At 37.5% G+C, this 144179-nt stretch overlaps 2 protein-coding genes across 6 annotated transcripts; one reads left to right on the forward strand and one right to left on the reverse strand.

The window, feature by feature from the left end:
- Positions 1–14856: 14856 nt before the first annotated feature.
- Positions 14857–53053, reverse strand: FANCB (FA complementation group B). Its single transcript, XM_008988972.5, has 9 exons — positions 52933–53053; positions 44399–45419; positions 39177–39329; positions 37765–37857; positions 32981–33109; positions 30443–30609; positions 19971–20401; positions 19618–19855; positions 14857–19107 (listed from the first exon to the last, which is right to left on the reverse strand). The coding sequence occupies exons 2-9, from the start codon at positions 45347–45349 to the stop codon at positions 18693–18695; spliced, it is 2577 nt and encodes an 858-aa protein (XP_008987220.1). The 5' UTR covers positions 45350–45419; positions 52933–53053; the 3' UTR covers positions 14857–18692.
- Positions 53054–53379: 326 nt separating this feature from the next.
- On the forward strand, positions 53380–97677 carry MOSPD2 (motile sperm domain containing 2). Of its 5 annotated transcripts, none has more exons than XM_035287800.3 (16): positions 53380–53486; positions 53638–53707; positions 56248–56360; positions 67920–68075; positions 70223–70309; positions 71960–72114; positions 75350–75410; positions 77707–77745; positions 83767–83891; positions 86414–86590; positions 87421–87533; positions 90268–90364; positions 91213–91309; positions 91741–91870; positions 94212–94314; positions 95189–97677. In XM_035287800.3, exons 3-16 carry the CDS (start codon positions 56279–56281, stop codon positions 95324–95326), a joined length of 1560 nt encoding a protein of 519 aa, XP_035143691.1. In that variant the 5' UTR covers positions 53380–53486; positions 53638–53707; positions 56248–56278; the 3' UTR covers positions 95327–97677. The 5 variants fall into 5 exon arrangements, with proteins under 5 accessions (XP_035143691.1, XP_078218922.1, XP_002762684.3 ...); XM_078362796.1 differs by having other exon boundaries at positions 96894–97677; XM_002762638.6 differs by lacking the exon at positions 56248–56360.
- Positions 97678–144179: the final 46502 nt, after the last annotated feature.

Genomic DNA, 144179 nt, shown 5'->3' on the forward strand with positions numbered 1-144179 from the left:
TTCAATATAATACTGGCAACCCTATTGCAACAGCACATCAAAAAGCTGATCCACCATAATCACGTAGGATTCATCCTGGGGATGCAAGGCTGGTTCAACATACACAAGTCTGTAAACGTAATTCACCACATAAACAGAACCAAAGATAAAAAACACATGATATCTCAACTGATGCAGAGAAGGCCTTTGACAAAATTCAACAGCCCTTTATGCTAAAAACTCTCAATAAACTCAGTATTGACGGAACGTATCTCAAAATAATAAAAGCTATTTATGACAAACCAACAGCCAATATCATACTGAATGGGCAAAAACTGGAAGCATTCCCTTTGAAATCAGGCACTAGACAAGGATGCCTTCTCTCACCACTCCTATTCAATATAGTACTGGAAATTCTAGCCAGAGCAATCAGGAAAGAAAAAGAAATAATGTGTATTCAAATAGGAAAGGAGGAAGTCAAATTGTCTCTATTTGCAGACAACATGATTGTATATCTGGAAGACCCCATTATCTCTGCCCAAAATCTCCTGAAACTGATAAGCAACTTCTACAAAGTCTCAGGATACAAAATCAATGTGCAAAAATCACAAGCATTCCTATACACCAATAACAGACTTAAAGAGAGCCAAATCAAGAATGAACTGTCATTCACAATTGCCACAAAGAGAATAAAATACCTAGGAATACAGCTCACAAGGAACGTAAAGGATCTCTTCAAGGAGAACTACAAACCACTGCTCAACGAAATCAGAGAGGACACAAACAGATGGAGAAACATTCCATGCTCATGGTTAGGAAGAATCAATATCATGAAAATGGACATACTGCCCAAAGTAATTTACACATTCAACGCTATCCCCATCAAGCTACTAATGACCTTCTTCACAGAACAGGAAAAAACGACCTTAAACTTCATATGGAACCAAAAGAGAGCCCGCATAGCCAAGTCAATTCTAAGCAAAAAGAACAAAGCGGGAGGCATCACACTACCAGACTTCAAACTATACTACAAGGCTGCAGTAATTAAAACAGCATAGTACTGGTACCAAAACAGAGATACAGACCAATGGAACAGAACAGAGGCATCAGAGGCAACACCACACATCTACAACCATCCGATCTTTGACAAACCTGAGAAAAACAAGCAATGGGGAAAGGATTCCTTGTTTAATGAATGGTGTTGGGAAACCTGGCTAGCCATGTGCAGAAAGCAGAAACTGGACCCTTTCCTGAAACCTTACACTAAAATTAACTCCAGATGGATTAAAGACTGAAACATAAGATAAAACACCATAAAAGCCCTAGAAGAAAATCTAGGCAAAACCATTTAGGACATAGGAGTAGGCAAGGACTTCATGACCAAAACACCAAAAGCATTGGCAACAAAAGCCAAAATAGACAAATGGGACCTAATCAAATTCCACAGCTTCTGCACAGCAAAAGAAACAATCATTAGAGTGAATCGGCAACCAACAGAATGGGGAAAAATTTTTGCAGTTTACTCATCTGACAAAGGGCTGATATCCAGAATTTACAAAGAACTCAAACAGATTTACAAGAAAAAAGCAAACAAGCCCATTCAAAAGTGGGCAAAGGATATGAACAGACACTTTACAAAAGAAGACATATATGAGGCCAACAAACATATGAAAAAATGCTCATCATCACTGGTGATTAGAGAAATGCAAATCAAAACTACATTGAGATACCATCTCATGCCAGTTAGAATGGTGATCATTAAAAAATCTGGAAACAACAGATGCTGGAGAGGATGTGGAGAAATAGGAACACTTTTAAACTGTTGGTGGGAGTGTTAATTAGTTCAACCATTGTGGAAGACAGTGTGGCGATTCCTTAAGGACCTAGAGATAGAAATTCCATTGGACCCAGCAATCCCATTACTGGGTATATATCCAAAGGATTATAAATTGTTCTACTATAAGGACACATGCACACGAATGTTCATTGCAGCAGTTTACAATAGCAAAGACCTGGAACTAACCCAAATGCCCATCAATGATAGAGTGGACAGGGAAAATGTGGCACATATACACCATGGAATATTATGCAGCCATCAAAAACGATGAGTTTGTGTCCTTTGTAGGGACTTGGATGAACCTGGAAACCATCATTCTCAGCAAACTGACACAAGAACACAAAATCAAACACTGCATGTTCTCACTCATAGGTGGGTGTTGAACAATGAGAACACATGGACACAGGGAGGGGAGCACCACACACTGGGGTCTGTTGGGGGGAAACGGGAGGGACAGCAGGGGGTGGGGAGTTGGGGAGAGATAGCATGGGGAGAAATGCCAGATATAGGTGAAGGGGAGGAAGGCAGCAAATCACACTGCCACGTGTGTACCTATGCAACAATCTCGCATGTTCTTCACATGTACCCCCAAACCTAAAATGTAATAAAAAAAAGAAGCACCAGGACTAGCATCAGACTGTCCCTTGGAGAGGTCTGAGAGCTGTCCCGACAGCTGGAAGAGAAGGAAGCAGTGCAAGCAACTGTACTTCAAAGATTTGAAGTACAGTTTGTCACAAGGGTGACAGGTTTCTCTGTATGCCAAATTGATGCTGTGTGAGGTAGCCAACTCTGCTTGATTGCCTGATCCTCAACTGATGCTGTAGGGGAAAATGGAACAGGGTTTGGGGAGCCTTCACGTGTGTTATCACTGTAAGGGATTAAACACTTTGAATGCTAATTTCATTTTGGCTTGTAGTCTTAATCAGCTTCTTAATCAACTTTAGCTGACAACTAGCAGCTCAGCTCTCTCTAGCTTGGCTGAGCTCCTGACGGAAACTGAGACCAATGGAGGTTAAGTAACTGGCCCAATATTCCTAACTAGTAAGTTGTGGATCCCAGATTTGAACCCTGGCCATTTTCTAAAAAGTAGTTTTTACTTTATAAGGATAATATACATGATTAGCTGAGAGTAATTAAACCCACAAGATGAGCGCTTTCAAGCAGAGGTCACAAAATGGTCAACTTTAGCAGAAGATTTTTTACTCACTGCAAATAATAGAAAAAGATTCTGGTATTAATTTTCAGTCTGGCCTCTCCTAAAGCCAGGTATGTGGTTGAGAGAATGAACTTTCTTCTGGTTCCGCAAACCCTAGAAAATTCCTATTAACTTTATTTCTAGATATGCTTCCCTCTAATGGTTCTGAAAAATGTTCTTTGCTCTTTTTACCTGAAAAGAATTCTCTCACTAATCTGAACCACCATAGTTTGTGGGGTTTTTTTATTTGTTTGTTTTTGTGAACAGGGGAATCACATTATATTTGGTGTTAACTTTATATCTGGGTATATTCAGTAGTTTGAGACATGTTCTACTCTGCAGATTAATATCAATATGCTAGCTTACTTTTGGTTAATGTTTGCATGGTGTATTTCTGCCGACCCTTTTATTTTTTACGCTTCTGTATCTTACTATTTAAAATGTGTCTCTTGAATGCAGCACAGACACATGAAGAAATGCACAAATAAAACCAACCAATTGTTTATTTTACCTGGAATGTTCAGTCCCTTTTCATTTAAGGTAATTACTGAGATAGTTAAAGTAATATGGACTATTTGTTTTCTATTTGGCCTATCTAGTTCCTTGTTTCCTCTTTACTTGCCTTCTTTTTGACTAATAATATTTTTTCTAGTTTTTCCTTACATTGATATTTTGTTATTAATTATTTGTTAAGGTCAATTTACTGAAACAAAATGCACAGAGTTTTAAGATACAGTTTGATAATTTTTGACAAATGTACACATTTGGGTAACTACCACCCCAATCAAAATATAGAACATTTCTATCATTCCAGGAAGTTTCCATGACCCTTTCTAGTTAACACCTCCTTAGTCATATATTAATTTTGTTTGTTCTAAAACTTCATAGAAATGGATGTCATGTTGGACCTCCACAGACTCCAGTAAGGATAGCACCAGGTTTGAGAGGCCAAAGAAGAAACCCAGAGCTGGCAAAGGAGCCGTAGAGTTTATTGAGGGAAACTTACATACAGACTCATTCAGTGGCAGCAGACTGTTCATAAAGCAGGCAGTTTATGCATTTTCACTTATCACTCTCCCCCAACAACCTTTGCCTGACAACCTTCATTTAATCCAAAACAAAGGGTTTCAACCCCTTGTGCACCCACGTTCCACAGGACAGGGGCTGGAGGCTCAGATGTTCCTCATAGATAAAAAATGAATCTTTGAGTTGGCCACACTGGGACCTCCAAACACACATTTAGGTTTATCTGCCATACAGAGCCATTCTTGGGGTATGCTTAAGTTACTGCTGTCAGGCACATCTATCATACACAGATTATGTCTAACATACAATGGAATCATAAAGGATTTACTCTTTTATGGTTTTCTTTACGCATTATATTTATGACATTAAATCATGTCATTGTTCTATTTCTAACTAGTATTCCAAGGTAGGAATATAATACCACAACTTATCTATTCTGCTATTAAAAGACATTTAGGTTTTTCCTTTCAGAGGCTATTATAAATAAAACTATCAAACATTAGTGTACAAGTGTTTCTGTGGACATACATTTTCCTTTATTTTAGGTAACTACTTAGGAGTGCTAAGTCACAGAGGCTTCTGTTAACTTTTGGTGTTTGACTTAAAGATCACAAAACACATTTCTGGCTTATTACATCAAAATACAAATTATTTTTTCATTTTCCTGATACTTCTAGAACTTAGAAACTTAAAATCTATTTGCTGTCCTAAATTCTTTTTGAGTGCTGTTATGCATTTTAGTTCCACAAATAAAGTCAAGACATGGCAATTATTAGTCTGTACAGAAATTATTTATATTCACATACACATATTTTCATGTGTTATTCATTGCCTGCTACATTTCCATGTTCTGTCCAGTAACATTTTGTTCCTACCTGAAGAAACACTTTTAATATTTCTTATAGAGGAGGACTACTGGAAAGGAATTCCCTTCGTCTTTGTCTGAAAATGTCTTTATCTTTTCCTTATTTTTGAAGCATATTTTTGCTAGACATAGAATTCTAGGCTATTTTTATAAGTAGTTTTAAAGATATTAATTCCCCTGCTTTTGGGGTTTCTGACAAAACATCAGCTACAAAACATAAGTTACATGGTCACATTTTTTAAGGCAATCCGTCTTTCTTCTCTAACCACTTTAAGATCTTCTCAATGACTTCACCTTTGTTTATTAGCTGATTTTCCATGGTGTGCATTAAGTGTGGCTTCTTCTTTTTTTTCTTACTTGTGGTTTTGTGAACCTGAGTCTCTAGGTTGGTGTCGTTCATCAATTTTAAACAAATTATCAGTTATTACCTTTTCAAATAATGCTTTAGCCTTATTCTCTTTCTCCATTTCCTGTGGCACTTCAATTGTGTGTGTCTCACATGTTTGTTATATGCTAGTTTTGTTCCCACTTTGTTTTCTCTCTCTGTTTCTGTTTAAGTATTTTATATTGATCTACATCTCAGTTTAGTAATTCTGGATTCTGCTATGCACCTTCTCCAGCTAAACTCATTCATTGTTTTTAATTTCAGATATTACATTTTTCAGTTCTAAACTTTGATTATTGTTTAAACATTAAGTTTTCAATTTTCCATCCTTTCATCTTTCGTCCTTTTCCTCTATTTTGAACATATCATCTAATATATTATACTAAAATTATCCACTAACATTAATATCTGTCATATCTGTGGATCTGCATTTTTCTCTTATCAATGCTTTCCTCTTTACTTATATAGATATTATTATATTGTGTGCCAGACACTGTATATAAAAGAACCACAGATGCTCCAGATGATTTTATCTTCCACCATAGAGTATTTCCCTTTTACTCCATTAGGCAATAAAAGTGAGTGGTTAATAACTCAATCCAATCAGAATTTGTGCTAAATCAGAAACAGACTGCAAGTTTAGTAAGATTCAAGCTATCTCTGCTATGTTCATCTTCCTAAATCCTGAAGGATATACATCGCCTTATCCCTGGCAGTCAATGGAGACAGTTTTGTCCTTCAAAAGTTTTCAGCCTCTGATTTCATTCGGCCCTCCTATTTCATTCAGCTTCAAAACTTGGCAAATGTATTGAAAGGGAAGCCAGCCATGTGTTTTAAGTAGAGCTCCTCGCTGGCAGCACTGTACAATTTAAAAAAATTTCAATCTGGCTTTTAGAAGTTTTGGGGCTAGCTCTCCCATTTCTTAACCACAGAACTATGAAAATATTCCAAGGTGAAAATTGTTTGTGCACTTAAGGTGCTTCAATATATTAATTTGTCACGACACCACCATATAGCTGCTAAAAGGTTGCTGACTTCTGTCCCCAAGCAGAAGCCCTTTCCTTGGACTACGCCTGATTCACAGCCTGCCCCTAGAGGAACAGTGTACAGTTATCAAGTTACTTTGGAATAATTCTCCCTTTTCTGTAATTTTAGCTCATATAGACCTTATTTCTACAGCTCTCCGTTGCCTTTAAGATGATTTTTGTAATGTATCCAGTTTTGTCCAGTAGGAAAGTATACCTGTAGCAACCTATTTTATTTCACTCAAGTGAAAGTCATGTTTTTAATGTAATTTTAATTTGCATTTCGCTTGAGTGAACTTGCACATGTTAAGAGTTCACTTGCATTTCTTTTTCTGTTAATTATTTTTAAGTTTCCTTGACCCTCTTCCTATTGACTCTTTTCCTTTATCATTTTCAAGACATTTTCTCTGTATTATGGAGATTCATTCTCTGAGATATGAGTCACAAATAATGTTTTTCCAGTGTGTATCTTGTCTTTTGACTTATGTTGTTGTTTTTAAACTGAAGATGTTTTGACTTTTTGTATGTGACTGAACTCCATGGCTTCTGAATTTTGTAACATAGATTGATGTCTTCTCTACTCCAAGTTAATAAGAAAAGTAAACCTTGCTTTCATCTAATATTTTTGTTTCATTTGAAATTTTATACTATTTCAAATCGATCATGCTGATAGGCACATTCTTTCCATTCTCCCCCAAATGGCTACTTGGATTTCCTAAGATCATCTTTTCCTCACTGAAGTAGAATGTCATCATTATCATATATTAAATTCTCATGTGTATTTGATCCCATTTCTGAACTTTCTATTCTATTGTAACAGGTGTCTATTTGTACACTAGAAACAAACTTTTATTGATATTTTATTATATATTTTAATATCCAGCACAGTGGATCTCTATTCCCCACATGCTTTTCTTTTTGAGTTTTCACAGCTTTTCTGGCTTGCAAATTTTTCCACAGAATTTTAGAATCAGCTTGATTTGTGCCTTAGAAGGCTTATTGGTATTTTTATCAGGAGTGGGTTAAATCTATAAACTAACGTAGTGAGAACTGACAGGGACGCTTAGTTTTCCTATCCAAGAATATGGTATATATTACTATTTTTAAAGCCATTTTTGAAATCTTTTAGTATTATTTAGATTTTTTTTTCATTCAGATCTTACATATTTCTTATGATGGCTATGTTTTAGTTGTTCATGTGATTATATTTGCTTTCTTATATAGTCTCACTTTGAAGACAATAGACTGGAATGAACTTTTCAATACCTTAAAATGTGATTGCTCTTTAGTATCTAAAAGTACCAAAGAAGCCATAGTGATTAACCAGAATTACTATTTGAGGGTAAAGAACGAAGACTGCTCTCATTGAGGTCAGCCCATTTAATAAAAATTGTTTTCACAAAGTGGGATACATTTATTGAAGGAGTTCAAACTATTCTTCCAAAATCCTCTATATAATTAATCCAAAATAAAAACCTAGGAGTACTCCTTGACTACTACTGCTCCTTCCACTGACCATCTCATGGTTTTTAACTAATGATGAGCATCAAAATCACATTTGTAGCTTTAAAAAATATATTTAGCCAGGCCTTACCCTTGATGATTCTGGTTCAGATTTAAGCAAGTCTAGGAATATATAGGAATACCTCGAAGACATTTGGGTTCAGTTCCAAACCACCATAAAAAAGCAAATATTTTAATAAAGTGAGCCACACTTGTTTCCCAGTACATATGAAAGTTATGTTTAAATTATACTTTAATCTACTAAGTGTATAATATCATTAGGTCTAAAAACCATAATAAAAAACCACAATGTATATACATTAATTTAAAAATACTTTATTCCTGAAAAAGGCTAACCATCACCTACCTAGGCCTTCAGTGAGTTGTAATTTTTTTGCTAGTCTAGGATCTTGCCTTGATGTTGATGGCTGTTGACCGATCAGGGTGGTGGTTGCTGAATACTGAGGTGGCTGTGGTAATTTCTTCAAATAAGACAACAATGAAGTTTGCCATGTTGATTGACTCTACCTTTCATGGAAGATTTCTCTGTAGCATATGATGCCATTTCATTGCATTTTACCCACAGTAGAACTTCTTTCAAAATTGGAGTCAATCCTCTCAACCGCTGCTGCTGCTTTATCAACTAAGTTTATGTACTAAGTCCTTTGTTGTCATTTCCATAATGTTTACAGCACTTCACCAAGAGTAGATTCCATCTCAAGAAACTACTTTCTTTGCTTATCCATAAAAACCCCTCATCCATTCAAGGTTGATCATGACATTGCAGCAATTCAGTCACATCTTCAGGCTTCACTTCTAGTGCTAGTTCTCTTGCTATTTCTACCACATCTGCAGATACTTTTTCCACTCAAATCTGGAACCCCTTAAAGTCATCCATGAGGGAGGGAGTCAACTTTTCCCAGACTCCTGTTAAAGTTGATTTTTTTTGAGATGGTCTCTGTCACCCAGGCTCCATCGTAATTGAGCAATCACAGCTCACTGCAACCATGTCCTCCCACGCTGAAGATATCCTCCCACCTCAGCCTCCCAAGAAGTTGAGACCACAGGTGTGCACCATCATACCTAATTTATTTTTATATTTTGTAGATATGGGGTCTCCCTATGTTGCCCAGGCTAGTCTCAAACTCCTGGACTGAAGATATTCCTCCTGCCCTGGTATCCCAAACTGTTAGGATTACAGGCATGAGCCACCATACCCAGATGAATTTTGATATTTTGACCTCCTCTCATGAATCACAAATGTTCTTAATGGCATCCAGAATGTTGAATTCTTTCCAGAATATTTCCAATTTACTTTACCCAGATCCATCACAGGAATCACTACCTATGGCAGCTACAGCCTTAAAAAATGTATTTGGATATCCAGGAACATTGTCAATGAGCAGTAATATTTTGTCAGAAATCTTTTTGTTCTGAGCAGTAGGTCTCAATAGTGGGCTTACAATATTCAGTAAACCATGTGGTAAGGAGATGTGATGTCATCCAGGCTTTGTGGTTTCATTTACAGAGCACAGGAAGAATAGACTTAGCATAATCCTTAAGGTCCTAGGATTTTCAGAATGGTAAATAAGCACCGTCTTTAAGTAATCAGCTGCATTAGCCCCTACCAAGAGAGTCAGGCTGTCCTTTGAAGTTTTGAGGCTAGGCATTGACTTCTTTCTAGCTATGAAAGTCCTAGATAACATCTTCCTAGAGAAGACTTGTTATGTCTACTTGAAAAATCTAATGTTTAGTATAGCTCCCTTTATTTATGACCTTAGTTACTTACATCTTCTGGACAACTTGCTGCAGCTTCTATATCAGTACCTGCTGCTCCACCTCACACTTTTGTGTTATGGAGACGATTTCTTTCCTTAAACCTCATGAACCAACATTTTCTATCTTCCAGCTTTTCTTGCAACTTCCTCACCTCTCTCAGCTCTCACAGAATTGAAGAGGGTTAGAGCCTGTTCTGGATTAGGCTTTGACTTAAGTGAATACTGTAATAGAAGAACGTTGATCTTCGATCCAAATCACTCAAGCGTTCTCCTTATCAAAGATAAGGCCATTTTGCTTTCTTATCACTTGAGTGTTCACTGAAGTAGCATTTTTAATTTCAAGAACTTTTCCCTTGCATTCATGGGTTGGCTAACTGTGGCAAGAAGCCTAGCTTTTAGCTTATCTTGGCTTCCAACATGCCTTCCTCATTATGTTTAATCATTTCTGGCTTCTGATTTCAAGTGAGAGACATGCAACTCTTCCTTTCACTTGAATACTCAAGAGGCCACTGTAGGCCTAACTTCAATAGTGTTGTGTATCAGAGAATAGGGATGTCTGAGGAGTGGAAGAGAAATGGGAACGACCAGTAGGTAGAGCAGTCAGAACACACATATTGATAAATTAAGCTTGCCACCGTATATGGGTGTGGTTTGTGGCACCCAGAACAGTTACAAAGGTAGTGTCAAAAATCATTGATCACAGATTACCATAACACACATAATAATAATGAACAAGTTTGAAATATTGCAGGAATTGCCAAAATGTGACACAGAGACACAACATGAGCACCTTAGGTCAGAAAAATGGTGCTGGTAGACTTGCTTGATGCAGGGTTGTGGAGCTTTCCATTTGTAAAAAATGAAATATATATGAAGCACAAGAAAACAAGGCATGCCTGTATATGCATGTCTTTGTGTACATGTAAGTACACATATATTTAACTCCAGCAATTCTGGTTCCCTACCCTTTAAGAATCATTAATAAAAGAAAAACTATAGCTCACAGAGATGGGGAATGGAATCTTAGACAGACTCATGAGGTAGGCTAGAGGACACCATACCTTGCATGCCACATAGGGAATTTGATCTTCATTCTAAAAGTAATGGAAGCCATTGAATGAACACTGAAACAGTGGAAAGATGATGAATAGTTTTTCAGCAGTGGATGATCAGACTTGTGCTTTGAGAAGACAACCATGGCTGCAGTTTGCAGACCAAGACTGGAAGGAAGCAAAAGTAAAGATAAGGAAACAGGTTGGGAAGCTGCTGAAGTAGTCCACATAAGAAATAATGGCAGCATGAAGTAGGGAGTAGCAATGAAGATGAGAAAAACTAAAAAAAATTAAAAGGTATTTAGGAGAACAGACTGACCACTAACAATCATGTTTATAGTCCTCTGGAAACATCACGCTGTTTCATTTTTTGTTGCCTTTAGAATAACTACCTTCCTTCTTCCAACATACCCTTGATTTTCTAATTTCTACAAGTAATGAATGTTATACCAATTCCCTAGGGCTGCTGTAATAAAATACCAAAACTTGGGTGGCTTAAAAAACAGAAATTGATTGTTTCTCAGTTCTGGAGGCTAAAAGTCTGAAATCAAGCTATTGACAAGACCAGGCTCCCTCTGAAAACTTTCTTACTACTTCCTACCTTCGGATGATCTACAGGCAATATTTGGCTGGCAGTTACACAACTTCAGTCCCTGCCGTGTCATGAGCATTTTCCTTGTGTCTCTGTATTAACATGGCCATCTTCTTAAGAAGACACCAGTCATTGAAATGCAACCCACCCTACTCCAGTATGACCTCATCTCAACCACATCTGCAACAACTTTATTTCTAAACAAGGCCACATTCTGAGGTACCAGGAGTTAGAATCTTAGCATCTCTTTTTTGGGAGGACATAATTCAACCCATAAACAAATGCCTATATAAAAAACTGCAGTAGTAGTAGACAGTAAAATGTGAAGTCTCCCTCTGTATCCTCAAGCCTAAGCCAATTAATACAGGGTATTCAACTGGCCACAGATATTAGTTCAGGATTGAATGTGTGAATGAATGTGGGACAGTAAGACATGAGGGAAGATTTTCCTTTGGAGAAGAAGGTTCCTCACTTTTCTATAACACTCTGTTTTAGATGGAGTGGTGTGCAGACGTGTATCCTGGAAGTATTGCAGCCCTTCCATACATGGGGAGGGCAACTTTAGGAGGAAGCTGACAATCTCCTTAATATCCTGCTAAGCTGCTGAATCAAACTGACTCAAGCTTGAATCCTTTCCACTGGTTACAAAAAAGCTTATATGTCTCTCATGTGTAAATTTGTTTTGAGTTGGGCTTTCTTTCAGTGTAGTTCCTAATGAATAAAGGATATTAGGCATTGTACAATCATCATCTTCCCATTGCTTCAGTGTTCAGAGTAATTTTTCATTTTAGGAATTAAAGAAAACGTATCCTTCCACAATGATTATTTACATAAGGCATGAACAATAACCTAAATGGTAAAATGTAAAAAATTAAGTTCATGTATCTTTTCATTTTCCGTTCATCACCAAAGATGCTGGAACACAGATAATGCAGGGAAATACTTTTGTACAAAATTTCTATCAATGAAAGCACAACACAAGTAAAGATGGATTACCTTATATTTACCCATTCAGAGAACACATCGGATGGTGAAGACTTTTTGGAATGACAACAAAAGTCTATTTAAATACTTCAATTTCCCCCAAAACAAAAGCCTTGACTTTGATGAGGGTTCCTTATTACTTTGAGTCTCAAAGTGTGGCCCATGAACCAGCAGAATCAGCATCAACTGTGAGCTTATTAGAAATGCAGTCTCAGGCCGCACCCTAGACTATACTGAATCACAAAGTAGATTTCAACAAGATCTCCGGGTGAAAGTATGTATCTTAAAGTCTGAGAAGCACTATTACATTGTTAAGACAATGATGCTACTAAAAAACAAAAATCCATGAAGCCCTGCACCCTGAAATGGTCAAGCTGACTGTACAGGAGTGGCTCTTAACCCTGGCTGTACAATCACCAGGGGAGGCTGGGTGTGTGGTTCATGCCTGTATTCCCAGGTAAAATCCCAACACTTTGGGAGGCAGAAGTGAGCAGATCGCTTGAGCCCAGGAGTTCCAGACCAGCCTTGGCAGCATGGTGAAACCCCGTCTCTACAAAACAAAACAAAACTGTATATATATATATATATATATATATATATATATATATATATATATATATCACACACAAAAATTAGCCAGGCATGGTGGTGTGTACCCATGGTCCCAGCTACTCAAGGGTGCTGAAGGGGGAGGATTGCTTGAACTCAGGAGGTAGAGGCTGCAGTGAGCCAAGATTGTGCCACTGCACTGCAGCCTGGGAAATAGTGAGACCCTGTCTCAAAAAAGCACAAAAAAAACCTAGGAAGTTTTTAAACTGATGCCAAGGCTCAAGGCGAAACCCCACTAAACCATATGGATCAAAATCTTTCTTTGAGGTGGGGCTTAAGATCAGAAAAACCTTTTAAGAAGCCTTTGGGTGATTCTTACATACAACCATGGCTGAGAATTATTAGTGTGGAGCAGCAGTTCTCAAACTTGGTGTGTATCAGAATAATCTAGAGGGCTTATTAAGATAGATTACCACGCCCAACTCTGTTTCTGATTTAGCAGGTTTGGGATAGGGCCCAACAATTAGCATTTCTAATTAATTCTCAGATGTCACTGATGCTATTCCTTCCAGGACCACATTTTGAGAAGCACTCATGTAGAGAAAGAAAAGTGACTGAACTGGAAATTCAAAAGTCTACCCAAGGTCTCTCAAAGGCAAAATAATTCACCACCTCACAACCATTAGGATGGCCAGTATCAAAACAACAGAAAACAGTAAGTGTTGGGAAGGACACAGAGAAATTGGAATCCTTGTACACTGTTGGTGGGAATGTAAAATAGTGTAGTTATAAAAAAAAAAAGTACAGAGATTTCTCAAAAAAATTAATAAAATTACCATATGCTCTAGCAATCTCACTTCTGTGTATATATTCAAAAAAACTGAAAACAGAATCTCAAAAAGTTACTTGCACACCCACGTTTATTGCAGTATTATTCATAATAGCCAAGAAGTGGAAGCAACCTAAACGCCTATCAACAGATGAACAGATAAACAAAATGTGATATATATACACAATGGAATACTATACAGCTTTAAACAGAAAGAAATACTGTCACAAGCTATGATACAAATAAACCTCAAGGACACTGTGCTAAGTAAAATAAGCCAGGTCCAAAAATATAAATACTCTATGATTCTACTCATATGAAGTATCTAAAGTAGTTAAAATCATAGAAAGTAGAAAGGTGGTTGCCAAGAGCTGGTAGAAAAGAGAGAGGGAATTAATGCTCTATGTGTACAGAGTTTCAGATTTGCAAGATGAAAAAATTCTAGAGATCTGCTATACAATAACATGAACATATTTAACACTATTGAACTATATGCTTAAAAACTGTTAGGACTGTAAATGTAATGTTTTTCAACCACACTAAATAAATAAATAGGGCAAAATAATTCAGGTAATCAATTTTTAAAAGTTATCTGCTTTAATGTACATGCTTATGTTATTTAAATTTTTACAACAAATTTTATTTCTAAAAAGCTTTAAATATAATTATTTTATGGTTCCCCAATATAATAAACCAATTTTTCAATTAACAAATACTTCAAAATCATGATTTAAATATTTCAGACCCCTTTCTGCTATTCAAAGTGCTTTGATTTGAACTTCTTTCTTTGTGTAGATATTTCTCTCTGAGATTCTCTCTGAATCATGAGGTAAAACACCATTATATTAAAATACATTATATTAAAATACCACTTCAATCTCACAACCGCCCCCAACATGAATATCCTTAGCTTTTGTCAGAACCCCATAGAGTCCTCTTACCAAAATTAAGGACTTCTGCTCTCAGATGGTATCCCTACTGGGTATAGTGCCCTAGAAGGGTGCTTCCATGGAACTTCAGTAAAACTTTGTATTAACTACCTCAGTGTCACCTACAACTCTGTACCATTGTCTCTTCCATTAAGACTACAAGCTTTTTGAAAACCAAGAAGAGTCTTAAATTCATCTATCTCTGGCACCTAGATGTGCATGAGAATGTATTCAATGAAACCTCTATAGACACATGATTGAATGAAAGAAAGATCTCTATATTCCCTTCTACTTTATACACTATTGATAATTTACAGGAGGTGAAATGTTTTCTTTTCTTTTCTTTCTTTTTTTTTTTTTTTTTTTGAGACAGAGTCTAGCTCTGTTGCCAGGCACCAGAGGTGAAATGTTTTCTATAGGCATATCACTTGGAATGATTAGAGTAGGCAAAGGGTACAAATAGAAAACAGAATTCTACTTCCTTTTCTTCTCAAGTGCTGTAGTACTCATAAAGAATAAAAATGTTAAGTCTTTCTGGCTAGACACCCTGCATCTTTCCCTGGAATCCCAAACCCTCAACTGCAGTGATCGCTAGCCACTGACAAACACTTCAGCTCAGGACCTAGACATGTCACAAAGAGAAACTACAAAAAGGGCTATTTAGAGAACTGACACTTTCATTTTAAAAACCCCCAAAACATGAACTAGCAATGGTAATGCAATAATTCTGGAGACCAGTAGTTCTAACAAAGAAAACTGAGAGGAAATAGGGAACAGACATACAGGTATTTAGACATAATTGGAGGGAAGCAGTCAAGAGATAACACTCAGCTGGAGCCATCAACCAATTCTAATAACTTGCTCATCATAGGATTTTAAATGACGTGGCCCACATTTTCCCTAAAAATTCAATTATATTAACAGCCTTATACTTTTATAGAATTGTGTATTATGTGCAACTTTCCCTTTTTAACAATAAATAGATTTTGGTAATATAAAACTGTCAAGACATGGCAGTGTTTTATTACAAACTGACACAGAATAGCATGGTGGTGAAAGAGCAAAGGTTCTATAGCTAGGCTGGATGATGAGAATCCTGGCTCTGTTCCTTAGCAGCTATATGACTTTGGATATATTATTTAACCTGTCTCGGTCTCAGTCTCTTTATCAATAAATAGAGATAGTTAATAGTATACATCTTATAACAGCATTGCCTAACATAACTTTCTGTGATTTTGGAAATGTTCTACTCTGCACTGACCAAATGGTAGCCACTAGCCTCAAGTGACTACTGAGCAGCTTAAATGTGACTAGGATCAACTAAGGAACTAAATGTATTGATTTAAATATAAATAGTCCTATGTGATTCATAGCTACTATCCTGGGAAGCAGTTTTATAGGGTTGTAAGGATCATATGGGCTACGCATTCAGATCACTATCTGACACACAATGATCTAGAAATATTCACTATTGACATTACCCAGCATGCCACAGAAAATTGGTAAGAAAGTATGGGTTATAATTTTCTTTAACACTTTCCCTAAATCTTGTAGATAATTCTTTTTCCTACTATTTATATTTACTGGCTAATTCCCCTTCTAGCTGGCACCGGCTTCAGGAAACACCTGACTAGCCTGCACATCAAGCCCTACCCACCCTTCCTGGGCCTAACACATATGCAGCATGTTCAGTTTTTCTTAAGATTTTGCAGACTACTAAGAACACAATTGGTCCTGGTCTCCTTCAGATTCTACCACCATCACCCCCTACCCCTATCCCACTCCCAATGTACTTATTCCTTTTACCAGAATCTTTCCAGTATTAAAGCATATTGATTTCCTATTGGAATAATCTGTAAGATGATTTTATTATTGCAGTTGACATAACCAAATTACTTAGTCATTCTAAATCTTACCCATCTCATCAGGCTCACAAGAAAACCTACTAAAATTATCATCATGTTATTTTTTAATGGAGGTTAGAATGAAGTTAGAAAGGGTTATCTTTCATTCCCTAGTATATACTAAAAGGCAACCACTCATGTTTTAGCACATATATGTTATCATTGAAAAGGTTTTGCCAGGTGCAGTGTCTCACGCCTGTAATCTCAGCACTTTGGGAGGCTAAAGTGGGTGGATCACCTGAGATCAGGAGTTTAAGAGCAGCCTGGCCAACAAGGTGAAACCCCATCTCTACTAAAAATATAACAATTAGCCAGGCGTGGTGGTGGGCACCGTAATACCAGCTACTTGCGAGGCTGAGGCAGGAGAAGAGATTGAACTCTATTGAGTTCAATAAAATATGCTTGTAGATGCAAAGAGACAACTGAATCATGAAAGTGGTGACAATGCCATTTCTTCAACTTTGACTTCTAGTTTGTAGTAAGTTAAAAAAATACTGGAGTACAAAATTCACTTGTAAGCTATTTGGCATATCTGTATCTTTTGGTTGCATTGATAATTAAAAACTAAGCAATATGCTAATTTTTAGTATCTTAACTTCCCTACACATAAACTATTACAATTAAATCCTGTTTAGTTGGTTTTTTCCTAAGCAACCCTACGAACATGACTGTTTAGTTTTTTCATCACCTCTACTTTACAATTTACTTCCTATATTTTATATTCCTATATCATGTATCTTTCAGAACATGTCACGGGCAGTTTCAACAGACAGCACATGACACATTATTCTTTCCAGATTTCCACAATTAATCCTGAACTTATTCCATTTCCATTTGCAGAAAGTCTGAAATATTTGCCATTGACATTTCATAGGGATAGAGCTGTAGAGTTCTATCTCAATTTGCAATGGATTACTAGAAATCCATTGGAGGTCCCCTATTACACGGACAATCATAAAAACCAAGACAAGAAACTAATAGCCTATATTCTCTCAAACCATGTGCATCACAAGATCATTAGGTATAAGCATTTCTAAGGCATGAGAGAATTAGCACTTCACAGCTACAAGTACAAGATATCACTTTCTATAATCATCTTTATTTCTTTCAACTGAGATGGAAACCTGCATCTCACTTAAGGATTATAGAGCAAAAAGGATCAGGAACATTTATTGTGGCCCATATCCTTTTGTGTCTTTTTCTTTCTCCTGACGCTCTCTTATTAATCCAGAATTCTTATTTTTCAAAGAAAAGACTAGCTTGAATTTTTATCCCTTTGAAATGTATCTCACTGGACCCCTTATAAATCACTTCTTACCTGAAGTGAATTTTTATTTATTTTTAAATTTCTCAGTCCCTAAGGAGTACCACATTCTTTATGTTACTTTAATCAGAATTTTATATTTTAACTTTGCCTAGAGTTGGAATTTCAGACAGCTTAAAAGCATTTTCATTTTTTAATTTAAATAGTAGCCTGTGAGGTATACTTAGCTTTTTGAAAGAGATACGCTTTTCAGAAAAATGCCTTACAATTTTCACATTCTTATAGAAAGCTGCCCGGAAATTATATAATTATATAATTTCCGGGCAGCTTTCCAATAACATTCAAATTGACAAGGGTTTTAAAAAACTTTAATTTTAATGGTCTCACCCAGACAATCTGCCACTTAAATTTCTGTAGGAGAAATACTGATATTTACAGAAAATTGTGGATCCTGACCACCTAAATTCATCTATCTGAAGTATATTTTTACAGACTAGGTTTTACTAAGCAGAAAGCAAGAAAGAAATGAAGTTTTTAAAAGATTTAGACAAAAATACTATTATGCCATTTCAGTCTTCCCTTAAGTAATTCTAAGACAGGATTTCTCAACCTTTGCATTAATGACATTTTGGGCTGGATAATTTGTTGTTGTAGGGGGGCTGTCTTGTGCACAGTAGGATGTTCAATAGCATCTCTGGTTTCCTCTATCTACTAGACACCCATAGCACCCCTGCCTCACCCCTTCCTGACCCCACAACTTCTGACAACCAAAAAAAAAAATATCTCCAAACATAGCCAAATGCCCCTTAGGGGTAGAGGAGAGGGACCTAAAATGGCTCTAATTGAGAGCCTATGTTTATGCATCATCAAAACTAAAGATTCTACTACAGTAAGCCCCAGTGTCTATTTTTACAAAGGAGGCATGTAGCAAGTAGAACCGACATCTTATGTGATGGTGAAAACATATTTTAAACTACGATCAAATTGAGATTCTAATTATAAATTACTCAGTTTCTGTGCAGCAAAGTCTGATTTCAATTGAACATCAGCTACTTTCAAAGTTATTTCTCTGTAAAGGGAACCACTCACTTTTAGGTTCGTTTGCAACATTTTCTTCTTTTCTCTCTGAAGTTTTTTTCTGCAGGGATGGATTTCCTCCCTTCTGTCTGATAAAGTATCCACGATGACACTACTCTTCCCTTTGCTCAATTCACACCTCTGTACAAAATTGCTTTCATGATTAGCTATGGCAGAAGAAAGAGAACTAAGGGTGCCTAGTTCCTTCTCCAAATTAAATGCCATATTATTAATTAGGAAATTCTCACTTCCTGATTTTAGATTTTTGAGGGAATAGTTTATAGGAAGAATTCTGATGAGATTATGAAGGCACTGGAACATAACTGTTTGATTCCTAGAAAAAAACAAACAAACAAACATAATATTACAAAAGTTAGGACAGCACAAAGCAGTCATTACAATATGCTGCAGTAATCAATATTCATTTATAAACACCATAATGATAAATAGAACCAATTATGCACATGAGCATTAATAAAATTCAGACTACAGCAATCAGATATACATATCCCATATCAAGTCAATCAGATTGTTTCCAATTAAAATATTTTTTTGCTGAGTAATAAGGTCAATATATTATTTTTTTAAGTTTTACTGTGGAGAAGAGGTAATGGGAAATCCAAAAATAATTACTAGGCACTAAAAAAAGCCAAAAACAACATAAAATTAAAACAGAGGTCTTCAGTTTCTAAATGAAGCCAATGTGTCTATTCATGCTAGGCCATGGCTCTGACATGTTTCTCAGTAATACTGAACCCCACATGTGGATCACTGTTGAACCATACACTGATCACACAAATATGTACTAACTTCTCAGTACTGATTACAATTTAATGTGCATTACCTGGAACAGACTTTTAAAATCCCTTCAAATGGTGTTCTTTGTTTCCAGGTGAAGAGTGTCCCATAGAAATTTCCTGGCCTTTTACAAAAGTACACTTCTGGAAATTCTTTGATTACTTCACATTTCATATGTTCTAAGAGCCACAGTTTCATTGAATTCAGGGCATAGCCAGGTGATGTGATTTGAAAACAAGATTTGTGGAATGCTGCGAGAAGTGCAAAAAGATCTTCCATGTGCTCTACAAAAGGAGTCACAAGCTCTATAATTAAACTCTGTCCATTATCAGATAAACAGAATTCTTAAAATTTTCTAATTCAATTAAATATATAATTTTAAAATGCCAACAAAATTACCTGTAGGTTTCTTCTTTGGAAATGTCAGTAGGTACTTCCCAGTTGAAAGATCTTCTAGACTTAAAACAACTCTGCCACACACAACATAATGATTTTTAGGGCAGTTAGCACTTTCTTTCTCCATAATTTGTAGCAGTACAGTGCAACAAAATTTGTTAAATGCTAAAAGTGGTGAAAGAGATGTTATAGCAGTAATTATCTGTACACACTCTTTCTTAGATGGGTGTTCGCAAACAAAGCTTTCCTCTTTCTTGCTATCAGGGGTCAATTTGACCCTTTTTGCTTCCAATCCTGTTTCACATGGCATCAAGTATGGTGCTGGGAAAGGTCTTGTACTCAACTTAATCACTCTATTTTGACACTTAAGAAGCCGAAATCCAGAGCCATGGGCTTGATCCATCAACAGTGATAAAGTTGCATCTTTCAGGGACCTGTAAAAAACCCAGATTTTGGTTTAATCTAAAAGCTCATTCTTTAAAATCAAATTGATAATTAAATGTCATATAAACAACAGTAAAAAAGAAATGTTTATTCTTTCCCTTCCTAGAAAACATTATTTCAAATGCGAAATATATCAGAAAGTTAAGATTCAAAGTCAAACACATTGTTAAAGGTCCGGTGATAACACTTCTCTTTAAAAAGGCAAGCAAAAACATCGTAAATATGCTGGGTTTTAGGAAACTAAAATTTTTAAGATAGAGGAATGGCATTAGGAATGATAGTAAGAGAAATTAAAGGAAGAAAAAAATCTTTGTTTAAAATAAAGGAATTGCAAAATAACGCCAGGATTTTATTTTTGAGGTAGGTCTTTTTCTTCCTCCTCTTTCTAAACAAGAAAAAATGTACTCGCTATTTTTTAACAGTTTATTTAGGTAATACCTTAGAATGCAAATAGCTCTAAACTAAAAATTGTATTTTATGTTCCTCTAAATGACTTGAATAAAATCTGCTTTTTCATTCAGAATATTGTTTATCACTCAGAAATTCTTTCCATGTCTACATTTATAATAATTTACAAATGTATGCAGGCTTATTATAGGACATTCCAGCACCGTCAAAGTTTGTCAAGTAAAATGAGGTAAGAATGGTGACAGGACCAAAGAAAGAACTTTAATGTAGGAATTTGATACAAAACTCCTTTAATACAGGAATTTGACCATATGTCTAATGGGTTATACTAAAGATTTAAAAAGAACTCAAAAATCTTAATTTGCACTAATTGAACTATTGCTTTGTTGGTAGTGCTGTTTTATGAACACTGCATATATACTATAGAGTAATTATGTAGTAGGTGCAACAGAGAATTGGGATTTTCTGCTTTTTTTCTTTTTGAGAATTGTGGTTTTCAACAGGGGAGAAAGAAGATACATCATGATGATAAGTAAAAACTTAAAGTCCTTAATCTGAACTGGAAGTGTCAGCATGGACTTATACTATATTTTATCTCTAAATAAACCAAACCACAACAAACCAAACTAACAAAAAAACCTATGTTCTACCTCTGCTTACTAAAAATGCCTAGAAGCAACAACCCACTCAAGATAAATAAGCACCTCTTGCACTCAAATTCTGATTTCTAAATTATAAACTACATTTGAGGGTCTAACTAAATAATTGATGTGAAGAAGTTCTTCTTCATAGAAGTAGTGTAGCTAATAAATAAAGAAGCAATAATAGAATTAGAATACCACCATGTTGTAAAATCTAATGAAACAATGGAACTAAGCAATGAGCATCAACAGCTGCTAACATCACAAAATAAAAATCATCATACTTTATATAACTCCCAATGGAAGAAAGCAATACTATTAAGTACTCTGTTAACAAAAATTCAGGCATTATTCTGACCCAGTCTCTAGATCTAACCATCAATTTAGAGGAAATACAGGAGACAGAGAAACACGTTAAGCAATACCATGGGATGTAATCGGAAAAATCCAGTTTATAGAACTGCACTGGGCAAACTGCCTGGCTTCTATAAAATACAATTTGCAAGAAAAAAGAAAAGACAGAAAAAGGATACCTACAGATAACAAGGGACTTAGAGATAACAGTCAAGTCCAATTTATAGTCCTTATCTGGCTCATGATTTGAAAAAATATTTTAAAATTCAGACAAATGGGATATTTGACCATTTACTGGGGGAATAAATTTTTTAGGGTGTAATTATATATATATTTTTAAGTTCTTACATTTTAGATACATACACTGGAATAGTTACAGATGAAATAATATAATGCCTTTGAGTGCTTCAAAATAATCTGGAGGCTGGAAGGTGATGAGTGCATGGAGATATAAATGAAACAAGATTAGCAATTAGTTGATAATTACTGGAGCAGGGTTAAGTGCAGGAAGGTTCACCACACTATTCCCTTTGTACATTTGAAATTTCTATATATAAAAATATTTTTAAGTAATTCTGCCTAGTATTTGAAAAAAAAGACAAGATGAAAAATATAAGAATAAAAATTACCAGACAGATCTAAAAAAGAAAGAATAAAACTTAGGACAATACAAATAATAATAAAACTTAGAAACTCAATGACTGGATTAAATAGCCGAATAGAAAGAACTGAAGATAAAATTAGTGAAAAGAATACAGATAACTCTGCTTCAAGATGGCTGAACAGAACAACTCCAGTGTATAACACCCATTGAGAGAGACGCAGAAATCCAGAGATCTCCTAGCTCCAACCGAGGTACCAGGTGCATTTCAATGGGTCTGGTCCAACAGTGAGCAAAGCCCAGGCAGCGCAGACCAAGTCGGGGAGGGGTGCTGCTTCACCCAGAAAGTGCATCTGACTGGTAAGACAGAGGCTCCCCCTCGGGCACATCCAGTCCAGATACAGTGCTTCCCCCAAAGCCTCAGCAATACACAGAACAGTAGATCTTTGCCAGTCAAGTGCCAGGAATTACAAGTGCACAGCTGAATAATAATCTAGGATGGTGTCCCGGATAGACGCACAGACCTAAAAAGATGCATAAGCACAAAAGCCAGCCTGGAGAGCCTGTGGACTGAGCTATCGCCCCCTCCCCCAACCCGGAGAGAGAGGGAGCTGTAAGCGGGAGGATGGATGGATGAAGCAGCTGGGCAGGCCCCAACCCCATGACTGGAGAGAGGAAGCTAAAAGGAGGAGACAGCTGAGTGTGGCTGGGTGGGTCCCTACCCACCCCCCGGACAAACTCCAGAGAGCTGAAGCTATAACTCTAGTGGGTTGCAGAGCCAGTGCCAGTCTGAGATGAACCCTGAATGACCCAGCCCAGTGGAGGAACGGCACAACCCGCCATTAGAGGGGTGGGACTGGGCTACATGTTTTAACAAAAAACACAGGAAGCCTACCTAGCAACAGGACTGCCTCCTTGACCACCCAGAAGCTCTGCCAGGTCAGTGGAAGAGGAGGGCCTAAACCCCCAGTGAAAACAAAAAAGAACAGGAAGCTTCCCTAGTAACCTGAAGGAATCCCTAGAAACCCAGCAGTGCCTCCACAGGCAGACAATCGACCTCATCAAGCAGCTCCCTGACAACACAGCCAGGTAAATCCACAAAAATGGGAAAAAACCAGCACAAAAAAATGAAACCATCAAAGACCGGAACACCTCTTCTCCATCAAGGGATCACCACTCCTCAACAGGGGAACATAACATGACTGAGAAAGAGTGCGATGAATTGACACAAACAGGCTTCAGAAGGTGGATAATAAACTTTTCTGAGCTAAAGGAACATGTCCTAACTCAATGCAAAGAAACCAAAAACATCGAAAAAAGATTAGACGAAATGCTAACTAAAATAACCAGCTTAGAGAAGAACATAAACGGCTTGATGGAGTTGAAAAACACAACACGAGAACTACGTGAAGCAAACACAAGTTTAATAGTTGAATTGATCAAGCAGAAGAAAGGATATCAGAGACTGAAGATCAACTCAATGAAATAAAAAGAGAAGGGAAGACAAGAGCAAAAAGAGTGAAAAGAAATGAACAAAGCCTCCAAGAAATATTAGATTGTGTGAAAAGACCTAATCTACGCTTGATCAGTGTACCTGAATATGATGGGGAGAATGAATCCAAGCTGGAAAACATGCTCTAGGATATTATCCAAGAGAACTTCCCAAGCCTAGCAAGGCAGTCCAAATTTCAAATTCAAAAAATACAGAGAACTCCACAGAGATATTCCTCAAGAAGAGCAACCCCAAGGCACATAATCATCAGATTCACCAGGGTTGAAATGACGGAAAAAATGCTAAGGGCAGCCAGAGAGAAAGGTCAGGTCACCCACAGAGGGAAGCCAATCAGACTCACAGCTGATCTCTCTTCAGAAACTCTACAAGCCAGAAGAGAGTAGGGGCCAATATTCAACATCCTTAAAGAAAAGAACTTTCAACCCAGAATCTCATATCCAGCCAAACTAAGCTTCGTAAGGGAAGGAGAAATAAAATCCTTATGGACAAGAAATTACTAAGAGATTTCATCACCACCAGACCTGCCCTACAAGAGCTCCTGAAAGAAACACTAAGCACAGAAAAGAACAAGTACCAGTCACTGCAAAAGCAAACCAGTAGGCAAAAACAAAAACTGCAATGAAGAAAATGAGTCAACTAATAGACAAGAAAACCAGCCAGTAACAAAATGGCGGGATTAAATACCCACATAACAATATTAACCTTGAATGTAAATGGCCTAAATGCCCCAATCAAAAGACACAGACTGGTAAACTGGATAAAAAGTCAAGACCCATCAGTGTGCTGTATTCAGGAAACCCATCTCACATAAAAAGACACACATAGACTCAAAATAAAGGGATCAAAGATTTACCAACCAAATGGAGAACAAAAAAAAACCAGGGGTTGCAATTCTAATCTCTGATAAAATGGACTTCAAACCAACAAAGATCAAAAGAGACAAAGAAGGACACTACATGGTAAAAGGATCAATCCAACAGGAAGAGCTAACTATCCTAAATATATATGCCCCCAAGACAGGAACACCCAGATACATAAAGCAAGTTCTTAACCACCTAAAATGAGATTTAGACTCCCACACAATAATAGTGGGAGACTTCAACACTCCACTCTCAATATTAGACAGATCAATGAGACAGAAAATTAACAAGGACATCCAGGACTTGAATGCAAAGCTGGACCAAGCAGACCTAATAGACATATACAGAACACTCCACCCCAAATCTACAGAATATACATTTTTCTCAGTAACACATTACACTTACTCTAAAATTGACCACATCATTGGAAGCAAATCGCTGCTCAGCAAATGCAAAAGAACAGAAATCATAACAGTCTATCAGACCACAGCACAATCAGACTAGAATTCAGGATTAAGAAACACACTCAAACCCACACAACCACTTGGAAACTGAACAACTTGCTTCTGAGTGTCAACTGGATACCACGGTGGCTCAAGCCTATAATCCCAGTACTTTTGGAGGCCGAAGCAGGTGGATCATGAGGTCAAGAGATCGAGACCATCCTGGTCAACATGGTGAAACCCTGTCTCTACTAAAAAAAAAAATACAAAAAATTAGCTGGACATAGTGGCACATGCCTGTAATCCCAGCTACTCAGGAGACTGAAGCAGGAGAATTGCCTGAACTCAGGAGGCTGAGGTTGCGGTGAGCCGAGATCGCGCCATTGCACTCCAGCCTGGGTAACAAGAGCGAAACTCCATCTCAAAAAAAAGAAAAAAGGAAAAAGAAATGAAGGCAGAAATAAAGATGTTCTTTGAAAACAATCAGAAGGAAGACACAACTTACCAGAATCTCTGGGACACCTTTAAAGCAGTGTCAAGGGGGAAATTTATAGCAATAAATGCCCACATGAAGAGCAAAGAAAGATCTAAAAACGAAACCCTATCATCAAAATTGAAAGAGCTAGAGGAGGAAGATCAAAAAAACTCAAAAGCTAGCAGAACACAAGAAATAACTAAGATCAGAGCAGAACTGAAGGAGATAGAGACACAAAAAACCCTTCAAAAAAATCAATAAATCCAGGAGCTGGTTTTCTGAAAAGATCAACAAAATAGAGCAGTAGCCAGATTAATAAAAAAGAAAAGGGAGAAGAATCAAATAGATGCAATAAAAAAGGATAAAGGGGATATCACCACTGATACCACAGAAATACAAACTACCATCAGAGATTACTACCAACAGCTCTACTCACATAAACCAGTGAACCAGGAAGAAATGGATGAATTCCTAGACACTTGTACTCTACCAAGACTAAACCAGGAGGAAGTCGAAACTCTGAATAGACCAATAACAAGGGCTGATGTTGAGGCAGCAATCAATAGCCTACCAACCAAAAAAAGTCCAGGTCTAGACGGGTTCACAGCCGAATTCTACCAGACGGACAAAGAGAAACTGGTTCAATTCCTTCTGAAACTGTATCAAACAATACAAAAGGAGGGAATCCTCCATAACTCATTTGATGAGACCAATATCATCCTGATACCAAAACCAGGCAGAGACTCAACTAAGAAGGAAACCTTCAGGCCAATATCCATGATGAACATAGATGCAAAAATCTTCAATAAAATACTGGCAAACAGATTGCAACAGCACATCAAAAAGCTGATCCATCACGACCAAGTAGGCTTCATCCTGGGGATGTAAGGCTGATTCAACATATGCAAATCCATAAATGTAATCCATCACATAAACGAAACCAAAGACAAAAACCACATGATTTTCTCAATAGATGCAGAGAAGGCCTTTGACAAAATTCAACAGTCCTTCATGCTAAAAACTCTCAATAAATTAGGTACTGATGGAACGTATCATAAAATGATAAAGGCTATATATGACAAACCAACAGCCAATATCATACTGAATGGGCAAAAGCTGGAAGAATTGCTTTTGAAATCAGGCACTAGACAAGGATGCCCTCTCTCACCACTCCTATTGAATATAGTATTGGAATTTCTAGCCAGAGCAATCAGGCAAGAAAAAGAAATAAAGGGTATTCAATTAGGAAAGGAGGAAGTCAAATTGTTTCTATTTGCAGATGACATAATTATAGATCTAGAAGACCCCATTATCTCAGCCCAAAATTTTCTCAAACAGATAAGGAACTTCAGCAAAGTCTCAGAATACAAAATCAACTTGCAAAAACCACAAGAACTCCTATATATCAATAACAGACAAACGGCCAAATCAAGAGCAAACTCCCATTCACAATTGCTACAAAGAAAATAAAATACCTAGGAATATAACTGACAAATGTTGTAAAGGACCTCTTCAAGGAGAACTACAAACCACTGCTCAATGAAATAAGAGAGGACACAAACACACAAACAGATGGAAAAACATTCCATGCTCATGGTTAGGAAGAATCAGTATCGTGAAAATGGCCACACTGCCCAAAGTAATCTATAGAGTCCAGGCTATCTCCATCAAGCTACCAATGACCTTCTTCACAGAACTGGAAAAAACACCTTAAACTTCATATGGACTCACAAAAGACCCCACATAGCCAAGACAATCCTAAGCAAAAAGAACAAATCCAGAGGCATCACACTGCCAGACTTCAAACTATACTACAAGGCTACAGTAATCAAAACAGCATGGTACTGGTACCAAAACAGAGACACAGACCAATGGAACAGAACAGAGAGCCCAGAAGAAACACCACACATCTACAACCATCTGATGCTTGACAAACCCAGCAAAAACAAGCAATGGGGAAAGGACTCCATGTTTAATCAATGGTGTTCGGAAAATTGGCTAGCAATGTGCAGAAAGCAGAAACTGGACCACCTGTCACCTTAGACTAAAATTAACTCCAGATGGAGCAAAGATTTAAACATTAACACCATAAAAACACTAGAAGAAAACGTAAGTAAAACCATCCAGGAAATAGGCATATCAAGGACTTCATGACTAAAACACCAAAAGCAATGGCAATAAAAGCCAGGATAGACAAATGAGATCTAATCAAACTACAGAGCTTCTGTAGGGCAAAATAAACCATCATTAGAATGAATTGGCAACAAACAGAATGAGGAACAATTTTTGCAATCTACTGATCTGACAAAGGGCTAATATCCAGAATATACTAAGCACTAAAACAGATATACAAGAAAAAAGCTAACAACCCCAATCAAAAGTGGGCAAAGGATATGAACAGACACTTGTCAAAAGAGGATATATATGAGGCCAACAAATATATGAAAAAATGCTCATCATTCACTGGTCATTAGAGAAATACAAATCAAAACCACACTGAGATATTATCTCATGCCCCTTAGAATGGCGATCATTAAAAAATCTGGAGACAACAGATGCTGGGGAGGATTGGAGAAATAGGAACACTCTTACACAGTTGGTGGGAGTGTATATTAGTTCAACCACTGTGGAAGACAGTGTGGCGATTTCTCAAGGGTCTAGAAATAGAAATTCCATTTGACCCAGCAATCCCACTACTGGGTATATATACCCAAAGAACTATAAATTGTTCTACTATAAAGACACATGCACAAGTATGTTAATTGCAGCCCTATGTACAATAGCAAAGACCTGGAACCAACTCAAATGCCCATCAACGATAGACTGGACCAAAAAATGTGGTACATATATACCATGGAATACTACACAGCCATAAAACATGATGAGTTCTTGTCCTTTGTAGGGACTTGGATGAACCTGCAAACTGACACAAGAACAGAAAATCAAACTCCGCATGTTCTCACTCATAGGTGGGTGTTGAACAATGAGAACACATGGAAACAGGGAGGGGAGCATCACACACTGCGGTCTGTAGGAGGGAAATAAGGGAGGGACAGTGGGGGGTGGGGAGTTGGGGAGAGAGAGCATGGGGAGAAATGCCAGATATAGGTGATGGGGAGGAGGGCAGCACATCACACTGCGATGTGTGTACCTATGCAACAATCTCATATGTTCTTCACATGTACCCCAAAACCTAAAATGCAATTAAAAAAAAGTCACCTTACAAAGAAAATGCCAGATTTCTACTGCATTCCAGGCAACTAAAACCAAATATCAAAGAGCCGATAATTAAATTTATGCAAATTGTTCCAAAGAACAGGAAAAAATGAAATATTCTTCAATTCACTGATAAACTAGTATAGCCTTCACACTAAAACCAGGCAAGTATCATTCAAGAAAATTTCAAGCCAATTTCACTCATGAATGTAGATGCAAATATTCTTGACCAAAGGAGAGCAAACCAAATCCAGTGACAAACTGCTTATCACAAGAATGCAAGACTGGTTTTATAATATAAAATTGATTAATATAGAGTACCACATTAAAGAAAGGAGAAGAAAAACCCAGATGATCAAACAGCCCAAAACAGCTTAGAAATTCATTGAAACAAAAGAATAAATCCGTGTCTCAAATCCACTAGATAAGTAGTCTAGCTCCCTTACTGTGTTAAGCTGCTCAAATATACTGCCATCATCTATTACAAGGCACTACCTGGTTTCTCTGTTTGTATATCTGTGGCTCAAATTCAATGTAGTTACTATAATGCCTGTATTTAGCCTGTTTTGGCTAAAAAGCTCTTTGTTAGACTGCAAATCCAGATGGCATGCACATTACTTCTCTATCCATAATTTTAGCAGCCCAAAAGAGAAAACTGTCTATTAACAGAGGAAGATACTTTGTTATTTAACTAAATTTTTACCTATTCACTTTGGTCAACAGTCTCTAAGTATCCCTAATACTTTTAAATGTTTTGATTAGAAAGTTCTGTATGCTATTTGATTATTTCCACCCTGAGACTGTAGCATCTTAATTTCATAAACCTCATCCTCTTCATATTATTAACTCAGTGCATTTGTGTAAAAGAGATACTTCCAGAGCTGTGATAGCCAAGAGAGTAGCTATTAGATACATGCGGCTATTAAGCACTTAGAAATGTGGCTAGTCAGAATTGTGATGTGTTATACATATAAAATATACACCAAGTTTGAAAAACTTAGTATGAAAAATAAATGTAAAATATCTCATTGATAATTTTTATACCAATACATGTTAAAATGATAATCTTTTGGACTTTTTGGGTTAAATAAAACATGGGGCTGGGCATGGTGGCTCATGCCTATAGTCCCAGCATTTTGAAAGGCCAAGGTGGGTGGAACACTTGAGGTCAGGAGTTTGATGGCGAGACCCCATCTCTACTAAAAATGCAAAAACTAGCTGGGCATGATGGTACGTGCCTGTAATCCCAGCTACTGGGGAGGCTGTGGCATGAGAATTGCTTGATTCCAGGAGGTGGAAGTTGCCAGTAAGCCAAGATCGCACTACTGCACTCCATCCTGAGCAACAGAGTAAGACTGTTTCAACAACAACAAAAAAGATTAATTTCTCTTGCTTCTATTTACATTTTTAAATACGGCCTCTAGGACATTTAAAATTGTACATGTGGATTACGTTAATTTCTTTTGGACAATACTGTTCTGGAGCATCAAGGTAGTGTTTCCATGTTGGAATTTACTTACAGCTTCAAAGATGATGTAGTTTTCACTCCAACAATCAAGCTATCATCCATTACACGATACCATATCTTCTCTACTACCTGTTCTGAATCTTGAAAACTGTCTGATAACTTTTCATCTAAGATACGGACAGAATTTTCTTCTTCGCCACAGAAAGGAACAAGACATTCCTTATTAAAAAAAAGTTTAAATAACTGATTAAAAAATATGTACCACGTATAGCAAAACTTAAATTAAAAAGTGTGCTTTTGGCCAGGCCTTATGGCCTAAACATTTAAAAATAAATCATAACATATTATAGATTACATACAATTTACTAAAATGAAATGTGTAAAATATATATAATTTCCTGTCTGTTCATATCAAGAAGCATGGCATGACTGGGGTATGGCAAGATAGGATATCCAACATAGAGCCAAAAGGGAGGCAAACCTGGAGTCCATTTTGAAAAAAAAGTCTGATAATACATACCCCAGTTATACTGAAAATAATCCAGTCTGTATTTTGTCAATGACTTGCACTAAGCCTATAACTATAAGCTTTTGTGTAGATAAAACTAATTAAACTAAGTTTAGACTACTTAGAGCTTACTGCTAAAATTTTACTCTTAAAGTCCAAGTCATACTCATTTCCACACACGTATGGATGTATAACATTAGAAACAGTAGTAATAAGAATAAGTGATAATAATAATAATATATATATAACATCTATTGAGGGTTTACTTTATACCAGGCACTGTTCTAAATGCCATTCGTGTATCAGTTCCTTTAACTTACACAATAACCCTAGTAGCCTAGGGCTGTATTGTTATAATCTACATTTTACAGATTAGAACAATTAGATACAGGGAAGTTAAGTAAATTGCCCAGGGTCACAGAGTCAGCAAGTAGCAGAGCTGGGATTTGAACTGAAGCAGACTGGTTCCACAGCCCATGTTCTTCCTTAACTATTACCCTATACTGACTCTCTATGAGGTAATTACTAAAAAAGATAGGGGCATTCACACAATAGGATACTAAATATGTTCCCAGGAATGTGACATTTCCGCCAGTAGCTGTGAGTTCTGAAGCAGGCTATTCGTCTGAATCCTGGGGAAATTTTTACTACCTGCCAGGTTTGCTTTTAAAAGTAACAACGTAAAAGGCCAAAAATGGGGCCTTGCACATGGTGGTTTCAATATATTAATTTCTAAACATTCCTTCCCCTTTCTAAAATTGGCAAAATCATTGAGGTGAGGAAAGGAAATGGGGAAATAATTTTAACAATGACTTTCATGAGGTTTCCCAGGAAATTAGAACAGTAATATAGAAAAGCAACACAATGTGTTTCTGTTATGCTTTATGACGTTAACAAGATCATATTTTGGACCCAAACCCTCATATGGCTAAGACTGAAATACAAATACAAAGCATAGGCCATGACAAGAATGCTCAATCCAGAAGGAAGTCAGAGCTAGGCGCTACAGTGACTGGAGGGAATAAAATGCAACATTAGCCCAGCTCTTATTGATTTACTTATAGTGCTGCTATGCTATGTCTTTCGCTGTATGAAATTAATGTGCATAAGTCTTATTTTTATGAAGTTTCAGCAGTTTTTGCTAACTTCCTACATTAATGTACTGGTGTAAGTTACCACATAAGGGACCAGAGGAGGTTCTTATGATGGTCAGCCACAAGGAAGAAGAGATTAAAATTATGAAAAGCAGATAGAAGAACTAAAAAAAACCCACAGCACTGTAGGAACATTTACTCAAGGAAAAAATATCCTTAGAAAGAAACAATGCAACAGACTAAAAGAACAATCATTATATTAATAATAAAATGATGTCATCACCAATACAAAGTTAAATAATACTCAGTATATTGTATTTAAGAAGTCAGGAAACGGGGAGCAATGGCTCACGACTGTAATCCCAGCATTTTGGGAGGCCAAGGTGGGCAGATCACAAGGTCAAGAGTTCTAGACCAGCCTGACCAACATGGTGAAACCCTGTCTCTACCAAAAATGCAAAAAAAATTAGCCAGGAGTGGTGGTGTGCGCCTGTAATCCCAGCTACTCGGGAGGCTGAAGCAGGGGACTTGCTTGAACCAGGGAGGTGGAGGTTGCAATGAGCCAAGATCACACCACTGCACTCCAGCCTGAGCAACAAAGTGATACTCCATCCCAAAAATAAATAAATAAAAATAAGTCAGGAAATACATAATTCATCTATGAGTAATTTCTATCCAAATAATACAAGTAAAAAAGTTTAACAGTTAAATCTACTGTAAACAAAAGGACTTGTTCCCCAAGGTTCCTGATAACTGAAATTTTAATATGCTACAGAATTACATATAAACCAATAAAATATTGGCTCCTTAATCAAATTTTTTCAATGTCATAGAAATCTACCATTATAACCTCTGCTACTTTTTTTCTTGATCCACTGAGCAGCATTTTCTAATGTATTCTAATATTTCAATTTAAATAACTATTCAATAGCTTACAGATTTTCAATTCATAAAATTATAAAAATGGTCATCATATGATTACTTTTACCTCCTTTGCACTTGATGTATTATCATCTTTTCCTTGAACCAGGTTTATTAAAGCTTTGTAAGATTTTGAAATAATTTTTTCCTTAAGCAAGAGATGCTGCTGTAATTCCCGTAAAGAAGAAAAACCAACCTGTAAAGTAGAAAGAAAAACAGTTGCAAGAAACATGATTTCAAATGAAACTGGACATACCATTAATTCAGGAAGCACTTTCTCCAACTGTGCTTATCAATTCATTTTTCTATAGAAAGTAGAATGCTTCTCAGAGCAAAACTGTTGTGTTTATAGATTTTAAGTCTCTAAGCTCAAAAAACGTACCTTCTTTCAAAGGAAAATACAGAATAACTGCAACATAGAGTTTATATCTCAATATAATAGCATGTTTCACGAGTGAGTTATTAAGTAACTTTGAATCAATGTGAATAAAACTCAAGGCCTACCAATACACCCACCTAATATAAAATAACTGTTTTCCTTGTTGAAATAATTTCTGCTTTAAAAACAAGGCATCGACATAAGCAAAGACATCATAGCGAATAGAAATTATCACTTTCAATCTGATACTATTTGAAATTTTCTGTTCATGTAACCTTTATAGCAAAACTGTAAAAAAAAAAAAAAATTAATAGCCCCAAACTGTCAACTCTACTGAAAACTACTGAAAAAAATAACAGTTTGGCTCTGAACTGGGCATACAGCAATCCATTCCTTTTATGATACCAGATAAATAGATTCCAGCACTAAGGATGAAACATTCACAGAATATATTTTGCTACTGAAAATTTAAAGAGTCACGTCAATGAACTGATAGAAGTTGTTTCATTTCAGGTGGATATCTGAGACTGTTTAAGTATTAATCTGGCTTTTAACAAAACATTTTTCTACATTTAAAAAACAAAATGTATCACTTTTTGGGATTCTTTTCTTTTAAATTACATTTCAAGGCAGGTAAAATCTTTTTCTTTTAATCAATGAATAGAAATTGGAGAGTAAAGACTGAATTATTCTTACGTCTTACCTTATTGCACAAAGTATGTAAGTGTCTAGCTAATATTTTAAAACTTTTTATGTTGACCTAGTTCTGTGGGCTGCACATAATTCTCACTCCATAACTCATTTGCTCAGTAATTTGTTATTTGGGGGTAGGCAGATGTACCCATCAAAGGTATATAGACATAACTGAGCTACCGGAGAGGTGAGAAATAGAAGAAAAAACTGTTTGTCGGCAGGTTGAACTGCACTCTCAAAAATTATCAGTGTTCACTCTTCCTTCCTCCTTAACATGTCCCTTACTCCAGGACAATATAGTGATTTAGTAGAGTAGTTAAATAATCTTGGTTGTGAAGTTTTGCTATAAAGCTACAAAAATAAATTAGACACATGGTAAGAAATTTAAACAATGTGAATGTACACCTCACCTTCTCTTCCTAGATGCTCAATGCCATTTGCACAACCAATAGATTGTGTACCCTTCGAGAACTTTTCCATGTGCATCTTAAGGAATGCTTTTCCCTCTGCACAAATAAAAATCCACCCAAAACCAAATACAGGAGCATATTATATTATACTGCAGACACTGAACCTTGCGTTTTTCTTCTTTAGTGTGATCTTTATCATACATGCAGAAGAATGTACAGTACAAAATAACATTTTACAGACTAACAATGAGGCCAACAGCCACATAACTCCACCCAAATCAAAAAGTAGCACTCCAGGAGCTGCCCAGGAGCCTTCCACAATCACAATTGCCCTTTCTCCCCTCAAGTCAATACTATCTTGGCCTTTTAAGATAATTCCTTGCCTGTCTTCATAATTTTACCACCTTTGCATGAAATCTTAAGGAGTACTGTAAGTTTTTTGTGTGTTTTGCTTCTGAAACTTTCATAAATGGAGTTGTTCTGCACGTATCAGGTTTTACAGTCGCCCATGTTGTCACTAGTAGCTGTAGTTCATTCCTTCCATTGCGCTACAGTATTCCGTCATACAACTACCACTATTTACTTCTCCATTCTCCAGTTGATGGGTATTTGGGTCATGCTCAGTTGTGCGGTGTTAAAAAAAATGCTGCTATGAACATCTGTGTACATGCGTACAAGTTTCTCTAAGATCCTGGTCTCCTCATTTCCCCTTCCAGTAATGGACTGGAACACAAATTTCAGGGGAGAAAGAACAGTGAAATGGACTCTAGGTCTAGCTCTGCAAGTCACTTAACCTTTCTGGCTATTTGTTACATCATGTGCAAAATAATGGGAAGATAGACATGTTCATCTCTACAAGGCCTTCCAGGGTTTAGAACTTTATCATATACATTGAAAGTTACTGTTAACATGTGCATACTTGAAACAAAATGGATATTCAACTATCTCTTATCTACTACCTCCATTCCTCCTTTCCTTCCCTTAATGTTGTTTAGAGCCTTTCATATTTTCTTTGACTCTGTGCTACATTCTGGATTTTTCTCATATATTCTGGTTCACTAATTTGCTCTGTATCTCTTGCATCTTTTTGAGTTAACTGTTAAAAGTCACCTATTGAGTTTTTTTATTTCAGTGTGTTTTTGCTTGAAAGAGATACTGTTTGGTTATTTTATGTGAATAATTACTCATGATGCCTTACTTATTTATGTGCTTATTCTGTGGACAGCTCATTTTCTTTGAAAAATTACTTGTGAAATTTATGAGGGCTAGAATGAATGTATGTTTCCCGAGAGGATTTTCTGTTTGTTTTTGTCAGATGCCTGGGGCACCACCAATTTAAGTTTAATACACATGCTCCCAGGGCAAAAGTGGCATCAGTGTTCTGCTTATCTCTCTGGGTTCCAGCTTTGAAAGTTTGATTTGATAATTTATTCTTATAGTGTCAGCTTTTTGAAGCTTCTAAGAAGGTCTTTAAGGGAGACTTCATCTATCATTTTCAGTTTTAATAGGAGAGTTGATCCTGCTTCATAAATTAAACCTTTCATAACATCATGCTTTCATAAAGTACTTTGGCATCATTTCTAAATCAGTATAAAAATATACATTATTCTTTTTGACAGCTACATAGTATTCCACGGTTCAGACATATCACAATTTTCTTATCATACTCCTAATGATATATATTTAGATTTGTACCAATACTGGAGTTTATAAATACTACATAAACATTTTTGAACAATCATCTCCATCCTTAGAAGAGATTTCTAGAAGTGAAACTGCAAGAGTAAAAAGACATAAGTAATTTATATTTAAATAACTATAATAACTTTTCCTCTGAGAAGGTTGGGCCACTATACATTCACAACAATACTATATATGAATGCACATTTATATAAGAAAATTAATACTTTGTCATGTATTACAATTTCTTTTTTCATAATTTGTCTTTTTATTACTTTTACTTGGTTCAGGGCGCAAAAATTTTGAATAGATCAAAGTCTTCTTTCATGGTTCTATATCTGTTATGATGTTTTATTTATCTACTGTTCACATTCATGTCTAATATGTGTTCAACAAGCATTTATTAAAGTGAACTCACTCTAATAATGAAATAGTTGCAAAATAATTTTAAAACAACCTGCAAAGTTAAAATATTTGCCACCTAGCCCTTTCCAGAAAATGTTTTCCAACCCTAGCAAAAGAGAAAAAAAATAATACAGCAAGAAGAGAGACAAATCCAAAAGGGAGGATACAACTAGCATGGCCCCCTCTTCAGTGTAATTTTTAAAAGTGGGGAGGGGAAATTATTCTAGATAAAAAGACTAATAAGAGATATAATCAAATGCAAGTGTAAACTTTGGTCGATTGGATCCCAGAAAAAAAACAGCTATAAAAACAATTTTGTGACAACTAAATACATTTGAATATGGACAAGATAGCAAACAAGATTAAGGGATCATTAATAATTTTCTAACATTATTAATGGTATTATAGTCACATAAGGAGAATATCCTTATTTTTAGAAAATTCCTGCTGAAATACCTAAGAGTGAAGTATTATAGCATTTGCAACTTTTAAATGGTTCTACAAAAATGTGCACACATATACACACAAACACAAACAAATGAGGCCAATAAGATTTTTAAAAGTAACAAGAGTTGAATGTATGTGGGGATCCAGAGATAATCACTGTATTCTTGGAATATTTCTGTATGTTTTAAAATATTATAAATAAAAAAAACAGCTTACAAAAGAACATACATCTTATAATCACATTTCTATGTAAATTTGCATATATTCATTTAAAAATCTTCAAAACTATACATGCCAAAGTGTAAAAACTGGTTATTTCGAAGTAGTGGAATCACCGACAATCATTAGGTTGTTTTGTTTTGTTTTGACATTTCTTTGCATAGCCTTAGTATTTTATAGGGAATGTGCACTACTTTGGTACATTAAGAAAAAGAAAACTCTTTAAGGGAGCTTTTTATGGAAAACATGAGAGTAAACTGTTCATGTCTGGAATGTATTATGATTTATCATATTCACTGTTACTCTTAAAAAGATACTGTGGCATACTGATCCCAGAAAGAATGTGTTTTCAAAAGTGAGTTTCTTCTATTTTCCCTCATGAGACTTATCAAATCTATATAGTCTCACTATAAAAAGGTATCATTTTTAGATGATACATTTGTAAGTAATATCATAATAGTTTATACAGAGGTACCAAAAAGATAAAGATCCTTTGAAATACCATTCTTCCCCAGGCACCAAGTTGCTTATACTTTAAGGACCTTTCTTCAATGTTCTTTCCTTCATTTAGAATAGTGCTAATCAAAAAGCAAAAGCAGAAAGCAAACAGACACTAACTTTCAGTCCTGATTCCAGAGGCGGAACTACCAAGTAACGATTATCTTGTTCGTCTTCAAATATGTCATCTTCATTGCAATCCGATGGTTCACTCTAATAAATAAATAAATACACTAAAACTAAAATTTTGAAATAATTGAAAATTCATAAAATTACCAAAATACAATTAAAGTATATCCAGTCAGAAGTTTCCCATGTTACACACTATTCTATAAAAGGCAAACTATAGGCCTGATGCAGTGGCTCACATCTGTAATCCCAGCACTTTGGGAGGCCAAGGCGGGCGGATCACCTGAGGTCAGGAGTTCAAGACCAGCCTGACCAACATGGTGAAATCCCATCTTTACTAAAAATACAAAAAAATAGCCAGGCATGATGGCAAGTGCCTGTAATCCCAGCTCCTTGAGAGACTGAGGCAGGAGAATCACTTGAACCCAGGAGGCAGAGGTTGCAGTGAGTGCCACTGCACTCCAGCCTGGGTGCGACAGAGTGAGACTCCATCAAAAAAAAAAAAAAAAAAGGCAAACTATATATTTTCCCCATCATCTTCTTGTAACTAGACAAAAAGTATTATGATTCCTACTACTATCACCTAACATTTATGTACTGCTTTACACAGTAACAGCTGATTAGCTTTCATTTTAAAGAGTAAACATTTTCCCATTTATTTAATTAAGAGACAGTGTCTTGCTCCATCACCCAAGTTGAAGTGCAACAAAATAACCATAGCTCACTGCAGTCTTGAATTCCTGGGTTCTCACTGGCTTTTTGTTGTTGTTGTTAATGAATGAGAGGTTCTTATGTTGCTCAGGTTGGCCTTGAACTCATAGCCTCGCCTCCTCAAGTGCCAGGACAACTGGCCCGAGCCACCACGGCTCCCCTCACTGGCTTTTTATAAAACCCTAAAATCCCATAACTGGAGAAAATAAAAATTATGCTCATTTTACAAATGAAAAACCTGAGGCTTAGAGAGATTTCATATTTATCTAAAAACGTCAAGGTCATAATTTCCCTTATGCCCAAGATCTCAAGATATTGTGAGCTGTTACTTCCTTTACTAAAGCAGTTTTCTTTATTTTATTCCTTATTTAATCCAATATTATATTTATTGGTACAAAATGTGATTTTCAGAAGCAAAAATAAAGTTAATTTACAGTATAACGGTCACTTAAGTGAGCACCAGATATATTATAATTCAAATTTATACCAAAAGCATGGTCAATTTATATAACATTTGTTGAAAAAAGATTCAATGTATATATTTAAAAGTTTCAATCTATGTATTTTTAAAGTTCAAAATTTTACTTTAAGTATAAAATCACCAATATTTAAATGATAGGTTAAAGCTTTTGAGCACTTAAATTTTCTAAAATGGTTCTTAAAATAACATATAATAAGTAAAAAGAACTTACTGAATAGTTTATGTTTCTAAGATCTGTTATTTTAAATGAAGTCAGGTAATCTGAGTTCAAGGCGTCCTTAAAAAGTAGGAGTACTTGTTCAGTTCCACTTCCAATAAAGTCATCTATCAATACCAAGCTAACTTTTTCCCACTTAGCAGCAACCTAAAAGAAATGGATCATTATAGGAGGAATAGACAAGAAAAAATCAAATGTGAAATAAACAAATTGTCTTTTTGTTTCATGGAGTTGTAATTTGTAAAATTCGATCTTATAAATGAGTAATGAAAATAGTAAAAACTAAAATAAAATAAAGATGTTAGGGGATGAGAAAATATAAGGAGTTACAACAACTTTATAAATAGCAAGGTACTTAGATTTAAGATTTTATTTATGTTTGTCCAGGGACTGTCATGTTCTTGATTTCTATATTTAACATTTAATTGTAATCTATTTATAAATTCTAATACATTTCATGACTAAATCTTTTAGAAATTCTAACATTTATCATGCGTCAAACTTAAGTGAAGGTTCTTTCGCAAAGCTAATTTAGGATGACTCTCATTCCTATAAGTCTTAGTGGATATATATTTATGATCAAACTAGTCAAGGAATTCAGTTACATTAGGTAACTAGACAGTACTAAAAGACACCTTAAGAGCTCTTGATGCAAAATAACCTGTAATAGAGTCCAGACGAGACTAAAACGTTAAACCCTGGTGTGGGTGTGGAGGGGAATACAGCTAGTATCGGGTACACAGGTGAGGGGTCCTAAGAGTGGGACAGCCAGAACCATCCTAGCCTCATGGAATGATTTGATCAGTTTATATCAGAACCTGAGACCTCAGACTTAAAAGAGAGGACAACTTCTTAAAGGTACATATAGGTGGAAAGCCTCAAGATTGGTTTCAAGGAAAACTAACACCATGAGGATCAAATCTCCCTTCTCCCTGAGACAAAAGAGCTAAAAACCCCACTTAGAATTCCAGGAGCAGATACATTATCCAGATGCCCAAATATCAACCTTGCCCTATAAGGCTAATTTCCAAAGTTGATTATTCGCTTGTGCAGAGAAACAGCTTATTTGTAAAGCCATATCCTCCCTTTCTCCCACAAGTATCATGGTGTATCATGGACTATGGGAAGAGACATTAGTAATAAGAATGTGTTTGGCATGCAAACAGCACAGAACTATGCATGCATGTGTGCGCACAAATATTTGCAATCTACAGCTGTAGAATAGTGCCATCCAATAGAATGGTAAGTGAGCTCCAAATATAAGGCTTGTAATTTTAAATTTTCTGCTAGCAACGAAAAGATGAAATGTTAATATATTTGACACAATATATCTAAAATATTGTCATTTCAATTCAATGTAATCATTTAAAAATTGAGAGATGTTACCATTTCTATTTTATCTTTGAAATTTGATGCTTGACATTTATAACATGTTTTAATTCAGACTAGCCACATTTCAAATGTCGAATAACTACATCTGGATGGTGGCTACCATATTAGCACAGCACAGCACCAGAACACATTAAGCTCTATGGACAATACACCAATAGCTATGCTTCAGGCATACCTGATAATGACTTCAATTTTAGTGACAGACGGATTTTTTTGAGACAGGGTCCCATTCTGTCACCCAAGTTGGAGTGCAGTGCCACTATAACAGCTCACTACACAATCTTGAACTCCTGGGTTCTAACAATCCTCCCACCTCAACCTCCAAAGCAGCTGGGACTACAGCCATATGCCACCATGTCCAGCTAATTTTTTAATTTTTTGTACACATGGGGGTCTCACTATGTTGCCCAGACTGGTGTCAAACTCTAGGCCTTAAGCAATTCTCCTACATTGGCCTCCCAAAGCACTGAGATTACAAACGTGGGCCACCACACCCAGCCAACGACCTCAATTTTGAAATGCCTGCCACATAGACTCTTGCCGAAACTTGCAGAGAAAATTCCTCCTCAAGAGAGAAAGCCTAAGAAGAGAAAGGTATTCCTGTAGATTCAGCTCTGTTTCAAGTCCTATTACCACATTAAACATCACACCTTGGGCTTTTAATCTGGGAACACACTGACCTTGATTTTCATTATTTAATTTATGCTTCTTTATAGTTTACCTATCTTTGTAAGCTGTCTAAATTCCTTCTTGGAATGAGGTAGGAAAAGGATAGATGAATGGATAAATCCACAGCCTACCCAAAAACAGACCGGTTCTATTGCTATTTGGGGGAAAAACTTTATTTTGGGAAAGACCCACCTTATTATTTAATAAAGTATTCGTCTTATTGCTAAACATCTTTTCCAAAATACCACAAACAGTAAATTCTCAGAACTTAAATGTTAGAAAAAAATTTTACCTTGTAGTAAGTTCCATTCAGTTCTAAAACCCACCATATTTACTTTTTTGTCTTAACTGCTAAAACTAAATGTAATTGTTCAAATGTAATTACTTCTCTTAACCTGGGGTTTTTTTGGCATAATTATTTCTACTCCCACTTTATTTCTAGATTCTGAGCTTTTATTTGTTTTTTAAATTTATTATTATTATTATTATTATGAAACAGATCACACTCTGTGGACCAAGCTGGAGTATAGCGGGGTGATCTCAGCTCACTGCAACCTCCACCTCCCAAGTTCAAGTGATTTTCATGTCTCAGCTTCCCGAGTAGCTAGGACTACAGGTGTGCACCATGTTAGTTGGCCAAGCTGGTCTTGAACTCGTGGCCTCAAGTGATCTGCCTGCCTCAGCAGCCTCAAGTGCTAGGATTACAGGTGTGAGCCATCATGCCCAGCCTTGTTTCTGTTTTTAAAGTAATTGAATACTGTACCTTAAACTATATTTCTTTTTTTTTAAGAAGTTGAGTATAAATGTAACACCAAAATAGAAGCAGAACCTGAATATGCCCAAAGTGGCAAGGTTAGAGGCAACTTCAAAGCACTTACTTGTAGATATCAGGATGTATGTAATTCCAGAGCTTTTAAAACAGGGCATTTGAGAGCAGGTTAGAAGTACAGAATTCCTCAAGAAGCAACTTAGGGGGTAAGTCAGTAGGGACTGAGGTAAGTAATATGTAGAAAAGATAGTGGTCCACTGTAGAGAGTGCCCTAGAACACAACTTCAGGTTAGGAAAGCAGCAGTTAAAGGTCCACCTACAAGTAATAATGTAGACTCTTGCCTTGGGTAAAATGTTAGTGGCAGAGCTTTCCAGGGTCCAAGGGGGGGACCCACTTCAAGGGAGTGAGGACTGTAATAAATGACATATAAAGGAATTGTTTTACCTTGTCTAGGTGAACAGGGGATCCTGAGTAGGAGCAAGTAATTGATGCCAGCCCTGCCCTTTGTCTAACTTAGTAATAGCTACTACTTACTGAGTTCCTCCTGTGTGCCAAGCTCTGTGCAAGATACTTTACAATGTTATTAGACTTAATTCTCCCTTCTGAGTCAGGATGATCCCAAATTTCATAAAGGAGGAAAATGGGTTCACAGGAATTACATTCCCTAAGGTAACACCAGTAAGTGGGGCTTAGTTAGGATTCAAATCCAGGTTAAGTGTGTTCTTTCTATTATATTACCTTAACCACAGTAAAAATACTATAGGGCATACCTGATGTTTTTCCCCTACCATTTCTTTAAAGGAAAAGAGAATATTCCAAATAACTTTCAAATAAATGTATAATGTGCTTTTAAAAGACTGCTTTTCAAAATAAAATAGGATAGCTTTCAAATTACTTTCCTTTTGTGTTCTCTATGTATTATAGAGGATAAATATGCATTATAGAGATTCAAAATAATTCCTATTAATATAAAAATACTTGGTAAGGCAAAGACAGATTCACAATTCTAACTCGACACTCTCCCCCTGACACAGAAACCATAACGAATCACATTTAAAAATGAATTTCAAACTTTCTAAAACATTTAACAATATTCCATATAAAGCTTCTAATTAAATGAACAGGGCATACAAAATAAGGCAATATCTGCTTTTTTCTCCTAAGTAGCACAAAAACTAAAAATTATATAGGATACTAGTTTTGGAAGAGACATTTCTAACTAGCAATGATGATTTATCTTAATTCATAAACACTTCAAATCACATAACTGAATATATTTTAAGCCAGGAGGATGTAACATTACCCAAAAAAAAAACAGAATCAGAGAAATATTATTGGTAGAGACATCCAGTTACAAACCTCTAATTTCCTATTGACTTTCTGTGCCTTTTTACCTGTTATTTAACACTCAATACTAGTGAATATTTTAGAGCAATTTCCAAACCTTACATTAAAAGTGAATACTTGCTGAAAAGTCAGTTCTGCATTTCAAAAGATAACATAATAAAAATCTCTGAGTAAGTTTTTAGAAAAAGTAATGCTTACCACTTGTCTCTGGAGAACAAATTATTTGTCTCTCCAGAAACAGTAATGGATTTCAAGGAATTTTTCCATATTTCACTTTCAGAAATAAATCAGAGACAAGAAGTAAATTTAAATACATAATTATTAATGTATAAAAAGTTGGCCGGGCATGGTGGCTCAGGCCTGTGATCCCAGCACTTTGGGACGCTGAGGCAGGTGGATAACTTGAGGCCAGGAGTTAGAGACCAATCTGGCCCACATGGTGAAACCCCAACTCTACTAAAAATATAAAAATTAGCCAGGCGTGGTGGCACACGCCTGTAATCCCAGCTATGCGGGAGGCTGAGGCAGGGGAATTGCTTGAACCTGTAAGGCAGAGGCTGCAGTGAGCTGAGATCACACCACTGTTCTCCAGCCTGGGTGGCAGACTGAGATCCTGTCTCAAATGAATGAATGAATGAATGTTGAAAAATTGATTTGAATTTTCCAGGAAGGCTTATCTATCTAGTCAAATCACTAATAACCTTATTCTAAGTAAAAATATATACCTACTATCATATTAATAAATATTGGAAAGTTATGCCAAAAGACAAATAAATACACAATTATAGTTACATATGTATTTACATATTTCCAAACAACTCAAAGGCTTTATGACTCAAAATGGCAAGACAAAAAAAAAAAAACACCATCATGTTATATCCAGATAACTTTAAGAAAAAAGAACAATGTAATATATATCAAGTACAGAACTGAAAATTGACTTAGATAATAAGACACCAGAAGGAACTCTATGAAGTATAGAAATGTTTCAAACATCTGAGACCACCAACAGAATTACTATGGCAATAAGTATTATACCTGAAAGTTATCTTTCCGTACAGCACAAGCATTATTGGACCTAAAGGATACAATGAAAAAGAGGTTTCCTCCACCCGAATCCATAAGTTGAACTGCACAAGGATCTCCAAATGGAAGCTGACACACACTTTTAGGAGTTCCATTCTGAAATGAAATCAGCTGATTCTTTCGAGTAAGGGCAGTGAGAGATATTCTTAACTGGTTGTTGATGATCTCAGCTGTACAGATGTGGATACAAGTCACCACACTGCTATAAGCAGGAGGAATAATGTATGTATCACTTATTACTTCTTGACTTTCAAGACAATATACACAAAATTTGGTATTCCAAATTGCATAATCTGATTTTGAAGGCTCCTGAGTACATTCTTCCTCAGATAAATAACATTCCTTTAGTCCCAATAAAACCATACCTAAATTTTCAATCTCCCCTGCCCACTGAATAGAGGAAAGGTTACCTAACACACTAATAATTTTGCTAGTTTGAGAAGAGATAAAGAGGAATGTTTTGACATGTCTCCACAAAATTAAAGGGCCATTAAGGACCCTTAGGTCATCCTTAATCTCATAGCCTAGTTCAAAACTCAAACGCATTTCAAATTTATTGGTACTGTGAAGAATTAGTAAAAAGTATTCAAAAACATTATTCTTTTTACTGTTTTGTATCACAATGTAAGGGAGATTAATTCCAGTTCTGAAATCTGACACATAGTCACAACACATGATTTTTAAATCAGAGTTTTCTTCCTTCATGGTAAAAAATCCAGTGGACTTCTGAACAAATACTTTTGTTCCTCTGTCAAATACCATTCTTCTGACATGTAATATGGGTGTTTTTGTAGGCTCTTTATCTGCAAACTTTCCGTTAGACAACTGGAAAACAAGGACTTCCCCATTATAACACAAGAGCCTTTCTTGTTCGTTAGATGACATTGCTTGTTTGCTAGTCATTCCACAGTATCAAGTCTTTGTGTTGATCTAATTTTCAAATGCAAATTGATTCCAGTTGATGTTTCTAAACCTAAAAAAGAAATGAGGAAAAACTGCCATGAAGTAGGAAGTTGAAGAGAAAACTCATGTTTCTGTTAGAGAACTACAACATAGGTAACTATAAATTTTATTAAGTAAACATTTTCAGCTTTTTATACTACTTTGACAATATCATACGTAACATAAAGGGGTCTCTATTTCTGTAAACCCCCTTTAAAATTTTTGCTAATAATACAAATAACCATATGAAAAAAGATAACTGAATGTGTTAATAGCATATATTTGAAGCGTTAAATGCTCTATTAAAGGTGACTTCACATATTCGTTCTGGCTCAGAAAATTGCTTAAGGATTGTACTTCTCTGTTTCAAACCTAACAACTCAAATGTGGTTTCCCACTCTCTGCCTTAGCCCCTTAAGCATGACAATTCAATTAGTGGTTTACTTGTCTTGCAACTCAGTCTCTCCAAATACGGTGGTTTTGAATTATGCTTCTCCCACAGCCCAGGCACTTGGGCTTCTGCTTCCTAGAGATGGGAGCCTGTATAGGCTCTATGACAAAAAAGATACCCAAGGAATAAAAATAGGAGATGCTATAACAAAGCTTTAAAAACTCTCCATAGGAGAAATACAAATAAATCTTACTTTACAAAGGCAATGCATTTGTATGCATTTGTATAACCCAAGGAAGTCACTATTCTTATTCAAATTAGGAAAAAAATTGAGGACCAACACAACTTATTATAATGAACACAAGAATTAAATAATAGCTATCAATCATTCAAGCTCATTATATAGCAGGTACAATACATGCATTATTTAATTCTAACAACTATTCTCTTAAAATAAGTACTCTTATTATTCCACGTTTTAAGCAAGAAAGCCTTATTTTAAAGAAGGTAAGAAAATTTTCCAAGGTTAGAACAGTAATCCACAGTCAATAACAATCAGCAATGGTACTAGTTTGGAAAAGGAGCCTTGACTCCTGAGTCTACACTTTTAACCACCACTCTGTCCTAGCATGCATTCCCTTATTCTGAACAAACTCATTATAAGAAAGGAAACTGAGAGAATTAGTAAAATAAAGGACAAAAGAACATCCTCAATATTGAACGCACGTATAAAAAAAGTTGTTGATCTCTCTTTATTCGGTCTACGATATACTGCATACAAAAAATCATAGTCAAAGCAATTAGGCAAGAGAAAGAATAAAAAGGCATCCAAATTGGAAAGGAGATGTAAAACTGTCCTCGCTTCCAGATGACATAATCTTATACAGAGGAAACCCTAAAGACTCCACCAAAAAACTGTTAGAACTAATAAATTCAGTAAAGTCACAGGATACAAAATAAATACACAAAAATCAGCAGCATTTCTATATGCTAATAAGTGAACTATCTGAAAAAGAAATCAAGAAAATAATTCAATTTACAACAGCTACAAAAAAAAATAAGATAACTAGAAATAAAGTTAACCAAAAAGGTCAATGATCTCTACACTGAAAAATATACTGATGAAAAAAATTAAGATGACACAAACTAATGGAAAGATCCCATGCTCATGGATTGGTAGAAGTAATATTGTTAAAATGGCCATACTACCCAAAGCAATCTACAGACTTAGTGCAATACCTAACAAAATATATTTTTAGCAAAATACCCTATCATCCAAATTCATATGGGGCCAAGAAAGACCCCTAATAGCCAAAACAATACTGAGCAAAAAGAACAAACCCAAAAGCATCACACCGCCTGATTTCAAAACATACTACAAAGCTACAGTAACTGAGAAGACATGGTACTGACATAAAAACAGAAACATGGACTAATGGAACACAATGGAGAGACCATAAATAAATTCATGCACCTACGACCAACTAATTTTTGACAAAGGTGCCAAGAATCACACACTGGGGAAAAGACAGTCTGTTCAATAAATGGTGGTGCTGGGAAATTGGATATCCACTTGCAGAGACCAGACTCCTACCTCTCACCATATAAAAATTAACTCAAAATGGATTAAAGACTTCAATGTAAACCTGAAGTTATTATACTACCAGAACAAAACAGAGGAAACACTATGACATTGGACTGGCAAGGATTTTTTAAATGAGATCTCAAAATCACAGCCAACAAAAGCAAAAAGAGGCAAATGAGACTACATCAAATTGAAAAGCTTTGCACAACCAAAAAAAAAAAAAAAGTAAAGAGACAACCTACAAAATGTAAGAAAACATTTGCAAACTATACAACTGATAGGGGCTTAATATCAGAATATATAAAGAACAGCAATTTCCCAATTTTTAAAATGGACAAAATAACTTAATAGACATATTTCAAAAGAAGACACACAAATAGCCAACAGGTATACAAAAAAAAAAATGCTCAATATCACTAATCATCGGGGAGATACAAATCAAAACCACAATGAGATACCACCTAATTCCAGTTAGGATGACTATTACTAAAAAGACAAAGGATAACAAAAGTTGACAAGCATGTGGAGAAAAAGGAACACTTACACACTGCTGGTGGGAATGTAAGTCAGTATAGCCACTATGGAAAACAGTATGGAAATTCTTCAAAAAATTAAAAACAGAACTACCATATGATCCAGAAATCCCACTACTGGGTCTATATCCAAAGGAATAAAAACAATGTCAAAGAGATGACTGCACTCCCATGTTTATTCAGCACTATTTACAATAGTCAAAATATGGAATCTACCCAAGTGTCCAACAATGAATCAATGGATTAAAAAACTTGGTGTATATACCAATTTTTGATGCATAGTATGGAATACTATTAATACAGCCACAAAATTAAATGAAATCCTGTCATTTGTAACAACATGGACAGACTTAGAAGACATCATGTTAAGTGAAACAAGCCAGTCACAAAAAGACAAAAAATACTGCTTGATCTCACTAATATCTGGAATCTAAATTTTTTTTTAAAAAAAGAGTTGCTATCATAGAAGTAGAGAGTAGAACAGTGGTTATCAGAGACTGGGGAAGGGAGAGAGGATGGGAGAACGGGGAGGGGTTGGTCAAAGGGTATGAAGTTACAATTAGGAGGAATATGTTCTGGTGTCCTATTGTACAGTAGAGTAAAGATAGTTAATAGTAAGGTGTAATTTATTACTTATTTCAAAATAACTAGACGATTTTTGATGCTCTTACCAGGAAGAAAGGATACATTCATGAGGGAAGGATACACTAAATACCCTAACTTGACCATTATACAATGTATGTATGTATCAAAACATCAAATTGTACTCTCTAGATACATACAATTAAAATATGTCAATAAAAACAGCTAAAGAAGAAATAAAAGAAGTCACTGGCTTACTGGTTTTTGTTAGGTAATTAACACAAAGATCTGGAACAAGTATCACAAAGTAGTTTCAGCTTCATCAGTAAAGAAGACAGGGTAGGTAAATCAAATCTGTGGCTTTTACTTATGAAACTATAATTTAGAGAAAATAAACATATTAGTTATATTCCATCAAAATGTATGAATAATGATGTATTTCCCAAAGGTCCAATGTCAGGTATCCTAGATTTCTGGAAAGGAAAAGATTAAAATTACACATGCTGAGGTAAAGCTCTAAGGATTCACCATCTTTTACTACCTATTCAAAGTTTTTCAGATTTCTTAATATCAAAAACAAATAAAAGTCACCTCTGTATAAATTTCATTATTTTAATGTTAAATATCACAACTAATGTTTAATCAGTACAATGCTCTGGTTCACTTACCAATAACTTAAATGTGATAGGAGTAAGGAAAATCTGATTGTAAAGTAGTCAGAATTTAGGAAAATTAGGCCCTTTACATTTTGCTCTTTAAATATCATCATCAAGTTCCCTAAGTTAGAAATATCTATCTTCCAACTTTCTGTTCCAGTTGCCACTACTATAGTTCAGGCTGTGATCTTTCAGGCTGAGGTAAAAGCTTTCTTAGTCTTCCTTATTCTAATCTCTCTTTCCTCCAATACACACTTGATCCTGTCACTGTTCACCCCCTAATCCAAAAGCCTCATGCCCCTTGTCCTTCACAATAGACCTGTGACTCTTGAATTACTACCTGGAAAAATAGATGCTAAACACTGCATTGAAATGTTGCAGAGAAAACAAGCTTGAGAATAATTGCTATGGAGTTTAGCATGGCATTCAAAACTCTTGTATAATCCTAATTCAACCTGCTTTCAATGTGATCTCCAGGCAAAAAGCAAACTTATTCTCATGAAATTAAACAGATCTAAAAACATAAATGACTACTAAGTGAAAAGTTTTTGCAAGACTTATTGAATTTACATATATGTGCATACCCACTGTATTTTATACTGATGCAACGGTTTCAATCTCTTTTGTTATTAATGTTTGTTATTTATTAATTAGATCTAATTAATACTCAATCATTAAAATTAAATTCATTGCTAAAATGAATTTAATTTTAACGTTTTTCTCAGCTTTATTGAGGTGTAACTGCTAACGGAGTAGATAATAGGTATTGCTGCTGTAACATCTATTTTAAAAGTTCGTGGCATATGTTCATAAAACCTGCAGGCAATGAAATAACTAGCATTTTTAAAAGACAGAAACATAACTTGAAACCAATCAAACTAAGGTTTAATTTAGAGGTTATTAGTCCAATTATAAGCAAAGCCTCATTATTTAAATCCTGATTATCAGGGCACCAGGTTTACTATTCTAGCCTATAGGCTATTTGAAGTTTTACTTATTAACATTATAACAGCAGCTGCAGGGCCAGGTGTGGTGGCTGAGCCTGTAATCCCAGCATTTTGGGAGGCCAAGGCTGACTGATCACGAGGTCAAGAGATTGAGACCATCCTGGCCAACATGCTGAAACACCGTCTCTACTAAAATACAAAAAAATTAGCTGGGGGTAGTGACAGGCGCCGGGGATAGTGACAGACGCCTGTAGTCCCAGCTATTCGGGAGGCTAAGGCAGGTGAGCTGCTTGAACTCGGGAGGCGGAGGTTGCAGTGAGCTGGGATCGAGCTGAGATCATGCCACTGCCCTCCAGAGTGGGGGGGCGGGGGCGGGGTAGGCGGGGCATGGAAACCAGAAAGAAGATTATTTATAAAATACTACATAATTTGAGCTTTTCCTGTTCTATAATACCATACAGCAAAGTTGACGGTATTTTGTATATAAAATTAAAACAGATATGTATATAGTAGAAAAATGATATGTACAGGCATATGCTAATATAAAAATAGTAAGCTGGCAATAAAATTATCATCCTCATCTACTCTTTACTGCCTCCCTCCCCACTTAATAAACATGTTCATTCTTTTTAAATGCTCATAAATTCATTTTAGCACTATAAATGTCACAATTCTTCAAACAAACTATCAGTGTGGTTCCAGATTATCCTAGAAGAGCAGATTTAGTCCAAAAAGTCTAAGAAACCATGTCAATTGTGACCAAGAGAAAGCATCTTTGGGAAAAAAGTAGAACTAAGACACTCAGCTTAAATGGCACATAACATAAATTTTATGAAGATAATGATAGATGCTGTTTTTCCAAAACATATGACATTGTTAATCAAACTAAATTAACTTTCCTACAAAACAGGCCCACTGTTAAAAGTTTTTTTCTCCCTACATAAGTTATTTATTGGGGCCTACACAAAATTGATCTCACCTTTTTCAACATTATCTAATATACCTGAAATGTGAATAAATGTGAGAGAATAGTGATCAACTAAATTAGAGAATTTCAGAAGATTAAGTTAAAGAAGATTTTTATGTCACGTTAAGGATTTCTGAATTTCTCATATAAGTAATGATATACCACCGAAAGTTTTCAAAAACAGAAATCACAGGACTGCACTTTTGAGTTACAAAGATCCTGGTGACAGTGTTAAAGATGTGAGTGAGATCAGATCGGAAAAAGAGCTAACAATTAGAAGAAAATAATGAGTACATAATAAAAGGGAGAGATGACCCTGAAGGTAATTTGACAGTCAACTGAAATGCATATATCCAGTAGTTTCATTTGTAGATATGAACCCAGAGATATAATCCCACATATGAGTGAATACATTGCTCTAGAATGCTTACTGTGCTGATATTTGCAATATAAAAAAAGTAAAAACCTCAATGAACACCAATAGCAGAATGAGTAAATATAGATGGATGCTCATACAAGAGTTAAAAGGAATGAATTAGATCTGTCTATACATATAAAATCATGGTTAGATTTTAAACATAAAATGAATTAAAAATTAAGTTGCAGACAAATGTACATGCAGTATATTATTTATGTAAATTGAAACAAATAAAACAGTATCATATATTTCCTATGTTCCTACAACAGCTACATTCCCTGAGTGCTTTCTCAAGAAATACTGCCATGTACTATTTTTTTTTTCCTGAATAAACAGTGCTAGGTACTATTCTAAGAACGTTGGATTAACTTGTTTCTTCCTGATAACATCCTTATGCCACAGGCACTATTGCTATCCCATTTTATAGATGGAGAAACTGAGGCATGGGGTTTCAGGATCTTCTCAAAGGCTTGCAGATAAGAAGCGACAGAACCAGGATTCAAACCCAGGCAAAATGATCCAAAATAAAAAAAGTAAAAACAGATTTCATGCTAAATTCTGAAAGACTGTTGATTCTGGACAAGGGAAGTGTCCAGGATAGGTGAGTAGAGGTAGAGGGAGACTTTAGTTATATCTGAAATATCTTTTAAGGGTGTAGTCAAACAATGTTTGAACAATGTGTTCATTTTTTCCTATAAAATGTAAACATACTTAAAAATCTAGGACAAAAGATGCTAACATGCCTCTGTCATGGATGACTACGGTTGATGGAAATATGGAACTGTTCATTCAACTTGTTTGTAGTTTTCAGTATCTTTCAACTTTAAAAAAAGGCAATATTGTATGCGCAACGATTTTCTTTCAATTGTTTTTAACTGACGCACAAAATTTGCTCCAGACCCTTTAAATCTAAATCTTTCTCAACCCTGACACTATTGACATTTTGCGCTGGATAACTGTTACGACTTTTCACGTACGTTGCAGGATGTTTGGCAGCGTCTCTGGTCTCCAAGCACTAGAAGCCAGTAGCATTCTTTTGCCGGCCCCCAGCAGTGACAATTAAAAATATCTCCAGACGTTCCCAAAGTCCCATGAGTGGTAAAACCGACCCCTTCCCCCCGCGCCCTTTGGAGAACAACTACCTTAATTAATAAGCCGAAAGGCGATTTTATCATTTAACTTTATATAACTATTTGGGATTAAAGATTTCACAGATATTTTGCTCGTTAAGCAACTCACACTCGAAGTGGGAAGGATACTAAAGGGATGAAAAAAAGTTTCAAGCAAAATAATCCCCGATTGTATTACTTAAAATCCAATTATCATTCCAAGGAATGACAGACCCCGGTCTCAGGAGGCCGGCTTCCTTCCCTCTCTCCCGCACTGCAGGGACAAAGGGAGGAAATCCAGCCCCATCGCCCCCCTGCGAAGTCCCGGGTAGGGAAGACTCGGTGTTCCATCCTACCTCAACGCAATAGCAATATTCCGGATGCCCCACGCGTACACAGTATCTATCTGCTCCAAACCTCCCGCCAGCGAGCTGCATCCTGGGAGGCCCGGCGGAGGCTGCGTCGAACGCAGAAGAGGCGGAACCTAGAAGCCAGCCCGGAGAAACTTGCCCAGGGAGGCTGAGGAGGCGGGGCCCTAGGGATGTTGTTAAAGCGAATAGCCGGCGAGCTCTAAAGGGCGGAGCTCCGCGGGGGAAGCGCCGGCGTTCTCGCGGCTGGCGGGGGCGGGACCGCAGTGCGGGGGACGTTGCGGGGCGAGGCCAGACGAGAACCGAATGGGACCTAGGCTGAGGGCCTGGTCCCGCCTCCAGACCCAGGCGTCCGCATTGGATTGGGCAGTGCGGCGGCACTTCTGTCCGCCTTCCGGTGTCACGCGACCCCCCCTCCCCCTCCCACCCTTCTCTGTCTACCTCTGGGCGGGACTGGCGGGTGATGAGATACTCCGTCGGCGACGGTAGAACGGGCGACGGCGACAACTGCAATCACATCCACGACCGCGATCATGGCCGAGGTGAGGAGTCTATTGCACCGCCGCTGGGTGCCCGGACCCTGAAGCCGCCTTTGAGGCCCGGGGACCGAGCGCCTGGGTGCAGGTGGGCTGGGCTGAGGGTAAGCGGGTTGATGCAAGTAGTATCTAAGGTCCCGTCGTGTCTCCCATCCAGAATCACGCCCAGAATAAAGCCAAGCTCATCTCTGAGACCCGACGCAGGTTTGAAGCTGAGTATGTGACAGGTGGGTACTTTGTTCTGGGTGTTAAGTAAGATGTGCAGTAAGCATCCCCAACTTTGCTGGAGTGTTGTGTCTTTGTGGGAGGTGTTAGGGACCTTTTCGATCCTCCCAAGGATGATGCTGGGCACGTCTCAAACGTTGTCCTCTCCGTGACAAGCCGTGTGCGCTGCTTTAAATGATCAAGTGTGTCACATGCTTCCTTTAAAGGGTTAATATAAGTTGGAAATCGGTAAGTTTCTAGCATGTCCTCGTGTTTATGGAACGTGCAGGATACTTGTTAGGCCCACAACACGGGTGACATTGTCCAGTCCACGGTTCCACTGCTGGCGTTTCACCAACACTAGAGAAAATGTACCTGGAAACTGCCATAATACTACTGATGTGTACTTAATTGGGTGCACAAATTCCTTGGATATTTTGCTTAGTTTCGCTTTCATATAACCCAGCACGCTACCCACAGAATAGACCCTCCAATGATGGAACAACTTCTCATCATCCCAAACTGTATCTTGCAAAGTGCCTATGAGTCCAGAACTGATGTATTGGTTGAACATTCTGTGTCCAGATGTCACAGATACTTGAGTTGTCAAGTACTTAACTGAATATTTAATACTTGTACAATAATTTTGTAAAACATATGGAATAACTTACTGTAAATATGGAATTAAATAAGGATTTATATGTTGCCTACCTTAAGACCGATTATAATCAAGACCCTGTCACTAAATAGCTTACTTGTCTATTCTGAGCCGTTTTCGTATCTGTGAAATGCAAATAATAAAGTTAGTAGGATTAAATTTAAAAAAATATATCAAACCATCTAGCATGTCTTAACATATAGTAGGTTCTCATTGAATATTTTGCCTCAGTAGTCATTCTGGTTACTGTGAAAGGCGTTAAGCTTCTACATTTTGGCTAGTACTCAGCAAAGGTTCCCTGCAACTTTAAACCATCCTAGATTATACATCAGTTGATGATCTAGAACAAATATGGAAATCAGTTTAAAATACTGGTCAGTAAATCTTTTCATGCCTCCTTGCCAGTTTTCTTCACACCCCAAACTTTGTACCAGAGACTTGCAAAACCACTTGATCCACTTTTCACCCAGAGTTCTCATTGCTAATAACATAGCTAGTTCCAATAAAGAGATCATTCTTCAGTTGCTTTCTACAGAAATATAACTATTATAGCTGTTTATACGTGGTTTATAATATTTTAAGAAGTAACTCAGAATTAGACCCAATGAGCCAGTCACGTATTTATGCCCAAGGGAGGAAGCAGAATTGACACAGAAATGAGGCAATAAACAAGATCTTAAAGGTCATCTTGGGGCAACCTTCTCATTTTTAAAATGAAGAAAGTGAGGTCTAGAGAGATTAAGAGATTTGCTCAAAATCCCTGGTGTTATTGACTAGGCCAGGTCTAAGTGCTCATGTCTTGATTTTCACTACAGTAATCTTTTGGCAACACCATGATGTTGAATTAGATCATGTCACTCTCCAGCTTGAAACCCTTCAGTGCCTTTCCAACTGTGTTTAGAATAAAATCCCAATTATTTATGGTGGCCTATAATGCAAGGCCATGTGTTGTCTGGCTCTTGCCAGCCTCCCACACCCCATCCTCATCGGTTATTACTCTGCTTGCTTAGTGCAGATTTGACCACCGTTCAAAGTAAGATACATGTTATATGTCACAACCCAGTTCAAATGTGCACACTCACATAACTGCAGCAAAAGTTCATTAAAGAATACTTCTGAAAACATGCGACTCTCTGATGTGTTTTTTTCTATTTGAGTTCCTTTTTAAAAATGCAGTTACCCACAAAATTAACATCACAATTTAAAATGTGACCCCCAGTTTGAAAAAACACAACTAGCCACACTGCCTTGTTTGTATTCCTGAAACAGAATGAGGCTGTTCCATCATGGACCTTTCCAATTCTCTGTCTGGAAAGACTTTACCCAGGTATTGAGCATGGCTTGGTCCTTTTTCCTCTTCAGTGCTTAAATATCCGACAGGCCTTCACTGATTATTGAACGTCTCCCTGTCTTGTTTATTTTCTCTGCTTTACAGCCCTTATCGTAATCTGTAATTATCTTGTTCATTGGTTTGTGTGTTTTTCATTTCCTCCAGTAGAATGTACAAGGGTTCTGTAACAGCCTATAGACATTGAGAGCAGAGACTGTGTGTCTTACTCACCTTTGTATGCCCAGCACATTTCTCAATACATACTCACTGAATATAGCAATATTTAAATATATACATAAGAAGATTATTCCAATTTTAAAGATTTGCATGGAAAAACAAAATAGAAACCTTTGAAGACTTTCTTACCTTAAGGTTTCAGTTGTTTCCTGGAATATGGTAACAGACAAAGGTAGAAGTGGAAAGTGATAATAAAAGGGGTGTTTCTTTTTTTAATTTGCCTGTATTTTCCCTTTAGAATTTGCTTTTAGAAATTAACTCAGGTGTTTAGAGCATCCACCCACTTTCCTTCTTTTTCTTTCACCCTCTCTATTGTCATTAACAATATTTTGTTTCAGAAGAGGCCTAAGGCAGACTTAAGCAAAGTTGATGTTTTTCCTAAAGGAAAGTATTCATTTTCTGCAAGTGTATCACTTCCAGCACAAACTGTATTCCAGAAATGCTTTTGGAGGTAGGTTCTTGGGATTTCCAGACACATTTTTATGTCCATAGAAATTAAGTAACCATTATGGATAGATTTTTGGCTGGCAAAAATAATAAAATATTAGTCCATAATTATGGTACTGTTTTCCTTATTGTTTCTGAGAAATTCCATGCGGAGTCTCAAATGAGAAACATTACCCATTCTTTTCTTCCTCTTTCTCATGCCCAAGAAAGGAGACTAATCTCTTGTGACAATAAGTTACTAAGTTCCTTAAGTACTCATTATATGCCTAATTGTGGGAAGCAGTGTATCATTATTACAGAAAGAGTGGAAGAAGGATAGAGCCTGCCCCTTCTCAAACTACTACAACCTAGGAAAGGCATTAAAACAGAGATAGCTATTAAAATGAAGGCAAATTGTTCAACACTCGCCTATGAACAATGAGAACACATATACACAGGGAGGGCAGCACTACACACTAGGGTCTGTTGGGGTGAGTAGGGGAGGGACGGCAGGGTTGGGGAGTTGGGAAGAGATAGCATGGGGAGAAATGCCAGATACAGGTGAAGGGGAGGAAGGCAGCAAATCACACTGCCACATGTGTACCTGTGCAACTATCTTGCATGTTCTTCACATGTACCCCAAAACCTAAAATGCAATAAAAAAATTAAGGCAAATTGTATTAAGAGTAATGGTGCTGAAATATTTTTTGTAAGAGTCAAAGACAGAGAAATAATATCTGGCTGGGGTGACTAGCTTAGCACAGAGTTAGAAAAAACTTCATTAAAAAGGTAGTGTTTCTCATGAACTTTGGAAGATGGTAGAACTCAGCCAGGTAGAGAAGGTGATCCAGGCAGATTGAATAGTCTGAACTGAGGCATTGAGGTCAGAAGGTATGGTGTGTGTTCGGAAGCAGTAGGAAGTCCACTTTGATAAACCTTAAGGAAGGTAAGCACACATGGCTGAATACTGTGGGACTATAGTGTAGAGAGCCTTGGGTACCAAAGAGATGTGTTTGCACTTTAGTTGATACGGAGAGCCACTGAGAGGTTTGTGGGTTTCGTGGTTAGGTTTGTTGTCTGGCTTTACAAGTATATGAATTCATTTAAAGTAATTTAGTTCATACCAAAAATGTCTGAAGAAACCCCCATGAAACTCGCCATTCAGAGATAGGTATGCTAACTGGATACATTGCTTACAGTCTTTTTTCTATACACTTAAGAAAACAAAGTTACAAGACTATTCTGTATATAATTTTGTGTGTTACAAAATACATTTTTATTGACATGATTTTATTTCTCCATATTTATGAAGTAAGCAACATTGTATATTGCCATTTAATATTTGGTTCTATAAATAAAAGATAGTTTTCTTATCTTTTGTCTTAGGTAGACCCTTTGTGGACATTCAGATTCTTCTCAGTTTTCATTTAATACAGATTTCTTTGTATAGTAGTTCAGATTATTTCCTTAAGATTCATGTTCAGAAATTGAATTATTGGTTTTAGGAGTGTTCATATTTTTCAGGCCTTCAATCATATGTGCTAAACTTCCTCCATGGATGTTGTACCAATATTCATTCCTGCCAGCTTGTAGGGGAGTGTTAGTCTTACCACAGCCTTACTTACTCAAATTTAGTGTTATTTCTTAACCGATGATTGTTTTAGTTTGCTCTCATTTGCTAATAAGGGTAAATTATTTTCATGCATTTACATTCATTTGTAGTTTAAACATCTTTTTTTATTGCATTTTAGGTTTTGGGGTACATGTGAAGAACATGCAAGATGGTTGCATAGGTACACATGTGGCAGTGTGATTTGCTGCCTTCCTCCCCTTCACCTATATCTGGCATTTCTCCCCATGCTATCTGTTAGTATGACTTTTAATATTGGTCTGAGCTTTTCTTGTTTATGTCACTTTTACTTTTTTTTTCAGTTTTTGAATATATCCAAAATTACCCATTCCTTTGTTGTTTCTTCTATGGCTATCAGGTTAATAGGTTGGTGCAGAAGTAATTGTGCTTTTTGCCATTAAAAGTGACTTTTTCCAGGTGTGGTAGCAGACACCTATAATCCCAGCTACTCAGGAGGCTTGGGCAGGAGAATCACTTGAACCTGGGAGGTGGAGGTTGTAGTGAGTGGAGATCATGCCACTGCACTCCAGCCTGGGTGACATGAGCAAGACTCCATCTCAATTTTTTTAAAAGAGGCAATTTTTCTAGTCTTTTAATTTTTGTTTTGTTTAGGCTTAATATTTTTGAGTTTTAGAATTCTGTGTATGTAAAGAATGTATAAAACATAAATAAAATACCCATGTGCTCAGTACTCAGCCAAAGAACTAGAGCCTCCCAGTACCCCATCCCTGCTATTCAGGGAACAGTTACTTTTTCTGCATTTGGTGTCACTCATTCTCTTACTTCTCATTAGTTTCACAACCTATGTTATATTCCTCACCAATACTTTATTAGGTTTTTGCCTCTTTTTGAACTTTATATTAAAGCTGAATATATTTTTTCATGATTTGCTTCTGTTGCTCAAAATTCAGTTATATTGTCAGATATGACTAATGTATTCCTTTTTATGGCTGTGTAGTAGCTCATAGAATGAATATACCAATTAATGGGTTGGGGTTGTTTCTAGGTTTTTGTATCATGTACATTGCAGCCATGAACATCCTTATACATGTGTGCTGCACACATGCAAGAATTTCTCTAGGGCAGTGGTTCTCAAAATTGGTTCAAGAACTGGGGTTCCTTGACACCATTTCAAGGAGTTTGAGAGGTCAAAACATTCTCCTAATACTAAACCATAATTTTCCTTTTTCACCTTCATCCTCTCACAAGCATATGGTGGCATTTTCCAGAGGCTGGGTGGCATGTGATGATGCTGTGGTTCTGATGGCTGTAGACTGGGGGCTTGTATTTTCTCATGTCTAATTCTTTTTCTCAGTTTTAATACCCAATACAATAACTACCAATAAATATAACCTATATCAACAAAGAAGATTTTGGGGGGGGTCCGCAATTATTTTTAAGAGTGTAAAAAGTATCCTGGGACCAAAATATTTGAGAACTGCTGCCCTAGGGTTTGTTTGCAACAGTCAAATGGGTAGGTAGCAGAATAGGCACATTGTTTCATGTTCAACTTTAATAGATAATACTGAACTGATTCCCAAAGTGATTGTACCAGGTTTCATTTTAACCAGCAGTATTTGAGCATCTTTGTTTTTCTACACCCTAAAAATTGGCACTGTAACTTTAAAAAAAATTGCCCATCTCATGGGCATGTTGGGAGATCTCTTTATGGTTTTAATGTCTTTGAATACCAGTGAGATTGAGCATTTTTTTTTTCATATCTTTATGGGACCTTTGGTTTCTGCTTCTGTGAAAATTACTCCTTCAGGCTCTTCTTGGCCCTTACTTCTTCTATGTAAACTTTAGAATCAGCTTATCATGTTTCTGCAAAACAAAACAAAAGCCACATTTGTTGGGATTTCAGTGGTATTGTATTAAATCAGAAGATAATTTCATGGAAGTTGACCTTATTGTGGTTGAGTCTTTTTATCCAAGAACCTGGTATATGTATCTATCTGCTAAAGTCTTCCTTATTGAAAGATTTATAATTTTCTCTATAGTTGTTCACACAATCATTTGTTATGTTTCTTCCTAAATAATGTATGTGTTTTATTTTTGTTGTTATTTAAATGGTATGTCTTAATATATATTTTCTCAATGATGGTTGCTGGTTTATGAGAAATATATATGACTTTTTTTCCATTAATATTGAATTTACTCTTACAAATTCTGATAACTTACTTGGGGTTTCTATGTACATAATAACCACCTTGAAATACTGACCATTTTCTTTCTAACTTTCCAACTCTTAAATCTTCCAATGCTTTTTCTTTACTACATTGGCTGGAACTTTTAGAATACTGTTGAATAGAAGCAGTGATAAAAGCCTACTTGTCTTCTTCCTGATGGTAGCAAGATAGCTCTGAACACATCACCATTAAGTATGATCTTTGTATATACTCTTTATCAAAGTGAAGACACTTTCTTCCATTTTGGGTTTGCTAGTTTAGGTTTTTTGTTTGTTTTGTTTAGTTTCCATCATGATTAATGACTGAGTTTTACTAAACGCAGTTTCTTTATCTGTTGCACACATTTATTGTATTGATGACATTTTCATTTGATTTTTCTCCTTTACTGTGTTAATATGTTAGATTACATTGATAAGATTTTTAAAACAAATTGCTAAATTCAGTTTGCTAATAGTTTAAGAATTTTACGTTTGTATTCTTGAATTAGCCTATAATTTTCCTTTCTAGTATTTTTCTTGTGCAATATTGACATCAAGATTATGTAAGCTTCAGAGTGAGTGTTTCCTCTTTTCTATTCCCTGTAGGATATAGTCATTGTTTAGCACTAACCTGATTCCCCAAATTTACCACTCCTCCAATTTATTATTGTTGTTTTATATGTCAGTGTTTGTTTACTTCTCATATATTTACTACTATTTTGATTTACCATTTCTTCTTGAGTTTCAGCACTTGTATCCTACGTCATTGTTGTTTCATCTAAAGTATAACCTAACAAAGAAATTTAAGGCTTTTATGGGAAGATCAAGAGGTAACTTCAGCTTAATCTGTGACATTCTAGCCCTTTTACTAAAAAAAAAAAAAAAAAAAAACTGAAGCCAATAACTTACTATTTGTTAATTTGAGGTCATAGCTACATAAGTATTTGTTAACACTATTTTCCATTCTATAATGTTTTAACTTTTCAAAAGGGAAAGAAAACTATTTATTGCTGAAGTTCTGGGTCCTCAATGAACTCAAGGTCTTCTGGGGGATAGACTTATACATGGCTAATCATTCAGTAACAAAGATTTAGCATGTACTTACTGTGTGTCAGGCAGAGTTGGAGGGAGCAGGGTGTGACTTTTCAAAGTCCCTGACTTCCTGGAGCTTAGTAGAGGAGACAGCATCAGTCCCACTCCCATCATGCCATCCCCTATTTGAGGAGCTCCTCTCAAAATGACTGACTCTTACTATTATCCTTTTAGTTTTGATTAAACATTTTCCCATTTGACCAAAATCAGCCAAGTGAATGATTACAGATAGCGTGCTTATGCCACGACCTTGAGGCAAAGTCCATAATATGCAGGAATAGACAAGGTCCATTATATCTAATTAACCTGGATAACTGGCTGGTGACTGATGAAGACCTGGAGAACAGCTTTGCTTGTTCAAGTGTGCTAAGGAATTCAGCTCTTAAAGGATAAGAACTGAAGCAGAAAGCACCTCCGCTCTTTACAATAGACCAGAGATCAGCAACGTCCTGTTTTTGTACAACCCTTGATCGAAGCATGTTTTTTTGTATTTTTAAAGGGTTGTTACAGACACAGACACACACACACACACACACACACACACACAAAACAGAGAGAAAGATCTCAAGCGAGAGAGAGAGAGAGAGAGAGAGAGAGAGAGAGAGAGAGGGAGACAAATCAGCAACAGGGGATGTAATATGGCCGTCAGAGTCTTAGATATTTGCCATCTGGGCCTATACAGAATAATTTGTCAGCTCCTGCAGTAGAACAACAGTTCTCAAAGTGTAGTCCCTGACCAGCAGCATCAGCAGTATGTAGGAACTGGTTACAAATGCCAATGGTCAGTTCCCACCCAGAGTTAGACAGTCCAGGGGTGGGGCCCAGTAATCCCAGTTTTAACAAGTCCTCCTAATCATTCTGATACGTGCTGAAGCTGCAGAATCACTGTTATAGGCCAATGGCTTAATCCCATTATAAGAGATTACCTGTCTCAGTCTTACCAGTTTCACAAGAAAGTGGAAATTCAGAATATGTTGTGGCCGACCAGCAGAGAATAATCTTCAATAAATATTTTGTTCTTTTGTCTTGATCACACCCATTACTGACATTTACACAGTCCAGCCAATAGACATAGCCCATCCAATACAGATGCTCTCTTAAGGCCCTAGAAGGTCTTTCAGTGGACCTGTGCTCAGAGTCATGGAGAAATAATAGATCCTAAAATGTTTTAAATTACTATAATGATCTAGAGTTATATGTTTGCTGCTTTAAAACATTAACTGTTCTCTAGTTTTCATTATTAGAAGACTTTTGTATTTTTTCAACTTTTATTTGAAATTTAGGCACATTTATAATAACAAAATACTTCCAAGATTTTCCTTACTGGTTAACTAATAGGTAAATTTGAATTTAGTCTTCTTTTCATGGTTAGCATTCTATCATATGTTGATAGAAATTCATTTGTATAGTGTTTAAGTTTTTCAGTGTTCTTTATCTGAGACTGTGGGTAGACAGACCGTATTTCCATTTTACAAAGAAGAATATAAGGCCTAGAGTGATTTGCCTAGCTTCACTATACATAGTAGCATGGATCTTCGAAATCCATCACTCTACTCTATCCTGAATATGGCCAGAAATTTTCTTGCATTTGTTAGCCTTAAAGCACAGTTTCTGACCTGTTGGTAGCATCTCTAACCAACAAATGCAAGAGAAAAAAACAAAAGCTAAAAATAAAGTTTGCTATTTTACAAGTATGAACTATAGTTTCTTTATCTTACAACACAATTTTTAAAAAATATTAATTCAATTTTTTTTATTTAGAAAACTGTGTGTGAGAGAAACAAAGTGAGTGAGAGAGAACATACACATGCATGTATATAGAGAGAGATGAAAAGCTGAGACAGACAAGTCATCTTTACGCTGGAACATTTAATACTGTGTGTTCCTAGAGACATATCACCATTGCCATGTATCTTTAGTTCTTTCTCTGCCAAATTATGGACTTTACAATTTATTTGGTGGTAATACACTTGTGTAAATATAAGAACAATTTACAGAGCAAAATTCATATAAGAACAAATAAATAGTAGAAATGGCCGATGAACCATACGGTGCTGATAGTTTATTAAGAAGGTTTCTTCACAAAGGATTGGCTGAAATTAGCTATTTTAAAGAAATACAGAGATGAGGCTTTAAAATCCACCACTTGGAATTAATGTTGGTTTTTGGTATGGCTTTCACTGGTATTATGAGACAAGGTATCATTCGTGTATGAGGACAGGTATTAGGAGAACATATATATATATCTGTGTGCGTACACACAAACACACAAACACACATATACATATCTTTGTATAAAACTGAACCCTTCTGATATGGTTTTGCTGTGTCTCCACCCAAATCTCATCTTGAATTATAACTCCCACAATTCCCATGTGTCATGGGAGGAACCCAGTGGGAGGTGACTGAATTGTAGGGTCAGGTTTTTCTTGCGTTGTTCTCATGATAGTGAGTAAGTCTCATGAGATATGGTGGTTTTAAAAATGAGAATTTCCCTGCACAAGCTCTCTCTTTGCTTGCCACCATCCATGTAAGACATGAATTGCTCCTCCTCCTACTTGCCATCTGCCATGGTTGTGAGGCCTCCCCAGCCATGTGTAAGTCCATTAAACCTCTTTTTCTTCCCGGTTTCAGGTATGTCTTTATCAGCAACCATTATGAAAACAGACTAATAGGTAAATATATCTATCCTATTAGTTCTGTCCCTCTAGAGAACCCTAACTACACCTTCTTACCCTAATCTCTACACTTTAATTGTTGATAGGTAAAGTTTTTCACAAAAATGTCCCAGGGGTGCATGTGTGTGTGCACAGGCATGTGTGTTTTTATATCTTTAGATAACCTTTTGAGTGTACATCTTTAACATCTTTCTGTAACGTCTTGTCAGTCCATTTTGTGCTGCTGTAGCAAAATACCTGAAATTTCATCAGTCTTAGTTCATTTATCTTGCTATAAAGGAATACCTGAGGCTGAGTGATTTATAAAGAACAGAACACAGTAATTTATAAAGTACAGAAATTTTTTTTTCTCACAGTTTTGGAGGCTGGGCAGTCTCCGATCAAGGTGCCAGTATTTGTTGTCTAGTAAGGGCCTTCTTTTTGTGTCCTCCTGTGACAGCAAGTGGAAGGGCAAGAGGACACTGCTGCATGAAGCTTCTTTTATAACGGCCTTAATCCTACTCATGAGGGAGGAACCCTCATGGCCTAATCACCTCCTAAAGGCCCTATCCCTTAATCCTGTCACATCGTCCACACCTGAATTTAAGAGAGGATTGCTTCAAACTATAGCACATCTGAACTTACCAAAGGACTGGTTTTCTGAAAATTTCCAGTCACTTGAGGGCTCAGTTGTCTGAAGGCTGTGTGTGAAAGCAGCAAATTGTGTTGACATAAGCATAGTTAATTATCACCCTTGGCCTTGTGATTCCAGGCCATGTTTTCCTTACCTTCAATGCTCAGTTTATTCTTTCTCTGCCTCTTCTATCTTGACCTCCCTCACCTTTCTCTTCTTTCTCTGTCTCATTCTAGCTATCTCTCCCCATCTCTTTCCCCTCACTCCTCTCTTCTGTCCTGTTGTCCTGTGTCTTCTTCTGCCTCTACTTTTCTCCTGCCTATGTCCACCAACCCCCATGTGCCTAAGCTCTCAAATCATGATCTTCTCTTTTCTATTCCCCATTCTGATTTCATTTATATTTGTCTACGGGTAAATAGTCAACAACTAGCATTTTCTATGTAAGGAAGTCCATTTTCTATGTAAGGAAGCATTTTATATGTAAGAAAGAACATTAATACAAATAATCATTTTAATTTAAATGTGGGTTTCTAATTTCAAAGATCAACATTGCTGAAAGCTATCACAGAGCTGTGGGCTTTAAATTTCTTAGTAATGTGCATTCTTTGTTTATGGTATCCCTAGTGATGGTACTGGTGGTGGTGGTAAAAATGATAACAATAATGTTTTATTATTCTTAATATGGCTAAACTCTACTGAGTTTTTACCACTTGCCAGATATTGTTCAAAGTAATTGGTTTTTAGAATATATCTGGGGACTCTAGGGGATGCCCAGGACTTTGAGAAAGCTATGAGGTCAAAACTATTTTCGTAATAATGCTAAGATACCATTTACCTTTTTCACTTTCTTTACATTTGCACTGATTACACAGAAGCAATGGTATGAAGTCAGTACTGGCTCCTTAGCCTAAATCCAGGCTGGTAGTCATTGTAGTCATCATTGTCAGCACTCTCAGTTTAAAAAAAAAAAGCCAATTTGAGTTTAGAAACTCCCTGATAAAACAGTAAATTGTATTAAATCTTGACACTTGAGTGTATGTCCTTTCAGTGTTCTATGTGACAAAATGGGGTAGTATGCATAAAACACTTCTGCATGTTATGTATGTTTGAGGTACCAGCTGAATTAGTCATCTGTTTCATAGGCCACCCTTTTTATTTGAAAAAAAGAAAAAAAAGGTCCTTGGAATACGGATGAATTTCCAAATAGCAGTGCTAAACAACAGTTTCTCAGATTATCTACCACAGAACCACTCATTTAATAGATTAGAAAAATACAACCCAGATATTAAAAGCCATATCCAAGGCAACACTCTACAAATGCATGATTTATGGCCTCATCATATATTTTATAGTGCTTTAAATTTCGAAGTACTTTCATATGTGCTTTTTCATCCCGTCCTCACACAGCACTGTGAGTATATAAAACAGCTTAAACATAAGGAAATTGAGACTCAAGGAAGACAATGCTCTGAATGCACTTTGTATTTTCCTGGCCTTTCAGCTATTATCTCTGAGGCCCTGAAATAAGACAGTGCAAATCAAGAAGAGATACAATCTATAAAACCTGGCAACTAACTAGATGCAGAAGAAAAGGAAATGAAGGAGCCAGGGAATTTCCTGAAGTTGTTTTGCTTTGTTTCATTTTGTTTTTTGTATGAACCTTAGGGAGGGTATGACTGAGAAAAAAATGAGAAGGAATAGATTCCATCAACAGACGTTTGTGGAAGCCCTTTTCATTGGCACTACTGTAATCTGCTTTGGAGGATGCTTAGATGTATAGACTCTCTGTCTCTACTGTCTATTTGGAAAATATGGCTTGTATGCCAATAACTCTGTTTCAAGGTAAAAGTGGTAAGCACCTTAAGAAAAGCTTAGTTCAAGTCCCATAAAAGTAATTGGTTTTGCATCAACCTAATACCGAACTCAGGGAAAATTTTATGGACGAGGGAGCATTGAAAGGAGACTTGCAAAATGGTAGCATCTGGATGTGCAGAGACAAGGAAAGTTCAGTTACAGAATAACAGAGCAAGGCAAGGAAGGAGGAATGTCTGCTATGCAAGTGTATGTGTGTGCAACTGATGAGAAATTATTTTTATTAGAAATGCTTATTCCAAGAAATTATTGGAAATGTTGGCCAGAGTCTGAAAATAGTAAATACATGGTCAGTTTTCCATAGGGACTGAATTGTTTTTACTGTTGTTGTTGTTGTTTGTTCTTTGCCCTTATTTTTTGTATTTAGTTAATTTTGTTTATTTTTACTTTTTTTGAGACAGTCTCACTCTGTCACCCAGGCTGGAGTGCAGTGGCAAGTCTCAGCTCACTGCAACCTCTACCTCCCAGGTTCAAGCAAATCTCTTGACTCAGCCTCCCTAGTAGCTAGGACTACAGGGTGTGCCTCTATGCCCAGCTAATTTTTGTATTTTTAGTAGAGATGGGGTTTCACCATGTTGGCTAGGCTGGTCTAGAACTCCTAACCTCAGGTGATCCACCCGCCTCAGCCTCCCAAAGTGATGGGATTACAGGCATGAGCCACCACACCCGGCCTAGTTAATTGTTTTTTAATGACACTTGCCAAAAAATGTCTTTTTAAAGTACAACTTAGCTATTTCTTTGCATATGAAATTTCTTTATTTTTCATTGACTTAAGAATTTCAAATTCAGATAACATCATTGATCTTCCCAGATGTTGGTGTATAGTTTTAGAGAGGGCTGTACCAAATATTTTACTCTGGTATAATTTTTAACATCTGTAATGGCTTACTTAAACCTGTAGTCTTGAGATAACTGTATTCTCCTCACACTTAGAAATTCCATCAGTCTTAGGCCATTTCTGTTGCTACAAAGGAATACCTGAAGTTAAGTGATTTATAAAGAAAAGAGGTTTATTTGGCCCATGGTTCTGCAGGCTATACAAGAAGCCTGGTGTCAGCATCTGCTTCTGGTCAGGACCTCAGGAATCTAGTACTCATGAGGTAAGGCAAAGGAAAGCAGGCATCACATGGTGAGAGAGAAAAGGCAAGAGAGAGGGAGAGGAGGAGGTACCAGGCTCTTTTCGACACTCAGATCTAGTGGGGACTGAGAGCAAGAATTCAGTCCTTGTCATGAGAATGACACCAAACCACTCATGAGGGATCCTCCCCATGACCCAAACACCTCCCACCAGGCCCCATCAACAACATTGGGCATTAGATTTCAAGAAGAGACTTGGTGGAAGCAAACAAATCATATCCAAACAATAGCACCGTCAGTCTTTTAAATAGCACTTTTATCTGAACTACATCCCTGAGTCTATCCTCAAATACCTTAACTTTGTCTTCAGAGTCTTTATTCTCCTTTGGCATTAGTGGTTATTTTTCACTGCAGAATTAATCTGACTTGGATGTTTATTACCGTTTTTTCCCTAGATAAGTCAGATAAATATGATGCACGTGATGTTGAAAGACTACAACAAGATGATAACTGGGTTGAAAGTTACTTATCTTGGAGACATAATATTGTAGATGAAACACTGAAGATGCTCGATGAGAGTTTTCAGTGGAGGAAAGAAATTTCTGTCAATGGTAAGCTGTTCAATTTAGCCTTGACTATAATATCTCCTGTGTAAATGGTATTGTTTTACATTTAATCATATATTTGCACATATTCTTAGCAGCCATCATAAACACCAGAAAATAATTATTTATAAAGATTCAGTAATACTTTCAAAGGAACAGCTTATGAGTCTTTAAGTAGGATTGTTCATAATGAAATCAGATCACTAGGAAGCAGACTCACACTCAGATTCCTTATTCACAGCAGAGTTTCCTAATCTGTGTTTAATTCAGTAGTATTAAGCAATAGCAAGACAACATGTTTGCTACTAGGCCTAGAAAAAAGGAGATACTGTACATTTTTCTCAGTTGTTGCCTATGGCTTTATCTCCACAGTTTCTTGTGCTAATAGGTGCTCCATATATAATTGGTGAATGAATGAGAGTCCCCAAAAAATGCAATCTTATCCCCAATGAAACCTATGTCAGTCTTCTCTTTGTTTTTATTTTTGTGGGTACATAGTAGGTATATATATTTGGGGTACCTCTACCCTTAACTTCTTAATTTCCAAGTTGGCTGCTAGATTGATTTTTTAAAAAAAAAAAAAAAAACAGGAGTTTCAAGGCTCAGAGTTTTATAAAGGTCTTCAAGTATATGAAGACCTGTTAGTTCTCTCCTCCAAAAAATTTAACAAGAAGAAACTGGCATAACTTCTGATTTCATTTAGACATAAAGCAGAATTTTCTGTCCTTGAGGATTATAACTTCTGAAGTGACTTTAGTCTGAAGACTTAATACAAAATAGTCAACAAATAAATCTAGAGCAGATACTCTCCTCACTCTTCATGCTTACAGAAGGAATCCCTGAGAAGGGGAGTAGTAAGAAATTATGATTGGAAATTTAACAACTTTAGGTAATTTCAACAGTGAAGCATTTATTAACCAAATATTTTATTTGGTTAATTAATAACCAGTTATTAACCAAATACTTGTTTTATATTTCTATTAAAGAAATAAGTCTGATATTTCTAAACCATTTAAGTACAGAATAAATGTTTAAACTCAACAATGCTTGTTTTCTTACATAGAATTGCTCTTTTCTGGTGGAAAATAGCAGAGATATGGTAAAAGGGGATAGGAAAAAATAAATCTTTGAAAGGTCTTAAGGAACTGCTGGTTGAAACAAAAGTGTTGGTATTTGCTGCCCTGCTATGTTGGTTCTTAGCCTCACCAAGAACTGTAGAGGCGCTTTGTCTTTTCCTCCTGCTGAAGTTCAAGTTCTCACATTTTTTTCTTTTCTTTGTTTATTGTTTATTTTATGTATTTTATTTTGAGACAGGGTCTTGCTCTGTCAGCCAGGCTAGATTGCCGTGCTGTGATCATTGCTCACTGTGGCCTTCAACACCTAGGCTCAGATGAGCCTCCTGTCTCAGCTTCCTGAGTAGCTAGGACAAAGGGCATGTGCCACTATGCCTGGCTAATTTTTATATTTTTATTTTAATTTTTGTAGAGAGGGAGTCTCGCTGTGTTGCTTAGGCAGGTCTCAAACTCCTGGCCTCAAATGATACTCCTGTGTTGGCCTCTCAAATTGCTGGGATTATAGGCATGAGTCACCATGCCTGGCCACATTTTTCTTGAAGTATTTTCCACTTTCCAAAAGGTTTTTAAATGCATTAAAATCTACTAGATACCAAACATTTTATTAGGTTGGTGTAAAAGTAATTGCAGAATTTGCCATTATGTTTAATGGCAAATACCACAGTTACGTTTGCACCAAACTAATAGAAAAATACCATTTTACTAAAGAAACCAAAGTAATATTTTTCTACTAATTCTGAGGCTGCAATGTGGATATTTACTGGAATGTTCTCTTGAAACTCTGGTAGTGATACTTGTTTTCAAGTCATTATGTGAAACAATCAAAATGTGGAAATGTATCCACATAAATAATGACATGTCAAGGGAAATGGAGTTTGCCCATTTTGGTCACCTGTGTCATTATTTAGTTTGTTTCCTCGGTAGGAAACACCACTTTCTATTGCCAGAGATTCTTTTTCTTGAATGTTTGAATACATTGTATCATTTTTAAATACAGAACTACTACATAACATTATCTTTATGAGTTTTAATTTTAAATCCCTAAATTACAAGTACTGATCAAAGCTTACCACTTTTTAGACCTTAATGAATCCTCCATTCCCAGATGGTTATTGGAAATTGGTGTTATTTATCTCCATGGTTATGACAAAGAAGGTAACAAATTATGTAAGTATATTTAATTTATGTACTGGCTTTTCAAGATTTTGAGATTGAGATATCTATCTCGACTGAATTAAGAACTGGCAGAACTTTCTCCATCTGTAGCACTCCTCAAGTCTTCTGCAATGAGGGATTGGCAGGACCGTCTTTATGGAGTGTTAAATACTTAGTAGCTGTGCATAGTGTTTGTGTTATAATAAAGTAGACAATAAAGGCACATGCTGCGTCCTATAGCATAAACAGTTATTTAACTCAGAGTCATTATCTTCTTTCTAATCTGACTGTGATATTAAAATTCAACTTAGTATTTTTATGGAGAATTTTTTTGACAGTCACTAACGGTTGCTAAATAGGCCTTTTGCAAGTCTCCCATAATCTCACTCTAGCTTTTTCTGAAATGTGTATTATAATGAAAGGAGCAGTAACAATCATCTCTTTTGTTCCAGTGACTCCCTTGTTACCCCTCTCTCCCACTTGCCCCAAATCCAGCCTGGTTTTATACCAAGGATGTGGCTTGGCAGGCGTGTTCAAGCCCCGTACTGAACAGATGTCCTGCACTTATCTTCACTTCCCCATAACACATGGTCTGTCCCTGCTTCAGCAATACTCTTTTTGCATTTTCTTCTTATGGCCACCTCCTTCTTTTCAACCCTTTTTTCTCATTTTTCTTCTTCTACCTGTCCCTTAAAGGTGTCTCCCAGGCATTCTGCTTCTTTTACTTTACAGCTTGGGTGATAATCATGAGCATCTTGGCAGCTTTAGCTACCTCACCTGACACAGTAATGACCCCACACTGTCCCCAGGCCACATGCACATACCTAGCTACCCACCAACTGGCCCCACCTGACTGTCAGCGGCCTTCAGCACAACATACAACTGAATATCCATGTCCCTCCACTTGCTCACTTTGTATTGCCCACCTCAGGCCCACTCATTGGCTCTTCCTCTAATATAGCTTCAATTTGGCCTTTTTTCCATCCTCACTAGCTACATCCTCAATTCAGTTTCTAACTATTACCCTTTTATATCTAGTCCCTTCCCAGGTCATACCTTGGTGGGTTTCCTTCTCTGCCTCCTCCACTCTACCCTCTGTGCTATTGCCTGAAAGGTGTTCTAAAATAGGAAAATAAAAACGCCCTAGAGTTTCACTGAGAGTCCTTAAAGTCCAGTTCTGTCCTCTTTAGCTTTTCCTCTCAGCACTCATCATATTTCGTCTTAGCTGCCACCACCTGAACAGTTTTCCATGTTCCACACACATGCATGGCATTGGCTCATGCCTCCATTACCCTGTATCAGTATCTTTCCTCTGGATGGAACATTTTCCCCAGCCCTTGACAAAACCAATGACTTTCTTTTTTGTTAAGCACAATGCAGAGCACATTTAGATTATTATCAAATAGTGTTTGTTCACCTGTACTTTTTTTTCCCTCTTACTTGCAAGTGAAATTTGTTCATTTCCTAAGGGAAAGAAATACAGTCTATCTCTGCTACTCTAAGTCTCCCAACTGCAACTGTTTCTCACAGAAAATAGGAAAGATGTTTTTGATCTCAGAAACAAAATGAATTATAAATGAAAAATGTCAAGGGAAAGGCAATATATATGTATAATAATATTATAATGCCATAAGTCTTTTTATTTTTATCTTCTGTTTAAAGTCTGGATCAGGGTGAAGCATCATATAAAAGACCAGAAAACCGTATTGGACAAAAAGAAGCTCATAGCATTCTGGTTGGAACGTTATGCTAAGAGGGAAAATGGGAAACCTGTAACAGTGATGTTCGACCTGTCAGAAACTGGAATAAACAGCATTGTAAGCATTTTTCATTCATTCTAAGTCAGTGTTTATCATGGCTTCCTCCCTTTCTCCTATCCTTGCTGCCAACCACATATTGCTGTAAAATTGAGCTAACCAAATTATATTAGGGATTTATTTTTTTTTGCCTTGCAATGTGAATGTAGTCAAACATGTAATAGGCTTTGCAAAGAATTAAATGTGCTTCTGTATTTGGCATTGAAACTGTCGATTTCCTAGAAATGTTCCTTGTTTGAGACACAGGATGGAGAGGTAGGATGTTGAGGCTGGCAAGGTATGAATCGATGTGTTAACTGAACTTTTATATCAAAGCTGATATCCTATAGCACCTGCTCCAATGTGTGGCCAGAGTAATATATTCAGGAAATATCAAGTAAGGTAATATATGATCTCAAATTTGTTATATTCATTCCATGTTTTACAGTTGCAAGATAGTCACATGAGTTTTGCACATATAACATTTAGTGATTTTATTGAGTGTTTTGGTTTGCTTGTTTGGATTTGTTTTCTATCTGTTTGATTTGTTTAGCTTTGGAAACCAGCTTTCTTCAGGTGATTTTGCCAAGCTTGAAAAATAAGTAAAGCCTACCAGCCTTTACTTTGGGTCCTTGTGACCTTAGTGATACCTACAAACCCTTCAGCAGCAATTGAGATCACTTGGCACATTTATTCTAACTACTGTCTCTTATATTTAATCTGTAGCTGATTCTGATAGCAGTAATGTATTCGCAAACGTGTTCCAGGCAGTGTTGAAATCTTTTTGGAATTCCATTTGGCAAAGTATGTTAAGAACCTTAAAGTGTTTATATTTATACTCCTTGCCTGGTAACCAACTTCTGAAAATCTGTTTTAAAGAAACAATGCTGAGTACAGAGAAAGCACCATACATCAAAATATTTTCTCAGTGTCATTTAAAATAATGAAAAATTAGAGAAAAATGTAAATGTTCAACATGATGAAATGACAAATTATGGTATTTCTAATTGATGGAGTATGTTAAGCTATGTAAAATGGTGTTTATAAGGAATTTATAGCAACATTGGCGAGCGTGCTTTTTTCTGAGATGAAAAAACCTGTATGATTATACGTACTTTAATATGTATGTATACTATACCATGGCAATGCATAGCCCAACAAAGGAAACCGTAGACATAACAAACAAAAAACAGGCTACAGAGAACTGCTAACAAGAGCTTGTTTGGGGTGGTGGGACCACAAATTTTTTTTCATGTTTCTATTTCTCTTTTTATTTTTCAAGGATCCAATGCCCTGGAGTTTTCCAGCCTAGTTTCCATATCAGTGGGTTTTAAATTAGAGAGTAAATTATTTTATATCAAAAATTAAAATCAATTTGCCTAGATAAATAAACAGTCCATAAAAATATATTATGATTCCATTATCCTTTGGATATGATAGTTTCCTAATTATTAACCCAGAATCATGAAAAATAAATGTTAATGTTTTTTGTTGCCACATATAGGGACAGAGAATTGACTTGAACTGTTTTATTTTTTCAAGCTACTTATATGATTTCTCACCATCTTCAATTTGTAAATAAGGTATATTTGCACTACTAAGTATTTAAGTCATTAATGTTTTAAAATATTTGAATCTTACTGAATAATTTATTTTTATAAATGACCCTTTCATGATTCACAATGAATTTAAGTGAGCTTATAAAGATGTCTACAAAATCTCAAGGCAAAAAATAAGGAAATCATTTGTTAGAGTTGGAACACCAGTTTGGCTCTAAGCTTTCAGCTACCTGCCTAAAAGAAATGCAATCATTTATTAAAATTATTCAGTGGCCATAATTTACAACCAGTGTCTTAGAAGTACATCCATTCCTAATACTTGAACTAGAAAGTCTTTCATGGGTCCTCAAAGGGACATTTTACAAAATAATGAATAACAGCCTCAAAAACATCCTTACAGAATGCTGAGCAATAGGGTTGATGGAGCTATTTCTTGTAGTCTCCATTAATAGAATACACCAGTGGCATTTTATCAGATCCACTTGAATTAGCAGTAACTCAAGATTTTATAAAGAAGGATATTCAATTAAATAAATGATAGAAACAAGAAAGAATGTTAGACCAACACTATTTAGACAAAGTCTCTGGGGGCCATAAATTATAAACTAGGTAACCAAATTTTTATATAACTGGTTCTTTTCACCTATTTCCTTTGACTGTTACTTAACTACCAATTTTGAAAACTCCATGCACGGTGGCTGTAATGATTATTTAACAAAGGTATTATTACATATTAGGATTTATCCCTTACCAAATAATTAAGATTAAGGACGCCTTCTTTTAGTTTACTGCAATTAAAGATGCTACAACTAACATGCCAGGGATGAATTTATAGACTCTCATCTCTAGGACAACCCACCTTGACAGTAATTATGATTGATTTCAGTTTGCTTGGTTATATCTTTCGTCCCACAGTCTTTATAAGATGGCCAATCAGAATTAGTGAATCATTGTGTGGAGTGAAATGACCCATGGAAGTGATAACCTTAAGGACCTAATTTCCTGTTGCTGTGCAGTAGAACCAACCAGATAGCTACGTTTGTAGTCTCCCAGAAATCAGAATCAGTGAACAACACTTGAATATAAACTAAAAAACTAATTCTAGGTCTCTAAATAAAATGAAAAAAGCCAGAAATGGAGGAGCTACAGCAGGCCAATATGATTAGATTAAGTATTGTGTTAAACAAGGGTAGATAAAATTTATTGACACTATTATGAGATGTAAGAATTAGGATTAAAAAGTAAATATATGAGAATTTACATACATATGTATTATCATTCCAAGTAGTCAGATTATAAACTGTATACTTGTTTCAATAATTCTTTATTCAACAGATTTTTAGAATTTCTCTATGGAGATTGGTTTTAGATCCATTTTATGCCCAATTGCCTTAGCAGCCTGAAGTATGTAACTAGTTTGAGGTAACGTGAATAATTTTTTTTTAGCTTTTTTTGTGAATAATTTTTAAAACATCACTAAGCATCTAGTTTCTTCAAGTAATATTAGGGCTTATTATTGTAAATAGCTTAATGATCTGTAACCTTAATCCTTGGGAATATAGATTTTTACATATGAGCTCATATTTTAAAGAATTTAATAATTGTCTCATTTGTATTTAATAATTTATCACCTTTAGAAATGTGCAATTTTAAGTTCTTTAATGTGGACAGTCTTAAAGATTTAATCTTTATTTTAGGACATGGACTTTGTACGCTTTATCATCAACTGCTTTAAGGTTTATTACCCTAAATACCTCTGTAAGTAACTTACTCCTTTATAAAAATATAACATATTGAAACTGTAGACAATGTCTGAGAATTGTGGAGCCTTATGTTATTATAGACTTTCAGACCTGAAACTTTGTTTTCTGATGAAGAATTTTAAATATGTTCATGGATATTATTTCAATACATACAGAGGAAAGTTTTTCATAAGTATTCATTGTCCTTCACAGTTAATTTTAGGAGTTTAAGTTCTAAACCATATATATGGTATTCTATAACACACACACACACTCACGCACATAGGTACATAAAAGCACACATTTATTTTAAGATTATCTCATTTTTACTAATATTTCAATTTAGAAATTCATTTCAAATAGTATTTATTTTAAGAAACTTCTTGCATACAAGAAGAGATAAGCAGTAGTGATAAAGTACACTCTATGATAAGCAATGTTGATATGTTAAGTACACTGGTACCAATTGCTACTTAAAAATTGTAATTAAGAAAATGCTTGACTAGAAGTTACTACAGTTGAATCTGGTGTTTGGAGTTTGATTGTTTATAATTGTGACTATTGTATTAATTACCTGAATGAAGCACTCCTAAACCTTATATACTCTATATTTTACTTGTTGAATTTGTATGATGGGTTCCCCCTAGGGAAGTCAAGATGCCAGCTCACATAAACAGTCAAGTATATTTAACCCCAGTGGTTTAAAACTGAAAACAGAAGAGAGGCAACAGGGACATCAGAAAATGGGAATTTACAGATCTGCCTGAGCGTACTCCTAGTAAACAGCAAATTAGGTCTTTTGGAACTTGTGACTCAGGTGACATAAAATCCCTAAATTGCCTTAATTTGGCATATTCATTTTATTGTTGTTAATGTGAAGTGAGAAATAGACAAATATCATAATGGATATCAAGGGTCAGTGCCACCCCTAGCTCTATACTCTCATCTTTTCGGAGAGAGTATTCATGAATATTTTTAGGTAAAAAAGAATGATTAATAGTGTCCAGTTTGGGGAACCTGTACTATCTTCGGTTCCTATGGATTTGTCCTGTATCTGGCACATACCCTGATTCTTTAAGGCTCCCAAACAGTGCCAGTCATTGGTCAGGAGGGAGTCACTATGCCATCGCTTTAGTTTGTTGCTCTTATGGACAAAATGAAAAAAATGTCCACTTAATCATTGAAATATCTAAAGGAGTTTGTGAAGAGCCACTTCTCAATAGTATAAATATTATTATTACTTTATAAAATACATCTGAGATTCATTTGAGAGGACAATTAAAAAGTTAATAAATCTATATAAAGATGAATTGTAATACTATTCATCTTAATTAACTAGAGATTATATATATATAATATATATATATATATTCTACCTACATAATGTAGTTTTATAGACATTGAACTTCATGGAATCTTAATTGATTATGCTTCAAAATCTGTCATGAAAAATAACTATCATATCTTAAAATCTTGAGTTCACATCATTTTCAGCATATCCCAGATGAAGGCTGGGATACTAAGCACCAGGGTGCCTCTTTACAGATGCCTTTTTCCTTAGATGTACTTTACTTGTCCTACATCAATACAACCACCCTAGGAGGTTCTCTGCTCAGAGAAGAGTGAAATTACATTTTGATTCCTCTGGAATAGAAGAATGAATTGAATCTCAAAACTTTGCAGTTTCTGGTTCTTTCTCACAGTTGTTAATAGGGCTGTTTAGTATCTTCAACTCAGTGTGTAAATAATACTTCTGAATACTTTGGAATTATTAGTTTCCTGGAGCTCATGATATAAAATGAAAATAATTTTTGTTTCTTAAAACATAGTGATGTTTTAAAAGGGGAGGGGCAACTGTGAGACTAGTTTAACAATATAATCTCTAGAAAATTATAATTCAAACCATAAATTAGGCCTGGAAATGTTTTTAAAGTTCAGTGGCCTCAGCAATACTGACATGCCACATCCAAAGACTCCATTTATCCACTTAACTGTTTTCTTTTGTACCTCTCTGCAAACAACAAAAGCAGTGAATGACAATAGAACAGGCTGTTTACCAGAGGACAGTGACAGTGCGCTATTGATTTCTCACAAGTCCCCCTCCTAGGCTGGCACCTCACCATTGTGATATGCTAGTTCAGTTCCAGCAGCGCATGGAATACTATTCATGATACTATTCACTGAATTAGAGCTCAGTCAACAAGCTCAGTCTATACTTACATTTAGGTGACCAATTTTTCCTAGGCCAGGTTTAAGTGATACTATTATAGAGGTACAAATTCACATTCAATTAATTTTTTTTCATCTTTCAGCAAAAATAGTGATCTTTGATATGCCTTGGTTAATGAACGGTGAGTATATTATTTATACCTTCTTAAAACAAAATGTCAGCTTTTCTTTTACTTTGCAATTTAGCCATATTTCTACAGTTGTTTTAAAAAATGTTTATATTTTTCTCTGCATGCACTTTTAAGAGACTGAAGCTAGAACACTCAAAGTTTATTCCTGAGCAAACAGAGCTAATATGCTATACCCAGGATCTGGGGGCACCCATTATTCTTTAAAAGCAGCCTTGTCGGGCATAGTGTTGCATACCTACAGTCCTAGCTACTCAGGAGGCTGAGGCAGGAGGATCACTTGAGCCCATGAATTTGAGGCCAGCCTAGGCAAATAATGAGACCCATCTCTTAAAAAAATTAGCCTCAAAATATTCAACCGTTAAGCTAATACTGTAGTCAGAAGCCTCAATTTGTCATACACAGATAAGGTATGTCACAAACACAGGCCTTGTCTAGGTTTTCTCATGGGTTTCAGGTATTGAGGAAGAAGGTGGAATCAGTCTGAAACTCACCCCAAATCACTGTAGTAACATGACCCTTCTGATAGTCATGCTATATTTTTTGGTAACATTTTTTTGAAGAAGCCGTTGATAAGCCGTTTTGACCAACTTTATTTGTGTTTGCAAAAGTCAGTTGTTACATAGAAAGCAATAGAGAAAATCAACAACTCCAAAACTTGGTTCTTTGAAAAATGCAACAAAATTGACAAACCTTTAGCTAAGAAAGAAAAAAAGGAAAGACTCAAATTATTAATATCTGTAATGAAAGAAGGGACCATGACTATTGGCCTTATAGAAATAAAAAGGTCTATAAGGGGATACTGTGAATAATTATATGCAAAGAAATTAGATAACCTATGTGAAGTGAACAAATTCTTAGAAAGACACAAGCTACTGAAACTGATTCAAGAAAAATCAGAATAGAAGTACAAAAAAGGAAGTTGAATTAGTAATCAAAAACTTCCCACGAAGAAAAGCCCAGGCCCAGATGGCTTCACTGGTAAATTATGTGAAATATTTAAAGAAGACTCAACATGAATCCTTCACAAATTCTTCCAAAATATAGAAGAGGAGGGAATACTTTCCAACTTATTTGATAGTTATCACCATAATATATAACCATAATACCAAACATCACAGGAAAAGAAAACTACAGACTGGTATTCCTTATGAAAATAGATGCAACAGTCCTCAACTAAGTATTAGCAGATTGAATCCAGCAGCATATAAAAGGGATTATACACCATGACCAAGTGGGGTGTATCTCAGGAATGCAAAGTGGGCTCAAGATGTGGAAATCAATTAATGTAACCCACCATATTAATATAATGACGGGGAAAATGACATGATCATCTCAAGAGACACAGAAAAAGCATTTGACAAAATCTAGTACCCTCTCATGATAAAAGTACTCAACAAACTAGCAACATAAGGTGCAAAGAGTTCTAACAACTCTCAAGTTAGACCACAGTAGTCCACAGAAGACCACCCTCATTTCTGACACAAACTGCAAGTTCAGGAGGTGTTCAAAATTGCCCTCAGGTCTGATCATTCTAGTGAAAGACTCAGAACTCACTGAAAATTATTATATTCACAATTATGGTTTATTAAAGGTCTTTCCCTGTAATTTAGATTAAGGTCAACCAAGGAAAGTAAACTCTAGGGCAGAGTCCAGGGAATTACCAAATGTAGCGCATATTACTTCACTGGCATCAATTTGTGGCAATGTGCATGGAGTTTGTTAACCTGGGAAGCTCACCCAAGCCTCAGTGTTCAGAGTTTTTATTGGAACTCCATTATGTAAGCATGATTAATTACCCATGTGGTTGATCTTAGTCTTCAATCTCCCCCAGGGTCTACTGATACCATCCAACCCAAACCTCTACCCTGAATCACATTGTTGCTCCTACCCTAAGTCACATTGTTCCAGTGTCCCTCAAGGCCCCCAGACAAACAAAGACAATCCTATCAGGCATGAAGATTGCCTCTCAGAAGCTGAGGAAAAAGGCCAGACCTCTCTCTTTGGATAAGGCTAATCCTTCACAGAAGAGAACTTCCTCCACCTGTTTATAAAGGGCATATATGAAAAACCTGAATCTATGAAAACCCATAGCTAACAACCTACTTAGCAGGGAAAGAATGGATGCTTTCCCCCTAAGATCAGGAACACAACAAAGCTGCCTGCTCTTAGCATTTCTATTAATAAAAGAAGTTCAAGACATAGACACTGAAAATTACAAAACATCATTTTGGTAAATTCAAGACATACATAAATAAAGACATCTTGTTAATGGATTGGAAGACTTAATACAGTCTCTTTTCAGTATCCATGGGAGACTGGTTCCAGAAACCCTCCCCTACCACCACCACAGACTCCAAAATCCTTGAATGCTCAAGTCCCTCATATAAAATGGTATAGTATTTGCATGTAACTGACACACATCTTCCTGTATAACTTTTTTATTTTTTTTTTTGAGATGGGTCTCATTCTGTCACCTAGGCTGGAGTACATTAGCATGATCTTGGCTCACTACATCCTCTGCCTCCCAGGTTCAAATGATTCTCCTGCCTCAGCCTCCCAAGAAGCTGGGACTACAGGCACCCGCCACCACACCCAGCTAATTTTTGTACTTTTAGTAGAAACAGGGTTTCATCATGTTGGCCAGGCTGGTCTGGTCTTGAACTCCTGACCTCAAGTGCTCCTCCTGCCCCGGCCTCCCAGAGTGCTGGGATTAAGGCATGAGCCATCACACCTGGCCCCTCCCATATACTTTAAATCATCTTTATATTATTTATGATACCGAACATAATGTGCTATATAATTATTCTACTCTATTGTTTCTTATTTATATTTTTGTCATTTTTTTAATATTTTCAATTGCGGTTGGTCAATCAAAAATCCATGGATGTGAAACCTGCGGATATGGAGGGCCAACTGTCTTGTTAAGATGGCAACACCTCCCTAATTGATCCACTGATTCAGTGAAGTCCCTGTCAAAAGCCCAGCTGCCTTTTTTGCAGAAATGGATATGCTTGTCCTAAAATTCATATGAAAATGCAAGAAACCCAGAGTAGTCAAATCTTGAAACACAGAATTGGAGGACTTACACTTCCTGATTTCAAAATTTACTACAAAGCTACAGCAATCAAGATATTGGCAGGTATGGGTATAAGGATAAACACATAGATCAATGAAATTGAATTGAGGGTCCAGATGTAAGCCCTAATGTTTATTATGGTCAGTTGATTTTTTTTTTTTTTTGAGACGGAGTTTCGCTCCTGTTACCCAGGCTGGAGTGCAATGGCGCGATCTCGGCTCACCTCAACCTCTGCCTCCTGGGTTCAGGCAATTCTCCTGCCTCAGCCTCCTGAGTAGCTGGGATTACAGGCACGCGCCACCATGCCCAGCTAATTTTTTGTATTTTTAGTAGAGATGGGGTTTCACCATGTTGACCAGGATGGTCAGTTGATTTTTTCCACAGTGGTACTAAAACAATTCAGTAGAGAAATATAGCTTTTTAAATAAAAGTAGCTAGGACAACTGGATATCCACATTCAAAAGAATGAAGTTGGACCCTATCTCACATCATATATAAAAATTAAAATGGATCAGTTATCTAAATGTAAGAGCTAAATCTCTTAGAAGAAAACAAAGGAGTAAATACTTGTGCTTGGATTGGGCAATGGTTTCTTAGATATGACAACAAAAGCACAAGCAACAAAGGAAACAAACAGATAACATTGGACTGCATTAAAATTGAAAACTTGTCCCTTCAAGGACACTAACAAGTAGGTAAAAAGACAATTCTCAGAATGGAAGAAATCATTTACAAACAATATATTTGATGACGGACTTATTCTAGAATATGTAAAGAACTCTTACAATGCAACATGAAAAAGACAAGTGACTGGGCATCTTGACTCACACCTGTAATCCTAGCACTTTGGGAGGCCAAGGTGGGCAGATCGCCTGAGGTCAGGAGTTCGAGACCAGCCTGGCTAACATGGTAAAACCTTGTCTCTACTAAAAATACAAAATTAGCCGGGCATGGTGGCATGCACCTGTAATCCCAGCGACTCAGCAGGATGAGGCAGGAGAATCACTTGAACCCCAGAGGCAGAGGTTGCAGTAAGTCAAGATCGCACAATTGCCCTCCAGCCCAGGCAACAAGAGAGAAACTCTGTCTCAAAGGAAAAAATAAAGACAACCCAATTATAAACGAGTGAAAGATTTGAATAGGTGTTTTTCTGAAGAAGATAAACAAATGGACAATAAGCACATAAAGAGATACTGAGCATCAGTAATCATTAGCGAAATGTAAGTCAAAACTAAGTGAGATGTGATTTCACACCCACTAGGATGGCTAGAATCAAAAAGACACAATAACAGGTATTGGCAAGGATGTGGAGAAATTGGAAGCCTCACACACTGCTGGTGAAAATGTTAACATCATATGGCCACATTAGAAAACAGTTTTGGTAGCTAAACATAAAATTACCATATGACCCAGAATTGTATTCCTTAGTCTACAGAAAAACCTGTACACAAATGCTCATAGAAGCATTAGTCATAATAACAAAAAGTGGAAACAGCCTAAATAGTTGCTGAATGGATAAATATTGCATATCTATAAAATGGACAATTATTCAGTCATAAAAGGGAATTAAGTACTGATACATGCTACATTATGAATGAACCTTGAAAACATGCCAAGTGAAGAAAGCCAGTAGAAAAAGCCACACGATGTATGATTGCATTTATATAAAATTCCAAAATAAGCAAATCCATGAAGACAGAAAATAGATTAGTAATCGCTGAGGACTTGGAGAAGGAGGCATAAAGAGAGATTGCCATATAAAGGTTCTTTTTGGTGTGATGAAAATGTTCTAGGTTAGATTGTGGTGATAGTTGCACAATTCTGTGAATATACTAAAAACCATTGACTTGTATAAAGGGGGAATTTTATGGCATGTAAATTATATCTCAATAAAGTCATGAAAAATTAAATTTAGCACATTAATTCAAGTAGTATAGCTTCAAACATGTCAACTCACAAAACACTTTAAATTGAAATTAATGAAAATTTACAAAGAAAGAAAAACCAAAAAAAGAAATGAAATTAATGAACATTTAGGTGTTATGTAAAAAAACTTATAATTAGCCAAAATAAAAATGTAATTCTCTGAACTACTTAATGTTTATCATGCTGTTCTTATTTTGTTTTTTAATTGACAGTTTTGCAAATTTAATGTAGTATTTCTCTTTTAATTTCTTAAAAATGTACTTAGAATATCACAGTAGAAATGAGGTTTAAAAATTAAGTATAAATAAGAAATGACATGACAGAACAAGATTGTAATTACCAAACAGCTGTGTTTGGTAACAGAACAGTGCACTTCGTGCCACTGCACTCCAGCCTGGGTGACAGAGTGAGACTCTGTCTCAAAAAAAAAAAAGAAGTTTATCTTTGAGATTCTGTAAGTTCCCCAGTTATATAAACTGCAAGGGCTGGGAGAGAGGCAGAGAAGTTTATGGTTAGAAAGGAAGTCTGGATCCAGCTCACACTTACAGTGAGAAGGGCTGTTTCTTTCTTTCTCTTCCCGACTCGCTGTTTAAGAAGGTTTTTCAGATTGAGAGTTTATCAGAACCATAAGGTAAATTACTCCTTCCGTACTATTATGCAGTTATTTCCTGAATTATATTGCTGTTTGATTCAGTGTCTAGAAATCTAAATAGCTGGGATCATTGATGGATTTGTTCAGAGGCTAAAACCCTGATAAGTTTATTAATGAACATCAGGGTAATTTAATCTTCCTGAATCCTCACAGAACATTTGAAACCCGTAAGGGAGAGCCACAATGTAAACACCTACAGAAATTAGAGAATGTTAATTAGGTACAACATCAGGTAAAGATAAATATTAACAGATTATAGCCCAAACTGATTTTCAGAAGACCTGGGTTAGCACTTATGGCAAATTAATTGAGAAGAGGAATGAAGAGAATTTTAATGAAGTGACTGCTTTTTCTTCAGCTGCTTTCAAAATTGTGAAAAGCTGGCTTGGTCCAGAAGCAGTGAGCTTGCTGAAGTTTACAAGCAAAAATGAAGTCCAGGACTATGTCAGTGTAGAATACCTGCCTCCCCACATGGGTGGAACTGTAAGTATAATATTTGAAACTTGTTTATAAAACAATACTGGGTAATGGCACATTAGGATGTATACTTTCCTCAAGGAAAAAAAGAAAAGGAGTATCACAACACACAAAGAAATATCACAGATACCCCAAAATAGTAAGTAGTGTTACATACAATTTTAAAGTGTTAAAGTTGTTATTTTTTTATGTTTAATAGGCAATATATTTATGTGATTCTAAACTAAAGAATATTCAGAAGAATAATCAGAAATAAATCTTCAGTAAAAATGTCTCCTCCTACTTACATTTCCAACCACCATATTCCCCTCCCCAGCTGAATTTCTTGTATTAATATGCAGGGATATATGTTACCTATATAAACAAATAAATATAGTATATAATTCTTCCTTCCTCTCATCTCTTCTAAACAGTTCGTGCATTTATGTGCTAGTGTGCATCCTGCTTTTCTTTTCACAGTATGTCTTATCATTCCAAATCAATATGTAGCAGGTTTTCATAATCTTGTTTATGGCTGCATAGTATTCTACTATCTAGACATAAGTTAGTGAATTTCCTCTTGATGTGTCTTTAGTGTGCCTCTAATTGCTTGCTGTTCAACAGGCGTTTTAGTTAAAATGTACTATTAGGCATATACTACCAAGAATTTTTTGAACTGATTTTCACTACTTATAAACTGTACAACTTATAGACTTGCTATACTTTGGATTATCTTGATAATATTTCACTTTTTTGATTTTTTGCAATCTATTTTGTATACTGCCTGCCTGGCAAAATTGTATTCAATCAGAACTAGCAAGAGGAATAGTTTTGGTATGTCCTTCTGTTTATTGTCTTTGATTAGAAAAGACCTGATATTTTTAATTTGAAATCCGCTTCTTTTTTATTCTGAGGCTTTATATTTCACATTTTAACGTAGAAAAACCAAATATAGTTTATATCGGGTGCTATGCTTGATTTAAAATGTGATTTTATTTGATTTACTTTTAACAATTTGCTCATAAAATTGTTATATCCTAAATAATTATAATCATATAATTCATAACATTTTAAATGATGTTAATTTTATGTATAGAAAAGGTTATTTTATTTCCCCTCTGTTCTTAGTGATATGTTTCTTTAGAATTACAATCAAAATTATAGTAGCACTATTTTTTTTTTTTTTTGGAGACAGAGTCTCACTCTTGTCACCCAGGCTGGAGTCCAGTGGCATGACCTTGGCTCATTACAACCTCCACCTCCGGGTTCAAGCGATTCTCCTGCCTCAGCCTCCCAAATATTTGAGACTAAAGGCACACACCACCACACTCAGCTAATTTTTCTAATTTTAGTAGAGACAGGGTTTCACTGTATTGGTCAGGCTGGTCTCAGACTCCTGACTTCAAGTGATCTACCTGCCTCGGCCTCCCAAAGTGCTGGGATTACAGGTTTGAGCCAGCGTGCCCAGCTACTATTTTTTAACATTAATTTTTGAGAATTTTTTCAAAGAGTAATACATATGCATGACTTTTTTATAAAGTAAACACAGTACCAGAAATTGAAAAGTATAACAGTACCATGAAAACTACATCTCCTTTCCTAGGTCAGTGCCCACTGCCACCCTCTAGAGATGGTCACCACTAAGTTTTCTATCCCTCTGGAGTTACCTATTAAAGTTTTTTACACAGATGGTCACATACCATATATATTGTCCAGTGGACTTTTTTCACATCCTTTATTTTGTAGGTTATACCATATTGATTCACAGAAGTCTATCTCATTTGTAAACCATGGCAGTATATTCCATTGTGTGGATGGATATAACATCATTTATTTAATCACTCCTCTTTTGAAGGACTGCACTGCTAGTTGTATTCTAATTTTTGCCATTACTAGTTTTCCTGCAGTGAATATCCTTGTAATAACTCTTAATATCTGGGTACAGCAAAAATCAGTAAGTATAGTTTTTAATTTTGATAGCTGTTGCCAAATTTTCTCTAAAGAGATTGCATCCATTTACCAATAAGGTGTGAGAATTCTTGAACCACCTCCTTGCCAGCATCATACGTTCTCATTTTTGTAAGCATTGCCAGTCTCAGGTAAATGTCATTTTAATTTGCATTTCTTATAAGTGATACTGAAAACTTTTTTATGATTCAAAAGACAATTTTCTTTCTTTTTCAATGTATTCTGTATCCATTTTTTGTGTTGTTCTAGAACTATATGGTTCTTAAAAAATACATACACACACACACACACACACACACACACACACCATATACATTTAAAGCTTTATCCATCCGAAATCCTTTCTGGTGTAGAGAGTGAGCTACAGATCTAAGGTGATTCTGTCTAGATGGCTAGCCAATTGTCCCACACCACTTATTGCTGTTTTCCTTTCTGGTTTGAAATGCTTCCTTTATTTTAAATTTCATGATCTAATGAAGTCTGTTTTCTTGGCCAGATTAATGAACTGTAAATCTACTAAGATATTTATTTCTCTACCTACCATTTATTTAGTAGGCTCATGTGAAATTATTTTCTTGTAGGATCCTTTCAAATACAGCTATCCACCACTAGTAGATGATGACTTTCAGACACCATTGTGTGAGAATGGGCCTATTACCAGTGAGGATGAAACTTCAAGTAAAGAAGACATAGAAAGTGATGGCAAGGAAACATTGGAAACAGCTTCTAATGAAGAACAAACAGCTCTTCCAAAAAAGGTAATTTTATAAATAAAATGAAACTGAATCACAAGATGTGGTCTATCCCCAGTTCTGCCACTAGCCAGCTATTTGATTTTGGGTAATTCACTTAACCTGCTATGCTTCCACATTTTTGTGTATAAAAAGAAAGAGGAAGAATGGGATTACCAGACAAAAAGCACCACCTCAGTGTAGTTAAGACTTTTCCAGGCCAGCCCCTATGTCTCCTACCTGTAATCCTAGTACTTTCTGAGGCTGAGGTGGAAGGATCACTTGAGCACAGGAGTTTGAGACCAGCCTGAGCAACATAGGGAGGCCCTGTCTCTATAAAAAATAAAAAATTAGTCAGGCCTGATAATGACTCTGCACACCTGTTGCCCCAGGTGGGAAGATCGCGTGAGCCCAGGAGGTCGAGATTATAGTAAGTCATGATTGTGCCACTGCACTCTGGCCTGGGTGACAGAGTGAGACTTTGTCTCAAAATAAAATAAAGGCTGATTCCATGCTTTTGTATAAAAAATAGCATAACACATCTAGAAGTAATTGTTTTATCTAACTTTTTTTGTCTAAAAGTAATTAATTTAAAACTTTACTTTGATTTAGTTCCTTTCTCTAGTTTTTAAAAGAGCACTTTGTAGTCGTGACTTTTTATAAGTAATCAGGGACTTGATAGAAGGATAAATTACAATGTTATAATTTAGAAAAAAATTAAAGACTCTTAAGGGAAGAACCATGTTGTATTTTCTACAGTAACCTATGTATAGTAGGCACTAAAATAGATATGTTAATGGGCATGTTAATATATGGTGAATAGCTATCTTTTTCTTTGTTTGTGTGCATGTGTTTAGATTAACCCAACTGAATCTACTTCCAAAGCAGAAGAAAATGAAAAAGTTGATTCAAAAACGAAAGCTTTCAAGAAACCATTGAGCGTGTTTAAAGGCCCCTTACTACACATCAGGTAATCATCAAAAATTTTATTAGCTATACTTTTATAACATATCATGATCATCTTGAGTGAACCACAAAGTTAAGAAAACTTCTGTTTGGTTTTTGAAACTGTAGAAATATAAAACCAAGAGTTATCTGAAGACTTAACCTTGGTTTCCACACACAGTGGATATTTTTAGCTCCCTTCCTGTCTTTGACTCTGTCGAGTGCCTTTAAAAGGCTCTCATCACACATCAGATAATAAAAGTAAATATATATTAATAATAAATCTGAATGGCATGTATTTTCCTCACATAACTGGTACTATTAGACTTGCCCGAGTTCAGGAATGCCAGAAATGACACTGAAGTAAGCATTTCTTGATTTCACTTTCCAAAATCCAAGGATGAACTAGAAAAATAGATTTGTGAGTAAAGCCAAATTTCAGGACATCTCTATTTTTCTGCTAGGTTATTTGATTCAAAAGATTCCAGGTTGTTTCTTTCAGCATTATATAAAAACCTTTTTCTCTTCAGGTGTAGTGGCTCAGACTGTAATCCCAGCACTTTGGGAGGAGAAGTCAAGCAGATCCCCTGAGGTCAGGAGTTTGAGACCAACCTCACCAATATGGTGAAACCCCATCTCTACTAACATTACAAAAATTAGGCGGGTGTGGTGGTGTGCACCTGTAGTCCCAGCTACTTGGGAGGCTGAGACAGGAGACTTGCTTGAACCCGGGAGACAGGTTGTTGTAGTGAGCCAAGATCATACCACTGCCCTCCAGCCTGGGTGACACAGCAACATTCTGTCTCAAAAAGAAAAAGAAAAAACAAAACCTTTTTCTCACCAATAATGTTTTTGGTTGGTAAACATATTTTGCCTTACGTTAAATTGCTACACCAATTTTATTATCTCATGTAGCGTTTTCTGTCCCTTTAGCTATGTTTTAGGTATGTCTCTTATGAACAATATAGCCAGACTTTTAAAAAATCTAATCTGACATTCTCTAATTGATAATATTTGTTTGTTTCCATATATTTTCATTACTGTTAGATTTGGATTTATCTTCACCATCTGTATGTATGAAAGACTGCAAGAGAAAGAGGCATAGATGCACATGGATTTTCTATTTTTCATGGTTTTTATTTGCCATTTTACCCCTTTGGAGTTTATTTTGTTTGTTTGTTTACCAGTTCCCACTTTTCTCCCTACTTATTTGGAACTTACACATTCTGTTTTCACTGGAGACCTGTCACATCATAGGTCCTTGCCTGTAATTGTAGAGATATGACAGGAAAAGCAGGCTAGGGAGAAAACCAGACAGCTTCTCAAGGGCACATTGGGCTCTGCTCCTCCCTGCCTCCACTCCCAGTGAAGTCCCAGAGCTGCTCCTACACATACACAAGGACCTAACCAACCTCTGTCTTTGGAGTTGCTCACAGTTTTTGTGCTGGTTACTAAGAACAGTGAGATCCATCACCTAGCGTTTTTCTATGACTTACTTAAGATTGGGCTCTAAAAGGAAGCCAGCAACCATGCAAATTTACCACATTGTCTAGAACTAGGCAAAGCCCTACTGGGAGAGCGCATTCTTCTAAAGATCTGTTAGTTAGGTTAATAAACACCCCCAAGGTACAGACATTCCTGATATGAAATTAACCTATTTAGCCGGGCGTGGTGGCTCACACCTGTAATCCCAGCACTTTGGGAGGCCGAGGCGGGTGGACCACAAGGTCAAGAGATCGAGACCATCCTGGTCAACATGGTGAAACCCCGTCTCTACTAAAAATACAAAAAATTAGCTGGGCATGGTGGCGCGTGCCTGTAATCCCAGCTACTCGGGAGGCTGAGGCCGGAGAATTGCCTGAACCCAGGAGGCAGAGGTTGCGGTGAGCCGAGATCGCACCATTGCACTCCAGCCTGGGTAACAAGAGGGAAACTCCGTCTAAAAAAAAAAAAAAATTAACCTATTTAAAGATGGATATCAAAATCAAGGGCTAGCTGAAAATTCACTTTAAATTATTCACATTTTTATGTAAAACAAAAACCCTTTTCTTCCCATTGTTTTGAGGCACCTAATACAGTTTGTCTAATGTAATTAAACTACACAAACTTTGAATGAGTCTTTAAAATTTTTTTTTAGGTCATAGGCATTACAATGGAAAGTAATAGTAAAATTTAAATTTTGAAGCTCACTGATTTTACTATTTGATAAGTTCTTCCTACAGCTCCCATCCCAAATTTAATGTTTCTTTTTCTCCTTCGCTGTTACTTAGAAAAGCTGCTATATAGTAAGAAATTATTCTGTTAAATATATTCCTAATCATCTTTCTTTTTAAGTTACACCCTTTTCTGTTGGTGTATAGAAATATGCCCCATTCTCATCTATTTGTAATTAGGTAAAGTTGAAGCAGCAATATCTTCTTTGCTTTATTATCTATAACCTTTCAAATTGTTGAAATAAGTGCACCTTAAGATAGTGCTGATTATAGGTTTAATTCAGAGCCTTTGTAATCCTCTCTTCTAATCTTCTTGGTTTGCTTTTGATCTTGGGGAAAACCGTAGGACTTTTAAAATAGTATGCATTGAATCAGTAAGATCAAAATACAGAGTTGTATTAGGTAATTACCTTATAAGTCTTTTTTGGTGAAATGTCTTATACAAATGAGCATCAGATATTAACTAAATATTTTTCTTCAAGCTAATGATTAGATTTTCGTTTATTCTAAGTATTACAAATGCCTTATGTTTTTGTCACTCCTCAGCCCAGCAGAAGAACTCTATTTTGGAAGTACAGAATCTGGAGAGAAGAAAACTTTAATAGTGTTGACAAATGTAACTAAAAATATAGTGGCATTTAAGGTAAATATCTCAAAGATACAATAAATTACATTTGAGAATTTGACGTGGGAAATAATTTTAGACATATTATAATTGAAAGATTGAAAATTTTGAACTTGTACAGTGTTTTTATTTATGACATTTTTTAGGCATGTTGTACTGCCTTTTGCTTCTAACCAAGTGGCATAGCTTATCCAAAATTTTCCCTGAGGTCTGTATCTCAATCTTCTATGTGCAGTAATAGGTTAATGTCTAAATTAATACAAGAGTTTAATGTGTGTTGTAAATAACAACTCAAGAAAAATTACTTTTTACTATGTGAATAATTTATAATAACAGTGAAACATAAAACTATAAAATTGATAGTGCATTTTTCTACCAGTGTGATATATTCTGGACTGTAGTTTATATCAGATATTAACCTGATACTGAGCATCAAGTGTAACAAGACTGAGTCCATCACTACCCCAATACTGTAGGTTTTCCTGCCTTAAATCTTGTATTTAATTTAGATGTAACCACCAGGATGTTCCTGATGTGCTGTTTAATTTCTGAACACTATTGTATTAATAACATGCAATCTAACGAGCATTCCGTTATTGTGAATTTATGTCATTAAATTCAGGCAGTTAACAGGATATATTTAATAGATGAATTGTTTTATTAAAGAGGCAGTCTGAATGACAACTTGATGTATATATTAGTATCTTTTTAGATAGATTGAGATGCTGTATACATAACCATCATTCTAACTTTGTAAACTCTTTGTTCATTGATTATTCACTGCTAATTTTTTTAAAGTCATTCTTAAGCCATTTCCACCCCCCAAAAAAAACATAAAGGTTGTTATGTGACCTGTTTATAAACAGGTGAGAACAACCGCTCCAGAAAAATACAGAGTCAAGCCAAGCAACAGCAGCTGTGACCCGGGTGCATCTGTGGATATAGTTGTGTCTCCCCATGGGGGTGAGTTGTCACTTAGTAGCCACAGCAGATGTTGGGTGTGGTGTGGGGGAAGGGGACCTGGGGCTGGACTGAGTCAGCAGAGATGTCGGGCTAGAATCTAGAAATTAGCAGAGTATCATGAGTCACCTCACCTCACTCTAGACATCTCTCTTCCCACATGTGAAATGGGTTGGTCAAAGAGGTCTTCTAAAGCCCTTTGCAGTGTTAAAATGTAGTTGTTTTTAACAAGTAAAATTGTTTAAACTGACACCACTTGAAATTGAATTTCACAGGAGAAATTTCTCACTTTTAGAAATTTTTCTTTTTTAAAGAGATTTCCATTTTCTTCTTTTTCCTTAATGTTGAGTTCCAGATTAATGCTTAAACCACAAATATATCCAACCCCTTTGAAGGTTCCTCTTTATATGCTGAATGCCTCTTTTGGAATGCAGGTTTAACAGTCTCTGCCCAAGACCGTTTTCTGATAATGGCTGCAGAAATGGAACAGTCGTCCGGCACAGGTCCAGCAGAATTCACTCAGTTTTGGAAAGAAGTTCCCCGAAACAAAGTGACGGAGCATCGGTAAGCTTTCTCCTCACATTCTTCTCGAATGTAGTGGGAAGAATCAGAAAGAGGAAAGTGCCTCCATGGGCCAGGTGGCCGCCCTTCCTTCTTGCATCTGCTGGGTGCCCTGCTGGGCTCTGGGAATGCCCAGGTGAATGAGACCTCAAGGAGGTCACTCACTAGTAGCAGAAACTCACTTGCAGGCTAGTACAAGAGTCTGGATCTGTCCAGATCACAAACACAGATCTCTTTGTCTCAGCAGTTCCCCTTGTAGGAACCTCACCTTATATACTAGAATGTTTTTTGCAGCACTGTTTGTAATATTGAAAAACTGGAAAGAGACCATCTAAATGGTAAAGCAATAGTGAGATACATTTGAGTATAGCTACACTGAAGAGGGCTGCGACCACTGAAAAAGGCACAGCAAGTCTATTTGTTCTAACATGGAAAGCCATCTGTGATATATTATTAGAACACAAATCTAGTTAGAAAAATGGGTTATGGACATTATCCTATTTAGGAGGGGGGAACTTGCATATATAGGTATATACATGTATATACATATATATAGATATATCAGGTTGTTCAAGACAAATTTCTTGAAAAGATATATAGAAAAGGAGAATAGAGAACGTTGTATTGTACTTTTATTTAAATTGGAATTATGGTTTATTGAAGTGTTCCCATTTTTTCCCCCCAGGGGACATTTGTCAATGTCTGGAGACACTTTTGGTTGTCACAACTGGGGGATGGGGTACAATGGGCATCTAATGGGGGCAGCATAGGGATGCTGCTAAGCCACTAGCAGTGCACAGGACAGCCCCATCCCCCCAAAATTATCTGGTCCCAAATGTCCATCGTGCCAAGGTTGAGAAATCCTCCTTTATAGGGTAGTTAAGGATGGCCACTCCAATGACATTACAGTAGGCCCTGAAGGAAATGAGAGAGCAAGCCACACAGATAACTGGGCAGAGACCTTTACAGACGAGAGAACAACAAACACAGCGAGCTTGGCCTTTTGGAAGAACAACAAGGAAGTCAGTGTCTCTTGACTCCAGTAAGGGAGGAGCATGGTGAGAGATCGGGACAGAGATAGTCTGATATCAGATTGTTGCCATGGTGAGGACTTCTGAGTGAAAGGAAAAACTGTTAGTCGGTGCTAAACAGAGCCATGAGGTGATCCCAGCTTATTTTTTAAACGGATTCTTCTGGGGACTGTGTAGAAACTAGACAGTGGGCAGTGATACCAAGTTCACACTAAAGTGGAATTTGCTATATGCCAGCACTATTCTAGATGCTTTAGAAGTATTGATTCATTCAGTCATGAAGACAGTCCTGTGAGGGAGGAGGGCATTTTTCCTACTTTGTAGAGGAGAAGCTGGGAAACCTGGTAATGGCTATGGTTGAATGAAATCTTCAGGGCCGGGCACAGTGGCTCACACCTGCAGTCCCAAAACTTTGAGAGGCTGAGGTGGGAGGATTGCTTGAGCCCAGGAGTTCTAAACGAGCCTGGGCAACATAGGGAAACCTGCTCTCTACAAAAAATCAAAAACTTAGCTGATAGACCATGAAAATAGATTATGAACAGTGAAATTCCTGAGAAGGCTGAAAGCGTGTGGGGGACCTAAGGCAGGGGAGATTAGCCTTAATCCAGATGAGGGAGAAGGAGATGAAGGTCAGCACCCTGCCTGTTTTTACATATAATATTTAAATTTCCAAACTGTATTACAGGAGGACCTACTTTCTATTTTTATCAAGAGTTTCTGTGGGGTTTTTTTGTGTGTTCAAAGACATGGTTATGGGAATATTTTGAAAGGCTAAGAAATACTGGTACAAAAAGTGTTGTAGATTAATTTGAAGTTCTTATGAAACAGTCTCTCAAAATGAAGGGTTATTTTTGGTTTTGTTACATTCGAGTTGCTTTGTTTTCTTTGTTTTTTTGCTTAACCAATTACTGATGGCTTGCTTTTCTATAACTGTTAGAGGAGATCACCCTTCTCTTGCAGAAAGGGGGAGGGAGGCTTGAGGGCCAGGCACCGAAGCTCAAGGAAAGTACCTTTCTCCTATCTAGAAGGGGTGATTTCCTTCAAATCATAAGATATTTGGATGAATTCTACTGAATGTCATATAAAAAAAACTTCCATTTGAATTTTACTGAGTGGTATCTGCAATATCTTGTGTTCTTTATACATGCATTAAGAAGCTAGAAGATAAATATATACAGAGCTACAAAAGGAAAGAGGACTTTCATCTCTGTTACATAGACTTCTGTGTTTAACTGTTTTCATTTGATATTTTACTTTTATAGGAAAATTCATTAACATTTTTAAGAAGTTATGTTACCTTTGGATTTTCGTAGGTTAAGATGCCACACTGTTGAAAGCAGTAAACCGAACACTCTTACATTAAAAGACAATGCTTTTAACATATCAGATAAAACCAGTGAAGATATATGTCTACAGGTAAATATACTTTCCTCCTAACTCAAATGAAGTTGTTCATGCTAATCGACATTAAAAATCCATTTTTTTCTTACAAACATAAGGAAAAACCTTTGGCATAGACACGACAGAAATACTCTCTTCTTTGTGAAGAGATGCCAAACCAGAAATGGTAAGCAGGCCAAGCATGTGCCTTTAATCCCAGCATTTTAGGAGGCTGAGGCTGGTGGATCACTTGAGCCCAGGAGTTTGAGGCCAGCATGGGCAACATAGCGAGACCTTGTCTCTACAAAAAAATGAAAAATTAGCCAGGTGTGGTGGCACACACCTATAGTCCCAGTTACTCAGGGGTCTGAGGCAGGAGGATTGCTTGAGCCTGGGAGGTCAAGGCTGCAGTGAGCCAAGATTATGCCACTGCACTCCAGCCTGGGCAAGAGAACAAGACTGTTTCTCAATTAGAAAAAAAACTAAATAAATAGTAAGGAGTGAGTTATTTTTGGAGGTCTACTAACCATTTGAAAGCGCTGACCATTTTTACCTAAGCCCAGGTGCTTTGGGGAGTATCAAATAATTCAATCTTGTTGAAAAAAGTACCAAGTAGTGCATTTAAATTTCAAAGAAACAGGAGCTCCCTTTCTGAGTACCTTCAGGAACTGACTGCCCTGCTCCTGCTTCAGCTAGAAATTTAGATCTCCCAAAATGAGAATAAGCAGAGACATTATCTGTCCACCAAACGAATCTAATGCCTTGTTGCCCTTCCACCTCCTTCCACCAGCCTTACAGAGTAGATGGGCCCCATCCTTTCAGTGTTTGGATTTCTAGTATTCCTGTTTGTCATGCTCATGATTAATGACTTTTATTGATATAAATCTTTCATCCCTTTTTCCCTCTTCAGCTCAGTCGTTTACTAGAAAGCAATAGGAAGCTTGAAGACCAAGTTCAGCGTTGTATCTGGTTCCAGCAGCTGCTGCTTTCCTTAACAATTCTCTTGCTTGCTTTTGTCATCTCTTTCTTCTATTTATTGTACAGTTAAAGAAGCGGTTCCCGGTAGGAAATGTGGTTCCTTCATCCATTATTAGTTGGAAAAAGTAACAGACCTAAAACTCTACCAAGCTACTAAAAGTGTTACACATCTGTGCTTCCTAAAAGGAAATATGCAGCATGTAGAGGGGAACACATACATGTCTTGAAAATAAACTGCTAGAGTAAAGAAATGCTGGAGAAATTGATTATAAGTAAGAGACCATAGCTATTTAGTAAAGTAAGTAAAGGTATATCCATTGTGTAAATTAATAGTTTAAATATAATTTATTTTTTCCTTTCGATCTGAATACTTTTAAAGCTTAAGTTTTATCATGTAAATACATTAGCTAAACTGAAAAGTATAAGTAACATGCTTTGTTGCAGCCAAAAAATGTAATCTGCTTTTTTATGACAGAATTACAGCTTAGCTGACTTACTAGCTTTTCTATACTATGTATATAGAAGAACATGTATATTGAGAAAGAAAACATACTTATATAGAGGAATTTATGTAACCATGACTTTGTAATTTTGAGAATTCCTTCCAGATGATGGTCAATATTCTTTTGGAATGTAAACCGATTTAATGCCAAACACCTTAAACTTTGTTTCTTAGTGTTCCTTAACAGCCTGCCTTTTATTAATCTCAGGCTTTTTTAAGAACACTCTCATTTCAATAGAATTTGAAAAATTAAGTGTGGTTGAAATTTCTTTGAATTCTGTTAGTAAAGTCCAAAAGGAAAGTCTCAAGCAGTCCCCCTATCCAGTCATTTTTATGGAGCTTCATGTTGTCCACTATAGCTGGACACTGAACCTTTTGCCTCATTTATTATAAAGGCCTGATCCTCCGTTGCCCCATCTTCATCCCCATTCCAGAGCAGAGGAGTCTCTGTGGACCTTGAATTGCACTGTCTTCATCCTCATTTCTAAATGAAAGGTGTTAGATATAAATTTTTTGAAAAGTTAGTTCTTTGAGATGCTAAGCAGGATAACTAATTTACAGTTTAAATTGTTCCTTGTTAAAATCAGCCCATGACAAGGAAATTTACAAAATACTACAGTATCTAGAAGAGTGAAAAGAAAAAATTAAAAAGAAACATAGATGCCCAGGTGTCAGCTCTCCACTTAAAGAATGAAAAACGTGACTCACAATGGTCTGTGAAAACTTCAAACTAGGACCAATTGACTTACTTGATATTCAATTGATATGGTAATACCCACCCAGTATTCCTAAAATCCTGAAAAGATACGTCTTGCAGTAGCAGAGGCTATGAAATTAGTTTGTTCTCTCATGAATGTGACCAGTTGGGGTCTGTGTTGGTTCACATGTATATCTACTTTATATAAAAGAAAAAATAGTCTGCCTATAAAATGTTGAGTTTCGACTCAGCCATGTTTGGAGATTGTATTGCTTTTCTGAAGGGTAGTGTTGTTGGCTTTCATCTTCAAGAAGTTGATTCCAAAACTGAGTCATGAAGAATGATATAACAGAGTTCCTTCAAAATTGCCATAGGAAATAAAACCTTAAAAGGACACTGGTGTGCTACTTTGTCTTAATTTGGGCTTTTCTGTTTCAGTTTGCCACCTCCAGCTGTGAAACGGACTGCAGTCCACCCTAAGTACTGTGCACAGTATCTCCCTGTATGTGTGCACAGTGGCTTCCCCTTACGTGGTAGACTTTTGGCCTTAATATAATCTAATCCCAAAGTAGTCATGTATGTTTTCTGTCCTTGGCAAATAAATGAGGAAATAATTAGCCAAGATTGAAAATGTATTTCCTAACGGTGTCCCTTTAATGTTTCATATGAAAAATGATGTTCACCCACTAAAATACCTTTGCTCAATGTCTGGTCAGTTAAATTTAATAACATAAGTTTAATGTTAATGTTTGTGTGTCTATTAAATGTGACTAAGCAGGATTACTGAAAATTGACTATAAAATCAAAGGCATATAAACGTTTGTACTTGTCTTGATTAATCATATATTTACACTTGATTTTATTCTGTCTTCATTTGTTTTTATTTAATCATAATTGCATGATTATTTTTGGTACTCTAATCAGTAATTTCATTTTTAATCATGTCATTATCTGTTCATGACCAAATTACCAAGGAACCAACATTTAGATTTAGATATTTGTTTTCACTTAGGAATGGAAATTAGTAGATTTTCCATGAAAGCATTAATGAAACATCATTACCTTGATCTGCGGATATCCTAAAAATGCGATTGCTGGTAAACCTGGCCTCAAATTTCATACTACCATAATTGTTTTTATATATTGCCACTAATTTTGACTGGATTTAATAGCACTTTATTGTACAACTACAAAAAATATATTCCTAGAATTGTTGCCAGTGTAATTTCTCTAATGTTCTGGTGCTTTTCATATATTTTCAGTATTTTTATTACTATATTGGTATTTTATTTGTATAAATTGATTAAAAGAACATGTTTTCTATTTTAATATGTTTTAGAAAAATAATTACATTTATGAAATAAATATCATCAGGAAAAAACCTCTGGTCTCTAATTGATAAAGCATCTTAAAGAAAATCAATATATCAACCTCACTCTGACCTTTTAAAGATGATAGTAATTTCTTTTGGATCTGCTTTGCATTTTTATAAGGACAGTGCTGCAGGCCTCCAAAGATACAATTCAGTGTCAGGTTAGCCTGTCCTTTAGTGTGTCCTGTTTCTCCTCATCCCCATGTCAGGTCTGGCTGCTCTTCAGTGTAGTTCTTCGTTTTTCCCCAGACACAACATTGGACCCAGTGTCATTGCTTAGAGCTCATCGTGGAGCCTGTTGCTGGAGCTGCGATGAGTCAGAATTGTCATGTAGTTTCCCCAGTCCTAGTATCCATGCATAGTTCTCTCTGACAGGAGCAAGCAGGAGGCAAGCTAACAAGAAGTCTGCCTGACTGCCAGACACCCAGGAAAGATAGCAGTGTGGCACTGATCATTCTGAAATCAGGCACATACTCAGGACCTGGGACTTTGGGGCTGTTGCATAGGGGTTGCAGGGAAGCCCAGGATGGTGATGTTAGAGGTTCTCAGGGTTGTTGACGTCTGGTCTATCACCAATAAAATACACAACCTCCAAAATGGCAGCTACCTCTCCATAAAATTAGTATGAATGGGACAGGTTCGTCTTCTACACTAAAAAATATGTAGAGATTAACAAAATCAGGTGGGTAGAGTCCCAACCATCTGATAAATTCAAAATGGAGCCACAAAGAATGTTAACCTGCCAACACACACCATACCCACCCGGGATGTGACAGGGTGGCCTCCATCCCTAAAGAGCACAATTTTCTAGGAGACTAGAGTTCCCGTCAGGAAAATCTCCAGCTAGGTAGGAAAGGATTGGTTACTTTGCAAGTCTTCAGCTCTTTCTCCCCTAAATTTTTACCATCAACTCTAGGTTTCCTGAGATCAAAACAATATGGGCCCTCAAAAATATAGGGCTCTCCCTGGCCCAAAGAGACAGACTAGAAGTCTACTTTTTCCGACTGAAACAATGGTTGTTAGGAGTGAGGGCTCTGAGGTAAGACTACCTGTATGACTTGGGAAAGTTAACCAGTTTCAGCCTGCTTCCCTAAGTGATAATCATAGTACTACTCTACAGGTTAGGTGTGAGAATGAGAGGAAATAATGCATTTAAAGCATCCATGGAGTCTAGCTTGGCTTTGCTGATGTATCACCTCTACCTCCTTGTCAATTCTCTAAACTTTTTCCTGTTTTTGACTTACTCTTGCATTCTTGGCACCTTGATAAAATTATCAAATCAGTTCTTTCACACCTGTATTTTAATTTGTCCTTATATTGAATAAAAATTATCTCCCTGTAATGTCCAAAGAGTCTCATACCTTCCTTATTCCCCACTCACGTTGCCTGCCATGAAGAATAAGACCAATCTCTTCCACATGTTAAAATATTTTAAGTCAGCTGGTTTAACTGACAAGAATACAGAGAAATATCTCCCTGACCCATAGGGACAAGATTTACACACATTTTCAAGTCTTCCTAGAGGAAAAATTTGAGTGGTCCTTGAAACTAGCAGTTTTCCTATGCTTTTTTATCTTGAGCAGTCTCAAGACAAAACATACTTTTCATAAATGCAAATATGGTTGACTTGAGTTAGATACCCAATCATTTTTCAGTCATAAGTGGAATACATCATAACATCTTACTTGTCCTTTGTAAATAAGGAAACCAAGAGTCCAGGAAGTAATTTTTTCCCAAAGTAACATGACAAGTTGGTGTCAGAACGAAGAGTTTAATCTCCCAAGTCCAATGCTGTCATAACTACCCAGAGCTGCCATGTTTGAGTAGTAAGTTACAATGTTTAACAGATAGGTCTGAGAGCTTTACTTTCACCAACAGTATGAGAAGAAAAGAGAATGAAGATAAAATACTTGAGAAGCAGAGGGGACAAGGTAGAATAGCCACTCAGGACCCTGGAAGTTTCTTGGTATTCTAAGCAATGTATTAGTCCAGTCTCACATTGCTATAAAGAACTACCTAACACTGGGTAATTTATAAAGGAAGGTTTAATTGGCTCACGGTTCTGCAAGCTGTACAGGAGGCATGGCTTGGGAAGCCTCAGGAAACTTACAATCATGAAAGAAGACAAAGGGAAAGCAGGTATGTCTTTGTCTTACATGGCCGATGCAGGAGGAAGACAGAGAAGGGGGAGGTGCCACTCAGTTTTTAAAAGCCAGATCTCATGAGAACAGCAAGGGTGAAATCCACCCCCACGTTCCAGTCATCTCCCACCAGGCTTCTCCTCCAACATTCCCCAATTTGACATGACATTTGGGTGGGGATCCAAATTCAAACCATATCACAGACCTTATTTTCAAAAAGGTTTTAAACATATGGGTTAACATATATTTGCTTTGTGGAGTGGTTTGATGTGCAGCATCATCCTTCAGGGAGGTTTATGCAACTCTGTAGAAGGGCATATAGGGGTGCGTTGCCCCCAGTTGGCTCGGGAGACATAAGTCTAGTGGCCTGAACAGATCTTGTATTTAATAAAATCAGAGCACATATGTTAGTTTTCTATTGCCATATAACAAATTTCCACAAGCTTCGCAGCTTAAAACAGCACAAATTTATTGTTATCTCACAGTTTCTGTGGGTTGCACTAGTACAGCATGGCTAGGTTCTCTGCTCAGGGGCTCAGTAGTCTGAAATCAAGATGTCAGCTGACTGCATCCTCGAGTGTCTTCAAGTTGTTGGCACAATTCATTTCCTTGTGGCTATAGGACTGAAACTATTAATTTGCTGGCAAAAGGGACTACGCTCAGCTCCTCCAGGCCCCTCCCAGGTCTTTGCAGCTCCCTACCCCTATAGGCAGTTTACAGCATGGCTGTTGCTATCTACAGTCTTCCTTCAGAAAGGGCCCAGTTCCTTTTAAGGGCTCACTCAATTAAGTCAAGCCCACCCAGGACAATATCCCTTGGGATTAACTCTAAGATAGTTTATTCAGAATTCCGAACCTTAATTATATCTGCAAAATCCTTAATCATGGGAGTGATACCTTATCACATTTACACGCAACACCCCACCCCTGCACTCAAGGAGAGATGCTGGGTATGTGTTGCGTGAGACCTGCAAACATGCAATTCAGTCCCCCAGGAAACAGAGGGTCGAAAAGCTGAACTCAAACTTAAGCAGTCTGATGGTCGGCTTTGAATTCACAGATGTTCCACACCTGCAAGGAAATAGACTAGAACTTCTGTGTTAGGCACCAAATGGCAGGTGTGGAGACAAAATAGCTCTAGCTTAGCTTGCTTTCTCTAGTCTCCTAGCTTCAGTTCACACAAGTATTCAAACTTTTATAAGTAAATTGTTAGGGGAAAGTATGTTACCACTATTTTAAACATTTATTCAATCATAAAAAGCACTCAAGAAATATTCTTACAATGAGTTAATTTGCAAGGACAAAGGGTATTTCCAGTAATTATGTTCTTTTGTAAATGAAGCTCTAGTGAAAGCAATTAACTTTTTTAACTTTCCCTTTTCTTTCAGAATAACCCATTTGCTTCAATTAATTTGAGTTCGTTTTCTTAGACATAAATATGCTCTGTGGATGTAACTAAATAAAAAGGTTAAAACTGTAAAAAAAAAAAAAAAAGAAAGAAACAATTCTTACAGAAGCCTGCATCATGATATCCAACATTTATACTGTCCAAGTTACTTTGAATTAAATTCTAGTGCCTTGAATTCTATCATTCCAGAAAGTCCTCTGCATATTATCAGGTTGTTCTGGTGATATGTATACATGTATATGTGTTTAAAAATCTCACTGATCTCCTGGTTCATTTTGGAAACCATGTACATATGTGTATATTCTTAATAAGTTTCTGAATGCAAGAAACTTCCAAAACTCCTAACGCTATGCCTGAGCCTTTCCTTGCTGAATCTGAGACTATAACAAAACAAGAAGTGAATCACTTCTGTTTCTCAATCCAGTACATGTTTCTTTTTTTCTCTATCAAGTTTTCACTCTAATACTATCATACAGATTCGTTCAGTAGAACTTATGAAATTTGCCCTGAACTGCCTTCACCCACCACCATGCAAATATGACTGAAGAACTTGAGTCAAATACCACATAAGTGTTTTCAGTTGTAAACTAAATGTCAAAAATGTGTTTGGGGTACTTTTCCAATATTCTAAATTCTGTGACTCCGGCTACTTCCTTTTAGTGGGGGTGGAGAGGAAGGAAGTTATTTTTAGAAACAATAACAATAGTTTGCACAGTCTAGTGGAATTTAATTCAATGTGACTGAACTGGTAAGTTACTAAAAAGGGTTAGTGAAAGGAAATTGATGTAAAAAGCAAAGCTTCCTTGCAAATCCAGTATTTACTGCTCTGGGATTTCTTAAACTGCTTAAGAACTTAGTCATTAAAGGCAGAGCTGCATCTTACAGAGGAGCTATATTCTAAAGTCACTGCTTATGGTAGAATTGAGCATAGTTAGAATTGTTCTTTAAAAATCATTAGGAAGGTGCCACAACACAGATGGCCATAATAACTCATATCTTGGTGAATTAAACCTTCATTTTTAACACCAGGTAAAGAATTTGGTTTACTTTTTATTATTTTGTTAGGAGGAGGGGGTCATGTAGTCTAATAAATATATGTACTATGTCTTTAAAACTAGAATCACTATCAGCAAGATTCTCTTGCTTTAAGAAGCACAAGAAAATTGAGAATGAATGAAAGAAAAACATTCATATTTACTATTCTACATGTGTGGAGTGGAATAGACCTTCTTCATTCTAAGAGTTAAGGGTCAGATATATGAGGTTGCTCACATAGTCAGGGCCAAAATCTGAGCTGAAATCTGATCTTCCTCCTAGACAAACCTCTAAAAAGGGCCCTCAGGACATTTCCACTTGCATCCCTCTCCTTGTTGTCTCACTCCATTCTATTGTTTATGCCCATCACTCTGGCAAAACAGCACAGTATACTTGCTACGGCCCAGCAACGACCTCCTTGCTGCTTCTTCCAATAGACTTGCTTCGACTTGAATTTCAAGTGAGTTCTTGCACCAGCATTTGACTATATCAACCACTAGGTTTGTGAGAGAACAAACTCCTGCTTTTTCTCCCAGTGACACTCTTCAGTTTCCTTTACCAGCTCATCTTCTTTCGCCAAGTCTTTAAGATGTTAAAGTCAGAACTGGACTCTCTTTCCTCGCTCCCCTTTAGGTTAACTCCTCCATACCCATGGCTGCAATACAAGGGTTAATGACCATTAACCCTTGTATATTTCTAACCCAGACTTCCTGTTTGAAGTCTAGACACATGTACCCAGTATCAGCTCAACAGTTCCAAGTATCCATCACAAAATGTCAAAACGAACATATACCCTTATCTTCCATCCCCATCTCAATGGATGGTAGGCTAGCTAGGCTCCACCCAGGAGCCAAGTACTGTATTATGCTATGTGCTGGGGACTAGATGGTGATTACTTCATGGAGTTTATCGTCTAATGGGGAGTGAGGCATTAACAAAAATTGTACAAATTTTAAAATATAAGCTGTATTGAGTGTTATAAAGAAAACATGGTGGTGTCATGAGATCATCTAATAAGGGGACCTCCATCTATTTACACCAGCTAGAAACTGAACTCTATCCTTGACACCACAGAGCCCGTCCCTTTGCAATTCTCCCTCTTCATTGCCACCCTCACTTCAATCCGCAGCTCTATCACTTGGACTCCTGCAACAATCTCAAGTGGTCTCTGGGCATCTTCTACAATCCTTTCTCCATACTGATTGAGGAATATTCAGGGCCTATTGAAACTGCACATCTGGTCATATCACACCCCTGATTAAAAGCTTCAAGTGGCTTTCATGGCTTTTAAACAATGATTAAACTTCCTAAATTGTCCCACAAAGCCCTGAATGATTGACCCTTGGCTGCTTTCTGGCCTCATTCCCCTTGCTCCCTCTTCATTGTTCAGTCCCATTCTTTGCTTTGAATTCTGCATCTGAGAATTCACTTTTACCCCTTCATGATTGCTCTCAGCTCATAATTTGCACAGAGAATGAATTCCTCACCCCAAAAATGTAGGTAGTCATGTCCCCTTATTGGATGCTTCCACGCACCACCATGTTTTCTTTATAATAGTCATTACAGCTTGGATTTAAAAACATGTACAATTTTTATTAATGCCTTACTCCCCATTAGACCATAAACTCCATGAAGTATTCACCATCTAGTCCCCAACACATGGCACAATATAGTACTTGCCACATGGGTGAAGCCTAGCTGATGAAAATATTCCTAAAATTTTAAAAATAGACATTTTTTTGAGACAGAGTCGTGTTCTGTCACCAGGCTGGAGTGCAGTGGCGCCATCTTGGCTCACTGCAACCTCTACCTCCCGGTTCAAGCAATTCTCCTGCCTTAGCCTCCCAAGTAACTGGGCCAATTTTTAAGTTCCAGGCTAGTCTTTTTTTTCACCCTCATTTCTAGCTTTTTCCCTCATGCACATCAATCAACTGGCATTCATCAAGCACATTTTTAGGCAAAGCATATTACTTTCTTCTGGAGGGGGAAAAGCAAGTATAAAAGACAATGGCTGTTCTCAAAGAAGCTAGAATAGCTGGTCTGCAGCTCTAAAGGGAATTATAGGTTAGTAGAGCCATTGTCACTCCAAGAGTTGCAAAAGCATATCTTCGGTCATGGACTCACTACAGGAGAATAGTGTTTGGACTCATCCAAAGATTTAATGAACAGGGAGCTTCCCTTGGCTTTTCTTACCTCCTACTCACATCACAGCAGAGACAACTATGCCCCATTAATATCGTGCTAGAGCAGTTTTTCGGGCGCTGTTTTCTAACTCCGTAGGCCTGCATTTTCTCAAGTAGGTCCCTTAGAACACTAATTCCATAGTTTACACTGGGCCAAAAACCTTCCCTTGCCATGTAATTTTGAGAAACATTGCATTTAAACAAAATTAAGGTTTTCCCCCATAGAATTTCTCATTATCTTTAGTGTACTAATGTGCATAACAAATCTCTGAGAATATTATGCATTTCCCAAATTTAAAAACCATGGAATCCTCTTTTCAAACACTGTGTTTTGGGACTAAATATCCTGAGAATACATTTTGGAGAACATTGTGTTGGGGGTTTTAGCACAGAGTTGAAGGGTCCCTTCCTGCAACAGAAATGTAAATCAGAGCTGAAGGTGATGGTCAAAGTTAAAACTCCTCAACACTTGTAAATAAAGGAGAGGAGATTTACTGCTAAATCCCAGGAAAGATCTTTGTATTCTCATTTTCTTAATTCCATTTGTCAAATTAATTGGATGTGACAGCATGTGTATTTTAACTAAAAGCTGCATGTAATCTTGAAGACCTTTCTGTGGATTTGCATTTCTGTGTCCTATTTTGCCTGTGACAGCAATTCATAGTTTAGTCAGGGCCATACTGCATATATCTGACTCTCTCTTCATTCTTATCCCTATATGGACTAATTTTTGTCTGTTGTGTTTCTGTGGATTGGTTAAATACGTGAAACATCTTTGAGACTCACTGGGATGGAAGCTCATCATGACAACCAGCCATTATTGCTCTCTGTTCGCTGCTCAGCACGACTTCAGCCAGCCCACACACAGCTTGGAGTGCAAGCTCCTGGCAGTTAGGCAGCTGTTACCTGCAGGACACACACCCGCCTTTGACTTTCATTGACTTAGGGGCAAATCCAAGTAGACCTCAGGGGCAATATGAGGTTTGTATGCATTTAGAGGACTTCATTATAGATGCTAAATGTAAGTATGCAGATAATACTTGCTTAAAGTTAATGGCATTTTCTGAGTATTGGCAGACTTGGATTTAACTGCACCTAAGTCTTTCACCTCAGCCTGCCTCTCAGTGTATGTTAATGGCATTTCCTTTTTGAGTCTTCTTTTCCATATTGCTGTTTTTCTGAAAACAAATTCTGCTGAGTTCTTCACCTTCATTCCAGTAGTATTTTCTTCTTCACTTACATCTTTGAATTTCCATTTGTAGCACTGAGTTTGGGCTAATTGTACCTATTAACCCTTTCCTTTCATGGCTAACAATCAATATACATTTTAATGAAAGGGTCAAGGAAAAAAGGTAACTCTGAGCTTCCCATATACAAACACATTTTATTAACCCCAGGTGCGTTTTTCTGCTACTTATTGAATCTAATGTTCTTGACTTGATTATAGATGAAATTTCCGAGTTCCTTTTCTTGCCTGTGGGACTCGTTAGTCAATATTGTATTTTTCTGACCTCCAGTAAGCAGCATGTATAATAGTATTAGGCTGTTTGCTAGGCAGTCCCAAGGCTGACATGCTTGAATCAAAGGAACTGAAAGGTCAAAGTTCTATGGTTTCAGAAAAAGGAATAGAAACCTGCCTTGCGCCCCCTTAGCAATAAGCTTGGACAAACCAATCGATTATAATGGAGATACAGAGCCATCAAAGAAATATCACTTCTTAAGCAGGGCCAGGTAACCTTAGGGAACGATCAACAAGAAGTCCGTGGACCTTTGCCAAGAGTGTTTTCGAAAGAATCATTGAAAAAGGAGCCAGAGTCTGATTTAAGAAGGGCTAGGATAGGGCTGTAGATTCTGCCTTTCTAACAAATACCTAGGCCACACTGATGCCGAAGTGCCTAGACCACACTTTGAACCTTTAAAACTTTTAGAAAAGACATATCTCAGAACTCATCCCAGATGAATCAGAATCTGCATGTTCACAAGATGCGCATGTTCCCAAGTGATTCATGTGCACATAAAAGTTTTAAAAACATTCATCAAAAAGACTCCTACCTATTATTCAAAAGTCTTTTTTTCTCTCTCTTTTTTTGAGACAGGGTTTGTCTCACTCTGACTCCCAGGCTGGAGTGCAGTGATCTCGGCTCATTGCAATGTCTACCTTCTGGGCTCAAGCCATCCTCTCACCTCAGCCTCCCAAGTAGCTGAGACTACAGGTGGGTGATACCATGCCCAGCTAATTTTCATATTTTTGGTAGAGATGGGGTTTTGCCACGTTGCCCAGGCTGGTCTTAAACTCCTGGGCTCAAGCAATCCTCCCACTTCAGCCTCCAAAAATGCTAAGATTACAGGCATGAGCCATTGCACCCAACCTAAAAGTCTTTTTTTTGCTAAGTGTCTGTTAAACATTTTCTTGGCTGCAACAGTTATGGTTAAAAACTGTGATGATCTTTTTTTTTTTTTTTTTTTTTGAGACAGAGGCCTCACTCTGACACCCAGGCTGGAATGCAATCTCAGCTCACTGCAATCTCCGCCTTCTGGGTTTAAGCAATTCTCCTGCCTTAGCTTATCGAGTAGCTGAGACTACAGGTGCATGCCACCATGCTCAGCTGATTTTTGCATTTTTAATAGAGATGGAGTTTTACCACATTGGCCAGGCTGGTCTCAAACTCCTGACCTCGTGATTCGCCCACCTCAGCCTCCCAAAGTGCTGAGATTACAGGGATGAGCCACTATGTCCAGCAAAACTGTTATTATCTTTTGTGGGTTTTGCTAGCCAAGGAGTTTACGGACATTTTTAAGTGGGTTATGTCATGTATGCATATTTTTAAAAATGAATTAAATATTTATTGAGTCTTTTCTAGGTGCTGTGTACTGTGCTGGACATTGTTATAAAGAGGAGTAAGATGTGCTCTCTGTTCTCAGGGAATCACAGCTGCTGGGTGAAATGATCCTAGCCCAGATTTAACATAGAAGATATCTAAGTGTCACAAGGTGGGGAAAGGAGAGACATTATTTCCACAAAAGAAGCTATTTTTGTCATGAAACATCTTCCTTTTATACCATGATCACTAAAAATGACATTTTTCAGCTGGCCATGCCCCAGAAATTCACAGATTCTAGGCATGTTTACCATAAATAAGCCTAGACAAACCTGGTATATCTTGACAAAAGCATTCTATAGACAACGACTCCCCATTCGCAAATACTATCAGGAAGACCAATTAGCAAATTCACAAGGACATGTGGCCTGATCATTTCTCTCTGGTGTGTCCCCCTGGGTTAGAAAAGCTGGATTGAAGAGCAGCTGTTAATCCTTTCCTTCTCACTTGCATAGATGTGTCATGCTAGGAGGTAGCTGATGAAGCACACTAGTTAGAGGGTGGGTTCTTCGTGATGGGGGAAGAACAAGAGAAACAAATTTCTAAGAAATTTCCGTGGAAAACAGCTTACCGTAGTCTAACAAAACACACCCTGTACATGTAGCATCTGAAAGAAGACAGGCATGCAATAAACATTCATCAAATACACAAAAATACAAATCTCCTACAGGGCAAACAGCTTAGAACACTAATGGACTCACAGCACACACCTGAATCATCTTGAAGACATTAATGATTAATCCACTTTCACACTGGTGGGATTAATCCTATTCGGGATTAATCTAGCACAGTAAAATACGCAGGGTATGCCCTGACCTCTAATTGGCTGAGTCCAGTTGTTAAAACTGCTAGTGTGATCACTGGTAATAAATAGCTTTATGTTTATTCTCACTTTAAAAAGCCACTTTGACATTCAGCTTTGCAAAATGAATTTAGATGTTTAATGCTCCATTGAGAATTACTGAGTGTGTTTAATGTTGAAAACCCATGAATAAAAGAGAACTTATTCTAGAAATCAATTATTCAACATTCTGAAGCTCTCCTGAGCACATATAAAAGAGGTACCTTTGCTAAGCATGGTAGTTCATGCCTGTAAGCCCAGCATTTCTGGAGGTTGAGGCAGCTGAATTGCTTCAGCAGTCCAGGAGTTTGAGACCAGACTGGGCAACATGGTAAAACCCTGTCTCTATAAAAAATACCAAAAAATTAACCGGGCACAATGGCACATGCCTGTAGTCCCAGCTACTTGGGAGGCTGAGGTGGGAGGATCACCTGAGCTCAGGGAGGTCGAAGCTGCAGTGAGCTGTGATTGTGCCACTGCACTCCAACCTGGGCAACAAAGTGAGACCCTGTCTCAACAAAAAAAAAAAAGAGAGAGAGAGAGATACCATTTAGAACTTTATAAGAAAATACCTGAACAGGCACTTTTCCTTTTTCTTTCTCTCTTTTTTTTTTTTTTTGAGATGGAGTTTTGCTCTTGTTGCCTAGGCTGGAGTGCAATGGTGCAATCTTGGCTCACTAAAACCTCTACCACCTGGGTTCAAGCGATTCTCCTGCCTCAGCCTCCTTGAGTAGCTGGGATTATAGGTGCACACCACCACGCCCAGCTAATTTTTGTATTTTTAGCAGAGATGGGGTTTCTTTCTTAAAAGAAATTATTTTTTCATAGACGGGGTTTCACCATGTTGGCCAGGCTGGTCTCAAACTCCTGACCTCAGGTGATCCACCCACCTCAGCCTCTCAAAGTGCTGGGATTACAGGTGTGAGCCACCTCGACCAGCCTCTGTTTACATACTACCACGTAGAATGGTCCTTGGAAACAGAAAATACCACCCAAACTCTCTCCTGGCAATTACCCTTATTAAGTGAGTGTGTTTCATTTTGGTGCTAATTAAATGAATTTTGCTTCACTGGATCTGTGAAATCACTCAATTTCTTGTTTAGCTCCTTTAGATAAGCCACCAGGAGTGGTGGCTCCCAGCTTAGTTATGGTTTATCTAAAGGAGCTAAACACTTTGGGAGGCCGAGGTGGAGCTAAACACTTTGGGAGGCCAGCACTTTGGGAGCCCGAGGTGGGCAGATGACCTGAGGTCAGGAGTTCAAGACCAGCATGATGAATGTGGTGAAACCCTGTCCCTACCAAAAGACAAAACAAAAAAAATTAGCTGGGCGGGGTGGTGCATGCCTATAGTTCCAGCTACTACTTGGGAGAATTAGGCAGGAGAATTGCTTGAACCCAGGAAGAGAAGGTGAGCAGAGATGGTGCCACTGTACTCCAGCCTGGGTGACAGAGCGAGACTCTGTCTCAAAACTAACAAACAAAAATCATACTACTACTAACTTGTCTATTTTTCTTTTTTTTTAAATTCGTTTTTGACATTTATTGAGATATAATTCATATACCATAAAATTCACTATTTAAAGTTTACAGTTGAGTGATTTTCAATATATCAAAGAGTTTTGCAACCATCACTGCAATCTAATTTTAGGCCAATTCAATTTTCTTCTATTAAAAAAGGATTCCCTAAACTAGGGCTAGCTACCGAAGTATTCCCAGGGTGGAAGAAACAGGCAGGGCTTCTAGATTATGATGAGGTCCAAAGAAATGTCACTGGAAGGCACATGAGAAAAGAAGAGTTGTTTTGTTTGGTACAGCAACCCTTCCTGCCACTCACAAGGAGAGCATAAAAGGGCAAGTTTGCATCTATAAATAGAGTCTACAAATAGCCACTGAATGAAAGCAGCAACTCTCTTGAAAGAGCTTTGCTTCCAACACAAAGATTAGATTTCTAGTTCCCAAATGAGGTAAGTGTTTGGTTATACTGGGAAAAGTCTCTTGACTGAAAAAGTCCTTTGAGTAGATGGTGGGGTATCAGCATACTGTTATGAATTTACCTCTGGAATTAGAAAACACTGGGCTTGTGAAATGCACACACACCTGTGAGAATCCAAGCACCTCTTACATCTTTAGAATGGTTTTGTACCCAAAATGATGCAAACAAAGATCACATAATGAAAAAAAAAATGTGATAGAATTTAAGTGAAAAAGTAGTACATATAACTACTTGGTATGTATGTATCTTGTTCTGACACCGGGCTGGAGTGCAATGGCACAATCTAGGCTCACTGCAACCTCCTCCTCCCAGGTTCAAGCTATTCCCCTGCCTCAGCCTCCTGAGTAGCTGGGACTACAAGTGTGTGCTACTATGCCTGGCTAATTTTTTGTATTTTCGTAGAGACAGGGTTTCACCATGTTGGCCAGGCTGGTCTCAATCTCCTGACCTCATGATCCACCTGCCTCAGCCTCCCAAAATGCTGGGATTACACACGTGAGTCACTGCACCCGGCCAGAAAGTATAATTTAAAAGAAAATGCTTAATCTTTCCAGAAAGGAAAAAGGTGAAAAGAAAATACAGTGAATTAACAGCAATTGTATCTAATGGTAGAGGACAGATTTTTTTCCCAATTTTTCTCTCTTATCCCATTGTTTAATAAGCTTATGATACTACTATACTTTTTTATAACTAAAATTTTAATATATAAAAGAAAATTGTGAAACATTAGTAGTATATTTTTTTCTGATACTTTAAAAATGTTTTTTAGCCAACATCAAAAAGCAAAATTAAAAAATGAATTGTCACTGAGTACAAATAGATATGATAAATGCATTTCTAGCACTGTGTCTTACACGTCATAAACATTCCATGTTTCTGTGTTCATTTTCTTCCTCTTTAAAATACACACTAGTCCTCTTTCAATTTTTATTCATGAAAGCTAAGAGCTCAAAACCTGAATAATTCTTTTGGCTTGGTTAATGAACTATAAGTGATCGATCTCAAGTCTCATAAGACCCCTTTCACAGAAACCTGATTTGCTAGACAGTGATCTGGACACTGCTGAGGATTTCAGAAATACTCTGCCTACTCCAGCCACAGCTCCACCCTGTTCCTCTAATCCTCCATAGCCTCAAATCACCTACACTTTCGACCTCCTCAATGTCTCCTGCAAGTGTCTGTTTTCTCCAACACTACTTGCTGTTTCTCTAGAGCAGGAGTTGGCAATGTTTTTCTGTAAAGGGCCAGATAGTAAATATTTTTAGACTTTGCAGATCATATGGTCTCTGTTGCAACAATTCAACTCTACTGTTGTATAGCAAAAGAGGCCATGGACAGTATGCAACTATATGGACATGACTGTATTGCAATAAAATTTTATTTACAAAAACAGGCAGTGGAATGGATTGAGTTTTTTTTTTTTTTTTTTTTTTTTTTTTCGAGACAGAGTTTTCGCTCTTGTTACCCAGGCTGGAGTGCAATGGCGCGATCTCGGCTCACTGCAACCTCCGCCTCCTGGGTTCAGGCAATTCTCCTGCCTCAGCCTCCTGAGTAGCTGGGATTACAGGCACGCACCACCGTGCCCAGCTAATTTTTTGTATTTTTTTTTTTTTTAGTAGAGACGGGGTTTCACCATGTTGACCAGGATGGTCTCGATCTCTCGTGATCCACCCGCCTCGGCCTCCCAAAGTGGATTGAGTTTATAGTTTGTAGTTTGCCACACTAGTCAGAATAATATTTCTGAAATGTAAACCTAATTATGGCAGGCTCTCAGAGAGATACAGATACCAAATATACATCCTTTCCTATAGCTTTTTCACAGAGTTCTGATTTTTTGTCACAGAATATACAGTACATGGCAGTCCAGAAAAAAATAATAATTCACTACCCAGCCTCCTTCACAACAAGGTGTAAATATATAACAAGTCCTGGTCAGTAATATGTAAATGGAAGTATGATGTGAGATTTGAAGAGCAGCCCCTTTAAAATTAGGAAGTGGTGCTGGGTGTGATGGCTCACACCTGTAATCCCAGCACTTTAGGAAGCCTAGGTGGAAGGATCGCTTGAGGCCAAGAGTTCAAGACCAGTGAGACTCTGTCTCCACAAAAAATAAAAAAAATAAGTAAAATAAAATTAGGAAGTGTACTGTTAACGTGGAGTGTAAATGTGAAGATGTGATGGGTAGAATTTTAGCAACTATCACAGCCAATGAGGATAGAAGTCATGCACTGAGAATGACACAAATAACAGACAGAGTTCCTGGTGTTTTGTGGTTGCTGCGATTCTAGCCTAGAATGCATATCGCTGAATTTTTCTCTGTGTAAGGGTGCAATAAATGTATATCCTGTTTAAGCAAATGTCGTTTTGAATTTTGTGTATGTGCAAACATAATCCTTATATATCGATAATTTGTCATTATGAGTTAGTCACAGGAATGCTTTTAGTTGCAAGTGACAAAAAAATCAACAAGGGTCTGGAGGAAAGTGTTCCCTGGCTTAGGTTCTGCAGTCCAACAAGCCGAGGTCAACGTGGGCCTTTCTCCTGTAACCAAGATGGCTGCCACAATTCCAGGAATAACATCTTCCTTAAAGACAGAAATGGCAAAGGGATTTGCTGGGCACACTTATTATTAGTTTGGTGCACAAGTAATTGTCATTTTTGCGATTACTTTTAATGGTTTAATAGTTTAATCAGGAAAGCAGAGTTCCCAAAAATCACCCTAGTAGATTTCCATGGATGTGTCATGCCCTTTCCCCCAGGTGCAAAGGAGTCTGGGAAGGTGAATATGAATTACATACTCATCTACCTGGTACCTATAGCAAAGGCAGGCAAGAATGCCTGGGGATATTGTTGGTTTAACCAGTCTTCAGTACTGAAAAACCTTATAATACTTACCCATATCTCCTATCTCTTGGGATAAATGCCCCAATCAATAATTTAGCCTTAGCCTTGCTTACCCACAGCAGGCTGGTAAAATAACAAAAACAATAAAGAATTTGGCCTTATTATGTCTTAGAGCAGTGTTTCTCAGGCTCTACTCTGCCTGTAGATGTCCTGGGGTTCTTGTTAAAAGGTAGATTCTGGCTCAGTAAGTCTGGGGCAGGGTGTGAGATTCCATATTTCCCAAAAGCCCCCAGGTAATGCTAGTGCTGCTGGTTCATGGCACCATACTTGGCATAGCAAGGGCTGATAAGACATGGCCCTGTGCATTATTTCTTTTCCTTTTTCTTTTCTTGAGACAGTCTCTATTGCCCACGCTAGAGTGCAGTGGTGCAATCTTTGCTCACTGTAGCCTCTGCCTCTCAGGTTCAAGCAATTCTCCCACCTCAGCTTCCAGAGTAGCTGAGACTACAGTTTATGCCACCACACCCAGCTAATTCTTGTGTTTTTTGCAGAGATGGGGTTTCACCATGTTGGCCAGGCTGGTCTCAAATTCCTGACCTCAAGTAATCCACCTGCCTCAGCCTCTCAAAGTGCTGGGATTAGAGGTGTGAGCCACTGCACCTGGCCCCCTGCATTATTTCTACAGCCTCAGCTCATGCTTCTTCCCTTCCTACTCTCAGTTTCAGCCACGTTTTACTTTCAGTTCCTTGGAGGGGTGATGACTAATCTGCTTACCATCTCCCACGCAGCAGCACCCTCTGCCTGAAATGCTCTCAGTCTTTCCTGCTTCTCCCCCTGGATTGTTACTTGTTCCTCTTGTCCTTGCTGAGGTATCATTTCCTCCAGGAAGGTTGAAACTCCACCTTCCTTCATAAGTGGAGTTTCTTTCTCACTGATGTTTGGATCCCCAGGGCCCAGCTCAATGGCTGATCCTCAGTGGGTTGTAGAACAAATATGCACTGAATTCATTACTTAACCAATGAATCAAAGAAATGATGTACTATCTACAAGTCAAATGCAGTATCTCAGCTGGAGTTTTCATAGCCAGCTTTCCTGGGAGAACAGCTGTAACATGCTGTTAACATGGTTTTCCAAAGTCTTTTACTCCTTTTAAAAATTAAATAGAGGCTGCCAACAGAACTACTAAAGCTAACTTAAATAATACAACTTAAAGGTGACAAAAAGCTGAATAACATGTAAGAAATACAGACTTTAGAACAATTTCTTACTATGCTTCAAGGTTTAATTGAATGCACTTTTTCTCTCTCTCTCTCTCTTTAAGTGTAATTTCCTCCAGATTAGTGCCACTGAGTACCAGGCTGGTTCATTATTCATTACTTGCTCATTTAAGTACAGAAATTGAGAGTACTTGGAAATATTGTCACCTTTACAGAGTAAACAAATGGTATTTCAATCTAAAAGAAAATATTTTTATATTTTTTGTCCTTTTGTTACTTTATTTTTTAAGTAATTAAATGTTATTGTGTTTTAAAGATGTATGGGTTCATAATAAATAGGAAATTGTTTTAGAAACTAGTTTTCCCTACTGATAATTTGGGAGGCACTGTGTAAATGTTCTAATCTTGGTTAGATCATCTAAAGCCATGGATTCTCAATCAGGGGAGTTTTGTTTGCCAGAAGACATTTGGCAATGTCTGGAGACATTTTTGGTTGTCATGACTGGCATGGGGGAATCATACTGGCATCTGGTGTGGGTAGAGACCAGGGATGCTGCTAAACATCCCACAATGCACAGGAACAGAACCCACAGCAAAGAATGTTCCAGTCTCAAATGTTGACAGTGCTGAGGTTGAGAAACCCCAATCTAAAGCTTTATCTTAACTCAGAATCTAAGCCAGTTTAGGACCAAAGACCCACCCACCCACCCTCCCTCCCTCCTTTCTTTCCTTCCTTTCTTCCTTCCTTTTTTCCTTCATTCCTTCCCTTCTTCCTTCCTTCCATTCATCCTTCTATTCTTCCTTCCTTTTCTTTCTTTCTTCCTTTTTCTTTCATTCTTTCTTTCCTTCCTTCTCTCTCTCTTTTTTCTCCCTTTCTCCATTCTTTCTTCTTTCCTCTTCTCAGCTGATAAGTTGCTTCTTCCCATCAGAACTACAGACAGAAAAATCACATGCTTACACAGTCGGATTTGATGAAAACTTTCTGCTCTTTGTTGAGCCAAAGATACTTTCTTCTTCCTCTTGACAGTCAGATACTTCGTGGCAGAGCAAAAAGAGAAGCACAGTATGCTTATTTTGCTGCAGGAGGGTCTCATGACTCTTTTCCCCTATGACTAGTTTTTCTGACAGCTATTTTGCTTTCTTTATTTCTCAGGCTTTTTTAGAATGTGTGTTAGCATGAATTTGAAAGCAATGCTGAGATGTTCCCATAGACCCTTCTGGCAACCATCTCAATTAAAAGTATTTTCCTGTTGGACTTGAATTTACTGTTCAAGCTTCTTGGAAAATAATTTTTCAAATACATATAAACAGGCCCCAACAAGTTTGCTAAACAAAAACTTGAAGTGATTTATCTATTGCTGTTTATGCTTATTTGCATTCTCACTGCTACTAAAAATCATTTAATTTCAGTTGATTTTCATTCAATGACCTGATCTGTTTTTTTCATTTCGGCAGTCTTTTTTATGTCATCAATGCTATTTCTAGTTTACTGGCCCCCAAAATTAAAATGGTGAATCAGAATGGTACCAAAGAGAGGGAGTTACTTTTCAAAATGTCCCCGGGGGCAACATTCCAAAATTCCCCCATCAACCCCTGAGGCCTCCCTTCTCCCCCTCCCACTCTGGCTGAGCACCCTTGGGTTACAGTTTATTGTTCTCTCTCTCCAAGAAAGGTCACTGACCTACCCATATGAGAATCATCTCAGCTCAGGGCTTATGATCAGCACATATTCTAAAGCCCCACCCAGATCTGAATCAGAATCCTCCAGGAGATCACGATGCTTGTCAATATCTATAATTGTTAAGTGATTTAAAGTTAGAGAATCACTGAGTTGAGTATTCCTTCTTAAGGGCAGATTGACTTTGGTGCTTAGAAAAGCAAAATTTGGCCTGTTTGGGATCCTATGATTTATCACAGGTAGAAGGGAATTGATTTATGGTTCTTCCAGGGGTTCTAGCTTAGTCAGACAGTCCTACTTAAGTTCAGACATCTCCCTGATGTGCAGTGAGATAAAGTGAAACTCTAAAATTTTTATCCAGTGATGTTCTGTGTAAATGACTATTTCAGCATCAACATAACTTTTTATTCACAGATTCTTGACTGTAAAGGATATTCACTGTTTTGATTTTTACATCTTGAAAATCACCGATCACAGAATCAGATGAGTTTGCTACATTGATTCCAATTTACTTAAGAGTGTGAGCAGCATTGATGATCATTTTTTGTAACTATATTGGTTTTTGGTTCCCATTTTAGATGATGTCAATCCTCCGAATTTTTTCGCTTTTTTTGGAGAGCTTCGTGGCCATGTCCCAGGCATGTCTCCACTTACTGGTTACTTTTGCTCTGTACATTGTCTGTGTATATATAAAACACACTTCCCAGTTTAATCAAAGTTTGCCATGCCTCAAACCCTCTAACTATAATGTCACTTGGAATCATGTATTCATTCATTCACTATGCAGGGATGATTATAATAATGAATAGATGCTCTTAGAGGAGCTTTGGCAAAAATCTAAGAGACCTCTGACAAAGGGTCATTTTTCTGCCTTGGGAAATTAGCAAAGTCTTCATACGTGAGGGGGCATTTGAACTGACCTTGTAGAATGAGCAGGAATTCACCAAGCCGTGTATAGAGGGCTGTTCAGAAGATAAATTTTATATCAAAGATTAGATAAAACCTGTCCTATTTCTGTATCTCAAAATGTTCATAGTACCATGACCTGAAACAAAGGGTGCTGTGGCTATAAGAGGTCTATTGCTGGATGCACATGGCTTCAACACACCAAGGTACCAGGTTGTAGCAGAGGAAAAGATTTAATCATAGGAACAATGAACAAGGAGATGGGAGAAAACACAAAATCCATCTCTTCAAGGAGTTTGGGGCTAGGGGTTTTAAGACTCTTGGAGTGGGCCAGAGTGTGGAGATAGTTGATTGGTTGAAAAGTACAGGGTGAAGTCATGGGACAGGGAGATGAAGAAGCTGTGTTCTCATGCTGATGGGTTCCTCTGTGGGGGGTCTTCAAAGTGGTTGACAACAGCTGTTTTACTAGAATTCAGGATCTGCTGAAACAATTCTTAAACAGAAGCCTTGTGATTTCTAACATCAGAGATCGTGTTGATAGGAACGATGGGACTGGAAATGGTCAGGATGTAGTACTACATAACTTGTAAATACAAGGAAGTGACACCACGTGCGGCCTGAGAAATGCTTAATGATTACTCTATTTCTGTCCAGAATTCTTGGGAATGCTGTGAAAATGGCCTTGGTGCTGTTTTATCCATGATCAAAGAATCTCACAGGCATTTTTAGACAACATAATTTCCCCCCAAAGAGGAAAATAAGTTGGAGAGCTTGGCATTCCATAATATTAATCTTTAATATTAAGGAAATACTATTAGTCATATAACATTTCAAATTTGGCCAGAAAGAAGAAAAAAAGGAAAAAATAAAGAAATAAACCTCCATGCATGCATCAGGAATTCGTTTCATGTAGTCCAGTGATTCTCAACTGGAGATCATTTTTAACTCTCAAGGGACTATCTGAAGACATTTTTGCTTGTCACATCTGGGGTGGTAGTGTGACTACTGGAGACCAGACATGATGCTAAACATCCCACAGGGAACGGGACAGCCCCCCCCACAACAAAGAATAAACATGTTTAAAAACTTTAAAATCCAAAATCTCAATAGTGCTGAGGTTGAGAAACTGTTCTAGTCCACGCTATAGACATGGCTAAAGGTACATTTATTTTGTGGAAAGAAAATTGGTCTTGTTCAGCTCTTCGTTCCTTAGGCAGTTTAAATGATGACATATAAGATTTACCTTGTTCCACCCTTACTGCTGTACAGTTTCAACTATCAACAAGTCCCTCATGAATTTAGAACACCGTGCAAACTCATGTGAATTTAATAACTTTAGTTGAGGAAAAATAAGATAAGAATTAAAGCATGAGGGAAGGCATCATGGCTCCAAGGCTGTGGGCCCATCACTGTCAGCCCAACATAAATATTTATGGCAGCACATTCCACTATGAATGTATTTCTCTAGAAAAGAGTTGTTTCATTCCGCTTTAAGCAGAAACAAGGTTTTCTAAATGCAGCCTGTATTATTTGGAATGAATAGTCCTATAGTTGTGTCAGGAAGAAACAATACAAAAATTTAATATTCAGTCAACAAAAGTGTAAAGAATGGGGGTAGGAAATGAGACTGACTTTGTCTAAAACTATACTGCCAATTTGGTAGGCATTAAGTCAATGTAGCTATTAAACACTTGAAATGTAGTGAGTCTAAATTGAGATGTCCTGAACATGTAAAATACATAGGACATTTTGAAGACTTAGTTCAGAAAAAAAGGATACAAAACGTCTCATTAATAATTTGCATGACTACAAGTTAAAATGATATTTTGGACATATTGGGTTAAATAAAATATTCCATTAAAATTAACCTTTTAAAATAATTTTAATGAGGTTACTAGAAATTTTTAAATTATATATGTGACTTGTTTGTTTATTTAGAGACAGAATCTTCCTCTGTCATCCAAGCTGGAGTGCAGTGTCACCATCTCGGCTCACTGTAGCCTCCACCACCTCAGCCTCCCAGGTAGCTGGGACAACAGGTGTGTGCCATCATGCCCAGCTAATTTGCTCTTTTAGTTTTTGTAGAGACAGGGTCTTACTTTGTTGCCCAGGCTAGTCTGGAACTCCTGAGCTCAAGCGATCCTCCTGCCTTGGCCTCCCAAAATGCTGGGATTACAGGTATGAGCCACCATATCCAGCTTGGTTTTATATTTCTATTGGACAGTGCTGGTCTAAAAGCACAGATGTCTGCTCTTCTTTTAAAAGCTTATTATGATAGTTATGAAAAGGCCTTAGAGTTGAGATTTCTAATTTTAGTCATCAGGCTACTGGTTCTCAGCCTTGGCTGCTTAGAGAACTTTTTAAAGATACTGATGCTTGCATAGCCACAGGCAAAAAAAGAAAAGAAAAGACCCTAGATTGAAACTCTACATCTTATACAAAAATGATCTCAGTGTATAGATTTAAATGTAAAATGTAAAGCTATAAAGCTTCTATAGGAAAATATAGAGGAAGATCCTCAGGGTCTACGGCTAGGCAATGTGTTCTTAGGCTTCATTAAAAAGCACAGTCTATAAAAGGAAAAATTAATAAGTTGGACTTAATCAAAGTTACAAACTTCTGCTCTGTGATAGTCTATGTGATGAGGGTAAAAGACAAGCTACAACCTGGGAGAACATATTTGCAAACCTGTATCTGACAGAGTATGAAGAAGATCTAGACAGCTCCCAGACTCAACAGTACAAATACAAATAATCTAATTAGAATATGGGGAAAAGATACGAACACATATCTGACCAAACAGGATATACAGAATAAGCACATGAAAAGATGTTCAACAACATTATCCATTAGGAAAATGCAAGTAAAAACCAATGCATATGAGTTTACAATGATCTCAGTGTAAGTTTCCATTTTAAAAAGTACTAACACCACCCCATTCAAACCCTTTCATTCCCCAGACTCTGATTTCAATGGCTTGGAGTATGACCTGGGAAGTTAAAGTGCAAAATCTCCCTACATGATTTTAATGTGCAGCCAAGGTTAAGAACAATTCTCCTGGGATAAAGAGTATAGCTCAATACAAATTTATAAAATAGAGCCTGAAGCCAGGTGAGCAAAAATGCTGATGTGGAGTTTTCTGATTGAGAGTTATCTTCACACTCAATTCCCAAATAAGAGAATAAATGCAGCTTGTTCTCAGGATGGTTTATGTTGCAGCTACAGACTGGGCTATTTCTAGTCACCACAAAGAACAGGATTTGGGCGAATTGACCAGGTGTACATAATTATTAGTGATGCCTTTCTGTGTCCTCTTTTTTTCTCCATTAACTTCTCTTTCTAACTACTAGTTTTCAAATTTGTCATCTGCACGCTGGACTAACCTGGGGTGCTTATAAAATGTTGATATCTGGGTCTTGCCCTGGAGATTCTTATTTTATTGCTGTGGAATGTGGCTTGGGCATCAGGACTTCTAGAAAATCTCCCAGAGGATTCTAAATATACAGAATTTAGAGGAACACTGTTTCAGGCCACTGGGTCTCAATCCTGCCTGCAAGTTGGAATTAACTGGGAGAGATTTTCAACATCCTGATGTCTGGCATCCAATACTTCTGATTTAATTGTTCTGGGATATGGCCAGGTCATAGGGATTTTTAAAGGTTCCCAAGTACTTCTAATGTGCAGTCAAGATTGAAAACCACCAGTTTAGGCTTTTATCCTCCACTGTCTTCAACAGAGATATCATCTATTTTCTTGCATGCTGATGACTGAATGCTTTAATAGGGAGGGGAACACTTTATAGGTTGAGGAAGGGGGGAAGACCCAGTTTGGTCTCTCCAATTTTGCCAGCTACGTTATTTATTTATTTAGAGTAGTGTTTCACTCTTGTCACCCAGGCTGGAGTGCAGTGGCACAATCTCAGCTCACTGCAATCTCCACCTCCTGGGTTCAAGCAATTCTCCTGCCTCAGCCTCCCGAGTAGTTGGGACTACAGGCACCCACCACCATGCCCAGTTAATTTTTGTATTTTTAGTAGAGACAGGGTTTTACAGTGTTGGCCAGGCTAGTCTTGAACTCCTGACCTCAAGTGATCCACCCACCTCAGCCTCCCAAAGTACTGGGATTACAGGCATGAGCCACCGCGCCCAGCCTCACTTTATTTATTTTTATTTTTTTGAGACATGGTCTCACTCTGCTGCCCAGGCTGGAGTGAAGTGGCATAATCATGGCTCACTGGAGCCTCGACCTCCTGGACTCAAGCGATCCTCCCACCTCAGCCTCCCAAGTAGCTGGGACTACAGGCATTCACCACCATGTCGAGCTAACTGTTTTAAAAAAATTTATAGTGGGGGTCCTCACTATCTTACCCAGGCTGGCCTTGAACTTCTGGGCCTAAATGATCCTCCTACCTTGGCCTCCCAAAGTGGTAATATTATTGGCATGAGCCACCATGCCTGGTTGACTACTTTTTCCATTTGTAAGGCTGGGAAGCCATTTTCACTTAGCCTTACTACCAGTGCACAGAATAATATCCCCTTTCCCTTACAAATGGATTTGTCTACGTTAAGCCCACAATCACCCATCCAATTGCCAAGTAATTGGCCATGTTGAGGTTCAAAAAACAATATCCCAAAATATGGCACTTGGACATGCTGAGTATTTTGTGTGTGAGTGTGGAGAATGGGGTCTCACTATATTGCCCAGGAAGGTCTCAAATTCCTGGGCTTAAGCTACCCTCCCCCCGCTGCTATCCTAAGAGCTAGGATTACAGTATGTCTGTGACTGAATGGACATACTGAGTACTTTGAACTAAAGAAGCAGCTTCGGAACCAAGGTTTCTCTGAACTTTTCCTGCCTTCCTGTCTCTCAGCCTTCTGCCTCTCCCAAAGGATGGGGAGGGGCTTTCTCTGAAGCTCCCTTATCTGACTAAGGGAAGTTCCTCCAGAAGGAATGCAATAGTTTTGAGCCCCCTCCCTAGAATCTCATCAAACAGGAAAGAGTAACTCTCTAGAAAGAAGACTAGAGTTGACACCACCAGAACCCAGATGAACTCTCAGACCCATTCATTTCCTCTAAAAATTACTCTTAAAATTGCCTACATTTTCCACTTCCCTCTCCTTTGTGAAGAAGGATTTATAAGCTTTAAATCTCATTGGCTTATTGGCTACTCACTTTCTTGTGATGCCCCTGTGCATGTAATAACTTTATATGCCTTTCTCCTGTCAATCTATTGTTAGCTCATTTTCATAGACTCAAATTAATCCAACCTCCAGAGGGCACAGGGGAATTTCCCATTGCCCCTGCACCCAAGCCAGTGATTCTCAAATTTTGCTGCACATTAAAATTTCCTGGAGATCTTTAGAAAACACCAACATCTGGGCCCTAAACCCAGAAAGCCTGTGTAAATTGTCTGGGCTGCAACCCGGGCATTGAGATTTTTAAGTCTCTAAAGAGTCTAATGTTTAGCTAAGTTTTAAAATCACTGGCCAATGTGATATTTTATTTAGTGAGGCAAAACTGACTTTTGTACCAAAGACCCTAACAAAACAGTCAACAGAGAGTAGCCCTGTAGAATGTCTCATGTTCCAGCTAAGGACTCACTGCAACATGGTGCGACAGAGAATGTTTGTAGATGCATCGTTACTTGGAACACCATATTCCAAATCTGAATCACTCCTAAACATGCAGCTAAACACCTATAGTGCATCGAGGAGTCTACTGTGTGAACTCTGCAGAGTTCACGAACACGCCAAGTCTACAGATGTGCTGAGGGGGAAGTAGCTTTTCTGCAAAATAGTAACTCTCAACTCATCAACCGTCTACCTCCTAGTGGGCCAACATCAAAAACAAATTAAAGATAAACTAATTTAAGTACTAACTGCCTCTACCTCATCTCCTGAGGGAGGTGGTGTTTGTGATCACACCTCCAAAGTGGTATGCCACCTGCAGACTGTCATTTTCATCTGATGTGCATAATTGCACAGTCTCATTTTGAATATATCTGCTTGCATTCATTTCCAGATTCCATAATAGTGGAAGATATTATTCCCAAATTAAAATATTCTCTTCATCCCCATTCAGAGGGCCCTTTCAGTTTTAAGATGAGCATTTGAGAGGAATCACCACCCCTGGGAGCAATCTTTAGGGACACTCGAAAGAGAAAAGAATTGAAATACATGTTATAAGAGAGAATCATATGGTTTATGCTGTGATTAAAAGTCCAACCTCTTACTGAAAGGGATGAGTGTCAGAAGATGGTCACATAGGCAAGAGGCATGGGATGTAAACAGCAAGGAAGAATATGTAGCAGGGGCCCTAAGAACCACGGCTAAAGGCAGGCAAACGTGTAGGTTGAAAGTTTGTTGTCTCTAATTTTCTCCACCTGAGCATTCTGGAAGCAAGCTTTTAAAAATCTAGGAGATACTGTGATGGTTTTGCCCAGCTGAGCCCACTAGAAGATCTCTCCACATGCAGATGATGATATGAAGTCAGAATATACATAAGGGTTAGAATAAGCATGGGTATTTCTAAATTTCCCATTGGTTTTATATATATATATTTTCTACATAAGAGGCAGTCTGTCCTGGGGTAAAGAGTTTACTAAATCAGGGAGCAGAATGACTCTCTATTAGGTCCAGCTAAAAAGTTCAGAGATTTTGCCTGCAACGCTGTGTAACCAGGTCATAGCCAGAAACAGACGAGAAGCACTGTGTTTTTCCTCATAGACACTGGCTTTTCCTGACCATCTGTGTTTCAAATTCTAGTAAAATCAAAAATCTATACAAACAGGCCAGGTATGGTGGCTCACGGCTATAATCCCAGCACTTTGGGAGATCGAGGCAGGTGGATCACTTGAGATCAGGAGTTCAAAACCAGCCTAGCCAAAATGGTGAAACCCTATCTCTACTAAAAATACAAAAATCAGCTAGATGTGGTGGTGGGTGCTTGTAATCTCAGCTACTCAGGAGACCGAGGCAGGAGAACCACTTGAACCTGGGAGGCAGCAGTTGCAATGAACCGAGATCATACCACTGGACTCCAGCCTGGGCAGCAGAGCCAGACTCTGTAAAAAATAAAATCCATACAAATGAGTCTCATAATTCAGCATGCATCAGAATCACCTGTATGGCTTGTTAAAACACACCTGGTCTGTTTTGGGTTCTGCAGGTCCACGGTGGGATCTGGGAATTTGCATCTCTAACAAGTTCCCAAGAGATGCTGAAGCTGATCCAGGGGCCAAGCTCTGAGAGCCACTACTCTGAAGATAACTTACAGATATTTTGTTAAATTTAAAGGATCATTTACACATGACTCTAGGGACTTATACCCAAGTATGTTTGGTTTTTTTAAGATATTTGAATAGCCTGTAAATAAAATTAGCATGGGACTTGGAGTCATATGGAAGATGCTGACTTTGGATGCCCGTGATATAACCATGTGACAGGAACTTCTGATTTCACATACAAAGCAGTAACTGACTACAAAACAAGGAAAACAATGTATGAAAAACCACATGGGGGCATAAAGGGAAATACCAAACTCCAAACACAGAAAGCAGAGTGGGTGGATGAGTGGGAGAGACTGGGAAGACAAAGAAAGTGTTGTTTTGTGGATGAGATGGTATCTTTTATATGAAGAACAGACTAGTCCTGAGGAACTAAGCAGGAAGGTTTTGGTTATTTATTTACAAATTTCATGATTATTAATGTCCACAGGGTTGTGCTGAGTCATACATCTGAAAGAATTTTCTAGTTGGGAGGTTTGTGATGTTGAAATACGGCGCCAATGGAGATGAAGTTCAATGGAGATGAAGTTCAATGGAGATGAAGTTCAATGGAGATGAAGTTCAATGGAGATGAAGTTCAATGGAGATGAAGATTTAAATTTGGGACTTTGCCATTATTTACTCATCAGCCAGAGCTGGTTTTAGGTAGACTCTCCTTGATATAGAAGGACAGATTTAATGATCTCTCAAGTTCTATTTCTTCTTGTGCAAAGAAGGTATGCAAAAAAATTAGTGTTTCAATGGGGAACTACGCATTGTCTCTAGCTCACCTTGCCCCATTATCTTATTCTGAGTCTACAAAAGTTATTTTACAATTCTGTAAGCTATAGATAACCAACAGCAAAACAATTCTTGGTTATACGCAGACAAATTTCATTTCTTGGAGGTTCATTCAAGTTCCTTCCCCCAGTGAAGAAAAAGCTGGTTTGGTTTTATATGCGATACTGTAATACAGTTCTGGTGCTAACCACCTGGAGTTAGTGCAGACTCCACAGGTCAAGGGCACAGTTCCCAGCAAGACTTCCCTCAATACTTTTATCATTTGAGAAATTTCAAGGTTTTAGAAGCTCCCTTCCAGGAAATGGTGAGGACAAAAGCCAATTCAATTTTTTTGTTATATAATGGTTTCCATGTGCATATTTAGTCTGACATTATTGATCTATAATTGTGTTTATTTTTTGGATATTTCTTTTAACTGGTTATAACATCTGCTTGGTTCTTTTGAGTCTTTTAAGTCTTAGGTATGTTGGGGGCTCAGGACACATCACCCCCAAATATTTCTCTTTGGACTCTTGATTATTAGCTGGTTATTTTGAGAAATTGCAGACACAGGAGTAGCTCTGAAAAGCTGTACCTTTGTAAAAAAAGTTTACATCTTTTGGGAAATTTTCATCAGAAAAGTTATCTGTCTCAGGGAGAGAGCTGCTCCAGAGACAAGCTTTATTGCCAGAGAGACTCTTAATCACTTAAAAAGGGAATCTTTATTTACCATATATTTCCGCTTCTCACCCTCCCATAACTTGTCTCCACTACCCTCAAAAGCTCCAAGCCTTTCTTTCTGTAGCTCAGGATGCTATAGATGCTTCAGACATCTAGCCCTTCTTAGATTTTAATGTTTTGTGGGACTCTCACACATAAACACACAATTAAATATGGTTTTCTCCTGTTGATCTGTCTTATGTCAATTTAATTTGTAGCCCAGCCGAAGAACCTAAAAGGGGGAAGGAAGCAATTTTCCCCTCCCCTATAGGTATCTGTAGCAAGAAGTATATCAGAAATTATCTTAGACCATCTGTTCATTTTGTAGTTAAGAACTCAGTGCCCAGAGATGTTAAGGGAAGTGACCTTGGGCCTGACAGCCAGGAGGAGCTAACCTGGAATTGGAACATCTGCTTCTAGACTCAGACTCTATCTAAATTGTATACATCACATAGACAGGCCCTTTATTCTTCTCCCTTTCCTTCTTCACATGTGCTTGGCTTTCTGAAAAGAACACCAAGCACTTATTTACCTCAGTTAGGAACTCCCTGCTTTTTCAGTATGACTCTTCCATTAGATCATGGAGCTCTTAGGGGTAAGTATGGGTCCCTGTCCCACTTTGCATCTGTGATACCTAAGACAATTCTGGCACGTGAAGTGCTCAATAGAAAACTGTTTATAGAATGAAGTAATACACAAATGGATAATAACAAGTAATGATAGTTATATGCCACAAATTCCCGTCCTTTAATTATTCCATGCAAATCGTATAGCAGCAGCACAGATTAGTTGCTACTGTTATTATTGCTACTTTATAGATAAGGAAACTAAGGCTCACAGAGGTTGGAAAAACTTGCCCAAAGTCACAGACAAAAGGTGGCAGAAATTGATGAGTTAGTTTCCCCTTGAGCCCTTAACCTCTAGGCCAGCATTTCTCAATCTTGAATATACATCAGAATCACCTAAAGGACTTGTTAAAAACCTGAGGCGAAGACATAAAATTTGCATTTCTAGCAGGTTCTCAGGGGATAATGATGATGCTGGCTCAGGGTCCACAGATAAATCACTGCTCTAGGCTCTGTTAACTTACAGTGAATAAAATCAACAACCCAGGGCAGCACAACGTAAGAATAAATGCAAGCCAAGCTTTTAATACTGAGGGCAGTCTTCTTGTACATTTTTCATTTTTTATCAAGCAGTCATGAGCAGCCCAGGTTTGCTCTTTCATTGTTTATTAAGCATAGGACAGGGTTGGGGAAGGGTGGGAAATTAAAGAAAGGAATGTTCTCTAGTATTTTTAGGATATTTTCTGAGTGGAAAAATTGCCAGTGAAGTTAGCTATTTCTATACAGAATTAAAAACTGAAGTATGAAGTATGTGATTGTTTCCAAATCAGATAATTCTATCAATTGTGTGTTCTGAGAAAATGATACAGAGGAATGGAAGAAAAAACTCATTTGGAACTCCTTTTTTCTTTTTGTTTTTTTTTGAGACAGAGTCTCACTCTGTTGCCCAGGCTGCAGTGCAGTGGCTCGATCTTGGCTCACTGCAATCTCTGCCTCCTGGGTTCAAGCAATTCTCCTACCTCAGCCTCCTGAGGAGCTGGGATTACAGGCATGAGCCACCACACCCAGTCTGAAACTCCTTTTTTCTAAGTCTGTGCCAATGAGGGAGAAGGTGGTAACGTGCCTGTAGCAGTCTTTAGGGTAAACATACAGGCATTGTTCATTAGCCCAGGCCTTTGCAAGTTCCCAGCTGTGACATCATGATCAGTAGCTCTGCTAACCAAGGTCCATAAAATACTCCTAGTCTTTCTCAGTTTAAGATGAATTGATCTGGACTGTCAGATTAGATATCAAAAATATACTGTAAGAGTTCTTTAAACAAGTGTCCACAATGATCAAGAAGAAAATTTTGGTGAGAAAACTGGGCCATTTAAAGCAGGGGTTCTCAAATTTAGCTGCAAAATAGCATCACCTGGGGAGCTCTTAGTAATTCCAATGCCCAGGCAATAACCCAGGCAAATTACAACAGGATCTCCTCGCGTGGATCTAAACATTGGGATTTTTTAAGCTTCCCTGGTGATTCCATTGTGCAGTAAAGTTTGAAAATCAGTATTCCAGGCCAGCACGGTGGCTTACATCAATATTCCCAGTGCTTTTGGAGGTCAAGACAGGAGGATAGCTTGAGTTCCAAAGTTTGAGACCAACATGCGCAACATACTGAGATACCACCCACCCCTACCCGCCCCACCATGGTCATCTCTACAAAAAATAAAGTTATTTGGGCGGCGGTGGCATGCACTTCTAGTCCCAGCTACAAGGAAGTCTGAGATGGGAGGATCATGTGAGCCTAGGAGGCTGAGGCTGCAGTGAGCTATGATCATGCTACTGTCCAGCCTGGGTGGCAGAGTGAGGCCCTATTTCTAAAAAAATTAAAAAAAAAAACCAGTGTTCCACGGATGCACTGTTGAAAGTTCAGATTGTATAGGATTTCTCTGAAGATCATGCTCAACTACCAATTCTGATTCAGTAGATCTGGTCTGGAACAGGGCTGAGATTTCGTATGCCTAACAATCTCCCAGATGGTTCTAAGGCTGCAAGGTATCTCAAGTGTAAGAAAAACAGCTAAAATGACTGGCAGAGTTCTGCTGTATTGAATGCAAAGACCTCCTACTGCTGAGACTTGCCTACTTTTGCTTGCCAATAGTCTTAGTAAGCACCAGAAAATGTCAGGAGAATGTCTGTTATTCAGTTCCCATTGATACTGTTAATATTCTGTCTCTGGTGAGCAGTTAAAGCAGCTCCAGAAACAGAGCTGAAATCCTAATTTCTCTTATGTAGTTTCACTGCATGATATGCTCCAGAGTTTCCTAAAATAGCATATTGTCCCCTCTAGATAGACTGTTGGGTTCAATGAATGCTTAGAAATCCTATGTTTACCATTGTACAGTGAAATCCGTGTTCAGGGGACAGAATATCTTGCCATGTAATTTGCACCAGGCTAAGGCCTGTGAATGATTTTCCAAGCAATCAGCCATTTTCCCTCCCTCATGTCTTAGTTTTTTTCTGTTGCTAAAACAGAATATTGCAGACTAGGTAATTCGTAAAGAAAATAAATTTATCGTTTGAAGTCAGGTAGTGTGATGCCTCCAGCTTTGTTCTTTTTGTTTAGGATTCTCTTGGCTATGCTGGCTCTTTTTTGGTTCCATATGAAGTTTAAAGTAGTTTTTTTCCAATTCTGTGAAGAAAGTCAGTGGTAGCTTGATGGGCATAGCATTGAATCTATGAATTACTTTGGGCAGTATGGCCATTTTCACAGTATTGATTTTTCTAACCATGAGCATGGGATGTTTCTCCATCTGTATGTGTCCTCTCTTATTTCCTTGAGCAGTGGTTTGTAGTTCTCCTTGAAGAGGTCCTTCACATACGTTGTAAGTCATATTCCTAGGTATTTTATTCTCTTTGTAGCGATTGTGAATGGGAGTTCATTCTTGATTTGGCTCTCTGTCTGTTATTAGTGTATAGGAATGCTTGTGATTTTTGCACATTGATTTTGTATCCTGAGATTTTGCTGAAGTTGCTTATCAGTTTCAGGAGATTTTGGGCTGAGACGATGGGGTCTTCTAAATACACAATCATGTCAACTGCAAAAGAAAATTTGACTTCCCCTCTTCCTATTTGAAGACACTTTATTTCTTTTCCTTGCCTGATTGCCCTGGCCAGAACTTCCAATACTATGTTGAATAGGAGTGGTGAGAGGGGGCATCCTTGTCTTGTGCTGGTTTTCAAAGGGAATGCTTCCAGCTTTTGTCCATTATGATATTGGCTGTGGGTTTGTCATAAATAGCTCTTATTATTTTGAGATACGTTCCATCAATACCTAGTTTATTGAGAGTTTTTAGCATAAAGGGGTGTTGAATTTTATCAAAGGCCTTTTCTGCATCTATTGAAATAATCATGTGGTTTTTGTCATTGGTTCTGTTTATGTGATGGATTACATTTATTAATTTGCATATGTTGAACCAGCCTTGCATCCCTGGGATAAAGCCAACTTGATCATGGTGGATAAGCTTTTTGATGTGCTTCTGGATTTGGTTTGCCAGGATTTTATTGAGGATTTTCGCATCAATGTTCATCAGGGATATTGGCCTTAAATTTTCTTTTGTTGTGTCTCTGCCAGGTTTTGGTATCAGGATGATGTTGGCCTCATAAAATGAGTTAGAGAGGAGTCCCTCTTTTTCTATTGTTTGAAATAATTTCAGAAGGAGTGGTACCAGCTCCTCTTTCTACCTCTGGTAGAAATCCGCTGCGAATCTGCCTGGTCCTGGGCTTTTTTTGGTTGGGACGCTATTAATTATTGCCTCAATTTCAGAACTTGTTATTGGTCTATTCAGGGATTTGACTTCTTCCTGATTTAGCCTTGGGAGGTTGTATGTGTCCAGGAATTTATCCATTTCTTCTAGATTTTCTAGTTTATTTGTGCAGAGGTATTTATAGTATTCTCTGATGGTAGTCTGTATTTCTGTGGGATGGGTGGTGATCTTCCCTTTATCATTTTTTGTTGCATCTATTTGATTCTTCTCTCTTTTCTTCTTTATTAGTCTGGCTAGCAGTCTATCTTATTTTGTTGATCTTTTCCAAAAACCAGCTCCTGTATTCATTGATTTTTTTGAAGGGTCCTTCATGTCTCTATCTCCTTCAGTTCTGCTGTGATCTTAGTTATCTTTTGTCTTCAGCTAGATTTTGAATTTGTTTGCTCTTGCTTCTCTAGTTCTTTTAACTGTGATGTTAGGGTGTCAATTTTAGATCTTTCCCACTTTCTCTTGTGGGCATTAGTGCTATAAATGTCCCTCTACATACTGCTTTGGCTGTGTCCCAGAGATTCTGGTACATTGTGTCTTTGTTCTCATTGGTTTCAAAAAACTTATATATTTCTACTTTAATTTTGTTATGTACTCAGTAGTCATTCAGGACCAGGTTGTTCAGTTTCCATGTAGTTGTGCAGTTTTGAGTGAGTTTCTTAATCCTGAGTTCCAATTTAATTGCACTGTGGTCTGAGAGACTGTTATGATTTCCGTTCTTCTACATTTGCTGAGGAGTGTTTTACTTCCAATTATGTGGTCAATTTTAGAATAAGCGTGATGTAGTGCTGAGAAGAATGCATATTCTGTCGATTTGGGATAGGGAGTTCTGTAAATGTCTATTAGTTCTGCTTGGTTCAGATCTGAGTTCAAGTCCTGGATATCCTTGTTAATTTTCTGTCTCATTCATCTGTCTAATATTGACAATGGAGTTTTAAAGTCTCTCACTATTATTGTGTGGGAGTCTAAGTCTCTTTGTAGGTCTCTAAGAACTTGCTTTATGAATCTGGGTGCTCCTACATTGTGTCCGTATATATTTAAGATGTTTAGCTCTTCTTGTTGCATTGATCCCTTTACCATTACGTAATGGCCTTCTTTGTCTCTCTTGATCTTTGTTGGTTTAAAATCCGTTTTATCAGAGATTAGGATTGCAACCCCTACTTTTTTTTTCTTTCCATTTGCTTGGTAAATCTTCCTCCAACCCTTTATTTTGAGCCTATGTGTGTCTTTGCATGCGAGATGGGTCTTGACTCTTTATCCAATTTGCCAGCCTGTGTCTTTTAATTAGGGCATTTATCCCATTTACATTTAAGGTTAATATTGTTATGTGTGAATTTGATCCTGTCATTATGATGCCAGCTGGTTATTTTGCCCATTAGTTGATGCAGTTTCTTCATACTGTCAATGGTCTTTACAATTTGGTAATTTTTGCAGTGTCTGGTACCAGTTTTTCCTTTCCGTGTTTAGTGCTTCCTTCAGGAGCTCTTGTAAGAGAGGCCTGGTGGTGACAAAATCTCTCAGCATTTACTTGTGTGTAAAGGATTTTTTTCTCCTTCACTATGAAGCTTAGTTTGGCTGAATATGAAATTCTGGGTTAAAAATTCTTTTCTTTAACAGTGTTGAATATTGGCCCTTACTCTCTTCTGGCTTGTAGGGTTTCCATAGACAGATCCACTGTCAGTCTGATGTGCTTCCCTTTGTGGGTAACCCACCCTTTCTGTCTGGCTGCCCTTAACATTTTTTCCTTCATTTCAACCTTGGTGAATCTGATGATTAAATGTCTTGGGGTTGCTCTTCTCAAGGAGTATATTTGTGGTGTTCTCTGTATTTCCTGAATTTGAATGGTGGCCTGTCTTGCTGGGTTGGGGAAGTTCTTCTGGATAATATCCTCAAGTATGTTTTCCAACTTGGTTCCATTCTCCCTGTCACTTTCAGGCACACCAATGAAATGTAGGTTTGGTCTTTTCACATAGTCCCATATTTCTTGGAGGCTTTGTTTGTTTCTTTTCATTCTTTTTTCTCTAATCTTGTCTTCACGGTTTATTTCATTACGTTGATCTTCAATCACTGATACCCTTTCTTCTGCTTGATCAATTTGGCTATTGACACTTGTATAAGCTTCAAGAAGTTCTCGTGCTGTGTTTTTCAGCTCCATCAGATCATTTATGTTCCTCTCTAAACTGGTGATTCTAGTTAGCAATTGCTCTAACCTTTTTTCAAGGTTCTTAGCCTCCTTACATTGGGTTAGAACATGCTCCTTTAGCTCAGAGGAGTTTGTTATTACCCACCTTCTGAAGTCCACTTCTGTCAATTCATCAAATGCATTCTCTGTCCAGTTTCATTCCCTTGCTGGTGAGGAGTTGTGTTCCTTTGGAGAAGAGGTGTTCTGGTTTTTGGAATTTTCACCTTTTTTGTGCTGTTTTTGCCTCATCTTCCTGGATTTATCTACCTTTGTTCTTTGATGTTGGTGAGCTTTGGAAGGAGTTTCTGTGTGTACATCCTTTTGGTTGATGTTGATGCTCTTCCTTTCTGTTTGTAAGTTTCCTTCTAGGATTCAGGCCCCTCTGCTGCAGGTCTGCTGGAATTTGATAGAGGTCCACTCCAGACTCTGTTTACCTGTATTACCAGCAGAGGCTGCAGAACAGCAAAGATTAGTGCCTGTTCCCTTCCTCTGGAAGCTTCGTCCCAGTGGGGCACCCACCAGATGCCAGCTGGAGCTCTACTATGGTGAGGTATTTGTCGATCTCTGCTGGGAGATGTCTCCCAGTCAGGAGGCACAGGAGTCAAGGACCCACTTGAGGAGACAGTCTGTCCCTTTCCAGAGCTCAAGTGCTGTGCTGAGAGATCTGCTGCTCTTTTCAGAGCCCAGAGGTAGGAATGTCTAAGTCTGAAGCTGAGTCCACAGCAGCCTCTTCCCCCAGGTGCTCTGTCCCAGGGAGACGGGAGTTTGATCTATAAGCTCCTGACTTGGGCTGCTACCTTTCTTTTAGTCTCAGGTCAACTTCAGTCTTCTGTGCTGGCAGCGATAATTTCAAGCCAGTGGATCTTAGCTTGCTGGGCTCCATGGGGGTGGGATCCGCTGAGGTAGACCAGTTGGCTCCCTGGCTTCAGCCGCCTTTCCAGGGGAGTGAATGGTTCTGTCTCACTCACGCCCCAGGCGCCACTGGGGTATGAAAAAAAAATCCTGCTGCTAGTTTGGTGTCTGCCCAAATGGCTGCCCAGTTCTGTGCTTGAAACCCAGGGCCCTGGTGGCATACACACCTGGTCTTTGGTTTGTGAAGACCATGGAAAAACCATACTATCTGGGCGGGAGTGCACAGTTCCTCATTGCACAGTCCCTCATGGCTTCCCTTGGCTAGCGGAGGGAGTTCCTCCCTTGCTTCCCAGGTCAGTCGACGCCCCACCCTGCTTTGGCTAGCCCTCTGTGGGCTGCACCCAGTCCCAGTGAGATGAGGCGGGTACCTCAGTTAGAAATGCAGAAATGACCCACCTTCTGCATTGATCTCACTGGGAGCTGCAGACCAGAGCTGTTCCTATTCAGCCATCTTGCCCGGAACCTGCCTCCAGATCTTATGCCCACATTCATTGTATTGTGCTGCTTCAGTGTCTGGGAGAGGAGACCACCAGTGAAAGGTATGCATGTGTCTGTAGTTTGTGCATTCCTCAGGAGTGAAACTATAGCTGAATAGAGTAGGGATCTGGCAGAATCAGGGATTCCTAACACCTGGGGATTCTTGAAAACATGTGTCATGGTTATAAGAAGCAACTCACAGCTAGCTCACACCTGACAAACTACATGGTCTATTTTTCACCATTACTCCTGACTAAAATCCAAAGTAACACATTTAAACATAACCTCATCTGAACCTAAAATAAATGAATGACTAACTTCATCAAAGGTCCCAGTTTTCTTCTATATCTATTTCTTTCCTTTTTTTTTTTTTTTTTTGGACAGGATCCACTCTGTCACCCAGGCTGGAGTGCAGTGGTGTGATCACAGCTCACTTCAGCCTCAACTTCCCAGGCTCAAGCGATCTCCCGCTTCAGCCTCCTGAGTAGGTAGCACCACAGGTGAGTCACCACACCCAGCTAATTTTTTTAATTTTTGGTAGAGAGGAGGTCTCATCATGTCGTCCATGTTTGTCTCAAACTTCTGGGCTCAAGTAATCTGTCTGCCTCAGCCTCCAAAGTGCTGGGATTATAGGTGTGGAACACCACACCTGGCCTATACCTACTTCTGTACTCTTATAACTTAACGGTATGCTCATAATTTTTGAATTTTATAATATTAAAAATATTTCATCATAAAGGCACAAATTATAGATAATATATCAGTACATTTCAGGATAAGAAAGTCCATGTCTGTATACCAACCACTAAGCTGAAGATAGCATTCTAGGATCTTTGGAATGCCCTGTGTGCTCCTCTCCAGTCTCATCTTTCTCTATTCTGCCACCCACAGAAAGTATTCAGAATTATGTGCTAATCATTCCCTTGCTTTCTTTATCACCTTAATCCAGGGATTCTCAACAGCACAACTATTCACATTTTGGATGGGATAATTCTTTGTTGTTGGGGACTGTCCTGTGCTGTTATGGGTTAAATTGTGTCTCTCCAAAAGATATGCTGAAGTCCTAACTTCCAATACTTCAAAATATACCCTATATGGAAATAGGGTCATTGTAGACATAATTAGTTAAGATGAGGTCATACTGGAGCAGGGTGGGCTCTTAATGCAGTGTGACTGGTGTGGTATAACTACGTGAATGGAATAATGCTAATGTGTTCCTCTGTAACTTTCTATTTTGTCATCAGTGTTATATTTTTGAAATTTTAGCCAGGTTGGTATATGTAGCTGTAATACAGTCACTTCTCAGCATGTTATCAGTATGCCTAGTTATCTTCTCTTTTTCTATCCAGGAAAAAGGTGGAGGCAGGTAAGTCTTCTTTGCATTATAGGTTTATTTCTTGTTCATCCTAACCCTACAGGTGAAGCTCTTCAGGAACCTAGCTTTTTGGAAGATCCAGAAGATCCTCCATGTCTCCTATTAAGTTTTTCCCCTTAGTGTTCCCTAGGCTTTATCCTCTGTTCCCCTGATCCCATACAACCTCTAAAATAGAAATTGAAGATCATGAGATGTCCTCATTGTGAAAGCCAGACTGAGCCCTCCTTAGTTCCTGAGATTCCCATTTCCTATTGCCAGCTTGGCAGTATATTTTTAAAACTCATTTTTCCAGGACTGTTATCAGGATTATTAAAACTGAAGGAGTATGCTTTTATTTTTCCAGGAAAGAAGAGAAACTCTTTTTGAGAATAAACTGAGAAGGCTGGTAAACCTTCAGAAGTATCATAGTTGAATCCTATAATATCTCAAAAAACAGTATTTGTTAACTGTCAACCATGATCTTTCACAACACACAGAGAAAGAGGTCTTGAGAAGTCTATATAAGCTTGCCCCTCCAGCATTTTCCTTGCCTACTACATTCCCTGTCAGTTACTGTCTAGGTCTCTACTGCTGCTACAACAAAATACTTCGGACTGGATAATCTACCAACAACAGAAATTTGTTGCTCATAATTCTGGAGGATGAGAACTCCAAGATCAAGGTGCAGTCAGATTGGGTGTCTGGTGAGGGACTGTTCCTTACAGATGGCACCCTCTTGCTATGTGCTAACATGGTGGAAGGGGCAAACAGCTGCCTCACACCTTACACTGCAGATCACTCATGAGGGATCTGCGCTTATGGCTTAATCACCTCCTAAGAACTCTACCTCTTAAAATGATCACATTGATGATTTAAGTTTCAATATATGGATTTTCAAGGAACATGCTCAGACCATAGCAGCTACTAAACTTGAGTAATTCCATCATTAAACACATATCTATGCCTGAGGCTACTTCCAGCACAATCACCTTTTGCATTGTATCGAGAATCAGAAACATTGAGGTTAGAAGCATTATCTGCATTCTTAGGCTGAATTTATACAGGTGACATGCCCCCTCTGCACTCTCTTGAGATTTTTGCAGGCCATTCCATAATTTCTGGGTCCAGTAACTTTTCTGTAGATATTTTCTACAGTGACTCAAAGCTTTCCCTTGTAAAAGCCACATGGCAGTGCTAGAAGCCAGCTTTGAGGCATCCCTTCTCATCAGCAGATTAAATCCAAAGTGAGAGGCACACTTTTATGCAAAATGAATAAAACAAAACCAGGTTAGGGAGAAAAGGATGATTACAAATGTGTTGACATATTCCAAGCCAGAAGCTCATAGTCCAATGTCTACCCCACTGGTTTACATGTCTTTCTGTGGGATGTCATCTCTTTTTAAATTTTTATTTAAAAATTATTATTTTTTAAAGATTCAACCTCAAAATTTTTACTTGTTATGGTTACATAGTAGGTATATGTATTTATGTGTTTTAAACTTTTTAATTTTTATTTTTTCTCTTTCAAGTTCTTTTAAAGACAGAGTCTTGCCCTGTCACTCAGACTGGAGTATAGAGGTGTGATCACACTTCATTGCAGTCTTGACCTTCTGGGTTCTAGTGATTCTCCCACCATAACCTACCCAGTAGCTGGGACTACAGGGATATGATATTATTTTTTGTAGAGACAGAGTCTGGCTTTGTTGCCCAGGCTGGTCTCAAACTCCTGGCCTCAAGTGATCCTTCTCCCTCAACCTTCCAAAGTTCTGGGATTACAGTCATGAGCCACCATGGCTGTCCCATGCCAGCTTCTTAACAAACACCAAGTATCTGGCCTGGGATTCTCAGGGTTCTCTTTTCTGGTTGACTTGACCTCATGGGTCTTCAGATACAATATCAAGTTGAATTCAATTTTATGTTTAACTCCTTTCTTGGAGGTCCCCCTCTCTCCCTCACGCATCAGCAAGTGAGCAGGTGATGAACATTTTGGTACTGCCAGGAGCATTTCTCCTGACTTAATCAGGTGTAAAATGCAACTAAGATAGTTCCTATGGCTCATGTCACCCTTTAACTGACTGCTTTCAATGGTTGTTGGCAAGAGGCAGACATCATGATAGAATCATACACCCTAATAACTCTCACCAAGGCTTCACTCATTGGCCACCAGGAATAACCAAAGCAAGACTCCAGTCCCATGGACAATCTGTTATGACAGACATCTGGACCTTTAGAATGAAACTGGGTCTTTTTGGAAATTGGAGTGGGAAAGATATTACTGGCAAAAGTCGAGCAAGGTTCATAACAAAGTATAGGTAAAATTATGCCATTCCTCTGCCTAAAACCTTCCAGTGACTTCCTATAGCACATTTCATAAATCCCTTGGCAAACCCTCCATGGTATATCACATGCCAGGCCACCATCGACTTCCCCAATATCAAATCTTTCCCTGATTTCTTCATTTAATTTTGGGGAACAATCTTGGCAGGGAAGCCAAGATTGTTCCTGTATCAAACTTTTACCTTATGGTCCTTCTCCCTGAAATTCTCTCCTCCCAGGGGATGTCCCCTTCCTTATAATTCAGTTCTCTGACCACCGCTGATTCACAGAAAGGCATTCCTAGATTACTCCTTCTCAAATGCTCCCACCCCTAATATCTCAGTCTCTTTATACTTTTAGCCTGTTTTATTGTCTTCAGAGAACTTAATTCTACCTAAAATTACATTGTTTATTTTAACCTGATTACAGTCTATTTGGTCCACAAGAATGTATGCTGGGACCTTGTTGATCTTTTTTGTTAATACTTTCAGTTCTGAGGTACATGTGCAGAACGTGTAGATTTGTTACATAGGTATACATGTGCCATGGTGGTTTGATGCATCCATCACCCCATCATCTACATTAGTTATTTCTCCTAATGCTATCCCTCTCCTATCCCTGCACCTCCTGCTATCCCTCCCCTAGCCCCCAAACCCCAACAGGCCCCAGTGTGTCATGTTCCCCTGAGAATAATCAAATAGATGCAATAAAAAATGATAAAGGAGGTATCACCACTGATCCCACAGAAATAGAATTACCATCAGAGAATACGACAAACACCTCTATGCAAATAAACCAGTAAATCTAGAAGAAACGGATACATTACTGAACACTTACACCCTCCCAAGACTAACCCAGGAAGAAGTCAAATCCCTGAATAGACCAATAACAAGGTGTGAAATTGAGGCAGAAATTAATAGCCTACCAACCAAAAAAAGTCCAGGAAACAGGTTCACAGCTGAATTCTATCAGAGGTACAAAGAGGAGCTTGTACCATTCCTTCTGAAACTACTCCAAAAAATAGAAAAAGAGGAAATCCTCCCTAACTCATTTTATGAAACCAACATTATCCTGATACCAAAACCTGGCGGAGACACAACAAAAAATATAATTTCAGGCCAGTATCCACGATGAACATTGATGGGAAAATCCTCAATAAAATACCAGCAGACCAAATCCAGCGGCACATCAAAAAGCTTATCCATCACTATCAAGTTGGCTTCATGCCAGGGATGCAAGGCTGGTTCAACATACACAAACCTATAAATGTAATCCATTACATAAACAGAACCAAATACAAAAATGACATGATTATCTCAATAGATGCAGAGAAGGCCTTTGACAAAATTCAACAGCCCTTTATGCTAAAAACTCTCAATAAACTAGGTATTGATGAATTGTGTCTCAAAATAATAAGAGCTTTTTAGGACAAACCCACAGCCAATATCATATTGAATGGACAAAAACTGGAAGCATTCCCTTTGAAATCTGGCACTAGAAAAGGATGCCCTCTCTACCCACTTCTATTCAATATAGTATTGGAAGTTCTAGCCAGAGCAATCAGACAAGAAAAAGAAATAAAGGGCATTCAATTAGGAAGAGAGGAAGTCAAATTGTCTCTATTTGTAGATGACATGATTGTATATTTAGAAAACCCTATCGTCTCAGCCCAAAATTTCCTGAAACTGATAAGCAACTCCAGCAAAGTCTCAGGATACAAAATAGATGTGCAAAAAAATCACAAGCATTGCTATACACCAGTAATAGACAAACAGTCAAATCATGAGTGAACTTCCATTCACAATTGCTACAAAGAGAATAAAATACCTAGGAATAAACCTAACAAGGGATATGAAGGGCCTCTTGAATGAGAACTATAAACCACTGCTCAAGGAAATAAGAGAGGACACAAACAGATGCAAAAACATTCCATGTTCATGGTTAGGAAGAATCAATATTGTGAAAATGGCCATACTGCCCAAAGTAATTGATAGATTCAATGCTATCCCCATCAAGCTACTATTGACTTTCTTCACGGAATTGGAAAAAAAAAAAAAAAAACACACACAGACATTAAACTTCGTATGGAAGCAAAAAAGAACCTGCATAGCCAAGACAATCCTAAGCAAAAAAAAAAAAAATTCTGCAGGCATCATGCTTCCTGACTTCAAACTATACTACAAGGCTACAGTAGTCAAAACAGCATGGTACTGTTACCAAAACAGAGATGCAGACCAATGGAACAGAACAGAGGCCTCAGAAATAATGCCACGCATCTACAACCATCTGATCTTTGACAAACCTGACAAAAACAAGCAATGGGGAAAGGATTCCCTATTTAATAAATGGTGTTGGGAAAACTGACTAGCCATAAGCAGAAAGCTGAATCTGGATCCCTTCAACACCTTATACAAAAATTAATTCCAGATGGATTAAATATTTAAACATAAGACCTAACACCATAGAAACCCTGGAAGAAAACCTAGGCCATACCATTCAGGACATAGCCATGGACAAGGACTTTATGACTAAAACACCAAAGCAATGGCAACAAAAGCCAAAATAGACAAATGGGGTCTAATTAAACTAAAGAGCTTCTGCACAGCAAAAGAAACTATCATTACAGTGAACTGGCAACCAACAGAACGGGAAAAAATTCTTGCAATCTACCCATCTGACAAAGGGCTAATATCCAGAATCCACAGAAAACTTAAACAAATTTACAAGAAAAAAACAACCCCATCAAAAAGTAGGCAAAGGATATGAACAGACATTTTACAAAAGAAGACATTTATGCAGCCAAGAAACATATGAATAAAAGCTCATCATCACTGGTCATTAGAGAAATGCAAATCAAAACCACATTGAGATACCATCTCATGCCAGTTAGAATAGTGATCATTAAAAAATCAGGAGACAACAGATGCTGGAGAGGATGTGGAGAAATAGGAACACTTTTACACTGTTGGTGGGAGTGTAAGTTAGTTCAACCATTGTGGAAGACAGCGTGGCAATTCCTCAAGGATTTATAAATAGAAATGCCATTTGACCTAACAATCTCATTATATGATTCCATTTCTATCTCATGTTCACCCCTAGAAACTGTCCCTTTTTCATTTTCCTTTAAACTAAACCTTGTGTCTGAATTTCTTTCATCATTTACTCATTTCCCAGTACCACTTTTGCCAAAACAACTCTCAATAATGCCATCAGGAACTCCATCCCACAGAAACTTTTCTGCTTCCATTCCTTCCCTGTGAAATGCAAAAGAAGCTCCACTATAATACCCAAAGAATTATAAATTATTCTATTATAAAGACACATGCACACGTGTGTTTATTGCAGCACTGTTCACAATAGCAAAGACTTGGAACCAACCCAAATGCCCATCAATGATAGATGGGATAAAGAAAACATGGCACATAAACACCATGGAATACTATACAGCCATAAAAAAGGATGAGTTTATGTCCTTTGCAGGGACATGGATGAATCTGGAAACCATCATTCTCAGCAAACTAACACAGGAACAGAAAACCAAATACCTAAGGTTCTCACTCATAAGTGGGTGTTGAACATTGTTGGTCTTGTTTACCTCTGTATCCCAAGCATCTCTCAGAGTGTACATGTTCAATAAGTATTTGCTAAATAGTGAATGGATGCAGGATATGAAGAGAGAAAATAGAGAATTAGAATTAAAAAGTATATATATGGTTTTACTAAACAGCATGTGCTATTATTTAACAATTTCAACCCATTTTCTTCCTCCACACATAGGGACCACTGGAAGTTTATCTAACAATTTAAGAGGGCCAGTGTTATAATATGTGAATAAGATTGTATTAACATTAGAACACAGCTAATTTTTAAGAAAAGCCTTTATTGGCTTGTTTTGTTTTGTTTTGGGGCAAAGTTTCAACCCTACCATCCAGACTGCAGTACAGTGGCGGCCTCTCAACTCACTATAACCTTTGCCTCCCAGGCTCAGGAAATCTTCCTGCATCAGCCTCCTGAGTAACTGGGACTACAGGCATGTACCACTCCACCCAGCTAATTTTTGTATTTTTAGCGCACCCAGCTCTATAAGCTTTTAATCATAATCAAGTCTCTTTCATATGGAAAAAAAGAAAAAAATTTCTTTGATTCCATTTCTATCTCATGTTCACCCCTAGAAACTGCCCCCTTTTCCTTTTCCTTTAAACTAATCTTAGTGTCTGAATTTATTTCATCATTTACTCATTTCCCAGCATCGCTTTTGCCAAAATAACTCTCTATAATGCCATCCGGAACTCCATCTCACAGATACTTTTCTGTTTCCATTCCTTCCCTGTGAAATACAAGAGAAACTCCACTATATGGAAGCCTAGACTAATGGTACCCAATTTTGATTCATTGTGCACCGCTCTAAGTAGAAAATAAAGGGAAATTTGAGCACCCACCTACTGTTATATGTTTGGTTATGTATTTATTTTTAAATTATATGCTTATAGCATAGTTTGATATTGTATGTATATTATAAATAAAAGCAAATTTGCAAATTAATATGAAACAAGTGAACAAAAATATATATTAATAGTCTCACTAATTAGGATGCTTTATATTTTAATTCACTAAATATATAATATCTTAAACATAATAGATGCTTAACACGTTCCATTCATAATCCTACTATATGAAAACCCTTACTTTAGGTAATCTTGATAATTTTAAATTTTTCTTAGCTGATTTTTCATTAGCTTTGATTGATTTTCATTACTCCTGTGACTGATGTAAATCTTATTTTCTCTCTGATGCTTGCATAATTAGTATTATCTCATTAATATTATTGTTTACTGGGATCTTTCAAAGCCCCTTGTCCGTTTCAGAGATTTAAGTCAGTTACCACTAGATAATACCATCTGTAGACATTTGTAGGGACCATCTGTCACCATACAGTGGTAGAACAAATAATTAAAGCGGAGGCACCACTGACCATTCCTCCTCATTGTGGGATTCCAGTACTCTCTCCAGATGTCTCATGGACAGGACAGATGGAAGGGATGAGTGGGCCAGTTTATGACCATGTGTGACATACTAGAAAATCCCATTCCTTCCCCCAACCTTTTTTAAGAGAAAAATAACCTTAAATAGAAGTTTGAATTTTTCCCCTGAACTATGACAGATTATCTTGTGAGGTGTGCACTCTAATTTGCAGACCTGTAGTCTAAACCAGGGGTAGACAAACTTTGTCTATAAAGGGCCAGAAAATAAGTGCTTTCAGCTTTGTGAACCACGCTCTCTTTGTTGCAACTACTCAACTCAGCTGTTGTAGGGCAGAAACAGCCATAGACAGTACATGAATAAATAAGCATTGTGGTATGACAAGAAATAGATTTGGTCTATGTCTCCTGTTCCTGTCACAGAGCTCATAAAACCGTTGGAATTTCCTGGGTAATAGAAGTGTCTTTCGTTAGTCATAAAGAGCTCCTTTTGTTCAGACCTGAGTTTACACTAATGAGGTGACTTAGAGTGGGGTCCCTTCTCAAGATGGGGCTGGCCAGAAAAACCAAGTGACTGGAACTTTTACCCCAGCCACAGACTTCTGAGAAAGTGGGGAGGGAGCTGAATATTAAGCTCCATTAAAAACTTGAACAATGAGATTTGATGAATGTCAGGGTGCTGGGAGGTTGGTGCACCCAGAGAGTGCACAGAAACAGCACGTGTCCCCCCACCCCATAACTTGCCCTATGCATCTCTTCCATCTGGTGGTTCTTGATTTGTATCCTTTATACTAAACTGGTAGATGTTAAGTGAAGTAGATTTTTGAGTTCTGTGAGCCATCCTCGCAAATTATTCAAACCTGAGGAGTGAGCTGTGGGAATCCTCAATTTATAGCTGGTTGTCCAGAAGTATGGATGGCTGGACTTGTGACTGGCATTTGAGGTGGGCATAGTCGTATGGGACTGAGCCCTCAACTTGTGGGATTTGACACTACTTCCAGGTAGTGTCAGAATTGAGTTGACTTGTAGGACATTTAGTTGGTGTCCAGAGAATTGCAGAATTATTTGGTGTGGGGAAAAAACCCACATATTTGGGATCAGAAGTGTTGTGTGAGTGTAAGGAAACAATGTTTTCCCACGAGCATAGCTGTGTTCCAATATTGCTTTATTTACAAAAGCAAGTGGCAACCAATTTGGCCAATAGCTGTAGTTTGCCCATCTCTTGGTAAGAGCAGCAAAAACCCAGATTCTCACAGGGGGAATTTGACAGAGAAGAGCCTTGTTCACAATAATGGAAGAAATAGTACAAGATGATAATTGCTTTTCGGTTCAGAGAAATCCAAATGTAGCTAAGGGTTAAGAAAGCAGGTGCTGGCTTCCATCTGATTGAATCAAAACCTCGGAAAGTAAACCACCAGGTCTCAAGATCAGAAAGATCTTCACGGTGTGCATTAGGATGAACTGGAAGAAAGTACTGATATTTGACGATTATTGATAATCAAAAATGGCAGCTTCATATGACTGAACTTATATCTGCATAAATAATACTAATGGTTAGGTTTTATTGAGTGTTTACTGTATCTTTGACACTGGGCCAATATTTTGCATGAATTCTTTTACTTATTTCTTACATCAAATCTGTAAAGTCACTATTATTATTTGTGCTTTCCCAATAAGGAAATCAATAGCTGTTTACATACCCTGCCCAGAATCTCACAGCTAAAAAAATGCTAGAATAGAAAATAATGGAACTGAACTTAGGCTTATTGAATCAAAAGTCCTTGCTCTTAACCATCAAATGGTTTCATGTAAAAGAAAATTTAGAGCTGAATGTCTTACTATGTTTCCCAGGCTGGACTAAAGCTCCTGACCTCCAGCAAT

This window comes from Callithrix jacchus, chromosome X (assembly GCF_049354715.1).
Source record: "Callithrix jacchus isolate 240 chromosome X, calJac240_pri, whole genome shotgun sequence".
NCBI classification, from domain to species: domain Eukaryota; kingdom Metazoa; phylum Chordata; class Mammalia; order Primates; family Cebidae; genus Callithrix; species Callithrix jacchus.

What these genes read in the sequence shown, in the direction of transcription:
- FANCB (XM_008988972.5), bottom strand. Translation starts at nt 45,349, where the DNA reads ATGACTAGCAAACAAGCAATGTCATCTAACGAACAAGAAAGGCTCTTG. An exon ending in ACTACATCATCTTTGAAGCT is followed by an intron (nt 20,402 to 30,442) that starts GTAAGTAAATTC and finishes GGTTTTTTACAG; the next exon opens with GTCCCTGAAAGATGCAACTT. An exon ending in ATTTTAAAAGTCTGTTCCAG is followed by an intron (nt 19,108 to 19,617) that starts GTAATGCACATT and finishes GTTTTTTTCTAG; the next exon opens with GAATCAAACAGTTATGTTCC.
- MOSPD2 (XM_035287800.3), top strand. Translation starts at nt 56,279, where the DNA reads ATGTTTTTCCTAAAGGAAAGTATTCATTTTCTGCAAGTGTATCACTTC. An exon ending in GGCCCCTTACTACACATCAG is followed by an intron (nt 87,534 to 90,267) that starts GTAATCATCAAA and finishes GTCACTCCTCAG; the next exon opens with CCCAGCAGAAGAACTCTATT. An exon ending in AAAATATAGTGGCATTTAAG is followed by an intron (nt 90,365 to 91,212) that starts GTAAATATCTCA and finishes GTTTATAAACAG; the next exon opens with GTGAGAACAACCGCTCCAGA.